The following is a 118,665-nucleotide window of genomic DNA, read 5'->3' as shown; positions in this document are numbered from 1 at the left end:
AAGGGTCATGAATTATTTTGTCTTCCATTCTATACTGTAGAAGCACTGAGTCTTCTGACTAATAATGAATGAATAGGTGGAGAGAAACGTCCCATGTTTATTGTGTTTCTAGAGCCGTCATTATGCCACGTAACATTTGATTCAGGTCTATGGTACTTAATTATAACATATAAAGAAAAATACAGAATGCAGATTATGTTGTAATTCATAAAACAATTATAAATAATTGTGTTGGAAACTTGGAAATGAGCTGCAGCTCTCCGAAGTATTAACCCTATATGATCAATCACAAACATTCTACGGTTGTGATTGGATAATGCTTGCAACAAAATGGTTACAATTGTAACCATTGGGACACTCAAACCATTGTATGCACTCTAATGCAAATGATAGCTGTATGGTCCATTTCGCAAAAATGCATTTGCCCCTTTTCCTGGCTAAATGCCCTGCTGGAGATGCATTCAGTCGAATGCATCTCACTGCATGTGATCTACTCGCCTCGAGTCGGCTTCAGTGCTGGCTATGGTGGATGATGCGTGCAAGAGTCTGTCACTGCCACTGATTGACCACTTCAAGCAGCCAATTAGAAACAAGAAATGTTGGATCACGGAGCCAGAAGGCTATTTTGCGGCATGGGTGCGAATTATGTGTCAAGTTAATGCTTTACTTAGAAGTACTATATACCTTCTCCCATAGTAGGGGTGTCAGGGTATATTAGACTGTCGCTTTAAGAAAACCATTATCTGACAGGCGATAAGTAATATTATGAATTAAGTCACCGGTATTCAGGCAGGAATTTCAGCTGTGATACATCATTGAGAAAAGCACCAGCTGGGATCCTCTGATATCATTGTAACAAAGTACACTGTTATAAAAAGAATACACTGTAATATTACTGTGGTATAATTGTGGCAATTGGAGTATAGAGCTATGTATAAAATATTCCAAATACCTTGTTACCAGCAGTAGCGTTCTCAGGAGCTCAATGATTCTTGAGAGCTATTATTCGGCTTCGGCACTCCCCCCGTGTGCATGTGCTGAAAGCTCTCCCATTGATTTCAGCGGGAGCATTTTCCTGCCACTGATTGACTGTTTCAATCAGCCAATTAGTGGCACAAAATAACAGGAGGCATTCTGCTCCCTAGTGGAGCTGCACATTGACCCCAAGGTAAATACTTCATTGCATGTATTTAATATGCATTCTTTAAACCTGAATGTAAGTAAAGTACACTTATATCCATTCTTTTTTTTTCAGGTGGCTGCCTTGCATGTTTCTTTTAAATGCTAGTTTGGTCCCCACAGACCTGCACGTTAATACGAGGAAAATAGTTCCTCCATTTAAAACCAAATATCTCCCAAACCCTTACTCTGCCAGGCAGCCAAAACACAAGCTATAGGTAGTGTTAATACATTTAATTCATCTAAAAGTTGTGAGGACTAGGGGTTAAAATGGAAGTTGTTAGAAATTCCATAATACATTATATAAATCATAGCATGGGAACTATTATTAGTTTTCATTTTGGGGAAAAAAATTTAACTATCTCCTGATGGTTTTATTTTTATCTCTTTTCACTATTACCATGTGGTGTGTTTGCTGAATGACTATAGTTCTTACGCTAGCCTAAGGGCTTGTACCTCTTTATCTGCCTTTTAGATGTTTACCTTTCTCTGGGCCTGCCGCCCTGAACAGCTGAGAACTTGGTGGAGTCATGCTTTAATTTTAGAATCTTTACAATGCAGTGCTTGGGCGCTCATGTCCTTTAACCCATTGTCTTTGTGTGTGTGGTTATTTTCTGTAGGTAAAAACCCACTATGCTATTTTCATGTACGGAGTTCAAAATAACCATTTGCCAGTGGTTCAGTGAGCAGGGTTTGCCTTTGTCACGGAGCTGGCTAGTCCGACCGACTACCTCCGCTGTCTTGTGCTCCCTTAGCCTGGGACACCACGCTTTCCCCGGTTCCCCAGTCACTAGCCGAGACTCAGTGTAGGGTAAAACCAAACGAAGACTGATTTATTTTGGACACACAGAGCTGGATATATCCAGCAAAACACACATTTACATAAAACAAGATATTGGGACACAAACCGGCCCCTTAATCTGCCTCCCAGAGACAATAGGGGGGAGACTGATTTATACAACATTAAACTGAAAGAATGGTGGTCACTCCCTGGTGGCAGATCCTGGCTGTCTGCCGGAGATAATCCCCTCAGCCAGTGATGAGATGATACTGCAGGAGGAGGCTGGCAGTTAGGCCTCTCCAGTGGTCCCAGTGATGGAGGCTTCCGTCACAGCCTTCTCCTCCAGCTTTGGTGAAAACATTTCTTCCAATTATCAATCACCCACCTTTCACTCTAATGCAACTTTTGGGCTACCCATTAACAATTAATGAATGTTGCACCAGCCTGCATTGATGTGATTTATTTTTTTTTGTAGTCATTCAGTAGGCTCTCCAGAAATCCTGCAAAATATCCCTTAATATAGTGAAAGGTCTGTGTAGACTTAGAAGGGTGTTGCTACAGGTTTTTGAAATGTTGTATTTTCTGCTGGAGTTCTAGTTCTCTTCTCTTGCTATTCCAGTCTTCATTATGTCTTCATTTATACCCTTCAACATGTCTTAATTCGCTGCCCCATCTAATTACACGCTACTTCATTGGGATGATTGTCTTATTTAGAAATTACCAGGAACAAGAAAACCTCTAGCTCTCTATGAGGATGGAGCAAGTAGAAGTACCTAAAACTATTTATTTCACATAATTTTTGTGACGCGAACTGCCTGGAATGTTCGCAAAAAGGACATCCATTTGTTTTCTGAACAAATACATACATATTAAATTCTTGCTCTGATCCAACCTCAGAACTGCAAGAATGCAAATGGACTGCACGCCCACCAGGCCTCAAGAATTGACCACTTCACTTTTTTTTCCCCATGATCTTTCCTTTACTAACCACAATGTTTCTCAAGTCTCACTTTAGATTGTAGAAGCATTATGAACCTAATGACATAGGAATGAAAAGAGTTCCATTGACTATGTACACAGTGTCCGTAATCTGGACACAAAATGTTCCTTTAGTATTCCAGTTACAGATCATCAGACAAAAATATAGTGTCTCATCTCCAGTGTTATTAAAAATGATGTAAACAAATTGTCTATGTTCTCTTTTTTTTGTGCATAGTACCGTATTTGCTCGATTATAAGACGAGGTTTTTTTCAGAGCAAATGCTCTGAAAAATACCCCTCGTCTTCTAATCGGGGTCGTCTTCTAATCAGACCTCAAATAGAGGTCTGATTAGGAGACTAAGATCCAGATCCCCCGCACCGCTGCAGGGGACCTGGATCCTCCTGTCTCACCCGACTCCCCCCCCCCCCCCCCATCATACACACACTTACCGGTGCTTCCTGCTGTGTTGCCGGGGCAGCGGGTTGACGTCTACGCGATCCGCGTAGACAACGTCCGCTGCAGCCGGAAGGAGGTGTGGCTAGCAGCGGGGGTTGTCTGCGTCCGTCGCATAGACCTTCCCCGACTGTCAGAGATCAGAGTTCCCCGCACCGGTGCGGGGAACTCTGATCTCTGACAGCCGGGGAAAGTATACGCGACGGACGCATACAAACCCCCGCTGCTAGCCACACCTCCTTCTGGCTGCAGCAGAAGGCGACGTCAACCCGCTGCCCCGGCTGGAAGCACCGGTAAGAGATGGGGGAGAGCGGGGGAAGGGGGGGGAGAGAGTGTGTGTGTGTGTGTGTGTGTGTGTGTGTTAGTTAGTTAAATGGGGGTATAGGGTGTGTGTGTGTGTTAAATGGGGGCATAGGGCATTTCTGGAGTGGCGTTAAGGGGGCATTTAATAGAGCACTCTGCCTCCTGAAATGCCTTATACCTCCCTATATGCCACTCTGCCCCATAATATGCATTTTAACCCCCTAAATGCCAGAATGGGATATAGGGGTATAAGGCATTTCTGGACGCAGAGTGGCACATAGGGGGTCAAAAGGCATACCATGGGGCACAGTGGCATATAGAGGGTTAAAAGGCATATCATGGGCCACAGTGCCATATTGGTGTGGCAAGCCTGGGGGCAGATGTGCGTAACTGGGGGACAGGTTGGAAAATACAAGAAATAAAAACAAAAAAAATCTTTTTCTCAATCATAGCTTTTATTAAAAAAAATAGTTTACATGAATTAACATTTACTGGTAAAACTTTTTTCCTTTGGGGTCGTCTTATATTCAGGCTTTTCCTTTGTTTCCTAAGTTAATATTCAGATTTTGGGGGGTCGTCTTATAATCAGGGTCGTCTTATAATCGAGCAAATACGGTAATATCGCAATTTAGGTAGAAAAAAGACACAAGTCCAACAGGTTTAACCTTGCTCTTGAGCCAGAAGAAGACAAAAACCCCCAACCCCAATTGTGGCTCAAAAGGGGGAATAATTCCTTGACTTCTCACTGGATCAACAAGCTCTTGCTACTCCTGTCTTTACTCTTCTTTGCTAAAATATTATCCAGCCCATTGTTAAAGGCATCAAACATAATGCTACATATGTGGGTAAGTGAATCCTATATCTTTATTGTTCTTTAAAATAATAAATGAAAATTATTTTCCTCTAGTCCTAAATGGATGACCTCTTGTACTTTTTAATAAAATTGTTAGAGCGGCTGGTATTATCTCTGTAAGTACGAGGGAGCAGGTGCCCAGGGCCTCGTGACTGGTTTATGGCTTAACATTTTTTTTGCTTTAAAGTGTGGTAGATAATTGGAATAGCCCCTAGTAATAGTGGCAGAGGCTAATACAGTGAGGGGAATTAACCATGCATAAAGCTATCCTGAATCAAAGACTAGACCAAGGCTTGATTAAGATTTGAGTCTTGTATCAGGAGAATGGGCAGACAAGATGGGCCTGATGGTTCTTATCTGCCATCAAGTTCTGTGGTTCCTTGTGAGTTAAAAGGGTTAGGTTAAGGGTAGAGAGATAAGGCGTGTCTTTAATTCAAGCTTGTGTCATGGAAGAGATAGCAAGCCAAGTTGAATTTCCTCCCTACATGCCAACCTAAAAGCTTCCAGTGATTGGTTAATTCCTGGTTTTGTTTTTTGTCACAACTTTTTCAGGGATTGTCGAGAATTGGGGCAGGTAGAGTGTGGGACTTGGTGCAGGTTACTAATTAACAATAAAATATTTGTCTCTTTTAAGGGGGGGCATGTATGGCTCTTGGTCTATTGGGTCTTTGTTGTAGTGGATGGAGGATGCTTTTTAAAAAAAATCGTTTTGCCGGTGATCTCGCAATTGGTAAAATGGTTAATTTGTAGGCTAGTTACAAGTTTTGATTGTTTATATATAAACAAGCAATCTACTTGATATAACCACTCTAAACATTAAGCATTCAGTGGGGTCTTTTATGTCTGGTTTCATGCTATTGTAACCTCTTATTTGGAAGGTTAGGCCATAGAAAATGAAAATATCTTCTTAATCAGTTGTGTTTTATGTGATTAAAACTTCAGGGAAAATAATAAATTGGTAAATCGGATGAGGTGTATTATTTTAACATTATTTTTTATTAATTTCTTTATTCATTAACTTGAACTGTGACATACTGATTTTTATTTTTTTATTTTTTTTGTGGGTTTAGCCCATTGTTACCGGCTATTTAGTTTGCGTAGTTTCATTTACATGTTCCTCATTGGCAAGCCAGTGTTGTGTCATAAATTCAAAAATGATCACCACACCAGACATGAGAACTTGTTATATTTCTTTCCAAGGACACAAATCTGATTCTGTGATTAACCTTACTTTCGAGAGTGCATTCTTGCAGAACGTTTTTCTCATGCTGGTTGAGAGATTTTTATTTTGAGAGATGTGTCATGTCAAGGATCTCAAAACATGAGACATGCTGGTTATGGCTAGAAATTGAATTAAATAAAAACAAAAAACTAAAACAAAACAAACAAAAAATCTGTTTTTTTCTCTCTAGATTTATCCCAAAATTGCATTCTTTGTGGTTCTGTCTGATTGCTAAAATGTGTGTGTGTGTGTGTATATATAATATATATATATATATATATATATATATATATACACCCTGCAAGTAATGCAAAATGTGTTTTTTGTTTATATTATGATGTGATAAGCATTTTATCTGTGAGATTCTTTCTTTACCCATTATCATTTTTCTCGTGAACAATGCTGATTCAGGATGCTTCTTGCAAGCTTCCTTCTTTTGGTTTCCTGAAGTTCCCTTGGTAATCATCTGACACTGGGTCATTCCCAGAAGCAGACAACAATCACACTTAATTATTATTCATCAGCTATATATTTTTTCTTTAGAGGAAACATGAACATATTATTGTGTGATTAAAAAAATGCATATTTAGTTCATAGTGTGTTCCTGTTTTGTGGACTTCTATTGTTAGTTATTGACATTGTCCCTTTTTTTTCTAGGGTACATTTTTGTCACATATGCAGCAGAAATCTAGTATTTACTACACCCATCACAAGAATATATAGGTGAAAAATCCATTCTGTTTTGGTCCCTGTTGGTCTTGTTGCCCTGAGGAAAAAAAAAACAAAACAACCCAATAAAACTGAATAACAAAACCAAACCAATTTAAGAATTTTTAATATATCCAGTAAACGCGTTTCTGTAATTTCTCTCCCAAACCCAAACCCTAGTATCCTAAAGTCTCACTGTGTGTGTATGTATAATATATATATACATAATCTCTTCAACATCACTTGACTTTTTTGATCTTTTGTTCTTTAAAAGCTTTTCTGTACAGTGTGTCAGGATAAAGATCTATGGATAAATCGGTCTGATCTGTAAATAACTTGAGATTCAGCTGCAGCGTGCATGATGTGAGGACACTCTACCAGGACTTTGCAGTGTTTCTATACAATTTAAGTAGCTGGCAGGAGAAGAAGTATTACAAACATTTAAATTAGATCCATGTCCACATAAAGCCTATTTCCCTGTCTGTAATATGGTGTCTCCTGACCTCCCCGAACACTTAGCATTCAGCCTCATAGAACATGCGTTGGCAGTGTTTTCTTTTTCCACATTTGATGTATTTATTTACCATGTTACCAAAGAAAAATAATATAATTTTATAGAATGCCGTTATTTGTTCTGGACTAGTACAAATGACTGATTGTATTAAGGACAACATTTTATCTTTACTGCACAGTTGCTAGTGCCATCTGTATCCAGCCATCTTCCATTTTATCTCTGGCGTCAGTGCTGCGTAGCGCAGTAGTCTATGTGCTTGGCTGGTTGCCCCTCTCAGCTTGGTACACAAGAACATCCTTAGATAACGCTCCGCTGCAGGAAATGCCATGCTGGACTGTTAGATAACAAACAATGGACCTTTTTATAGTGATGCGCCTTGGCTTTATGTGTCCTAGGTTCAGTGAGGTAAGCTGTGTCAGGACAGGTATACATACATCTTGAAAGGTAAGCACGTTTCATCTCGTCAATATCAGATATGTAGATTATTTGCATTTATGTAGTTGAAATTGTATATGGGACAATGTAAAGCATATAATCCAGGAAGCTGCTACTGTACTTCTAGCTGGTATGTAAAGTATCAGGCATAAGTAGGAATCAAAAAGCAACGTACCCCTGCGTCATCTGCACGTCCCCGCCAAGAATTTATAAGGCACGTTGGGAATTTTCAATATTCTGGATTCTAAGCAGGATTGTTTTGGGACATGTCCTTATTGACGTGTATTTGCTTGGAAAAATATTGTGTGTTAACATTTTTACATGAAAGTTACTAATAGGATTAATGTTCCTGAATATACCCTGCGTTGTTTTTGTTCTAGACTAGAATAGGGAGGTTACAACTGGATCCATGAGATCTAGAGCTACTTACTAACAGATGTCTACTGGTGGAAGAGCATTATTTCAAAAAATATAATTAGACGAGAAATACTCTGCAGGACACCACAGGGCTCAAAGCCGAGAGCCTGTTTAAATTCCCAGCAATGATGCCTGCTGGATTATTAAGCAGAATTTGTTGTTGAGTTACCGTTGTGAACGGTTTTGGATAATCAAATCTCCAGAAGATTATATAGATTTTCTACAGAAAGTTCAGAGTAAAGAGTAAAGCTACTGAAATGGTGAATGCTTTACATGCAGAGGAAAAAAAATGTATAGCTTGGACAAGAGCAGAAAGAGACGCATAACATCAAGGGCTAAAAAAAAATGACAAAATGCTTAAATCAATGGGAAACATTAAGGGATTTAATTGACTACCAATGGGAGGTATATTTTTAATGAGGAGAAACAGTAATTAGATTAAGAGGTAATAGTCTAAAACTAGATGGTGGGAGGGTTAGGTGTAATGTCTTCCAGCAAAAGCTTTGAGGATAAAACGGTGAGGGAATGTAAACGCGCAGGCAGGTGGCTATCCTGAATCTAAGACGAGACCAAGGACCAAAACCAAAAAAAGAGCAGACTAGACCAAAGAATGGTTCTTATCCAACATCAAGTTCTACATTTCTGTGTTAAATTCTGATTTTACTTTGGTAAGCAGGACAGATTTTTCATAACTTGCCCCTGCCATGACTGCTCCTTTAACTAGGCAGGATCATTGTTTGGGGCTTTATCCTTCCGATTACCTAAGGTAATAGTTGTCATCTAAGCAACTATATTGCCCATCAGCTCAATTCAGTTTTTGGTTTTACCACTTATAATGTTTAAGCAGAAGTGAACAAAACATGGACAAAAAAGGAGACAATTAGACAACTGTCAGTTTATCGATCTTCCCTTGGCCTCTGTCCAGTTTGATTTTTACAAGAACAGTTTCTTCTGTTTTAAAGCATGGATTTTGTTCTAGTGATAAAAGTAAAGATGGTATCATGCTAGCTCTTTGAATAGATTTGTTTTATATTATAAAAGCTTCTAATGTTCTTTATCTTAGTTGATCTCCGAAAGGCATCTCTATTAAAACAGTATTTGAACACTTACAGTTCAACACATGATTGAGATCTGTAGAAAATATGATATCGTGCCTTAAAAGAATTGCTAGACATTGTAATTTGTTGTAAAGCAACATACAGTTAAACCCCTCTCACAGCACAAGAACGTTCAGAATTCCGATCAAGAAATTCAGGATCTTTTAAAATTATCCAAAGAATAGCCTTTTATAACCGACAGTGGACAGTGCTTGAAGCTACATTTTAAATTAAATGATTGTATTTAAAGGCTAGATAATATTAGATTAGATAATAAGACTTGTTAATGGCCACCTAATCAACTTATCACCTGATAAGGCCTGTTTGGCACTGAAGCTCTGCAAAATGTCACTAATTATAGATTAACATAGAGCTATGATAATCCATCTAGAGGTCTGGAAACAAGTCACAGAGACTAGAGGCATTAAAAACAACGTATTAAATGCTTAAGTCAATGGGAGACTGACAGGAAATCTCTCTGTAGGTGGGATCTATGGTCAGTCAAGTTGGCAAATATTTACAATATGGGTAGTGTTTATCCCCTTAACGACAGTCCGTACATGTATGGGCTTGGAGTGCAACGGTGATTTCGCCGCTATCGGTGGCTTGGCAGCATCCACGGAAGCATCACAAGTTAGGCCGACCGTGGATCCGGGGAGGAAAGCCCTCCCCGCAAGAAAAATGGCCGCCACGGCTTAGGAAGCGATCGGAATCCACTCTGTACCATTCTGTGTTGGTCTAAATGTTATAATCCCCATGGCGCCTGTCAGTGTTTCTTAATAAACGGGATGCACTGGGTATATTTAAAAAAAAAAAAAAAAAATCAAAGCATGAAATCATGCAATTTGACCGCTTCTGGCACGCTCACAAATGAAACATACACTTTTTCATGCTCTGTTTACCTCCCTTTCCGTTTCTAGACATACAAGTACATTTTGATTTATTAGATTTGAGAGGTAAGAACGGCAAGGTGTAGGGACAACCAGAGCACATTTTAAAATTTTGTACACTTTTCTAATTGCTAGACATATCCGTTATTTTTATTTATTTATTTTTTTTAAACATATTTTTTTATTTTGCCATGATTGTAATCTAAATTGAGCTTTTGTCTTATAGCTGAGGCATGAAGTTTGGTAACGGTAGAATATTTTTCTAATAATAACTGCTTTTTTTGCAAAGTCCATCATGTTTGGAGATGCTGGTATCCCTCCTTGTGCAAATAACACTGCAGTTTACATTGTCAAATGCCCATACATAACCCAGTAGTGCTGTGTAACACATTAAAGCAAAGGCAACCCTAGATTATCTATAAGAGTTATAATATCTTCGATATAACATTAATATATAATTACATAATATTTGAGTTCATAATTGCAACTTTCATGTACTGTAGCTTATATTTATAGATATATTTTCCGTAGATGATATCGTGGGTTATGGATAAAAGGCTCAAAGTGTAAAAAGTTGGTGTTTATCACCATAGCAACCAAGATTGACCAGTTTGTTTGGTTGTTATGGTGATAAGATTTTTTTTTCATTTTTATCAAATCGGGACTAGATTTCTCTTTTATACGTAATCCCTGTTGTTTTAGAGCCAAAAAGTTGAATTGATGAGTAGGGGTCGATTGAGACTGGATTGATCTGGTTTACTAGAAGAATACATTTTAGCATCTCAAGGCAACCAGAATTGCCAAGTCACCAGAGAAAGTTCTAAATAATAGTCATAGAATGGTGAACTGATAAATATACAATAAATTATGGAGGGTAACGCCGAATACACAAAATACACCAGACAGATGGTGTAACCTCTAAACTAAAGCAAAATCCCATTGAGACTAAATGTGTTTAATAAATATATTAGAGCTACTCAATGGTGTGATATTAACCTTAGTAAGAAGAGATCTAGATGTATTGCCTAAAAAAATCCCAGAAAAAAAAAATACTACTAAGTGTTCTCTGGCTAAGAACTCCCTCTCAGCTTGTGATGTATCTGAACCATATATGTAACAATGTTTTTTACTGTGGTTCTCTATTTTAGGTAGTGCCTCTAGATCCCTCCTTATTCAAGTTTCAATATATTGTACACATTTAGTCCTTATTCAATTTTAGGTTTTCTCTGTGTTTTGTTACTTTCATAACAGTATTTTATTTATTTGCATCATCTGTATCGCAATAGAACGTACCTGAGAGTAGGGAGAAACTAGTAGGAAGACATTGCAGGGAACGACCACTATTCAACACTTGAAGTTGGGGTGCTGGTAGAGGTATTAACATCAGCCTCTGTAAATGAAGGCAGGGTAGGGAACTAAGACTCACCAGATCAGAATAGGCTAACACAGACTGGGAGAAGTATAGGAACTGCTTGGAGGATGCTTTATATATAGCATAATATTTTGTAGGCAGGCTGAAGGTAGCTGGAGAATGGTAGAAGACTAGATGAAGTCTCAGCTAAACAGGCCAAGGGTTAGCAACAGGTAGGCAAAGTAGTACCAGTCAAACTGACATTTAGACAAAGCGGAAGGGTCATGAGGTAAAGAGCTCTAGATTTCAAGTGACACCAAAAGTTAGAACCAGATTATCAGCAGGAAACAGGTCAAACTAGGAAACAGACCCTTGGACTGTTTGGTTCAAGTGCATACATAAACAAGCCCTAGGAGCAGGTTTCAGAGGTTTAAATGACAAGGCAATTTTAAAAAATGTTTTCCATGTATGTGTAATTTAATAATTCAATACAAGCAATACAGCTAGACCAGTAACCAAAAGGTATATTAGCCAGACTTCTAATCTTGTAGACTGGAGGTCTAAATTAATTATTCCCAAATACCAGAATAGTTGTCTGTATCTAATACAAAAAAACCCACAATATGAAGATACTCTAATCCAAATATTATAAAACAAGGTTTCATTTGCTACTCGGTGTACAAAGTGGACACCTAAGGAACCAGAGAACTTCAGGTACTACACAATTAGCTACCTACAGGAGATCTGTCATAGTTTAAATATGTAAACCTGTTCCCCATACCTCCACAAGCCCAACTGCTAGACAGAAAGGCCTTCCTGTGTACTGTAGTAAGCTCTGTGTTAGCCATTTGAATGTGGTCTCTGGATTTCTAGCAGCTTGACACATCTACAGTATACAGTATAAAAATAACTTGCCATACAGCTCAGACTCCACTGTTTCAAAGTTACAGCGATACAAGGACTGAGGCGTCGTTCTCCTGCTTCTGTTGCTAGACGTTGGGGAAATAGGTGGAGCCACTAGGCTAAATATCTGAATTTTGTAAAGTTCACCCCCCCCATGGTTTAGTTTATGTGTACGTATACCTATTCATATTTGTATATACATTAAAATGAATTAAATATGTGAAAAAAAATGATTATGCACTAATTAAATCTGTATAAAATGACCTTGTTTCTTTCCTCTGAATGTTTAACTAGATAAAAACTGAAACATTTAAGATCAATAAACATTAAAATCAGTGTCAGTTTCTGTGTCACATGATAAACGTTCGTAGGAAAAATTATACATAACATAAAACTAATTTCACCATTCCTTATATTCTGGAATATGTGATATTGATGGCTTTTATTTATTTCACAGTGACCTCTTCAAAAGAAGTACTGACAAGCTCGTTGTCAAATTATGAAGCTGCAATATTGGCTTGGATAAGAGTGTGTTTGCTCTAGTCATATTATTTAAGGTTAGTATATGTTAAGATTGGTTCTTTTCTGTCATGTTCTCTTTAAAATCTTCTGTTTTAAATGCTTGTAAAGACATTAAAATTATTTGCTAGTGGAGGTTTTCTTGGGGAAAAAAATCTAAAAAAAATAATAAATTATTTTATTTATTCATCCCTAGATTTTAGATATCCAAAGAACAATAATACTTAATACCTATCATTAAAAGTATTGATTTAGTACAAATACGGTAAATCAAACTTTGAAAGAAAGATCTGAATGAATGTATTACATCACAGTAGATAATGCTAGAAAAAAAAAAAAAAAGGCATGTATGTTATTTTAGTTGTAGATTTTAATCTGTGTTTATATCGCACCGAGATGCTCTCGACTAAAGCTATAGCATTGCATGCACCCATAATATACTTTGTACCTTCCAGTTCAGGGAACAAGAACAGGAAAAATAGAAATGGGCATGACCGGTATAACCGATGGCTAAAAAAAAAATTACCATCAGAACTACAGTTAAGACATGACTGTGTTTCAGTTTGTCTTTGCTTTGAATAATGTTTCAACAATAATACAATAAAGTTGAAGGGACAGGGGGGGTGTAGTTTGAATGGGCAGAGGGGAGGGGTAGTTTGAAGGGGCAGAGAGGGCGGGTAGTTTGAAGGGGCAGAGAGGGGGGGTAGTGAGGGGGGGCGCCAGAGGAGTAGTCCGCACAGGGCGCCACAACGCCTAAGGCCGGCTCTGCATGTATGTGTGTATATATAATTTGATCTGATCTGCATCTAAGTATAGACAAACACAAACTTGTGCATTCACAGTGCTGGTGGAAAATGAATCCTTGTATTTAATAATTGGCCAAGCCTACTTTGACAGCAATGACCTCAAACAAATGCTTTGGTAGCTGCAGATCAGACCTGCACGACATTCAGAAGGAATTTCATGCCATTCTTCCTTACAGAACAGCCATATTCTTAGAATGTCTGATGTGAACGGCTCTCTTGGTCATCTCACAGCATCTCTAACGGATTAAGATCTGGGCTTTGACGGGGGCATTTTCAGCCAGATTTTCTTTTAAACCATTCTGTAGTAGATTTACTTTGCTTAGAATCATTGCTTTGCTGCATCACCCAACTTCTACTGAGCTTCAGCTGGCGGACCTAAAGTGGGGGTGAGGGGGTGTTCCACTCAGGGGGGTGCCTGGTGGCGGGCCCGCAGCTTACTGCTGTGGTGCCCGTGCACTATATATACTCTTCCCGCGCAGGGAGAGCAGGAACCTGCATAGACGTCTGTATGAAAGGCCCCCGGACCAAGGAAATCCGCAAGGAAGGTGCAGGAGAGTGAATACGTGAGTGGGTGAATGAATGTAAGTGGGTGAAAGAACTAATTAAGTTAGTAGTGAGTTAGTGTTTGGGGGCAGAGGTGGCACAGGCAGGCTGATTTGGGGGCACAGGTGGCACAGGCAGACTGTTTCAGGGGAAGAGGTGGCACAGGCTGTTTTAGGGGCAGAGGCATACCACGTCAATGTCTGGCTTAGTGAATAATAGGGGTTATGCTGCAGTACCGTCAAAGTCTGGGTCAGTGTATAGTAGTGGAATTATGCTGTACCATATCTGTACAGTAAATGTTATTTATTTTAACTTTATGAGTTAATAATTTATTTTGCCAGATGTCTATTTTTTTCCAGTTGACATACAGATAAACATTTGTGAAATAAATATTCTGGCCAACGCATCGCACAGACGTTCACCGGCTGCCAGAGAGGAGGATACTGCGCTGCAGGGAATCCTTCTCTGTTACAGCCGGTGAACGTCTGTTCGATGCGCGTAGACAACCTCCGCTGCCGGCACTTCCGTCGGGGCTTCTATGGTGGAGCACCGGGAGGTTATGTCATGCCAGTGCTCCGTTATAGAAGCCCCCGGTGGAAGTGCCGGCAGCGGAGGTTGTCTACGCGCATCGTGCAGATGTCCACTGGCTGCCAGAGAGGAGGATCCAGGTACCCTGCAGCGCTGCGGGGTATCTAGATCCTAGCCCTGCTAATCCTAACCCTGCTAAATGGGGGGGGGGGACCCCCGCCCGGCGCACAGAACTGCATGCGTTGGGCCATATGAATTGCGCATCCCTGCGCTAAACCCCGTTAGTAGGCCGAACCCCCACTTTAAAGACTAGATATTTGGCCCAATACGGTATATAATATATAGTTTTTGTGTAAACTGCTATATATGCGTATGTTGATCCTTTTAAATGAACTGTCCTAAAAATTGTTTGGTCATTCTCTACAAGATTCCCACTATGCATGGGAGGCCACTGATCTCCATGATGGAGATGCTTGGGTACTTCCAGCTTTTATATTCAAAGCTAATATGAATCCTATATCACAATAATGTAGAACTGAAGGGCCATCTCCAAGTACTGCTCACAGTAATAAAAACATACTAAAAACAGACACTATACAAAGTTTCGCTGTCATTTTTGGCATTTAGACTAGATGGATCTTCTGCTTTTATGACATCTCTACTCAACATATGCAAACTAGTTATGCTCCAAGGTAGACGTGGCGATGTTACAGAACCGTGTGCGTATATGTCCCATATTCACGCTGTAACTTTTGAAAGCAATTGTTGCTAGTATGGTCATCATAACCAATTATGAAATTTTTATATTGATTTAAACAAAGCAATACATTTTATTAACTGATTGACTGCCACAAAAGAAAATACTAATTTAGATGGCTAAATTACTACATAATGTAGACAATCTGTAGATTGTACTCTCAGTCGATCAAGGCATAAATCCCTTTGCACATTGTCTAGTTGTGTGTGGCTTTTTTTTTTTTTTTTTTAATATGTTAACATTAACTATAATATCATCCATTTCACTATTTCACTTCACTTATTCAACCACTACCATGAAGTATTGTATAATTTTTTATATGTAATATCTGAAGCCTGGCTTCTGATACAGCGTTTGGTCCCTGCGTGATTACCAGTGTATTTGAAGTATGAGTCTTCTCTAGTGGTTTACAGAAGGGAGCTGCTTGAGTAACCATGCCAACTGCTATGAACTATGCTGCGTGCATGTATATTTAGAGCTGAAAGAAAAAACATTGCTCTGTCGCTCTAGCTTGGAGCTGTCTGGGCGTGTTTCTGACATTTATTTTGTTATTGATTATTAATGTATATAAAACCCTTTCAAAACACACTCTCCACTTTGTTTAACCGATTATATACCTTTCTCCCTCTCCTTTTATTTCTTTCTCGCGCTACGCATGGCTTCAGTGTTGAGCACATATTCTGGCGCTCAACATCAATCGTTGCTACGCATTGCGAGAAAGCACTGAAACAGAGCTCTGTATGAACAAACCTTACTCTCCTTTCATTTTGGGCCAGTGAGAGGGAGATACTAAGACTGGCGGTGAATGAAGACCTGAATACTTTTTTATCAGTACCTGAATACCGGTTTATAAGCCATCAATCAGATGGTACTTGCTTTTTTTCTTGTGGCGCAGAAAGTCAACCGTGATAAGTCCTCCAAACAACCAAGAGCATAGTGATTTGATTTCCATTTTTTTCCAAATGTTATCAGTTATTAAGACTAGGTATTGTTCCATTTAGAATTACCGCAGCTCTTAATGGACAAGGTCTGCCATTTCAGCAGGCAAGAAGATTGTGTACACTGCATATAAATGGTAATTGTAATTGGCATGTCTGATGGGATGGCTTGGTAATCACATTAATGTTGTATGAAGTTTCTCTCTTGCAGCCAAATGCATAATGTGATTTAAGTGTGGAATTTAAAATTTGATTCACATCCACTTGAAGGGGGAAATTCAGGGCATAGTGTCACATTAATGGTGCTGATCCACTTATCTAAATATAACTGTTCATAAAGAGGTCTATTGAGGCCCCTGTTTGTGTGTGCATGGAAATTACTGGAAACTACTTCCTCTAAAACAAAGGTTGCCCTCTTTGGCCGCCTCCTGTTACACTGATTTCTGAACGTAAACATGTCATCATGCTTGTGACGCATGTAGTATTGGAAACCTTAGCTATAGCGAGAGATATGGCTATGTTTCATGGGAGCAGATGGTTTGAAACTCAGGCCTACTTTGTCTGGCATGCAAAATGCCAATGTTAAATGGATCTTGCATGGTTTAGAGTAAATTTAACTTTTTCTAAGGCCTTATTTTGCCATAGATGTTATCTGGAGAACTGACCAGACCCACCATATAATCAGTGGAACATGAAGAAGAGCATCATCAAAGGATGCCCGATATTCTGTCCTGGCTGCCATAAAATCTTATAGAGGATCAGGCCATTTGGTCGCACATGGGACACAGCTCCTAACATCTTCACAAATCTGAAATAGGGTTAAGTTTCTATAGTAGAATCATAACATGAAGATGTTCTGTGTGCTGACAGCGTGACCTCCAGAATGATAGGAAACAGGACGGGAAGGGGTTAAACAGGGCCTGAGAAATAACAACGGGTCATCTAGCTATCAGGCAGATAGGACTGTTTGGTACCTGTATGTTTGTAGTAACATGGGAGACGTGATCACCCCAGAGTTAACATGCAAGGTACTATAACAACAAAATATTGCATTTCAAAATATAAGGCAGAAGCAATAATTATTTTTGTATGAAAGCATTGTGAATATTCTTGCTCAGATTAAAGGGAGTTCAAGGTTGTTACTGAAGCCTCCTTAGGTCTTTTTAAAACCTTAGATAGAACTTGGGGTTAAGGTGTAGTTGTTCTGGGCCCTGCAGGGAAAGCGGTGAATACGCCTGCAGCCTGGTTTTTACATTAACCCTTTCACACCAACATCTCATTAAGAGGTTGAGTGGTTCCTCCTGTAATGGGGCTTCAGTGACAAAGTCCCAAGATAATTGATGTCAGGAGGATTCAGAAGCATAAGAACCGATTCTCTTGATAATTTACACTTAACAAAAGTGACAACTCTGCCCTACACATCTATCCACCCATAAAAGCCTTGTTAAAATAAACAAAGAACTGATATGGGATGGTGGATAGCCATTTTATGTTGAATCAAAAGGGCACATGCTTGCATTTTGCCTCCAGCTGCCATATATTGTATGCAAACTGAAATGTTTCGATTGAATTAGTCACTTATACATTTTTTTAATTAGCCAAATCTAGGGTCCTCCTTTCTGTTCAATAACTGGATATGTCTTTTGCTTGCTACCCTTGGAAATAAATAGGAGAGTATGGCTCCCTTGAACTCCTAGTAACCTCAAAAGGTGAAGAGGTAAAATCACGATGGTGTGCAGAAGGTCTGTTTTAACATAGCACAAATATGGGAACGAAAGCCTTTTTAACACGGTTGTCCCCCTCAATGAGTTACGTCTTGTCACTGGAACTTATACAACCCAAAAGAAAACTGACTGCTGTGAACTCACTAGGTTTAAGCCCTGAAAGCTTGCAGCAGGCAAATAAATGATCTAAATATAACATTGAAGCTATAAAAATTTAGACAGTAACAATTCCAAACATGTTTGAATCTATCCTGATTAAAATGGTAGGATAACATGTAGATGTACCACACGTTCCTAGTATCCTCACGTGCACTTTTGTGGACAATGACATAAGTGCACCTTAGGATACTAGGAGTGCTTGGTACCTTCTTTTTCTTCAGCTAATCTTGGGCAGAATTTGTGCTTTGGCATTTAATTATTTAAAAAATATATACTGCAATGAACCAAATGCCCAAACAAAGTGTTTGAATAATAATAATAAAGAAAAACATTCAGACAGTATGGGGGTTATGCATAAGCATGTTGCAGAATCACAATAGGGGCAATACCTAAAACCGTTCCTATAAGATAATAGTCTCTAAAGATAACTAAAAGCCTTTATGTTTATACATAATATGCTTTACACCTCTTTTTTTGGCGCACATGTCTTAAACAATTAAAATCACTCGCAATGTGGTGTATAATCTGTCATTTGTAGATTACTGTCACTTCACTACTTTTGCGAATGTTTAGCCGCCTTTTTCCTTACTGATCACCACACATGGACATATGAGTTGACCCTGAAACGTTTCAAATATTCACCATGTAAAAAAGTCTGTAGGAAAGATTACATTGAAGGGACTCCAAATAGTGTTTATGATATGTGATATTCTGAATGAAGTCATCAATATTCAAGCAGGGGTCCAGCTGTGATGTAGTAGTGAACTACAGTGACTGTCTACTTTCTACTCTAGTGAACAGGGCTTCACTAGAGTAGAATGTGAAGGACTTGGCTAAATATGAATGTGAAGGTTGGGCTAAATAAACTGAGACTCGGGCAAACCTTTCTAGGGTTGCTGAGGTTTTTTAAACATATGATTACCCATGTAATGAAGTATGTTTGATACAGATTTCTTCCATATTTAACACTGAAGGCCAAAAGGCATATACAATAAAAAAAAAAAAGTTTAGTGGATAGGACATGAACAAAAGCTGGTAGGATAATTTGAGTAGGAGAAGCCTTACTTTCAAGTGTCCCTGTTTAGAAGAGCGTTCCCACATTGGGCCCTCAAATCTCTCTGCATGACTGTCCTCCCCTAATGTCCCTCTTTTGTAGAAGCTCAAAATGTTTGCTGGATATAGCTACAGCCACAGACAGTGGTCGGAAAGGTGTCCGTCACAAGGAATTCCACTGTCCGCCACTCGGACCACCGGGAAACTTTAGACTGCCATGTTGCAGAGACCTGCTCTCTCTCTTCACTTTGTGCCGGAAAAGTGATTTTAATTTCTGGCACACAGGGAGAGAGCTAGTCGACAGTTAGGCTGCAGCAGTGAGTACCGATCGTGGTTCTTTCTGGGGACCGGGTGAGGTTAGTTAAAAGATATTGTAAATTTTGAATTAAAACTTAACTCTTTTCTAAGAGTGTTCTGAATTCTGTAGGTAGAACCAGGGCCGGCGCCACCTATAGGCGCCCGCAAAATGCTTAGCTTTACAATATGTTCATTACTATTTTGGTTTTCGGCCGTTTGAAAGGGAATAGAGTGATTCTATTATAATCACATGATTAATTAATAAATTTTAACCAAGGGAAACTATGAAGGATTGTTTTAAATGGGGAAAAAACAATTATGATCCAGTTTGTTTTGGAAATGTCCGCCATGAAACATGTTTGTACCTTTGCCTGGCCATAGTAGCCACAATAGTGTGCATAAAAATAGCAGATAATTGCTTTTATAAATTTACACTATATAAATAAGATATCAGCGGGGCTGCCCACTTACGTCTGCAGGACCAGTAGCCGGAGCCAGAGAGTTCCCAGGTATGGTTCTTGGTCTTGTCTTAGATTAAGGATGGATTTAGGCTAGGTTTCCACTTGGGTTTTTTTTTTGCTAAAAACGCCAATAGCGCCACCTGGCGTTTTTTTAGTGAAAAAACGCTGCAGCCAGATGTTAGCTGTTCTTCAATAGGAAATCGCAGAATGCCATATCCACTTGGCGTTTTTCTGTTTGGCGTTTTTTCAGTCCTCTGGCGTTTTTCTGCTTTTTTGGGCTCTGTGACAGTTTTTCAAAATCGCAGCATGTTGACACTCTGGCGTTTTTTGCAAGGAAATCTTGGCGTTTTTCTCCAATAGAAGTCTATGGGAGAGAAAAAACGCCATGAAAAAGCCATGTGGGTTTATTGCCTTGGCGTTTTTTATGGCGTTTTTTCCACAGTTACAATGCAGAGGATGGACCCAGTATCTGTGTGTCCTACGAGAAATAGGCTGGAAACAAACAGTTTCACACAAAACAAAGTTCATATTGAATTCTACACCATTTGGAACAAACATGCCATTACAAACAAACATACGCGACGCATCAACTGGATCCTGCGTGCCAAAAGCAACAGCAAACAATTTGCACCATCATTTGGGGCCAATCTTCCTAGAGGAGCAGACATTCGGAATAAAGCATGCCTTACAAACCACAGAAAAGTGACAAAAGGGTCCGCCGGGGCGTTTAAGTAGAACTATACCAAGTAAATGACATCAGGGGGCAGATACTTGCCATTTATCCTAATCCCTTTTTTAGCTGGGTGAAACTTCTAACTTGCAAAGGCTGGAAAAACTGCCTAAGGTCAAAAAAAGCAATTTCCACAGAAAGGCTAAAACGCCATAAAAAACTCCAGAAAAAAACGCCAAAATGCAGTGGCAGTTTTCTTGGCGTTTTTCATCAGGACAAAAAACGCAGGACAAAAACCCAAGTGGAAACCTAGCCTTATGCCTATACCATGCTCTGCTCTGTCTTGGGGAGAAAACAAGGTTAAGCACTGTATGAGGAAGATTGGTCCCTGTGCAATAACATGAGCTGATTTTATTATTACCAACATCATGCTCATAACACAAGGTTATTTTGAAAGCGGCTTTAAATGCGTTATTGTACTGTAACTGCCCATACACAATGTACCACAAGCACTGTCAATGTGACAAAGTGCTAATATAACCAAAGCATTTGAAATGCTTAATCTGAACCTGCCATCTGCACTACTTTTGAAACATTCAATTCATTTATCTAAATTATTACTTCTGTTTTGAAAACATAAAGACTGTACAGCTTGTGGACAGGACTGTCTTCACCCCATGCACATATTTGTCACTGTCCATCTAAGTGTATGAACTGTTGGCTCTGCAAACCATTCTTTCCAACATTGTTGCCTGGTGCCCATTTATCATGGCACTTTAGACCATCTACAATACACCATGGATCCCCCAAGTCATGTCTGCAATTATAAAGTCTGTTTTAGCACAACCAGCAAGGTTGCCTTGTTTAAAAATGTGTGCCTTACTTGCAATTCCACAAATGTCCAGTAGGTTATCTGGAGTAACTAGGACTCTAGAGGACATTTGCATGTTGGCTGGTTTCTTTCTGTGATCCTTTTAAGGTTTTTCAATGTAGTCACTTGGGTTCCATGAGGTTGAGTTGTGGTTAACATGTCTGGTTTTGAAACGTTTCTTACGTTACAGCATTTTTTCATACCTGCCTAAAACTTTTGCTGTATATAGTAATGTCAGGGAGTTAAAACCCACAACTCTCCTGCAAACTCTGTCAACTGCCCCTTTGTTAAGGTGCCAAAGCATTGTCTAATTAGCACTTCATGTTATTTCTGCACACTCTTTCTCACATTACACCAGATTTTTAAAGTCAAATTGAGTTTGATTGGCTGCTCATAAAACCAGTGGTGGCAATAGGAAATAGTGATGTGTTAAGGTAATTAGTCTAAGAGACCAGATGGCTGCTTTCCATGTATCAAATATAGTGCAGCCCTGTAATGTACATCACTCTTAAGTGGAGTTTCTTATCCCATGTTTTTAAGAATCTTAGAAATGATGCGCTGAAAACAGATTCCACAATATTGGCAACATCTCTGATATCCTGTCCTTACGTCTGTAAATGGAGACAATTATTTTAAATAGTGCCTTGTCTGCAAAAGTCACTGCAAACACTAGGATTGTTCCTCTTTTATCTTACAGAGCATTTCCTGCTATTTTTGGCAAATGCTATGTTTCATTTTTGCTCCTTTCCCCACTATTCTAAAAAGTGAGGTTAATGTGGATATTCATTTTGATCTGAGACATTCATGTGAACCTTTTTAAATTATATGAGCTTGATAAATCTTTGAAAATATTAAACCTTTATACATCCTACCAAAGATATACCCAACAATGACTCATGGAGCCACTGGGGGCTGATATCTGCCTTTAGCGGATTAGTTATACGGTCGCAGTGGAAAAAAATGTGGAATCTCCAATGTAAGATAAAAAAAACTTTATCGAATAAATATATTTTTTTATTTATTTTACTTGTATACACTATGATATAGTTATGTCCACCAGACATTACAAGCTCTAAAAAAAAAAAAAAAAAAAAAAAAAAAAGAGTAAAAACAGAGGATGAACTAAGGATTTCAATGCAAAAGAGGGTGACTTGGGTGGTATGCAGTATAAATGCAAAATAGTGGAAGCAGTAAGTATATTCTAGCAATAGAAGCATAGTTAGACCTGTTTTAGATGGCACTGTCCCATTAGCAGATGTGCTGGTAGCTGCCCGGTTTTGTCGTGGTATTGGTAGGTACAGTGGAGCTGCAGGTCCTGTTTAGTTGGCAGATGAGCACTTGCAAAACTGGCGCACGTGAAAATCTATTCATCCTAAAAAATCTAATAGTGGATTAAAAAAAGATGACCACGTTCATGAATTTTACATCTGTTAACATTATTTAAGTAGACATATTTTGCTAGTGTTTCTTAGGTTAACATTTAAATATAGCAGATTTACTTTTTTTTGTGTGAACTTCTACTTTAGTTTTTCAAACCTTTAACGTAAAATACAATTTGTATTAATAACAAAGACCAAAGTTAACATCTACTGGAAATTGTATCCCACTTGTTTGTCTTGACATATCACAAATGTTTTAATAGCTGCCATGCAGTTGCACATCCGCATAGTGCTAGGGAAAGGGTGACATGATCCTATACGACCCATTCAAATGTTCGGAGCACAAACCGCTGACCCGAGCATTTATTTCCATCAACTTGCTGTTAGATGTAATAAGGATGAGGCATGTAATGGGTTGCAGAACATCTGCTTAATGTGTCTGTGCAGAGGTATTCATAGTCGACCTTTGGCTCACCTTTGGTGCTTGGTTGTAGATCCCATAATGCTCCTCCGGAATTTCGTACATATGTTTGTGTGTTGTTACCTTAGGGGCATTTGAATGTTTGGTTACCATATCACTATGTCAGGTGTTTCTGTAAGCAATTAAAACATGCTATGACCCAAGTTCTACTTAAGCAATCATGCCTGGGTCCACAACCAAAATTGTACGTTGCAGGAATCCATTCAAATCTTTGTTCGTCCCCATGATGCCTCTTTTTATGTGTAGATGCTTTGTATAAGGAGCCATCTGGTCACTCTATGAAAAGGAGCTTAATAAAATCCGTTTTTATGGTTAATTTAAATACATAGGGCAAATTACCAATCTCCGGCAGAAATGTGCATTAATGAGTGGTGTCCTACTGGATTTATTTGTTATGGATGGCTGTTTTTATAATATGTAATCAAGCTTGAAATGTGTCCTGTCTTCTTGTGTTTAAAACGGTCTTTTATCATTAGCACAGCATAGTAAATTAAAATGTGTTTTGCACTGATACTACAGTCCTTGAGAACACAGTCCATCCTTGGTGCAAGCTGTGTCCTGAAACTGTAATGAGTGTTGGGGCGGTTGATAAAGTTTTATGTAAATAAGGATTACTTTTCTTTGAATAAGTTCTTTAAACATACTTAGTAACCAAGCACTCCACTAGAAAACAAGAGAAGCACATTTGCATGCTGATTCCGAGAAGGGTTTTTTGTTAACTGAAAAAAGTTCCCAATTATAAAAAGTATTTTTGTTATAATATGCAGTATATGCATATTGCACAGACCACATACATGAAATAACATTAGAAATAATAACGCAAACAATATTGACAACAACAAAATTCTACTGCCCTAACTGGTCGATATGCAAGGTTCATGTGGCTAAATACAAGGGATTTTAATGAAGGGAACTAAAGGGAAGAGAAATGGTTAAAAATGCACTGTTTCTGAGCTTGTGGTATGTGTAATCCTGGAGGCACCACTAAAAGGTTCAGGGATATTTCAAAACCATTATTCAATAGATAACAAATGTTATTAGGGGTGGTAAGAAAAAAAAAAAAAAAAGGTGGAGCTTGGTCATAGATGGACATTTGGTTTTAAAGTAGTTGTGTGTCAGTGTTCTATAGTCCTAAACTCCCAAAAGGTACAACCATGTGCCTATGAACAGTCGAAAACCTGTTTACACATTAAATCATGTCGATAAATTAAATTCTTCTTAATGCACTCTCAATCACATAACTAACAAATTGGTCACATCTTTAACTACAGCTCGTAAAAAGTGTCCTGCTTTCACCATTTGAGATATTGGAGGAGTGCCCGGGGCCAGGAGTCCATGGTTGGTCTTAGAGATATCGTTCAGGGTATCTTTTGATTTCTAACTTCCCGTGATGGATGGAAACCAGTGAGTTGTCATATTGGCTTCCCAAAGAACTAAATGAAAATATATTTTCTATATAACAGGCAAAAGATTTAAAATGTGTTTAGGTTCTTCAGCTCATATCAACAAAATTGACCATGATGAGCACAATATTTAAACAGCTGGCTTAGATCATAAAGTCATATGAATCAACTGTATTCAATGCATTCAGTAAACATATCCTTGTATGCAATTTGAAGACCATACTTTTCTCTTCCTCTTCTCTTTGCAACACAGGAAAGAAATCTCGTTAAGCATTAGTTTGGCTAATACTCTGTAAATTGATTAAGACTGTTTTAATTCCAATCCCTAGTGTGAATGTCTTGTAATAGGTGGATTAACATGGAAATCCTTATTCAGCCATTATTACAATACTTTTAAACTGAAGCATAAAATATTTTTAAAAACATTATTTTTGTCAAAACATCAAGGATATGCAACTTGTACCTCTGTAATGCATCCAGAACCCCTTATTTTTCTATTTTTATATATCCGATTTTAAAAAGGAGTGAGGCAGCCATTTTATGTCACGTGGTTTGAGAACATCTTGCGAAATATCCCTGTTTTGAGACTCCCATAACGTATGCCCCAGCAACCCCTTTAAAAGAGGTGACCATCCAATTGGTTTCTTGCGCATATTAATTAGAAATCCAATTTTAGTCAATGGAAGTAGCAGCAGCCAATCACACACAATGCTACAGTATCTGAACACTGATGTTTTGGTAGTGTGCTTGTGATTGGCTACCGTTTGCAGGACTAATGAGCATATTGCAGGACAGAAATGATAGGGAAGTCTAATTGTTGAACTCCAATAACTAGAAAGCACTCAAGCATGCATTAAAATTGAGGATTATTCTAGTTTAGTGACCGAATAATCGGAATTTTGTTAGACAGAAGGGGAATATTTTGCATATATTTCTCTACTGAAGACCGCCTCCTGATTCTATTGATATTGTAACCGAACGCAGGAAAAATAAAGAATAAACTTTCCAGACCCAAAGCATCATAATAAGAATTATGCCGGAATAAAAGAGAAAACCATAACAGTATCTGATAATGGAATAATATCATACCAATATGTATAAAAATATATAACTATAGTAATGTGGGGTAGCAATAAGATAAGTATATATAAGATAATATAACCACAACATAACTAAATCAACTCAAATTATTGAGGAAAAAGCAATGGAGAATATGAAAAACTGGGGTAGGGTCACAGGATGGGTGGGAAAAATATTTGCCTCTGCCTTTAATAAAATTCAGATTTTTCAGTCATTAAGATAAAATAATCCTCAATTTTCTAGCGTGACAGGAGGCTCATATTTTGCATTTTTAATGCTGAGCGAAAAAAAGAATCTGTCGCATTATCTACTAGGTGACAATAAAAACGTTGAAAGGACCAATCTGCTGCACGCAAGATGTCTTGCGAGGAGCTGCCCACATGGGAGTATGCAGCGCCCCTAACCGAACGAGCCCCAAAACATATAAAAATAAATAGGGAACACAAAGGGTGCATGTAGAGAAAATTAGGGACAATAAAGGCCTACAAAACGCCCACAGAGAAACTACTAATCAAATGTTGACTGACCTGCATGAGGAGCAGCAAAGGAAGAGGAGGCGGCCTTACAGAATTGGAGTTAGATAAACTGATCAACCAATCAGAAACAGCACATATATTTTTTTTCTCCTTTGTTGCTATGGTTCAGTAAAGAAAAAAATGCAAAATATTTGCTTCCTGTAATTCTATTAAAATTTTGGGGACTAGACTGTTCTTTTAAATTTATTCGCTGCGCTTCCCCATGGCTGACCCTGTGCAATGCATTGATTGGTAATTTAGATGAAAGTCTGTGACAATATGCAGAGTCTAGGGAGATGTCCCTTACCTAATGAAACCTTGGGACAGATAGTAGTCTTCTATGGTATCACATTTGTTAGTCTCTACTTCTACCAGTTTCTTTCTTTAAAAACGCATGGGAAGGGTGAGAAGATATTGTGCCGTTTACTAGTTCAATGTAAACTTCCAGATTAGTTTAACCTTTTACCCTCCTCCAGTGTTTCTTTAATAATTTCTGTGGACTCTCTGTCCTGATTGTTAGAATGACCTCATTTGGGCTGCCCAAATACCACTTCTCCTAACTCATGTCCTGTAACGGAAACATTACCAGAACTGGCCCAGGATCCCTTGGATAACAGCAAGGAATCGGAATGTCAACATTTTTTTTCTTTACTCCTGTTTTCTAAACGTCCTGTTTTTTTCTTTTCTTTTTTTTAAAGAGAAAAACCTCCTTAACCTACCTGCTGCTGATCACTTCATGTTAAGCACCTTTTCCCTTTTGTTCACTGCAGAGCTGGTCTCCCAACAGTATAAACGCCAGGTTTATACATATTCCACTGTTCCATCCTCATTGATTTTTTATTTTTGTAACGATATTTATATTGTATAAAATGTTTTTGATAAAAATATGTGAATTTTCACTGTACAGACAGACTTTCCCAATAGCAGTTGGTAAGGGTGCAGTCTTGTCTTATGAGACCAATAATGGTTACCTCTCAATATTTTCCTGGTAGGCTTCCAACATGTCCCGAGCCAAACATTCTTGGTAATCAATGCAACTGCCACCCCAGCCAGGAACATATCAAATTGCTGACACAGATAGCACCCACAGAAGCCTCAATGACTTGCAGAGATTTCTGTAGCTCTTTACACAGGAAGTAACAGGAGGCAGCTGTTAATAACCACACAACATGAGAATATAACATTTCATCCTACGAGCAGAATTCCAGAATGCAATAGTCACATGATTGCCGTAAATCATTTCATACTGTACCTAAGCTAGATTTTGTGTGAAGTTAGCATAGTTCAGAATGCATCTTTTATTACGTTTTTGGTAATCAAAGAGAGAGAGGGTTTTTTTTTTTATTGAGATTTTTTTTAACCATGTTACATTTACAGAAGAGTTACAAATAGCAGTGTACTCAAACATGCTGCATACTGCTAAGTCAAGTAACTATGCGTTCTTGGGCACTATGTAGATAGCTTGGCCAGTACGACTGTGTGCCACCTTAAGGTACCCAATCATCTTAACTAATTATGGGGGGGGTCTGATTGAAGGAGTAGGTAGCCATAGCCCTAGCTTTACAAATATTGGCCTTCTGCTCCCTTCCCATAAACCAGCCTACCTGATTCGGAGCTCTAACACCTTCTAAACTTGATTTTATTTGTAGAACAGCTTTTGTTACTGTTAGTTCTAGAGCTAGATTTTTGCTGAATTTGGGAGGTAGATCATAGCCCCAAAACCAGTGTTTCTTAATTATTTTTCAAGACCAGAAGTTATCCAGGTTCTATAGCTGTTATGAGTCTTGGATATTGATCACAATTAAAGTTGCTTATTAATCCAAGGACAAGGAACCAATGTAAGCACTGGCACTCATGAAACATACAATGTTCACTATGTAGGTCTTAATTCATTCTTTGAAGGCTTCAGGCAACACAAGCCTTTATGGATTAAAAGTACATTCTTAGAAACCAGAAAACTGATTGGCTGATTACATGCTAATTAGGAAGCCCTTAAAACATTAGAGTAGAGTTTTGCTCAAATCACACAAAAGGTCACATCCCCAAAACAGGACATAATGGCCATTCTATTTGGTTGCCAGGGATCTGCTTAACACAGAACGTGCAGAAATTCTTCCACTTAAAGCTATTTAACAGGGTTGCATTCTCTTCCCCCGTTTGCCATCTTCATGAGCCGAGGCCGTCACTAAAACTCTGAATAATGAAACATGTTCTATTTTTAGGTGTTTTGTCAAATGTCTGAGCGTTTCCAGTTCCAGATCTCTATTGGGAAAACCATGAGATAGAGCCGTGATAACCAGATTAACTAAGCAGCATTGTGCTGTAAGGTAGCTGCTGGCATTAGTTAATGGGATTTTATAAATTTGAGTACTGCAGGATTTCTTACAGGAGATAAGCCAAGGCTAAAATTGTTCAGGTGATTGAGAAAAACAGAATAGAAGATTTGAGACTTGATTGTACATAAGGTTGACTTGAATATATGTTCACACATATGACAAAAAAGGGGCTTTCAATATTGCAGATTATTTCATAGCAAAACTTGGTATGTAATTTTTAATTTTTGTTAATATTGCAGTAAAATGCTGTGGACAGGATTTTTTAATTGTTCCACAAAAATACTTTTGAGTATTGATTTTACATTTTACTTTTGTGACGTGCTGTTTTTAAGAAACGGAAACAAATTAATTAACTTTACTCCTGGAGTAAAGCAGAGCAATTAGCAAAGACTATAATCTGATTAAGTGTAATTATACTAGACCTTATTAAAATAGCAGTCTTTCTTAGAACAAAAGCATTGCATTGAAGCTTTCCTACACTACATGAAACTAAAAATATCGTACAGACCATTTGCTGACGCCTACGCCTTGTCTTCGCAAATGTGATGTTAAGCATTTTAATTAATTATCCACCATTATTCGTTTATCTCTCCAAATGACTATAATTTAACGTCTATATGTTCATGCCATTGTGTCTTCTTTTACTTACAAGTCTTTGCGGTTACCACTGTTGTCTGAAATGGGCATTATTTGATCAATGTGATATGACGGTTCTTGGACCCCGGCTTAAGCTGGCACCCCAGACTGTTACTGCCCCTCTAAGATCCTGCTTATCCACTGCTCTAATTTGAGAATTATATTGATATACAGAAGAGTATTTAGATCATTTATTCTTAGTCTAGTACCTTTCAGTGCTTAAGCACCCCCTTTTCATGAAACTGCTTTTTGATGTTCTAGAATACATGTCTTAAAGTGTATCACTTCTAGAAACCTTGTTGCTAGATCTGCTGATAGTTTCATACATGGTTATGTGCACCAGAAATGTCCTTGGGTTTTGTATGCAGTTGGGATACAGTACATAGGTTTTATCTCTCATGGGCTTGTCCTATTCAGCTTCTGTTTGGCATGCCTACTGTCCAGTCCTTTTTTCTTAATATTGCTCTATACCGTGCTGCTTGATTGCTCTTTCTCTGGAAACCAAAAGTGCCTCTGTCTCGGTTCATTCCGCCATCAAGCAGTAAATCACTTTCATATTTCTCCTGCTCACCTTCACAGTCTGGCAAACAACTCGGTTTTGCATTTCAACCTTGATCATTGCTCGTGGTAATTCTATATTCTTCATATTCCCAATGTCTCGTTTGTGAGCATTTTTTCCTATCTGTTTTTTGTAACCTACCTGTATTTATAGATATCAAAACCCGAAATTTCCATGCCTTTATTTATACCGTTTGACACTTGTTACATTTTATATAGTAGCTTTTACATGTATGTTAATCATTTTGGAGTGTTTTTGTAAATGGACATCCTCTGGTTTTCTTGCAGTTACAAGTAGGGTAAATCCGGGTCACCTTCTCTTTAATATCTTTATACCAGTGTATTAAAGGAAAAATTACCTATATATATGGAGATCATACAGTTGAAAAATCTGATCAATATAGTAATTGCAGAATGATTTGGGGCACTTGGTAGAAATATGGCAGATGAGCTTTAGCTCTGATAAATGTAAATAAATGCACTTGGGGAAACTAAAGCATTGAGCGCTTTGTACAAAGTAAATGGGTTTGGAGGATAGTCTCTGCCAAAGGAAGATTTGGGGATACTGGTAGACTCATTATTGGAATGGAAAAGTGTACAAAAAGAGCTACTTAATTATAATCACCCATACGTTGCTACTAACAAATAACATGCATTCTATACTTTCTGCAAAAAAAATACTTTAGTTCCTAAAATTCTGACTGCCTTTTTGTAAAGGGTACTTTGCATTCTCTAAGAAGGCTTTATTGCTTTAATCTATATCAACATAAATTGGGATGGCTTGAAAAGGTTGAACTTTCCTTTTCCCTTTTTTCTTCCTCATTATGAACAAGGCTGGGGAAACCCCAGAAGCCATCGAATGGCAGTTCTAGTGAATGCCACTCCATACAAACTTTATTCTGAATAAATCTGCCCCGGTTGGATATATAGTGTCGAAGCAGCCATTCTAAAAAAAAATTAATACAAAATTGAGGTTATGAATTTACCTTATGAATTTACCTGTATAATTGTTTGTCAAAATGATATTGGTTCTAGAATCAATTGGATTCATATATCCATTAATGAACTAGAACAGAAGCAGATGCAGCCTTTCCAAGTGCAGACTAAACTGCTTTCATTTTTTGAGGTTTATTAGATGTGACAGCATCGTTTTCTTTCTTTGGCTTTACTGAGGGGCACACAGCATGGTGTGATATTACCGTATTAACTTCTAATTCATACTTTAGCTTTATGCAGATAACTTCTTCATAGTCCACATAAACAACAAGTAATCAGTACTTTTTGTTCCTTGTGATGCTAAAAGGTGAATCTTTCTAAAATAGCTGTCCGGGTGAAATAAATTCGAAATACGAACCTTCATTGAAGATTCAAATGAAGTTTTAATAACGAAGATATAACTCGAAACGGTTCCGCATGTACTGCTTTTATGATGAATTTTATATGGCTAATCTCATTGCCATAAAATAAGCAGTTTCGGGTTCAATAAACAAACTTTACCGTTTAAAGGTGTTTACATATGGAAGTGTACATTTAGTTTGCCCTGGACACAATAAAATAGTTAATGAGGGCATATATTAAGGTAGGGTAGAACTGGGTAATGTTAAAACCGAAACGATGATTTTATTTTTATTTGTTATCAACTAATTAAAAGCTTAAATGTATTGTGTAGATTTCAGTAAAATTATTTTGGCAGCTTTATGCACACATTTTATATGTGTTTATCTATAGTATTATGTTAATATAATATATATATATATATATATATATATATATATATATATATATATAATGGACATTGTTGTTGCTACTCTTTACAGGGCTGTTCAGCTGTTGTACTCAAAAATACATACTTGATTTAATTTACATTTTTTGATTTCCATTTTTGCTTCTGTGTATGAAGACATCTCTCTTCGCCTGTTTCATCACTTAGAAAATGACTTGTACAAAAGGTCATGATGCATGCTATGGCTAGAGAATGTGTTGAGAGTAGGGGGAGAAATAAAATAAAGCAATCTTAATAAAGGCTAGAACAAAAGAAACGCGGAGTTAAATATTTTAATCGCAGTAGTGAATGTTGGATTTTTTTATTTTTTTTTTGCAGTGGCCTGGTTGTCTTTTAGGATACCGTCACCATGAATATGGTGAAGAGGATCATGGGCCGGCCACGGCAAGAGGAGTGCAGCCCGCAGGATAACGCTCTGGGCCTGATGCATCTCCGGCGACTATTCACGGAGCTCTGTCACCCGGCCCGACACATGACACAGAAGGAACAGGAAGAGAAGCTTTATATGATGCTGCCAGTCTTCAACCGGGTATGTGAACAGTAGCTCAATTTAATGTCCCGTAGAGCTCCATCTGGACCGTAATATTGTATCTTTATTCTTCTGGAAAGAGGTGCAAATGAAAAAGAAAATCAACCTTGTGTATTTTAACCTTTTGAGAACCATTTCTAATTATAGGACAAAAATACACGCGATAAAAAAATAAATAAAAAAAAATTACTTTGTCTAAATTCATATAAGTAAAAAAAAAAGTAGTCCTGTTGTTGAGTGTTAAGAAATGAGAAGGGACTGTGTGTTTATTCAGTCCTACGTCTAATGGGACAAGTTCTTAACATCACACTTGCAAACAGATACAGAGGAAAAGAGTTTTAGTAATATATTTCGGCTAAAGTAAACAGGCCGTCAGACAAATATTAAACATTTTGTTTACAGTATAGTGTTTGCTGACAATAGGGTGTGCTTTCACATTTAAATATTTGGACATATAATTTTATATATATATTGCGTGTGCCATAAAGCTTTTCTTTGTAGCATACAGCATTGAATGCTTCGGTATTCAGTAACTTAGCATCACCTTGCTCTGGTATTCTTGCGTAAATTAAAATTCTGCAGGGATGAGAATAGCAAATGCCAGAACATTGAGATCACTTTTTTTTCAAGAATAGACCCTTCAATTAAACATTTACAATTCATTTTGTGTGCCACCAATACAACAGACAAATCTACCCTCCTTAAGACTATGTTTTAAAGGAAAATTGAAAACTCGGTAGCTAGGAAAGGTAACCAGGCAAGTAATATATAATCTGGTTACTACAGGCGATACTTCATTACCGGTATTTGTATGCTACGGGCAGTTCTGTATATAGAGTTTACAGAAAGGATGAGCTCTTCCACACACGTTATTATGCACTTTATTTTCTGTGAAAATACCCATATTATTGACACCTAAACCTGGTGAGCTTTTATTAAATATATCTTGGTATAACTGTATCTCTGCAGTTTCCAAACAGACCGCTTTATGTATTACAAGAAGGACTGATGCATTGCTAATTGAATGATTCATAATTCATTGTTAATGTGTGTAGTTAAATTGGTGAGATTTCTTGAGAATTCATACAGTTGAAGCTCTCTAGAGTAAGGTTGGTGAGATGAAAGGGTCAACTCATTGGTGGATGTTCGTATTCAAGGGTCATATTTATCAGAGTCAGTGGAACAGCATTTAAAAAGAAACTGCTGGACCTTTTTAAAACACAAGAAAAAGAATGAGAAGTCTATCCTTGGTCATTCTGTTCCTGGAATTTTGCACGAAACGCCTTTTCTCCCTAAAAGTAAAGATGATAAAAATAACAAAAATCACATTTTTTTCCAGCTTCAGACACCATAAAATGTACCTTTTTAGTAGTCTGTGTCACTGTATAAATGCTAACCTGCCAACGTATTTTGAGTGCCACCTTTAATTGCTAAATCGGTAATGAAATGTCCAAAATAACGATACATATATATACCAAACCCAGAGTCTATCCTGAGACACAGCATTGGTAAATATCTTTTTTTTCAAATTTCATTCAAATGTCCCAAGAATTCACTAAGAAAAATCTGGTCAACTTCTTATATGGTCTGTATATTAATGCTGACTTCAAGAGGATTAGTCATGGTCCATAAGTGGTCTTTGTGTAGACCATCAGAGCAGCCATCTTTTCCTTCTTGTTTTTAAGATCTATATAACTATTACCACACCTAAACATATTGCTTCTTTTTTATTGGTTGTAGTTAGTTAGTGGCTTAAAGTAAACATTGATGGGATCTTAAGCGATTTTAATGTCATGATTAGAGACTGTAATGGAAAATGAATAGCTAAATACTGCCAAATAAAGGAAATAAAAATGTCTTCACTTTTTGTAATCTACCACTGAATTAAATATGAAATCAGATACATATATGAGGTTTGACACATTTAAATGTGTTTATTGAGGTATTGTTTGTTTAAATTGATTTAAGGAAGATGCCGAAAATGAGGTTCACAGCCTGTATGCTCAATTTGCAGTCAAGCTCATTCGGACAATGTCATAAATTTCATTTGTATGATATGAAAAATGGTATCAGTTAAGAAGTGATCTGGACTGTGGTATGTCAACTGTTGTACTCTTTTAAATGCACGTGAACAAATAAAGAGAATTTAAAAAGTATCTATTAGATACATAGAACATTGAGGGGGATTTTTGGGGGGTGAATATGCAAGTGTTTCCTCATGCTGTTTCGATGGATTTTCTCTGCATTTCATTTTTTGTCCTTTTCTCTGATCCCTTTGGAACTTGAATCTTTGCTTGTTGAATCTATTGGTAGGGATTCTACATTACAGTATGTCTTATTGTCCCCAGGTATTTGGAAGTGCACCTCCTAGTACAATGACAGAAAAGTTCTCAGACCTACTGCAGTTTACAACACAAGTTTCTCGATTGATGGTGACTGAGATTCGCAGGAGAGCATCCAATAAATCTACAGGTATGGAACTGTAATGCAGGTCATTTAAACCATTTAAAGAAAGGTGTAATCCACCTAGTAAACCAATTTGCTGCTCTGGGGAGAGGTTAAGGTTTTACCATTATACAACCCCCCCACCCAACTGACAATTGTAATGAAATCGGGACGTAAGCTCCTTTGAAAATTATACCTGTGGAAATTGAGACTCTAGCAGTAACCTTTAGTCTCAAGGGCAATTTCCCAGAGGTCACTAGTGTATCATGGACAATAGAATGTACAGAGATTTTTTTTTAATAATAATTCATAATATCGTTTGGATCATTTATTTAAAATATTTGTGTCACCTAAATGGTTTAGTTAGTAGCAGGATTGCAAGGTCAGTACAAACATACTTATGCCTTAAATTTTTGGCAAGAACTTGGTAACCTTGGAGTGCTAACCCTTAATGATTGAGTGGGAGCCCATCTACCACAGCCTTGGTGCACTTCATGGATATCTGCTGGATGGGGCTCAGGAACTTGATGTTCACTAATTTTAAATGAAATCCAAAACTGTTTTTTTTTCTTTCCTCAAGTTGTTCTGTTAAGGATTAATGTGGCTTGTCTTATTTTCTCCAGATAAATACGAACTAAAATTTTATGTGACCAGCTTGGTGTTACCTCTCATTGTCTAAGACATAGGCAAAGGCAGTAGCATACCTAAGGGGGCGTGGGGGGTTTGCCATCTGCCTTGGGTACCACTCATCAGGGGGGTGCCACCAGGCCAGCATCCTGGTGGCACCCTTCCAGAAATGGACTAAAATGTCTACCGCTAGAATAGCAGGCTCGGTTGGGGAGATCAAGGATCTCCTTCTAAATGACTTAAAATCAGTCAAATGAGCAGTAGGTCTGTTAATACAGACCTCTGATCCTGCTCTCTTGTGATGGACAACAGCAACTGATGCTGTGAATGAGGATTTGATGTCATATCCCAGCGCAAAACACTGCCTCCCACGCCCACCGCACTAGAAGGAGACAAAATAAGAAGAGTCTAGTGGAAGAACAAAGAAGAGGAAGAGGAAAAAGCAGCTGCAACAGGAAACAGGGAAAGTGACAGAGGAAAGGTAGGGAAACATTTAGCGAGAGGGAGAGCATTAGTAAGCGTGTGAGAGATGGACGTTATGCTGTACCATTGTCAGTGTCTTATTCAGTTTATAGTGGTGGGTGTTATGCTATATCACCATGTAGTGATAGGAGTTATGCTCTGAAGTAGATTATAACTCCCATCACTATATGCTAAGCCAAAATAAACAAGCAGAGGCTCAGCACTCAAATGGTAAGGTGAGTTTATTTTACGCAGCCTGTGTGAAATAAACTCACCTTACCATTTGAGTGCTGAGCCTCTGCTTCTTTTTTTTGGATTTTTTGAAGGGCTTGGTGGTACCCTGGCTCGTGCTGAGTGCTGTATTCCAACCTTTTTTTCTGTATATGCTAAGCCAGACATTACATTATATAAATGTATATAGTGCCAGCAGATTCTGTAGCGCTGTTACAATCAGCTAGTAAAATTAAAAATCACATAGCAAACCGACACAAAAGGAGAAGAGGGTCCTGCTCGTTCAAGCTAACAATCTAGTTGATGATGGTACAGCATAACTCCTACCACTTTATACTAAGCCTATCACTTCAGGCTCAGTGTATAGTGCCAGGTGTTCTGCTGTAGCACCGTCAACGTCTGGCTGAGTGTATAGTGACATGAGTTATGCTGTAGCACCACCAATGTCTGGCTCAGTATATAATGATAGCAGTTCTGGTGTACCACTGTCAATCTCTGCCTCAGTGTATAGTAATAGGAGTTATGCAGTACTATATCTGTACAGTAAGTGTTATTTATTTAAGCTTATTTAATTTAATTTTTAAGTTAATTTATTTTTTCATATTTCTAGTTTTTTCCACTTGGCATACAGTTTACAGATTTGTGCAATATATATTCTTGCTAACGTCAGTTTTCTTGTGGGTGTCTTTTCATTTTAAAGTGGAGGTGGGGGGTGCCAAATACAGGATCCGCCCTAGGTGCCAAAAACTCTTTATGTCCGTGGGCAAAGGACACCAGAGACCAAACCTTGTTGAAGTCAGTAAGGAGACAACTTTGAATGTTCATAAGTTTGCACGGTAAATAGTGTTCACTGACAAAATAAGGTTAAATTCTCTGAAATTTTAACGAATAAAGATATAACTTTTTTTTTGTGTATTTTCTATTTGCAATACTGAGGTACAAATATTAGACTCTCAAAGTACAAATTGGGGTTGGGACTGCTTTCAATAGAGCAAAATTTTCCTTCAATACACCTAAAATCCAGTGGGGGAAAATTGCCAGTGAAGCAGTACTGGAATAAATAAAAACATTCAGCATGCATCCAAGCATTAAAATTTGCCTTGTTCAGAAGAAAGGAACATAATAAAATAGATATTTATTATACGATTAAGGCTCTTTTATTAGATTAGTGAAAAAAACATGCAAGGAAGGGGTTAAGCCACGCTATGAGGTGCCCAGATCCCTTTCAGCTAAGTAGGCATATGCCCACAGGTTCAAGGTAGAGTTACCATACGTAACATGAACACAAAACAATTGTGTAAACAATGCTCAAATACACGTATGCCTCCCAGCCTGAAGATATAGCTTCCTTTTGTACAGAAAGGCTGCTTTCGTTATTTTCTGTGTTCATTGTAAGACGTTGGCAGAATACCCACAATGCCTCATTGTTACCTCACCATCCCCCTCACTCACTCAAAAGAAGGTTTGCCTATGTCGAAGACTTAATAAATAATAAAAACTATCTGGAAACATAAGTAAAGAAACGTTTGTTCATTTAAGATCTCCTTCCACTGTTTCAATTTTAGGGCTAATTGTGATCAACTCTTTAACGTCGGAGTGTTGGGAGTATATTGTTTGTTGATGGGTAGATGAAGGTATCTTAGTAAGATGCTATTAATGTTAGCAGTTTTTTTCCTTGGTCAATGTTCTCGTAAGGAAATAATTTTATATGCGTACGAAAGTGATGTATAAGAAGCAGTATGTACTGTAACTGGTATTAAATACTTGAAATCATTACGAGTAAAATTATTTCTGTTAGTAAAACCTGACAACAGTAGGGTTTACTGTTGCAAGTTTTACTCATTTAAAACTGTATTACTAATAGAAAGTTTGTGGTACTTAACCATTCTTGAAGTATTGTCTGGAATAATTGTGTGCTATAACAGTCAAAATACATTTTTCAGAAGATGTGAAATAAACTCATCTTACCATTTGAGTGCTGAGCCTCTGCTTCTTTTTTTTGGATTTTTTGAAGGGCTTGGTGGTACCCTGGCTCGTGCTGAGTGCTGTATTCCAAACTTTTTTCTGTATATGCCAAGCCAGACATTACATTATATAAATGTATATAGTGCCAGCAGATTCTGTAGCGCTGTTACAATCAGCTAGTAAAATTAAAAATCACATAGCAAAAGGAGAAGAGGGTCCTGCTCGTTCAAGCTAACAATCTAGTTGATGATGGTACAGCATAACTCCTACCACTTTATACTAAGCCTATCACTTCAGGCTCAGTGTATAGTGCCAGGTGTTCTGCTGTAGCACCGTCAACATCTGGCTGAGTGTATAGTGACATGAGTTATGCTGTAGCACCACCAATGTCTGGCTCAGTATATAATGATAGCAGTTCTGGTGTACCACTGTCAATCTCTGCCTCAGTGTATAGTAATAGGAGTTATGCTGTACTATATCTGTACAGTAAGTGTTATTTATTTAAGCTTATTTAATTTAATTTTTAAGTTAATTTATTTTTTCATATTTCTAGTTTTTTCCACTTGGCATACAGTTTACAGATTTGTGCAATATATATTCTTGCTAACGTCAATTTTCTTGTGGGTGTCTTTTCATTTTAAAGTGGAGGTGGGGGGTGCCAAATACAGGATCCGCCCTAGGTGCCAAATACAAAATATAATATTTTTTATATTTGTGCTGGAATGGTTGTTTTTGTATGTTAAGTCATGGTCTTTTTTTTACCATCAGGACAATTTTTATAATTCCCTGCAAGGCATCTCTAAAGCACCCATTTGTTTTCAAGTAGTGCAACAGTTTTAGGCAAGTGTAAAAAAAAATGCTATAAAGTAAGAATGCTTTAAGAAAAAAAAAGACATGTTAATAGTTTATTTTCATCATTTAGTGAGTGAAGAAAAATCTAAATTAAATTAATATTTGGTGTGACTACTCTTTGTAAGCATCAATTCTTCTAGGTACACTTGCACAGAGTCAGATTTTGTAGGCATATAGTTAGGTGCATGATTAAACAATTATACCAGTATACACAAGGTACTGAATCATCAAAGTCTCTTCCATGCAGACAAGGTTTTCCAGGTGTTCTATTCAAGCTCTTTTGAAGAAGCACAAAGGAACGGCAATCCGTCAATTGACGCAATGGACGCCCAAGGATCAGATGAAAAACACATAATTCTTATTTCCCTTAGCGATGCTGGACGTCTTCCGATTGCAATCAGACCAGCATTGGCCGAAAACAGTGGGACCCTAGTACACTCATCTATTATCTGGAGAAGTCTGGTCAGAAGTGGTCCTCATTGAAGACTAGCAGCGAAAAAGCCATACATAACATAAGGCAGTTTGTTGGAGAGCGGTACAAGAAACAGTGTTTGCAGGCAACAGTGAAACATGGTGGAGGTTTCTTCCAAGTTTGGGGCTGCATTTCTGTAAATGGTGTTAGGGATTTGGTCAGAGTTAATGGTCTCCTCAATCATGCAATACCATCAGGGATCTGCTTGGCCCAAAATGTATTATACAGCATGACTACAAGCCCAAACACACAGCCAAAGTCATTAAGAACTATCTTCAGCGATAAGAAGAGTCCTGGAAGTGATGGTATGGCCCCCACAGAGCTCTGATCTGAACAGCACCAAGTTTGGGATTACATGGAGAGAGAAACAACTGAGACTGCCTGAATCCACAGAACTTTTAGTTCTCCAAGATGTTTGGGGCAACCTACATACAGAGCTCATTAAAACCAAATTAAAGTTCATGTACACCTACCAAGATTCAAATTACATAGTTCTTTAAACTCATAGGGTTAAACTAATAACTACTAAGACACCACCAAGACAGAAACAAATGTATTCAGATACCATACTTGCCATGATTTCGATACCTTCAATTAAGTATTGATATACAGTAACTTTTTTTCAATGTAACAATTTTGTCTTTAAGTATCTGCCTTTTTGTCACATAATAATTAAGCTTCCTGTCAATGAGGCATATTTTGGCATGATTAAACAATAGTTCTAGGTAGGATTTGGGAATCAGATGGTACTAGGGATGATATTTGTAATGTTATATTTTGTAATAAAAGTGCCTTAACTTAAAGAAAATGCTGATGTAGTTGTTTTGTGTGGAAATGGCTAAAATAAGTTATTCTATAAGCCAATGCTTGCACTACTTGTCTTCAGAAGCTGCTGACTCAGCTTTTTAATCAATGTTTTAAGACAGGATGAAGAAATGTTCTCGAATGATCAAATATTCCGAAATAAGTTAGTTTGGTAATACATTAAACAAACAGTGAGAGTCAAAGAAAAAAAATCATTTTTGGAACCAGTCAAATGTTGTTGTTTTTAACATCATCCACCTCCATCGCGCTGTAATGTACAAATATAACTGTGACCTGACTATGTGTAGAAGTTTGGATTTGTAAAAGAATTTGAAAGCTTCTTCCTTTTCTATTCTGGGTTACATAAGTACAATTGATTCTATAGATGTGTCACTTTATAAAGGTTGTACGTAATGCTAGTATCAACGTTCTATACAATTCACCATGGGATTGAAGACAGTTATAGCACTTTTTATAACATGTTTCTTTTATTAAATCAAATAGTCTATGTGCTGTTTGCCTGTTCCAAAACATCAAATTATGTTTTATTTTATCTATTCCATCTCTCTCAGAGGCAGCTAGCCGGGCCATTGTCCAGTTTTTGGAGATTAATCAGAGTGAAGAGACGAGCAGGGGCTGGATGCTTCTCACGGTCATTAACCTGCTGGCATCTTCTGGGCAGGTCTGTTTTCATTCTATACATGTTTCGTTTAGTGAATGATTAACTTTGTGTTCTGGGCTAATTATCTACTCTCTCCTAAACCCTTCTAATGATTATTAATATAAGATTGTGCATTTGCATACTAGAATATTCAGCAGTGTCAGGGCTTCTTGGTCCTCTGCTTTGAACAAAGTTTGCCTCATCATCTCATCTAGGTTTCCATCTGTATTATCTTTAAAATCAGACTGAGCATTTTGTGGCGACGAAAACAACTTAAGGCAGTAACATAAATATTACTAATAAAGCAGTGTTTGGCTTCTGAATTAATTAAGGCCAATGATGGCAATCCTGGGGTTCTTGATTAGCTTCAGAATGTCCTAATCTCTAACCCTTTAGTGGTTCATTACGAGTCATGGGAGCTGAAATAACAGTACATGAAGCATGAAGCTTTTGATTTTGAAGCTCTCTTAATTCTTTCAAAAGTGCTTGACTTGAAAGTCAGAAGGGCACATCTTGTAAAAATATTCAAGGTTCCCCTGCCACAAACCTGGGGGAAAGACCGGCCCTCCGATGTGCCATTATGCAATGGGCTGGTATATAGGTGAAGACCTCTGATCTCCTCAGCTGGCCCTTTTTGCCCTGTGAGCAAGCATGGCTTCCACTGGTGCTCCACATTGAGGACATCTGGCCTATGGCAGCACCCAAGGTCAAATATATATAAAGCCGAAGAATTCAATACATATGTGTATCACATCATTATACCATCTGAAAGCTTTGCAGTAGTTTATCTCCTATTGCAGTAGGGGTAATTCTGTCATCAACATTCTTTAATCTCAATTTTAATATTTTTTTCAAATAAACATTCACCTGTCCTGCTTTTTATTCTCAGTATTTTATTCATTAAAATGCAATTGTTTTCATATAGAGTTCTATTATATTTTTCTCATCAGAAAACAGTGGACTGCATGACAACGATGTCTGTGCCTTCCACGCTCATTAAATGCCTGTACCTGTTTTTTGACCTGCCACACGTGCCTGAGGTTCCCGGTGGAGCAGAGAACGAGCTGCCTCTGACAGAACGCAGAACCTTGCTTCAGAAAGTCTTTGTACAGGTAATATACAATCAAAATAATTATACCGTTTTCTTCTGCTTGTTTGGTCCTTTCCCGATCAATTCTGCATGTGTGCTACTTAGATGTCACAACAGCAAAAACAACATAGCATACCATGCCTTTTATGTTATTTCTGGTAATAATACAAAGTGTAACTTTATAAAATCTAACGTTATTTTTAATCCCTGGACCCTTTTTAGAAATTAATAAACTAATAGTTACATTTGGATTTTTATGGTACGTTTTTATACTGTAAACACTATTATCTGTCCAGAAACGTGTTCCAACCTAGGTGCTTATGGTATTGAGTGGTTCTAACCTTGAGGCTTTAGTTGTTCTTTCCTGTGAAGGTTAAATGGTAAAAAGTGCGACATGGTTTTGTTAATCATTGTACCAAGCAACGCTTTTAATGATTTCTGTTGCTGCATCTTGATAAATGTATATTTTTGAGTCACAATCAATATAGATAGTAATTAATTAGAATTTCAGTCTTGCTTTCATCCATTTCTTATTTAGATTTTTTTCTTTGTTTTTTGTCTTGTTGTCAGTGATATTTGTACATCCTGGCTACCGCAGCTTTCTTGAAATCTACTTTCCATACAGTAGTGCCCTTGGCACCCTCCTCATCTAGGTCATCTAATGGCTTTTTTCTTCTCCCTTAAACATCTTGGTTTTAGCTGCTGTATCTGTAGTCTAATCACTGTGTAGGCTTTCAGCTTAAGTTTTATCTCTTGTAAACACTCGGTACAAATGTTTCCCTTTGCTTTCTTTTTTGTAGCTTTCTGATAGTAATCTCTACCCGTCAGCTTTTCATTTATACTGTCTGTTTTCACGTTGACTTCCAGGCATATTAATAACGAGAAGCCAGACAAGGCAACGGTCTTGTGTGTGATGCACGTTTCCTTATCCCCAAACAATATGTATGTCTTTTGTGTGTGTGTGTGTATATATATAATGTATATGTGTGTGTATATATATATATATATATGTGTATATATATATTTGCAAATCAAGTATTCTTCTCCAGAAAATATACACAGCCTTGGAGATGTACAATTTGTTCTTAAACCAAATATTAGCCAAAACCCAACACTGTGTACATACTTTTTTTTTTAATTTTTTTTTTTTATTCCCATGGTGAATTTCTTGCAAAGTAGTACTAACCTATCTCTTTCGGCTAAATGCCATTAAAGTGATCTTAGATGCATTTTACTTTGAGAAATAGTACCAGGAATACTAAGTTGACAGTTGGATTGCATCACACATTCTAACTGCATCTGCATCAGAAATCATTATATATATATATATACTGCTTATCTTTGCAATAGTTATTTCCATCTGGCGTCAGCTACTATCGATCTGTTTAATATCCCCACTGCAATTTCTTAATAGAATATTTGATAAGCCATCTGCTTCAGTGATTGTTCCCAGTACAAATGAGAAATTCTAGTCTTAGTCTTCATCATTACATTCTGTGACAGTGATTTTTCTAATCTACAACCAGCATGTATTAACAAGTAGAATTCCAACTCCGTTTTAGAGACGACCCCCATACTCAAATCTATTATTATCAATTATAGAAATTCTTGTCTTCCTGTTATCTTATATTAAAGTTAAAAATTATGACACATTGAGCTCTTAACTGGTCGTTTCAGAAAAATACAGGTTTTGTTTAAAATGTATGAATGATATGCATTGTTAAAGGTGCTGTTCCAGCTACCTTGAACTTAACGCATTTATAACTGCGTACATCATTAGAAACACCATCTGAAGTACTTTTGGAAGGAGTTCTTTATTATGTAAAATACTTTCAGAATTTAGCAGGGAACACTTAATTGTCATGTATCATAAAAGCAGGCTTTGATAGGTTGTTGCCATAGAACCCGAAAAAATGTTTAGTAAACGTTTGTGTTTGTACGTATTTTTCTTTCCTTCAGGGGAAAGAATAAATTGACAAGTCTTCTTTGGCGGTATATTTATTTGCTTAACCCACTAGAAGTGGACGTGTTGCCCAAGTCAAGCAGCACCTGTCACTTCTAGGGAAAGGTGTTTTATGACAGTATGTATTAATACAAATGATCCCATGGAGACAAGCTGTAGAAATGACTAGTCAGGCAATGAATGTGCCCTACCATAATTTGTTTACATTGTAACCTATTGATGAAGGCTCACATCTTCACAACGTCGCATGGGCTGCAGTGACACTGTTACAGTCCTCTAGGGAATAAGGTGTATGCGGTCCAAATGTACACCCATTACCAATTGTTGATTATGCGACATGCTCTCAGGAAAGCCTACAGAATGCACAGCTGAGAAAGTTAGCTTAGGAGACCCTTAGACAGGTCTGTAGAGATCAGTATAAGGCCAAATTGTAGCTCCCTAGTCATTTTTCGCTACAAAGTCCTTTGATTCTCTGGCAGTTAAAAGCTTTCCAAGGATCATGGGAACTGTGTATCAGTATCAAATAACAGCTGGCTATCATCCTCTTGGGTACCACTGGCCTTGATCAATCTTGTTATGTGTCAGGGGTTATCTGGAATTGCAGGATGCGCTTACCTTGGATATTTTTTTCCATGAGGCCTGGAGGTCTGAAATCCTAATTACTTAAGGTATAAAGAATTTTCTTGTATAACTATGCAAATCGATTTGTTCACATTGCAGATTCTAGTGAAATTGTGCAACTACGTTTCTCCAGCAGAGGAGCTGGCTCAAAAAGATGACCTTCAGCTCCTATTCAGTGCAATAACATCCTGGTGTCCACCTTACAACCTTCCCTGGAGGAAAAGTGCAGGTGAAGTTTTAATGACCATATCTCGACATGGTCTTAGCCTGAACGTGGTGAAATATATACATGGTGAGTATTGGCATTATTAGCACTTAATGGTAGTGATACCAAAAACATGTTTTGTTTCATATTTTGGAGGTCATTGATTGGATCATTTTATCATGACAAAGCTTGAGCAATTGATGGGGCAAATGTCTTATTACCAAATAATCTAATGATATTCTCTGCAGATTATCATGTAATATAGGTTATGAAAAGCAAGGGCCATTGTGCCTCTCTTCCCGCTTTCAACATAAAGCCAAATTAGAATGACATTTTAACTTCTAACCACGATTTAGCCACCTTCACTGAATCTTTCATATTGCCAAGTTGAATAAATGAATCATTATTCAAATAAAATAACAATGTTTTGCCCAGTGCCTTAGGCCATATTACAATTGAGTATATTACTTATGTTATATGACTCTTTTAATTGGGATGTTTGTTTCCTAAAACACACTTTTTGAATATCCACTTAGAAAAAGAATGTTTGGCTACATGTGTACAGAACATGCAGCAATCCAACGACTTGTCCCCACTGGAAATTGTGGAGATGTTTGCTGGCCTCTCCTGTTTTCTCAAGGACTCCAGTGATGTCTCACAAACACTGCTGGACGATTTCAGGACATGTCAAGGATATGTATTCCTCTCTGATCTTTTACTGAGGTAAAAAGATAAAAATATTTGTGGGATGTGCACCTCAAGCGTTTATTAGAAAGTTGGCCAATGTGACGTTGGAGCAAGTAGTGGGAACATTTGAGAAATATGGGAATGGTGGGATTCTTTTGGACTTTGCTAAGGTCAGTAAAAAATGCATTGATAGCCACCCCAGTTTACACAACTTGGAAGACTAGAATGCCAGGAATGGTCTAACAAGTTTCAGGCCCACTGTGCCTCACATTCAGAATTCTGCCCTAGGAAGGTAAAACAAAGTATGTTTCAAATCAAAAACTGGGCCTTGTGCCTTGCACTTTGAGTCATAGTGTGACCTCATTTTTATTTCTAAAGACAAAAACAATCTATTTTGCGTGACTTTCCTCTTTCTTCTTTTTCATGATCATATACTCTATCAGCATATACATAATCTCATAATATTTTCTGCTTCAATATTCAGATTGTTTATAAACCAAAGCATGTAGGGGGTTATGTATGAAAATCACGTCTGGTAGATCTTAAAAAGTGGTCTTTTCACCATAGCAATTTTTGAAAATGCAGAAACCTAGAATTTCAACGTTTAACCAGGCTTGTTCATTTTATTGCCAAAGTGTATATTTTATTTTGCTGTGGGCACCATATGTCTGTTCCTTGTTTTGTAGTAATATCGTGGTCTATTTTTAGGTGCCGTTAAAAGGAAAAAGCAACATTCTCTTTAAATTTCTGCCTTGTCTTTCGTGTAGGCTAGAACAAGCAAAAGAGAATGAATCCAAAGATGCACTGAAGGACTTGGTTAACCTAATTACTTCTTTAACAACATATGGTGTCAATGAACTGAAACCAGCTGGTTTAACAACGGGGGCACCTTTTCTGTTGCCAGGCTTCTCAGTCCCGCAGCCTACCGGAAAAGGTAAGTAGCTCCTGAGTGTAACATTTCCATTCTAATTTATCCCATGCAGTGCGCAAGCATTTAGACGATATAAGAGAGCTCGGTAGTTGCTATCTTAACGTTTCTGTTTTTCTTTTCTTTTTTTTTTTTGTTTTTCTTTTTGTTTCAACTTGCATTCCTTGGAAAAGGAACCAAATTACAGATATTCCAGTAAATCTTATCCATGTGAGGTGGCATTAAATTGGGTACTTTACATGCAAGCAGCTTTTGGGCAAATGTTCTATTTTACTAGGATTTTGGTTGCTGCACATTTAGTAATTGATGAAGGGCTAGATCTAGCTTTCTCCTGCAAAAAAAATCACAGAGCTGACCCTTGATAATGTATACTTTGAGTTGTAATTTCTCTAATTTAACCATGGTTTATACAAGACCAGCCCAAATCATCTTGCTGCTGTTGCTCACTGGCATTAGCCCTTCATAATGTATAATCTAGGGGAAGTTGTTGTCTGAATTGTGAGATTTTATTGGCGGGGAATCCATTAATTTGTTTTGGTTAATTTCAGGCCTGAGTATGAGGAACATCCAAGCCTTCTCTGTACTTCAAAACTCATTCCTAAAAGCAAAGACCAGCTACCTTGCCCAGATCATACTTGATGCCATTACAAATATTTACATGTCGGACAATGCAAACTACTTTATACTGGAGTCGCAGCATACACTGTCTCAGTTTGCCGAGAAAATTACCAAGCTTCCGGATGTGCAAGTGAAATATTTTGAGATGCTGGAGTTTGTCGTCTTCAGCTTGAACTACATCCCATGCAAGGAGCTGATCAGCGTCAGTATCCTCTTAAAGTCCAACGCTTCCTTTGCTTGCAGCATCATAGCCACCAAAACTCTACTAAAGTTTATACGTCACCATCACATATTTAAAGATGTCTTTAAAGAGGTTGGACTTCTAGAAGTGATGGTTAACCTTTTGCACAAGTATGCTGCTGTACTAAAAGACCCCGCACAAGCCTACATCGAACAAGGTGGGAATGTCCCTCTCTTTCCCTATTGCTTAATTTGCGTGTAAATCTACTACCAATACTAGTTGGTGGGTTTTGTCCTAAGTGGAGCTACAGAATGGGACATTTATGTTTTAGGCGGTTTTGAGTGAAAATGGAACTTGTTCAGAGGGGACACCCAATTGCTATTACCTGAGTAAAAGTAGAGTGCTCATGACAGGCTTATATGTACATGTTTGTAGCATGTGGAGCTGATCCGAGACACGTGGGGAAAGCAACTAATTTAAATGTTTGCAGGAATGATGAGACCCAAATCAGCCTACCAATCATGACATTTTTCCATAGAAATCTTTTTTTTTTTTTTTTTTCTTTTCTTCTTCTTCTTTTTATAAGCCATGTTGGGCCCAGGTAACACACTTAATCATATTGAATACATTGTTGAAACAATAAAGGGGGATTTTGGTAAAGGTTGTGTACTGTTTCCCAAACAAACTGTAATCTTGGAAGAACTGTTTAATCTATACAGTGTAGTGAATTTACATGGATGTTGTCGAGATTTAAGCTTGACCCACACAAAAGTTTTGTCGGTTCTAGGTTTCTGAGTGTATACACATGCGTGCTAAAACATATCTGAACAAAGTTTGTGCTCTCTGTCTACAGGATGCACAACTGTAATGCAGTCCACAGAGGACCAAAGGCAGCTTGCTCTTGTGGTTATGGAGACATTAACAGTTCTTCTTCAAGGATCAAATACAAATGCAGGTATTCACATTATCCAGGTTACTCTTGCATCCACTGGCTTAGTAAATATTCAGTTGCATCTGCAAGCATTTCGTTCTTTTGCCATAAAGACACTTCCCGTCCGTAGATTTATATCGTAGAACTTTTTATTGTAAATGTAATTTGTACTACCCCACTTTTGGGGGCAGTGAGGCTCTTGGACAGGTTATGGAGCTCACATGATGTTTTACTGCACAAACCTCAATCACAGCTCTCCCGTTGCTGCCATTTGACCTGTTAAGATAAATCAATTCATGTCTCAGTGTTCGACTTCAGTATGTCAAGAGGTAACTGCAAAAAAAAAGGTTGGTTGTCCTGCCTGTCCTCTAACCGCAAAGGTGTCCACCTTCAGACCCGTGCCCTTTGTGACACTTGTACTCTTGTGTCCTATTTAAACATGGTCTTCTCTGACATTATGAGCTAGCATCTCTAGATTCCTGCTGACTGATTTGCTGTTACGGCGCTCACACCAGATTAACTGAGAATACTCAAACATTGCTCGCACTGCCGGAAACAACATTAAAAGTAAAAAGGTTCCCGGAGGGTCTATGCAGACTCTCGTGAGACCTCTGATGAGAGGTGCAGCAGTACAGATCAAATTGAAAAGGGTGAGAAATACAATTTCCCCCTCTTCACAAATATTTATCTAAAAAAAAAAAAATAGTAAAACAATTTTTTTACAATTGGAGACGTAAATTAGCTATTTACCATACAGTAAAAATGTGACGCCTAACTTTTATTAACAGTAATGTTAAAATAAAAGAGGAATACTGTGATATAAGTGTTTTAAAGTGATTACAACACTTGTGAAATTAACTTAAAGAGTTGATTAAATAAACTTTGTTCAGAGACACATCAGTTAGTTGAAAATCTGACTTAATGTTGTAGCGGGAGGAAGATGAATAAAATACTATTGTAAATAATAACCAACCTCTATACAACAAAGCTTGACTACATGAATTTTATATTCAGTGGCATGTAGCATGCCTTTAAATATCTAAACAACCGTCCTCCAAGTGAACGGAGTTTAAGGCAGGAGCAGAATATTGTTTGGCCACCTTCGGTAGATATATATAAATTGGTACTGCTCTTTAATGAGGGATAATCAGGAAATCTAATATAAAGCAGAATAGTCTTGTAGATTGACTCACAGCTACTAACAATTATTCAATGTACTAATGCAGGGGTCGGCAATCCGCGAATCTCCTGATGCTGTGGACTACATCTCCCATAATGCTCTTACAGTCATAATGCTGGCAAAGCATCAAGGGAAGATTGCCTACCATGATTGTATAACATGGTTGTAGTATTTAATTAATTTGTGTCAGCAGACTGCACGCAACGTAACAACTGTTGCAATCGGTTAATATAAAGCAGAATCGCTTTGTGGGCTAGCTCATTGCTAGCTCATTGCTCATTCCTTCAGTGCACTTATATATATATATATATATATATATATATATATATATATATATATATTACCATATAAAATATAATTCATACTTCAATTTTTAACAGCGCACTTGCACACCGTGTAACAAAATGTTGTCCAGATCGCTTATTAAGGAAGTTACTCGGTGACGATCCCATTCATATACAATGCTTACATGCCTGGTCAATATATATGCATTCTTCCCACTAGAAATATACATTAAAAACAACCCCTTTCTTGCCTCCAATTCAAAATTAAGTAAACAATAATGTAGTTTATAAGGGAGTATCTTCTTTTTTTATAAAATTAAAAAACCATGTGTGTGGGATATTATTCTACTCGGGGAATGATGCGGAACATAAATCCTGTTCTAATTGTTGGCTGTTTTATTGGACATTCATACTAAACGAAAGAAGTGGTCCTTGAAAAAAAACCAATACATCATTTGTGTGGTTTCACTAAATATGGAAAAGAGGAATCCTGGTTGAACAGAGATGTGGTGAAAATGTTTTGGCCATTTAGTGGGAGTAAAACACCTGGCTGCTAAGGGATGAAGAAAAGTTTATTGCTATGATGATAAAACTACTTTCCAAACTTTTGCCCCAGAGTAGCAATTCATTTCTAAATGACCTTTTTTTCCCTACAACTGAATGCATGTAATGTGAAAATAATAATGTTATGAACCACCATCGGCCTTATTGGACCACGTATATTTTCTGAGCCGCTTTGTAACTTGGATTACAGTTTTTCCGCCATTGAAACTGAACCCCAACACATTTAGTTCTGTTGATATTTAAAATAATTTTTGATCCCAGTACAACTTTGTGTCAAATGATCCAGTCAATGTTCACCCCCGCCCCCCCCCCCCCCATTTTCTTCTAGGTGTGTTTAGGGAGTTTGGAGGTGCCAGATGTGTGCACAACATCGTCAAGTACCCTCAGTGTCGAGAACATGCGCTTATGGTAATACAACAGTTAATGTTGTCACAGAGTGGCGATGACGACATGGGGACCCTTTTAGGGTTGATGCACTCTGCACCCCCTACAGAGCTACAACTCAAAACAGATATTCTACGGGTGAGTTATAATATTTTTCTTTTGGCCATTGAGCAGATGGCTTTACCTCTACTTTGCCTAGTGGGTTGAAATTACATATGCATTTGCTTCAAGACGGCATGCGTTCATCCTGGTTTTATATTTATTATATTATAATCCTTTTTTTCCCAACAAGCAATGGAGGCTTAAGGCTGTGGATTTGCAGCTTTTGGTTTGAAAGCTTAAGCTGCCTGATACATTTTAATCACTATGACTGGGAATCACCAGTTACATAATTTGTTGATTTTCTGTTCATTTGTATAGGCTTAGAATTTGCTTGAACGCTAGGAGAGAGTTTTATGTTACGTGTAAAATGTCCCCAATAAAATAACTGTTGATGTAATATTTTTAGTATTATCATTTCCACTAGAACAGGGTTCACTGACCAAAGCTGGCTGAGAATCATGGGATTAGCATTTCATCAGCATCTGAAGTCTATCTTCTGACCACCACCCATGTAGAGTGTAACCTGATCTGTATGTCCAACCGTATATCGTCATATCGATGTTTATATGATCTCTCTGGCTATATGAATACATCAACCAAGATAGTGATTAGTTTTTGTTATCAATATTTCTAGGCCCTTCTTGTAGTTCTAAGGGAAAGCCATCGGACCAGGACAGTTTTCCGAAAAGTTGGAGGGTTTGTGTATGTAACATCTCTGCTGGTTGCTATGGAGAAGTCTCTTAGTTGTCCACCAAGGAATGGTTGGGAGAAAGTCAACCAAAATCAAGTGTTTGAGCTTCTCCACACGGTTTTCTGTACACTCACCGCTGCCATGCGCTACGAGCCTGCAAACTCTCACTTCTTCAAAACAGAGATCCAATATGAAAAGTTGTCAGATGCCATCCGGCTACTTGGCTGCTTTTCTGATTCAAGGAAAATCAAACCGTCAAATGTCTTGCCTTCCAACAACCAACCATTTCAGAGACTCCTAGAAGAGGACCTTGTTCAGTTGGACTCTGTGTGCCCGGTGCTAAGGCACTGCTGCAAACTCTTTGTTTATCTCTATAAAGTAGCCACGGACTCCTTTGACAGGTAAGTTATTTTTTTAGATTTATTGCTAATAAAAAGATCTGAAAAAGCTAACAGCCAAACTTGGTTTTTTGTTTTGTTTTTATTTGCATAATAAATAATAATCATTTGCATTCTCTTATAATGTTATGAATTAGGTCATTTTTATAAGATGATGGCTGTGTTTTCCTTTTGCTATACAGGATGCTTGACATCAGTAAAAGTTTTATTTAGGCATATCCTGGACGTAATGTATGAAAACTGTGTTAGGACTGTTAAGATTGTATATGGAAAAATATAAAAACGTTATGTAAGGGTTTAATCAATGCATTTTTATACCATATAGAAATGTAAGTGCTGCGTAAATTGTTGGTGCTGCATAAGTAAAATAATAATAATAATAATATGTACTGATTAAATCAGTCTTCTTTTAGGATCCTTGGTAAGATGAATGATGATTGACTTTAATTATATTTTCCTGTCATCCAGTGGCAGTACAAGTGGGTAGTAATCTTACTCGGGACAAGTAGAACCTAAAAGTGAATAAACAGTTAAAATATCCGAAGCCCCTCCTCCTTACCCATAAAAACCGGCACCTCTCCAAAGATGGCAGTTTTTTTCTTGTCCCTTTCAGGGACGGACGGTAGAATCTTCAGTTCCGGACGGACTTGCTGGTGAGGCGCACGGGTTGCTGCCTGGGGGTTCCTCTTCCTCCGATTGCTCCCCGGGTGGTGAGCAGAGAGAGGCTTTTCCTTCCGTAGCGGTTCGCGTTACGGAAGATGACTGTTATGCATCCTTTTGTATTTGTGATGCGGGAGCATGCGCATTACGGTGGAACGCACGCCCGGGTGTCGTTGCGTTCCACTGAAGATCCGATCGCGCTACTGAGCATGCGCGAATCGGATCTTCCGGAGGGCGGCATTTTTGAATGCTATAAAAGGCGCTTTTTCCTGTCTGACTGCAGGAGCATTGCCAGTACAGGATTACCGTGTCACCAGCCCCCCCACACGGTTCAGAGGAGTTTAGGGTAAGATTTTATTTATCTTGGCTCTATAATTTCTCTGCCCTCATATATAAAAAAAAAAAAAAGATTTTTTTTTTTTTAACCTCTGTTTTCTTTTATCAGATGTCTAGTCCGGTTCCTATAGAAATTCCGGAGAAAGATAAAAGGCCACCGGCTCCCAGAAAAGCTACTTCTAAATCCAAGCATGTGGCTTGTTCAGAGTGTGCTACTCCTCTCCCGGATGGTTGTCGTAAGAAAATGTGTAATTCATGCTCGGCGGAACAACTTGCTACTGAAAAGCAAAAAGATTTGCATTCCTTCCTGGGTTGGTTCCAGGAGAATTTGGCCCAGACCTTTGAAGCTTTTCAACTTTCTGCTGCTCATTCCCAGGAGAAAAGGAAGGAAAGTTCGCATAAACGCAAGAGGTCCAGATCATCATCTAGATCAGACCTTTCCTCCGGTGAAATCTCTCACTCATCTCTTTCTACTTCAAGTAATAGTTCAGAAGATGAGGTTTTTTTCCCTCCTCAGGAGCTTCGTAAGCTTTTTAAGGAGGTTTCGCGTCTGTTACTAGAGGAGGATTCAGAGAAGGTTAAAGGTTTTCCGGTTCTTCCGAAATTAACAGAACTTATGGAAAGAGAATGGAAGCACCCAGGTAAAAGAGCCTTTATTTCAAAACAGTTCAGACAACTGTTTAAACTTCAAGGGGAAGACACATGGGATGATCCCCCTAAAGTGGACTTCCAAATTGCACAACTTTCCAAAAAGACGACCATTCCAATTGGAGGGGTGTCAGGTCTTAAAGACCCCATGGATAGAAGGGCAGAAACTTCGTGCAGGCGCATATTTCAGGCTGCAGGTTCGCAGTGTAAGGCAACGGTGGCCAGCGCAGCGGTGGCTAGAGCCCAGAATATTTGGATTCACGCCTTGGGAGAATGTCTCTCCGATGACTCAGATTCTGAGATTTCCAGACTCCTTAACAGGTTAAAGCTCTCCAATAGTTTTTTGTTGGATTCATCTCATGAATCTCTTAAATTATCGGCCAGAACTATGGGATTGTCCTCAGTGGCACGAAGAGCCCTGTGGTTACGATCCTGGACAGCGGATTCGGCATCCAAGGCCTCTTTATGTGATTTACCTTTTGAGAGGAAAAAGCTGTTTGGAGCTCCGCTAGAAGACCTGATCAGACAGATGTCGGATACCAAACGAGCTCTCCCTCAAGATAGAAGGAACAAGTGGAATCGTAAATACCCTTATCGGAATGCCAGACCTTTCCAGTCTTCCCGCTCTCAGAATTTTCGTCGTCCCTACGGAGATAGGAAATTCCAAGAACGTCCTGGTAAGCAAGAAAAGAGGAAGTTCTGACAAAGTAGGAGGAAGATTGCTATGGTTCAGAGACGCCTGGGAGCAGACCACTCAAAATATTTGGATTCGGAAGATCATTGTGGAGGGATACAAAATCAAGTTTTTTCGACCTCCTTTGAGCCGCTTTCTCATCTCCTCATATCCTGCGGAAAGCAAAAATGTAGCCCTGTTTTCAGCATGCCTCACGCTGCTACAGAAAGGAGTCATAGAGAAGGCCCCAGTTCGTCACAGATTCCAGGGTGTCTACTCTCGTCTCTTTCTGGTTCCAAAGCCGGACGGTTCATTCCGTCCGGTTTTGGATCTAAAGAGGGTCAACAGTTGTGTACGCTATCAACATTTCCGTATGGAGAACCTCCAATCTGTCACTCATATTCTGCAAAGAGGAGATTTTATGGTTACACTGGATTTAAAAGACGCCTATCTTCATGTGCCTATGGCCGACGCGTCCAGAAAGTTCCTCAGGTTCTCGGTTCGAGTAAACAAGAGAATTTATCACTTTCAATTCACAGCCCTCCCATTCGGTCTTTTGTCGGCTCCAAGAGTTTTTACCAAGATCCTGTGCCCATTGACGGCAAGCCTAAGACTCCGGGGTGTCGCTATCATACCATACTTGGACGACTGGCTCATCAAGGCCAACTCTACAAAAAAACTTCTGGCAGACTTGGACACCACGGTTCATTTTCTAGAACAACATGGCTGGATCATCAACAAGGAGAAATCCAATCTCCTTCCCTCCACCAGGATCCAGTTCCTGGGGTTGATGGTGGACTCAGTTTCCCAGTGCATCTTCCTCCCGCAATCAAAGATCAGGAAGATAAGACAGGAAATTTCCTTTCTTCAAAGGAATCCTACCTGCTCTGTCAGAAGGGCTATGAGTGTCCTGGGTGTTCTTACAGCGTCCATCCCTGCGGTCCATTGGGCAAAGTCTCAGCTGCGTCCCTTACAGTGGCAGATCCTTTCCAAATGGTCAAGAAGGGAAGAAGACTTAGACGCAATCTTCACAATATCACGCCAAGTCCTATCTCAGCTGAACTGGTGGAAGAAATCAACCCATCTTTCCGGGGGTCTCTCGTTCCAACCCCGACATTGGATAACTCTAACCACGGATGCCTCCAGAATCGGCTGGGGGGCGCATTTAGGTTGCCTCTTCAGGCAGGGAATTTGGTCTCCGGAAGATTCTCATCAGTCTTCAAATTACAGGGAATTAAAGGCAGTCCTTCTGGCCCTCATGGCTTTCAGGCCCCATGTAGAGGGTCGTTTTGTAAGAATCCAGTCGGACAACGCTACGACAGTGGCTTACATAAACAAGCAAGGAGGGACGCGAACACGAAAGCTTCAGATTCTGTGCTCTGTTTTAATGAAGTGGTCCCAACAACATCTGCAGGACATCTCGGCAACCCACATCAGAGGCTGCTACAATCTTATTGCGGACGACCTCAGCCGAGCAAAGTGGTCTCAGGCGGAGTGGTCCCTGACCGCGCAGACCTTCTCCATCTTGGTGGCAAGATTCGGCCTCCCGGAGATAGACTTGATGGCTACCAGAAAAAACAGGAAAGTGCCGGTTTTTGCGTCCCTCAACAGGCTGGATTCTCCTCAGGTTCTGGACGGCCTTTCAATTCAATGGAATTTCCGTTTGGCCTACATATTTCCTCCGGTAGCCTTGATCCCGAGAATTCTCCAAAAGATTTGCTCAGACAGGGCCAGGGTCTTGGCCATCATACCTTACTGGCCAAGTCGAAGTTGGTTTGCCCTTCTCAGACAACTTACCTTGGCATCCTGGGAACTTCCGACGTCAGAGCCTTTGTTGGACAACAGGGAGCTTCGTCCAGACCTCCTTCGGATGTTTCGGTTGACGGCCTGGCTTTTGCAAGGATGATTCTGCGGAACCAAGGTGTTGACGGTGACCTTTCTGATCTTCTGTTGAATTCTGTGAGACGCTCTACGTCCAGGATATATTTTCGTATTTGGAAAAAATTTCTTCTGTGGTGCTCTGCTCGAGGTTTGACTGTCTTCCCTCAGAATATCAGCTCTATTCTGCAGTTCTTGCAAGATGGTTTGGATTCAGGTCTCAGTGTTTCTACCTTAAAGGGTCAGGTCTCGGCACTTAATCATTTTTTTCTTTCAGACTTGGCCTCTCACCTTCTAGTAAGACGTTTCTTTAAAGCCGCGACCATTCGGCGTCCCCCGTCAAGGTCTCCTTTTCCTACCTGGGACCTTACTCTCGTCCTGCAGGCTCTTTGTTCGGCTCCTTTCGAACCATTGGAGGAAGTTTCATTGAAGATCCTTTCCCTCAAGACGATTTTTTTGGTGGCGATTACTTCAGCCAAGAGAGTGGGGGAACTTCAAGCCCTCTCGTCTTCGGCGGATTTCACTGTTTTCCATCAGGACAAGGTCGTGTTGCATTTGAAACCCTCGTTTCTTCCAAAGGTCATCTCCAGGGCGAGTATCAATCAACCATTGGTTCTTCCCTCGTTTTTTCCGTCTCCTTCCTCCCCGGAAGAATGTAAATGGCACTCCTTGGATGTTAAAAGGGCTTTGGACATATATCTCAAGCGTACTTCATCCTTCTGCACCAGCGACCACCTTTTTGTCAATTTTTTTGGTCATTCTGCTGGTAAGGCGGCTTCAAAGGCTACCATTTCTCGATGGCTTGTTGACACCATTCGTATGGCCTACCAGGCCAAGGGCGAGTTGCTTCAATGTCCCGTTAGGGCTCACTCCACTAGAGCCATGTCTGTTTCTTGGGCTGAAAAGGCTTCGGCTTCTCCTGAAGAGATCTGCAAGGCGGCTTCCTGGTCCTCGTTCAATACGTTTATACAACATTACCGGCTAGACGTCTTTTCCTCCTCTGCGGCGGATTTCGGGCGCAAGGTGCTTCGAGCTGTTGTCTCCTAGGCATTTCCCCCCCCCCTTCTCCGGGATCTTGTTACATCCCACTTGCATTTTTTACTTACCGTAAATTCCTTTTTCCTTAGTCCAGTGGCAGTACAGATTTCCCTCCCTTCGTTGAGAATAAACTTTACTTTGCATCCATTTCTGTGTGTCTTGTTACGAACTGCCATCTTTGGAGAGGTGCCGGTTTTTATGGGTAAGGAGGAGGGGCTTCGGATATTTTAACTGTTTATTCACTTTTAGGTTCTACCTGTCCCGAGTAAGATTACTACCCACTTGTACTGCCACTGGACTAAGGAAAAAGGAATTTACGGTAAGTAAAAAATTTCCGTTTTTTAGGGTCCTGAGTACTCCATTTCATTCATTCTTTGTTCATTCCATGCAGTTTTATTAAATTCCTTAGCTTTATGGGGTATTTCATTGGGTTCCATGTGTTAAACCTCTATACATAACATATAGCCCAAAACGATGTATTTTTTTCTATGGGGGCTTTTTTAAGTGTGTGATAATAAACAGGAAAGTTCCTTGCACAGCACACTCGGTAATCTGATTCATGTTGGTACAATGGTACAATGGTACAATGTATTCTCCCTATTCCGCACAACCCGCTCCTAGCAGCAAATGTGATGAAAATTGCCTTATATCCAGACATAAAATGAAATTGTCAGTTTTGAATTTTGGCAAGTCTCTTAGATTCATCGTCATTCATATTTTTACCACCTTCGGAATTACGGACACTAATAATATTTGACTAGTAGAAGTCTGAGCGTTGCTTTGGAAATTAAATTTGCCTGTCCAAAGCCCTGGGTTTTTCTGTTTTATCATCTTAGAAGGTGTCATTGTAAACAAGAATAAACTACACAATAAAACAGTACAAGTATAATAGAATGTCTTTTGCAAGGAACTTGTTTCATTTCCGTGCTGCTTCCAAGTTCTAGAATGAGCAACGAAAACACAAAGCAAGTTTAGAGGATTGCAGCTATTGCTTGCCAGTATTACTCAGCGAAGTGTCCTGTTGCCACCACCAAACCAACCTGAGCAGTGGCCGATTAGTGCTCCATGTTAGAACATTGCTAGGCTGATTAGACATAATGCCTTGCAGGCATTCCATAACCCATTGTCTTCATACCATTTGCTAACTTCCTTTAGTTATCCTTCACGCTCTGCAAAAAAATATAGGATGGAGGTGTCTTCAATGAAAACCTAATTCTCCATTAATTCAGTATTCTTCAACAAGTCCAGGAGACCCTGGTTTCACCGCTCATGCCATGTGTTAGTCTGTTTAGGGGATTGGAGACTGCAGATCAGTAGCCTATGGTTGTTGAAAGTACAACTGCATGTTCTCTACTCTAATGGCCTATAAACTGCAACTATATCTTTCCATGGCTGGGTTGTTCATAATATGTCCGTTCCGTTGCGATCCAGGGCTAGACAAATGTAGGCAAGAACTTTAATATTCAGAAAAGTTTTTTTTTGTCTGGGGGATATGGCACATGCAAATTAATTTGTTTTCCACCTTTAGCAGTACAGCGGCTCTTTATTATTTACTATAATGCTTTTGTGACAAATTGGTCAACATGCTCTTTTAGTTTTTTTGCAATATAACCATGTATTTGTTTGGTGGGTGTAACAAATCATTTTTTTTTCTGTTAAAATATTCATCAAGCTGAGTTACAATATCTAAATTGAAGAAAAAACTCATAGATAGCAGTACTTGCTGTACTAAATCTTGAAGGATGATCAAGTTAGACACCTTTACCGCCTAGAGACGGATGAGAAAAGCAATTGGGCTGGCACTAATTCATAATAACCTTGGAAGTTGATCTATATTTGTTCACCTCTTCTCCTACTTCACGTGTCTGTGTGGATAAAGCCTTGCAATTAAATTACCACGTGTCTGCTTTCGTTCTTCCTTTTCTCATTTGTGGAACTTTTGTGCATACTTTTCTACCGACGCTCAATGTTAATATTTTTACTTGTTCTGTCATGTAATTTCTTGTAAGACTAACGCACGCTTTTAGCTTCTCCTTGTCTTTCTAACCTTTTCTGTCCTCCTCGTGTTTTTGTCTGCAGTCGTGCAGAACAGATTCCTCCTTGCTTGACAAATGAGAATTCTCTCCCTTCACCCTGGGGCACTCCAGCTCTGTCCAGGAAAAGGTACTGATCTATCTCACACACGTCTTTCACCACTTGGTAGGATTTTAAGGATTTGGAGGGCGTGTATTGTGACAAGTGTGTGATATTTGAACACCACTCTTTGGGGCCTGTTGGAATCAGGAACATTGACTTTCCCCCTAGAACAGTTCCTTCCTTCTATGTTCCATGTTCTGTTCTTTGTCGGTATTTCCTTTATGTTAAAACCCCAAGTCGATTGATAACAAAATGCTAATATTAACTAAATAATGTATAGGAGGAGCACAATCAGGAGCTAGTAATGTTATCTTATTTGGGTAGGTACTAAAGGTCAAGCCTTATTGATATCCCTTGTACCATAAGAAGCAGAACATACCACCGTCAAAGCACAACAAGATCTTTTTAGTTGCCTGGAGACTACCATAAAAGCTATTTTTCAGCTACCATAGAGGTGGTTAGTATTTTTTAGGTAGTGAGTGCTTTCTGAACTTGAAGAGCTTACAATCTGCTTGTTGGGGCAGCTTTGCTGCTTGAGGCCAAGCTAGGCAGACGACAGGTAGGTATTTAGCTGTTGAAGAACTACAACTTACATTATGGTCAGTGTTACACAGACATACTACTTTCTATTCTAGAACTTTGGAAGTTGTATCCCCACTGCATTTCATTATTCACCCCAATTTTATAAATAAATAAATAAATATATATATTTATATATATTATGTAATAAATCTTCTGCTGTATAGAGATAAAGCTTCCGTGATTTTTTTCTTTGTTATATTGCTTTGTTAAATGATTGTACTCATTGCACAGATGCATAGGTTGTTCTGAATAATACAGCAGATTATGAGTTGATTAAATATTTAAAGGGTTATATTTTTAGACAAGACCTTATTTTCCCTGGCAGAGCAGTCTACCAAACACCAAGGCTATGTATTAATAATGAAACAAAGAGTACTCTCTTCAGCATGCTAATGTCATCTGGAAATATCCTCCAGTAATAACATCTAATTGTTACCGTTATGAATTAGTCTATCATTTCTGAAAATAATGGGTATATATCTTAATGCCAACGCATTCGTATTTTTTTATGTTGCAATATTTACCATGTTTACCATGCATTCCACTTTGTTATTTAAAAAATTGAATAGAAAAAACAGAGGCACTGCTCAGTGACATGTTTATATGAATTACCTAAAAAATTAGATACCCATCATAGAAAAATATTACTTTGCCAAATCCTGCTTTTTACAGTTTAGTACAATAAATAAACCTATGTAGTTGTGTTTACATACAATGAAAACCCTACGTTATGTGTACACCATGGGAGCAGTCATCTTTACTACCTGTCTCTGCCTGTGGTTAACTTTCAAGCAGCCTTTGTGGATTAGGAGAACAGAGCTAATTTCAGGACTTGTCTTGTACAGCGGGCAATTACTTTCAAGGGTTCCATTACTTTCAAGAGTTCCATGTTGACCTTATTTGCATGCGCCTACCCAGAATCCCTTGTGGTTGTGGCAGCACCATGAGATTTCTCAGGTGAAAAACAAGCTTTCTGGCTTGTCTGGCGTCTGTAGATGACATACCCCTTAAGTGGAAGGGTTTCCATCACCTTTACCCACCATAACTTTTGTTATTGGAATTTCAGGACTGAAAATGGATTAGGTAATACTGACTTTGCCACTATCAGCTGCGAATCTCTGCTTCCATGAAGTGAACATTTAAACTAAATATTTCTAATTCTATTTATTGACAAACTAAAAGCACAAACTGTAGGTTTTTCTAGAAAGTGAATTTTGTTTTGCTAAAAGCTGTGAACACAACTAGCTAAGTACCAGTGATGGAGTCGTCACTCTTGTCCTAACCCCACCTTTCCAAATGCTATCTGTACCAGTCGATCAAATGGAAGGAATACATTAAAAAACAGGAGAAATAACTTGGGAGTTTAACAATGGGTATGAATAACCATGCAAATGCTGAAAACTGAAAGTTATGACGGCTGTTCCCATGATATGCATTTAAGAGGGACTGTCTGTTGTTTATTTCAATATGTATACAGCTTGACAATTACATGTACTGAACCATAATGTAAGTGACAAATGAGTTGTAACACTATACAGGGTCTAGCATTCATATAGACATTTATTTTATACAGAGCATACCTAATCAGTATTCCAACTCTTCTTCTGTTCTTCTTTTTCAGAGGCTTTTGTTATTCCTTCCAATATTTTTGCATATGCGATTTTAATTAGATCTCAGCTGAATTTCCTCAGCTTTTAATTATATATATTTTTTATTTATTGGTCGTCCTTTTGTTCTTTACCATTTTCCTTTTTTCTCATGATTTTGTTTTGACATGAGACCCGTGAAATAGTGTCCTTATGTCAGATTTCCATGTAGCCATTGTTTTGTGCTTGTGAACTCGTAAGACACATCCACAAGACCGGAGACAAGCCCAAGGAAACGGAATCTATACACATTTAATGGTGGCCATATAATCTAGAGACAGCATATATGATCGAGAAAGTTTAATCTGTTAGATTTGTACACAAACAAATGTGGAGCACTATGATAAGGCATCATATCTTGGTGCTTTGCAGCATAAGGTGGGATCTCCCAGGGCATGCTGCCTGGAGCTTCCTGAGGGTTGGCGCTCTCTGGTCATGCAGGTGGGTCTAGTCCTTTGCTGGACAGGCATAGCTGTGCATAGGGGCAGGGTTAGTCCCAAACACTTTAAGGAGGGAAAGTAGATGTGGCTAAATGCCGCTCACCTCCATGGAGCAAGAGGGAAGTGATTGGGAGAACCTGGGAAAACAACACATTACCCAGAGCATCCATGTCAAACCCAGAGCATTCCCAGGTATTGGATGGGGTACTGCCCTGGGTCTGGGTCTTTACATTGAAGGTCATGGTAGATAAACAAATATTGATGTTATATAAAGTATATGAAAAATCCAACAATCTTTAAGACATTATATGCCTAAAATCACTTTATACAGACCCTACGTTTGTGGCGGCTCCCAAAAATGAAGATAAATGATACTTCTGTGATAGCTATACCATAGGTACATGACCACTTTAATAATTTAGATACCATTAACCATTTTACAAGAACCATCAATCTGAGAAATGTAGTCTGATAATGCACACACAGTGAGGCCAAGAGCAATATTTCATCTGTTCTCTTGAATCTTGTGGTTAGGAATATAGATGTTCTGTCAGACTCAAGCACAGCTGAACATATAAAATACATTTATAATACTTTTTTTTCAACTACATACTGTCAGTAGAATTTATGGTCGACAATTATGTTGAAAACTGTTATTTTCTTTTTCATTTCACTGTTACATTTTAGAAGGATGGTAATGCCCATTTTAAGTGGTTTAAGGCAGAAAACTGTGAAACCCCAGCCAAAAAGGTCAATGAAACACTAAACATAGTTAACTTTGAAAGAGAAAAAAAGATAACATGATGGTACTTTTGATAAACATACTTTATCACCTAAAAAAAATTTCCAACAAAACATAATTTGCTCTAATATGTATTTGGGGGAAATTGGACAGATCTGGCATTTTACTTTCAACTTGACCTTTTTATTTAAAGAAATAACATGTTTTATCATTTTAAGTAGTCTGTGATCAAACATGTTTGGGCTAAAAACTGACATGGTAGTATTTAATATATGAAACCACAATTTAAAAATTATGATTATTTAACCCCTTAAGGATGCTCGGTCCCTAAACTCATTAAAAACAATGCATTTTGAGCCCGTACATGTACGGGCTTTGTCATTAAGGGGATAATGTGTTTAAAGATGTAGTAATAGACTGTACCATGTGAATTAATTTTATAAATACAAATATCTCACAAATATTTTTTTCAATTAATGTTTTTACCAGCTTGGGGAAGCAAGCTCTTTCTTTTAAATCCCCCCCCCCATAAGATACAGTAGATGAACGTATTGTACCTTCCATTTAATATTGATATAGGGAATAATCAACAAACACAAGTTGCTTTATAAAAAGAACACTCCAGCCTTCGTATGCACTTTAATTCATATGATTGGTGCGTGGCCCCTTTAAATGGCCCTTTCCTTCTCCTTGAAAATCCATTGAAGGATTCAGCAGAATCTTCCTTCATGCATTTAGGACTACCTCTACCCTTCAGCTTTTAGGCTTGCAGGAGCTCCACACATCTCCTGCTTCCCAATGTGCGGCTGCAGTATACTCGCCACCAGCCAGCTCCAGTGCCTTTTCCCTATAGATTTAACAAATGCATATCAAAGTAGAATAATAATTCTTCTTCCTTGATGGACCTGGATGGGACACTAGACACTAGAAGGAGACTTCTTGAAAAGCAGCAGAGCCAGGACAGAAGATGATTATAGGATAGATGTGTTTCCAGTGAGCTGCTACCAGTGTTTGCCAACAAGAACATTTTCTGCCCCCTTACATTCCTTAAGACAAATGAGAAGGTTAGATTTTTTAATGGACTGTATTTATTGACTCTCTACTATTTTATGATATAATGTAGAAATCGTGTGTGTTCCTTCAATACACGATTCACACCACATTACAATATGTCTGTTGCATATCCGTAGGATTATTGTTGAATGAAACATTTTATGAAGCTCAAAACCACTGAGCCTTCCTTACTGCTGGTGACTGTGTTTTTCTCCATTCCCTCTGAGACATACTGCGCAGTTCAGCACAATGTAGTCTAAAAATAAAAGTCGACTTTAATTCGAGCTGTTAAATTATGAAGAAACATGCATTAATAGTAAAGCACAATATTGCCTATTGACATATAACTGCTTGCTGAGTGGGAGTAATTATGGAATATAACAATGTTTTGTATAGAAACATTAAAATTTCTGTGCACAGTCAGTACATAATATTGGCTGTTGTTTTCTTTCTTTTCCTTACAGACATGTCTACCATGCAGTGTCCTCCTTGTCCATAAACCCTATTAAAAATATCACTGACTTGAAAGTCCAAGTGGGAACCTCCACTATGTCAAGTTCAGATGCAGTCATCATACATCCCGGTGCCATGCTTTCTATGCTAGACCTCCTGGCATCGGTCGATTCAGATGCCCAACCAGAAGTACGTATGGTAAAAGATTTCTCTGGCTTTCATTTTATTTTTTCTATAAAATACGGTCGTTTTCATGCAGTTACTTTCAGTAGTCATACCTTTTATAATAGCTCAGATCTTACATCGCGTACAGTTGAAGTGGAGAGCATAGCAAGTCATCTAAATTAAGCTGACAGCCGAGTTGGTCAGTTGAATGGAAAAAATGCTCCAACTAAAAAACTGGCTTGAATTGCCCTAATGAGGCGAGCTGACCCAAATTCTGTATAAATGGCTGCTGTAGAGTTTATTGGGACAACTGTTGAGTACAACTCAATATAACTTGACTTTCAATAAATATGCAAGTTGCTGTTCTAGTTTCCTTTGCCTAATGGTTACGGCTATAACTCAACTAACACCAGACCTGTCAAAGATATGCAACAGGCCATGCACAAAATATGACGGTTCTCAAGTAACCAAAATTCTACTTCTTTGTTTTAAATTAATTATAATTTTGTATTCAGCACTGTCATAACTGCCAACATCTTTAACTATTCTCCTATAGTTTTTGATTGTATAAAATGCGCAGCCACATTTTTATGCGCGTGGATGGCTTTTTCCTGGAGTTTGTCGTTTTGTCTCTTCAGCATGCCTTGGACCTTGAGCTGGCGGTAGCCAACATCTTGCAGTCATTGGTACACACAGAAAGAAACCAGCAGGTGATGTGTGAAGCGGGGCTGCATGCTCGTCTGCTGCACCGTTGCAGCGCCGCTCTGGCAGATGAAGACCACTCATTGCACCCTCCACTTCAGCGGATGTTTGAGAGGCTGGCATCTCAGGCACTGGAGCCCATGGTACTGAGGTGTGTAATATGAGATGCTCCTAAGGTCCCCCCGGACCACCGTGCCTGTGGAGGGAATACACATGTGCTAAATATTCCGCAGAAAAAAAGTTATACAGCAAAATGTTCCAAAATACCAAAAAAAAATAAATATTTGAACAATGTGTAAAATGTAATTTTTCAGCTTACTCTATTATATCTGAACACAGAGTAAACACATACAAATATTCACAACAACTTCCGAGAGTCAATATATCAGAGAGTAATGGCAAAGATTACAGATTTCTGACTCGTGTTTTATCCTGATTCGTATGCTTCATATGCTTGGCAGAATATATTGATCTTTTCCCAATGATAACGAATAAGTGCATCCTACCTACTTGTGTAAGTTTTATGATTTTGTAACTAAGTGCAACATTATAAATATTATTCTACTGAATGTCTGATCCCTTAACAGAAATAATTCTTTACTTGTCATGTGACACAAAAGCCACCACTGATAGGCTGTTGCCATAGAACAGGAGAAAATTAATTTAAAAAGGGAAGAATTTGCTTAACATACAAGAGGGTGCAATTTGTCTAAAGGAAAGCACCTATCTGTATATACATGCCTGCTTATACTTTTAATAATTTGTCTCTTTAGAGAATTCCTCCGTCTTGGCAACCCTTTGAACTGTGCAGCGTGGGACAAGCGATTATTAAAGCAGTACAGAGTACACAAGCCCAGCTCCTTGAGTTATGAGCCTGAAATGAGAAGTAAGCTTTCCGTATTAAAATGTCTATTACACCTATCATTTGTGGCAGTTTTTAAGTTGTTGTTTTTTTTTTAACTTTTGTTGGCTGTTCTGCTGAGAAAATGATGTATCTTTGAATATAGTTTTCATTGACCTCCCCATTCCTGATTTGCGAAAATTTAGAGGGACCCCACAGCTATCATATACATTAAATACTGGGTTTTTTTTGCTAAATCTGCAAAAATCTGCAATTCTGTCAGGTCAGCCAGTTTGTTTGAAGTTATTTTCCAGTTCAGACTCTGAGACGTTAAAAATGCAATCTGTTCACCACTTTTTTTTTTTTTTTTTTTTGCCATTTTCCACTCTTCCTACGCAGACAAACCCACATTTATTCTGTACACAGTGTTGACATATTTGTAGCGTCAGTGACACAGGAATTATCCTGACATTTTTCATTCTGAGATGGTCGTGTGTCAGATGGCAGTGATGCTGTTGCTCCGGAGGGGGGGGGAATAAAGTGATTTTTATTTTTAACTTTTTAGCAATATTTTCTCTTACATATTTCATTGTGGCTCATGTAAACACTGTATTTTATTATAGAATTATTTATGAAGGTCATTGTGTTACTTTATATGTAAATTCAATACCAATGCAGAAGTACATTACATTTATACAGTGATGTTTTTTGGATGGGGCCACCAGTATTGTGGAATGCCATCCCACCCGTACCTGGCCTAGTTTGCCTAGACCGTTATGCCGCTATTTACATATTATAGATGTGAGGGCATCATTGTAGAGATCTCTTTGCAGAATTTCTTCTCACTACACTAGATGTTTTGTTTATAGTGTATATTGCTGTTTAGTCATCCGTTCTCTGGATGTGACTAAGGCAGGGCACCCAAACCCTTTCAAAATTGTCCTTATAGACTTAGGACGCAATATATGTGGCCTAGTGGTCTCTATAGTAGGCTCACCTCCCAGGTAGCTTTATTAGCATTATGATTAACTGTGGTGAACCAATTTTTAAGTTTGTAAGTTTTCAAACAATTTTTTTTTGTTTGAAAACTGATCTATTTTGCTGGCTATCCCACAGGTAGCATGATCTTGTCAACGGAGGGTCTTGGCTCTGACAGTGTGTTTTGTGTTGGCGAGGATCAACACTACAGGATAAATCGGAGCTTGGTCAAGTCAGCAGAAGGATGTACTGTGCCCCTGACCCGGGTGAAGTGCCTGGTCTCCATGACAACGCCACATGACATCCGGCTTCATGGATCATCCGTCACTCCTGCTTTTGTTGAGTTTGACACATCTTTGGAAGGCTTTGGGTAACTTGTTTTTTTTCAGTTTTTCACAAAAAAATCGACTCTGATACTTTAAAAGCACTAGGATGAGATGTCACAAAGAAGGGTCATAGTTAACTGGTACCGATACCGATGTCCCTTAAACAACTTTTTCAGTAATTTGCTCAATTGTGATGAATGACTTGTTTTCTAACATTTTTTTTGGTGATTGTGCAGGTCTTTATTCTTGCCAAGCCTGGCTCCCCATAATGCACCAACTAGTAATGCAGTCACCACAGGCCTCATGGATGGAGCTGTGGTTAGTGGCATGGGAACAGGTAAGAAATAGACAAACTCTTATTCTATAGTGATGTTTTCTGCCCAAAAAAAGGAAACACAGAGCACAATGAAGCTATTCAGCATGTTGAAGCTTAGCAGTTGCCTTGGGATCTATTATTCCATATGTTTTGCTGACAATTCTAATTCAGATTTTACGCAAAATGACATTATGGCAATTCTGTGTTGACTTTTTTTTTCTTTTCTTCCTGCAGGAGAACGCCTGTTTCCACCACCTTCTGGTTTAACATATTCCACCTGGTTCTGCATTGAGCATTTCAGTTCGCCTCCAAATAATCACCCTGTCAGACTTCTAACTATAGTCCGAAGAGCCACCTCTTCAGAGCAACATTATGTATGCCTGGCTGTTGTCCTCTCTGCTAAAGACAAGTCTCTAATAGTGTCCACCAAGGAAGAGCTGCTTCATAGTTACGGTAAATGCTACATTACCCTGTTGTATGATAATTTGAACCTGTCGCTCATACACGAAGAGGAAGTCAGGTGAGTGTTGGGAAGAACAATCTTACTAGAAGAGGCAGACATATTTGACCTGTATTAGAAATATCTTGGAAAAACTGCTGGATAGATTTAAAAAATATTATTATTGTGGTATATAAACAATTTTTTATATTTTGCTCATCCGCGAAATGATTTTGGGATTTGTAGATCCATTTTAATTTTAATAAACTTATATCATTGTGTTAAGTGCGCAAATTGTGTATTCGAAACCCAACTTAGGTGTACCAACAACATTTCATTTTTTTTGAGTTTCATTTCTGGGTTCTGGAAATATTTATTGTATTTTCCTATTAGGTAATCCTTGTAAAGCTGGATTTTTGTCTCACACTTATTACTATCGTTGCTGTATTCTGAGTACCTTCACATTTTACTGCTATCAGTTGCGGCTGTGGCTTTTTACTTTAAGTGATTTTACTAGATGCTGTGAACAAGCGGCTGGGAGATTCCACTGGCCTCCTACAGCTGCTCTTTCCTAGTGACCCATGAAGACTGGAGTTTTGATTTTATTATATTTAACAGCACATTAACTTGGAAATGTCTGGGGAACCAGGTGTTTCCCAAATCTCATTACTATAGGTGGACGCTGAGCCACAATGTAATTCTAGAAGGATTTGGCTATTTTATTCCACATCATTCTTTTTTTTGTGTTCTATTCCCATATGAAATTTGGGGTTGTGAACACCTATTATTAGGCTTAGTTTTATAGGAGTAATAACTAGATGTTTAGGTCATTTTTTGTATTTTTAGATGGTAAATGTTTGGTTTTGATCCACTGAGTTTTTACATGTAATTGCATCACACAACAGTTATTATAATTCCCCGTAACATTCTTTATGCTATCATTTGTCATTGTATGACAATTTCCTTCCGTGTAATGGAAGTGACAAATTACTGTGGATTAGATTTGTTTTGGAGATTTCATACACGTAGCCTTCAGCTTTCAGATGTCAGAAATAATGATAATTTAATCTGTGATAGAGACTGTTTGGTAGAACAGTGTTGGTCTTCTGATTTTATCTGACTTGCTATATGGGAGGTGTTCTATGAACTTTATAAAACTGCTTTATTTACTACGCAACTAGTATCTGTGATTAACACATAAAAAAGTACGTTTCCTCTAACCATGTGAAAATCATATTTTTTTTATCATTAACATTCACTGAACATTGTGCTGTGGTTTAATGAAAAAAATATCTTGCCACATTATCAATGTCCCCTGTGGTGACTTTCTGCAGCAAGAAGGACAATATTAACCCTGCCATTAAGTATATACCGTATTGGCCCGATTATAAGCCGCATCCTATTATAGGCTGCGCGCTTACAGTTTAGTGCTATTTTAAAGAAAAAAATATTTTTAAATACACATTAGTGGAATGGTAAAACAGTAATTTATCTAATGATCAGGAATACATGTATATTAACATTTTTGGTATCTATTATGCAGTTAGACCTGCTTTTGACAGGCTATGTTATATACAAACAGAGATTTGGAAAACCAATAGCCATTATTTAATTAATAATGCACCTTACTTATAGACATGCCACTCTGCTCCCCAGATATGCCACTCTGCTCCCCAGACTTGCCCCCAGACTCCCTGGAGTCTAGTGGAGGCAGCCGGTGGATGTCTGCGCAATGCGGTCACGCAACCTCCTATGCTGCTGGCCGGCATTTCCACTGGGGCTTCTATGGTGGAGCACCGGAAGGTCATGTCATGCCGGTGCTCCATTATAGAAGCCCCGGCGGAAGTGCCAGCAGCAGCTGGGGTTGTCTGCATTGCGCAGACGTCCACTGGCTGCTAGAGAGGATTCAGGTCCCCTGCAGACTGCCTGCAGCAGGGCTTAATGAAAAATAAAAAAACAAAACACCTGCCTGGTGTCGGGACATTATATTACAATAAAAATATTGCTTCTGGAGATGAGATTGGCTGGTGAAGTGTATGTTATATGTGGCTTTTATTACCATGTTACTGAAACTTGGCCTCCTTCTGTGTTTGCTCGGCAGTTGATGACTTCAGCGAGGAGTCATCTTTCTACGAGATCCTGCCGTGCTGTGCCCGCTTCCGCTGCAGTGATCTTATAATGGAAGGGCAGTGGCACCATCTGGTTCTGGTCATGAGTAAAGGCATGTTGAAGAACAGTACAGCAGCACTATACCTGGATGGCCAGCTCATCAATACAGTAAAGGTAAGAGCATTATTTCTGACCAATTACCAGCACCCATAGTTTATGTAACTATAGCGTTAACATAAAGGTGTAACAATGTCTTTTTGAGGCCGTTTATTATTTTTATCTTTTTTGTGATTGTTTCCACGCAGCTTCATTATGTGCACAGTAGCCCCGGAGGATCTGGATCTACTAATCCACCAGTGGTTAGCACGGTCTATGCTTATGTTGGCACTCCGCCAGCTCAACGGCAGCTATCCTCCCTGGTGTGGCGTCTGGGACCAACTCATTTTCTGGAGGACGTTTTACCTGCTGCTAGTGTTGCTATCATATATGAACTGGGACCAAATTATGTGGGAAGCTTCCAAGCAGTTTCTTCACCGTGTAAGTCTGGGTGTTAGTTTAGATTTATGTTCCTGTTTCACTGCTGCATGTAAAATGCGCCTCTTCCGTTTCTACAGGTAAAAAGTAGAAAACAACATTTAAATAGTATTCACAGGAAATTGTACCCATTAACACACTCTGTTTTCCCACAGGTAAAGATTCCAAGTCTGAATCAGGTAGTCCATCTCTGGTGTCGCTCGTTCCTGAGGAGAAAGTTTCCTTCGGCCTGTACGCGCTTTCAGTATCTTCGCTTACGGTAGCTAAAATACGGAAGGTTTACAACAAGCTGGACAGCAAAGCCATAGCAAAGCAGGTAGAGTGCTTTACAGGAATTTGCTTAGAATATTGTCACATCCAAAGGCATCAGATGTTTGACCTATACACACCCTTAAGAACCTATAGTTACAAACACGGTAATCTTCTGTGCTTATATACAGCTGGGTCACAGCCTCTCTTTTTGCTTACCTAGTTTCATAGTTTACTAACTTATTCGTACAGGAGCAACAATTTTGACAAAACCTTCAAGGAGAGATCTGCCATAATGATTCTGAAATACTGGTAGCCCATGGTGGGATTGATAAAATAAAGGCTTTTTCACAGCCCTCACCCCAACACCGACCGCTGCCATCTTTATACTTTGTCTACCACGTGCATGCGTGATATCTTCATATCTTTTAAAGCTCTGAACTCACGATGACATCACCACAGCTTTTGGTGCCAAATTAGAAAGTTAATTACCCTAATCAGCCCCTCAGCAGGATTGAGTCTAGTTACTGTTTGGTAGCTGCATCTGTGAGTAGGCTGACGAGGTGTTATTTTAGTTCTATTTCTTCTGAAATGTCTACTTCTGACAATGATCCTGATAAGGTGGCAAAGGGGATAATCCTAAAAGGCCTTAGCCAAAACCTAGCACCTTGTGTGCTTGGGAAGTGAAAGGTACCTTATGGATCCTAGGAAAAAGCTGTGCCCTACCTGCTTCAACTCTATGGCTTACTTTCTTTCAGTAGAAAGAGTAGCTTACCTTTGGACTATGGATGTGAAAGCTGAGGAAGCAACAAAAATAACTTTAAAGCCTCCACCTCATAGCTTCACTAGCCAGATAGTCTAGCTTACCCAGGCTGAAAAAGATCTGGCAACCAAGGCACCAAGAAACAAGATTTTATAAACATTACTCCTACCAGTGGATTACTTATGTGATGCTTTGGTTCTCTGCTTTTAGTAGCAATAATGATGGCCTTATGGCTGAAGGCATGGGCAGCTGATAACCCTTCTTAGGAAGATTGCTTAGCATGCCCTTTTAAGGTGGCAATCTTTTTAGTCCTGAAGTAGATCCCCTGCTTGAATACATTACAGGAGACTTTGGTTGCCCATGAGGAAACAACCACCATGGTTGACATCAAAGGTAAAGATTCTAAAATTGTTCCTTTCATAGCAAGCCCGCCAGGGGTCATAGAAAAGTCTAAATCTTCTTCCTCTTGAAGCCAGACCCATCAAGCTGGAGGGCTGTCCGAAGCTTTTTCTTCTTGCATGTCTGAGAATGACTCAAAACCCATGGGTTCTCAAATTGCTTCAGCAGGGATTAAGATGGAATAAATCCGACTCTACCCACCTTCGATCTGAAGGACACTTCATGTGCCCATCCTTTTGGCACATCAAAAGTTTGTTCTGTTTGGCCCTTGTGTCGATCAGTTTCTGACTGTCTCTACCCTATGGCCTAGCCTCTGGCACTAGAATTTTCGCCTAGATTATTGCAGCCTCTCTCATTAGGAAATGATCTGCCTTATTCCCTGTTTGGATGACTGGCTCTTGAAAGCAAAATCACAAAGAATTCTTCTACATCTGAATTTCATTCTCTCTCTCTACCCTGCAAGATCTAAGATGGATTCTCAACTGGACGAAGTCCCATCTCGTAACGTGGATTTGCTTTCTAGGGCTTATCTTGGATTCATATCTTGCCAAGGTCTTCTTCTCGGAGGGCAGAGTGGAGAAGTTAATCTTTCCGTTAATTTTCTTTACGAATAGCCATGTCACTAATTGGGCTTCTGAGTTCTACACAATACACGGTTAAGTGTGCAATATGTCATGTTTTATGAAGATGGGACAAGAAGCGCTCCTAGAAGAGAGTATTTAAATTCTCTATGAACCCAACTATCCCTGAATTATTTATAGGTTATATCAAGGCTTACAAGAGGAAGAAGGTTGCTGGTACCTTTCTGGTGACTTATCACCACAGACACCAGTGCCCGTGGTTGGGAGGCCCATTTAAATGGCTCCATCATCCTGAAAACATGGTGTCCTTTGATAGTTTCCCTTTCATCTTTCCTCCAATTGGAGAGAATTCTTGGTGGTTTAAAAGGCTTTAAAGCATTGGAGCCACTTGATTTACCATCTGCCAATCAGGATTCAATCAGACTATGGAGCCGTAGTAGCCTGTTTGAATCATCAAGGAGGCGTAAGCAACCATTCTCTTCTTTAGGTTGTTTCTGGCTTGGACAGAATTCAGACTCCTGGACAACTCAGCCACTCATATTCCAGTAAGATTGGAAGAAGGGAGCCAACTTCCTCTGCAGATAAAGACTGCTCCTAAGAGTATGGCCCTGGTTTTTTTTTTTCTCATCACAGAGTCTTGTTGAATTCCATCCATAGACCTCATAGCTTCAGTGTGAAACTCATTGTCTTCCTGGTTCTTTTCCCTATCAGCCACACTGGAGATCAATCTCTCGAGGTGGCTGCTTCGTGATCCTTTACATACCTTTTCCAGACAATGCAACTAACTATCCAAGGAAAGGTGCCCTAATTTGCCCAACAGCCAATCCAGTCCTGCTTGTACCCTCTAGTGGTATAAGTTTCCCCAAAGCAAACAACATATGGTATATGCTCTGGAGAAGCCCCCCTCATAGTGACATTCAAGTCCTAGGTCTAAATATGCCATTAGACTTGTTATCTAGTTGTTGAATGCAAATGTTTCCATTCTATATTTCCCTCAATTAACAAACCATTTCATATAAGCTACCTTACTTTATCTTTACACTAGATTAGGGCTGCAACAAACGATTATTTTCATAATCGATTAGTTGGCCGATTATTTTTTCGATTAATCGGATAAAAAAAATGAATGTAAATTTTTCATTTATTTAAAATAATTTAATAAACAAATTGTTAAATACAAACAGCAGAATAAAAAAAAAACTTTGATAAAATACATTTCTTGTCTTTATTTCCCAACCAGCCCCCCCCCAATTTATGCACATGTGAGCCCAGGCTTGCCACGCTGCCTCCCACACATACCACTCCACGCTGCCCCCACATATGCCACTCCACGCTGCCTCCCACATATTCCACTCCACGCTGCCCCCCACATATGCCACTCCACGCTGCCTCCCACATATGCCACTCCACGCTGCTTCCCACATATGCTATTCCACGCTGCCTCCCACATATGCCATTCCACGCTGCCTCCCACATATGCCACTCCACGCTGCCTCCCACATATGCCACTCCACGCTGCTTCCCACATATACCATTCCACGCTGCCTCCCACATATGCCATTCCACGCTGCCTCCCACATATGCCATTCCACGCTGCCTCCCACATATGCCATTCCACGCTGCCTCCCACATATGTCATTCCATGCTGCCTCCCACATATGCCACTCCACGCTGCCTCCCGCATATGCCACTCCACGCTGCCTCCCACATATGCCACGCTGCCTCCCACATATGCCACTCCACGCTGCTTCCCACATATACCATTCCACGCTGCCTCCCACATATGCCATTCCACGCTGCCTCCCACATATGCCATTCCACGCTGCCTCCCACATATGCCATTCCACGCTGCCTCCCACATATTCCACTCCACGCTGCCCCCCACATATGCCACTCCACGCTGCCCCCCACATATGCCACTCCACGCTGCCTCCCACATATACCACTCCACGCTGCCTCCCACATATGCCACTCCCGCTGCCTCCCACATATGCCACTCCACGCTGCCTCCCACATATGCCACTCCACGCTGCCTCCTACATATGCCACTCCACCCCCACATATGCCACTGTGCCTGATACGCCTTATACCCCCTGATACACCACTCCATCCTCCCCAGACATGCCACACTGCCCTCCCCACATATGCCTTATATAATGTATATGCCTTATACCCCCAGATATGTCACTCCGTCCTCCCCTGATATCTCATAGTCCCCTCATAGAGTCACAGACCCGTTCACAGCACACTGACACCATACTTTTATAAATCAGTACTGGGTTAATCTTCACTGCCCCCAGGATTTAGATTCCCCTTAGTTTGCCCCCCTTTATCTCTAACTGCACCTTAAGTTAACTTTATTAAATTAATCAAATTAACCCTCAGTCATAACTACCCCTAAATTAACTCTAAATACCCCATCAATACAACTACCCTAAATTAACCCTAAACACCCTATTAACCATAACTGCCCCTAAATTAACCCTAAACACCCCATTAACCACAGCATCCCCTAAATTAACCCTAAAGACCCTGTCAACCACAACAGCCCCTAAATTAACCCTAAACATACCATTAACCACAGCTGCCTCAAATTAACCCCAAACACCCCATTAACCACAGCTGCTCCTAAATTAACCCTAAACACCCCATTAACCATAGCTGCCCCTAAACACCCCATTAACCATAACTGCCCCTAAATTAACCCTAAACACCCCATTAACCATAACTGCCCCTAAATTAACTCCCACCTCCCCTAACTTTCAGCAGCCCAAATATTAATTTTATACTCACAGTTAGATGAGTGTCACAGCCATGTGGTTCTGGCCTTCTGGGAGAAGGAAGGGGCGGGGCCAGTTGTCACAGTGATTACAGGGAGGGGCTGGTAAGTAGGAGCTGCTGCTGTGAGTCACTGAAACGGTTTATATAATGAGGGGTATTTTTCAGAGCGTTTGCTCTGAAAAAACCCTCATTTAATAATCGATAAAAATCGATTCAACTAATCGATAATGAAATTCGTTGGCAACGAATTTCATTATCGATTATTATCGATTTTATCGATTAGTTGTTGCAGCCCTACACTAGATCATAAAGCCTGGGAGCCCACTACTGAGCTCCTAGTGCTTGAAAACAATGCGATGACTGCGTTACTCACTTAGTTACCCAAATCATTCTTATTATGGAGATATGTTTTTCGAAGCTTTATTTGTCACTTTATTCTTGTTTGCAACAGTTGTCTATATCTTCCCATGAGAGCGCCACTCCCGTGAAACTGTTGCATAACTCAGCCGGACATTTGAATGGACCTGCTCGGACGATAGGAGCAGCGCTGATCGGGTATTTAGGTGAGATTGTTGTCCAAATTAGTAAGGGAAATAGCTGCCCTTCAACTGCATTAGTTATGCACCAGTGTGCAAAGCTGTCAATAAACCTTTGTATGTAGCTCTTTGTTATATTATAAAAAGCAGGCAACTTTTCTGGTGTACTGAAGACATGAACTATTATATATATATCAGCTATGCAATAATATATTTATACAATGTAACTACTTCTTAAAATCATTTGAGTATATTTACAATCTAAGAGAAGAAATTGTGACATTGTTATTTATAAGCTTCCTTTTTTCATTGTTTGTTTTTTTTTACATTTTCTTTTCAGGTGTAAGGACGTTTGTCCCAAAGCCTGTGGCTACCACCTTGCAATACATTGGTGGTGCTGCTGCCATCTTGGGTTTAGTGGCTATGGCATCAGATGTGGAAGGGCTTTATGCAGCAGTAAAGGCGCTTGTTTGTGTGGTGAAGAGTAACCCATTGGCCAGCAAAGAGATGGAACGAATTAAAGGCTACCAGGTACCAAGACAGTACAGTTTTATAGCTACTCCTTGTAGTTTACTTCAATTATCTACTTGAGGTTATATTGGGTGGAACATTTAATCTCGAATGTCAGATTGGGATCAAAATATTACTCAGGATAAATCAGCATTGCTGTATTGTTACAGGTGTTGTATTTAGGCCAGGCATGTGTATGAGACATGTGGCACCTAATACCATATTTTGTACCAGAAGTAGATGCCCTACAACTTCATGTGACACAAGATAACGTTAAAAACATTTGTTTACCCGGCTACCTCCCAGTGACTGGTCCTGTGTGTTGGTAACATGGCAAGTGTTGGCCATTCATGTGACTGAGATTAATCACTTCAGCAGAATCCTATAACTTCCATGGTCATCTTGCATTTGTTTAGGGTTCAGCGCATTCAGAGAAGTGCTCTGCTTTTCCCTGCTACTATATTGATCGCCAAGTGCTATTCCTTTCTTAAGACCTTTTCAGTTGCACATCAGCAGCTTTTGTGAAATAGACTTCTAGGTTCTTAGAATAGGTTGCTAGAATATATTTTATGGTTTCTTACCAGTAGCAAAAAGCACAATGGCTACAAGCATTGAAACTAAATCATTTTCCAAGAAAAATTAAATTGTCCCTGATTGTAGAGGACACCAACTAGAAACTGAAACGTGATTGTTGTCCGATGTCAGGTTAATGAAGTTGGTCTTGCATGGAACCTTATTTTTCTGTCTGGCTTCTCTAAGCATAATTACAAAACTGTGTGTTTAAAAAAATCTGATTTGTGAAGCTTTAACTACAAACAAAAACACTTCAACTTGTAGCGGTTCGGCCTGATTGAGATTGCAACCCCAAACTCGAACTACTGTTGGAGAGGGGTTCTCATTACAGAGATGTGCTTACTATGTACTGATTATCAGAATCCTTAACCCCAATTACGCCACAATCACTGAAGCAATAATAATCACTGCCTAATGTAGTTCTCAAAGTTTCCCTCACTACTTATTGGTCAGGATGTCTATACCAGAAGTTTAGAGGAAAACAGTTCTTTTCCCTGACTTCAAAATGCACTATATGTGGCAAAATGTCCTGTGAGGTCATCTCGCTGATTTAATGCAGACATTATGCAGGTCAGCTTCCCCCCTTCTTGCAGGAAGGAAGCTCCTTGTGGTTTACCCTCATAAAGCATATTGAAATTCATGTGTTGAAACGGTTATTGTCCTTTAACGCAACCGGAAACTGAATAACCTCAGTGATTTCATAGGATAACGTCTGCCAAGGGTTGTCAAATGTTCTGCAACATGAAGACAAGGAGTAGAAATGAAAGGGAAAAAACTCTACTGCAAAACGGCAGAAACATAGTAAGCTTACACCTCTGGGTTAAGACTTTTAGTGGCAAATAAATAAAGGATAATAATAAAATAATGCATGGCAGTCCTCGCAGCGCCCTCATCTTGTCGGAGGGGCTGAAGAAGTTCCAAAAATGAAATTCCAAATCATTTTAATCTGACCTTGCGCGCAAAAAGCTAAAGACTGTTGGGGAACATTTTTTGTTGTTGTCCTTCAGTGCACCTCATCTGAGATGACATAAGGCATGCTATGTTCTTGTAACGTCTATGAAAGGACTTGCTTTGGAATGTGCTGTGATACATTGTGGTACCTGTCAATTAAAACTGGTGGTGTATTGTGTTTTTGTTAGCTGCTGGCAATGCTACTAAAGAAGAAACGAGGTCTCCTGAACAGCCACATTCTGCATCTGACTTTTTCTTTGGTGGGAACGGTTGACAGCGGACATGAAACCTCTATTATCCCCAACTCCACTGCTTTCCAGGATCTGCTGTGTGACTTTGAGGTATGTTACTTACCTTCTTATTAGAAGCTTCTTATTAAAACTAATAGAACGTTCGAACAGGTCATTCGCACATGAAGTAGGAGCACAATGATGTCAGTCACTTCTTAAATTTGCAAATATACTATTTTGAAGGCACTTTAGATTAAAAATTAAGAAAAAAAAACAAATTGTGGTAGCCAATAAAACTTTTATTTGCGTTTTATATGTATATATCATTTTTATATTGTCATTGCTCTGACTATATGACGGTATATATTTTATGCGTGGCTGATAATGATTTTGCTTTAGGTCTGGCTGCATGCTCCATATGAGCTCCATTTATCGCTGTTTGAACACTTCATTGAACTGCTGACAGAATCAAGGTACGGGACCAAGTTTTATTTTATTATTTACTAAGAAAAAAATATTTTACATATATCTTTAAAGTGATCTCTGCTTATCATCATTTATATGTAGGCCAGCACTCCACTTTGTGCACCATTGGGGGGTAGTAACTAACCCTTTAAGCATGTTGGAAGTCTCTACTTATTGAAAAGGGTGAGATGGCAGCAACATATTGCCACAGATGACGTAGCAATCAATTTATTTTGTACTGCATTCATTGGATAAAACAAAAGTGGTCCTGTTTGGGTTTCTTTTTCGCTGAACTAAGGCTGTATCTACATTTTATTGCAGTGAGGCAGCAAAGAATGCTAAACTGATGAGAGAGTTCCAGCTAATTCCCAAGCTCCTGATGACCTTACGAGACACGTCTCTGTCTCAGCCAACCATCGCTGCCATTAGTAATGTGCTTAGCTTCCTACTGCAGGGATTTCCCAACCCCAATGACCTGCTCAGGTACGCATTGCACTCTGGTTCATTTGTCTGCATCTCTAAATTTCATGTATAGCCTGTGTGTGTTTTTGTATGTAATATACGCCAATCTGGTAAATTGTGGGTTTTTAGTTTAGTTGTTTGTTTTTTTTTTTGTTTTGTTTTTTTTCTGGGCTTATCTGTTTCATTTTATAGAATATATAGTTTGCCCAGTTGATTTTTTTTCTTTTTCTTTTAACGTTTTAAGGTTTGGTCAGTTCATCTCGTCAACACTGCCAACATTCGCTGTGTGCGAGAAATTTGTAATTATGGAAGTTAACAACGAAGAGAAACATGAGCCAGGTAAGTAAGCTAATTGCTATCCTGACCAACCTGCAAAACCAACCAATACTACACGACGTGAAATAAAAAAAAATGGTAATTAACTGATCATAAACGTTGCCAAAGAACCTGAATCTGTGGATCAATAAACACAAGCGTTATGATCCATGGAATCCTAAAATAGTAAATCCAATCATGCAAGACAAAACACGGGTATCCAGATATTGATGTTTCCATGCCATAAAGCTCAGTTGAGCAGGTTTGTCTAATTTGTTGGATGTGGAGGTCAGGTGTTAGGTATGTTAGTTTTCACTTAAGAAAGCATTTCCATTACCTGCTAAATAATAGCATCGGCCTTTGACATGCAAGGGCTTTTGTGTTAATTTTGAAAATTATTCAATCGCTGGATACCTTCGTAACCCGATATACCAATTCCTATTTACTTTAGATCCGTGGCCTTTCAAAGTCAGTTGTCTGTGTATCAGCATGGACTGTGTTACCTTGGGGCAGATAGAAAAGATCAAAGAAAAGAAGGGAGAGTGGGATCCTTTACATGTGACAGTCTATCAATGCATTTCTATGGCAGACATGTATTTAGTTGTCACCGTGACGTTTCATTGTGTTTCTCTGAATTTCCTTTCCACAAGGAATTGAGGATGATTTTGGAGGACTGGTTTCTGCTAACCTTATACTTCTAAGAAACAGGCTATTGGACATGCTGCTTAAACTACTGTATACTAACAAGGAAAAGACCACAGTAAACCTACAGTAAGTATATTTTCAAATGCCAATAATGGTAAATAGTAAGGCTATTTGTTCACATATTTTTGAGTATTTAGTTAATGTATTAATTAGCGGATCTGAATGTTACACGGTAGCTCCGATATGCTGTCTGAGCTTTGTATAAATATAGGGGGGAATAATGCTGCTCCTAACGTCAACCTTTCCTTTATTTTTCTGAAGAGCCTGTGAAGAGCTGGTAAAGACCCTCGGCTTTGATTGGGTGATAATGTTCATGGAGGAACACTTGCATTCGACAACCGTCACAGCTTCTATGAGGATTCTTGTGGTGCTGCTCAGCAACCTGCCTATACTCATGAAGTTCAAGGAAGGAGTGAGCGGTGGGGGCTGGCTTGACCAAACCGATTCTGTCCTGACCAATAAGATTGGAACAGTGCTAGGTAAACATATTGCACACATCAAGCAACCAACATACATTTTAAGAAAATATTGAAAAAAGCCCTTTTTTTGCATGTTATACATTATTGTCTTATTGTCTAGTTTATTATTTCATTACTTTTTTGCCTATATATTTAAGAGTGATATTATTGATGTATTTACCGGTACTTCACTTCAAGTAGTCTGAAAACTGACATATTACATGTAATATATAAAAATCCCACAAATTCTATATTTGTTTTAAACATTGGGTTTATATGGCACCTCTCAAAAGTCAATCATTATTTGTGCATGTGGGGTGTGCCATGTCTTCAGAAGGCAAAAAATGCATGTTATAGGGCAATAAGTATATAAAAACATTAACAGTTAGTCCAACACAACTCCTATCATTAACTTGCCAAATATAGCGGTGGTCACTTTAAACGTATCTCTTTGCCATTTATTTTCATGGAATTTTTAGTTGCAGCAGATAAACAAAACATTTGGCCCATCTAGTCTGCTCGTTTTTCTCGATCTAAAGCCGCAAACCTTAATCAGTTCTTGGTCTCGTCTTCAATTCAGGATAGCTTTATACATGTGTAAACTCCCTCACTGTATTAGATTCAACCACTTCTGCAGCTAGGCTGTTCCATTTATCTACCACCCTGTCAGTAACTTTAAAAAAGCAGATAAATCATCGTATTGGTGTTTTTTTGTATCGTCTAAAGTAGATACAAAAACAGATGCATAAGGTGTGTTCCTGCTATTGTATTGCATGCTGGGGTTTTATATATGCGTGATTGATCACCTACTCAGTTTGTAGTTGAAATTATGGCTTATTCTTAATTTGTCCTCAAATGCCCTTGTTTTGTTTTTTTTTGTGTTTTTTATTTTTATTCTTCTCTCTATAGGATTTAATGTAGGAAGGAGTGCCGGTGGCAGGTCAACACTCAGGGAGATTAACCGTGATGCCTGTCACTTCCCTGGCTTCTCTGTTCTCCAGTCTCTTCTCCCCAAGCACACCAACGTCCCTGCGCTTTACTTTCTGCTTATGGCGCTTTTCCTGCAACAGCCCGTTACCGAGCTGCCTGAGAACTTGCAGGTCAGTGCACCTGTCACCAGCCACCGAAGTAACCGGGCTTGCCAGGTAGGAATTAGCCAGTATGGCATGTTCGTGTGGTTTTTTTTTTCTCTCTCTCTCCCTATTTTCATCCTTTCTTGTTTTCTTTTGTGTTTGTTTTTCTTTTTTTTTCTCTTTTCTCTCCAATGGCTGCTATCATATTCTGTGCATTTTTTTGGAATAGCAGCCTGGTTTGCATAGCTACTGCAAAACACCTTTATCTGTGTAGCTCTTGAGTATGAGAGACGGAGCACGGTTTTAAACCAATAAACTGGATTATAATGGCACCTGTATGAGTTCATAGGACTACGGGGTTTGTATATAAAGAACTACTGTGGAGTAAAGGATAAGGGTAATGTTAAGGGTAGTTGGAAGAGTATCTGGCATTGTATACAAATCATTTCCACCTGACCAACAAGCATAGCATGCCCACTTCCTCGGCAAAGCGCCACATGTGTCTTTTGTGTATCCTTTTGAGTGTCAACATTGCATTAGCTGCCTGATTTGCCAAGTAGACACAAGAGGACAGCCATGTATCCTATATGTGGTAATGTACAGGCCCCACTTCTGTTATATATGACTCTTTATATGCGTACATGGAACCAGCAGCTTATTGAAGGAAAGGATCTATGCATGCTTGTAGATGATCTATTGATATACCAGTTACACTTAATGATTGCACTTTAATTAAGCATGGGTATTTAAAAAAAAAAAATCCAATAGTTCTAACCAACTGCAAACATAAGAATGCACTATTTATAAGCAAAGTGTAAAATCAGTTAAGTTTTATATGGAGGTTAGAACAGGTATTCCTTATCAATAATTTGTTCTCGTTAACAATATACCATTTTTCTACTATTTTTGGTTGAACAGAGGAGTCCAGCTTTTTGACTCCACTCCACCGTCTCCCTCATCTACATAGCTAGGCTTTGCCTCAATAGCTCTGGGACCAAATGGCTGGTTTGCTCAAATAATTACTTCGCTAGGGCTTTCAGATCTCAAGATTTTTTTTTCTTAGTTTTTTCCCCACTGTAGTTGGAGGTGTCACAAATATAAGATGATTTTTTTTGCCTCTATAGTTTGATTTGGACTCCATCTGGACCTTTATCTTTGGAGTTCCTGCATCCAGTGGAAATGTGTTCTCCTCCATACACAATGTTTGCACAGAAGCTGCCTTCCTTCTCCTGGGAATGTTGAGGACCATGCTTAATTCTGTAAGTATGGTGCGTTATAATTAGTGCCTGTGCATTTGTAGTCGGCAAATCACGCGTGAAAAACCATAAATTGCACCATATGTACAAGGAGACCTTCTGTTTTCTAAATGTCACCAATGACTCATTTTGCCCCAACATACACTGCACAGAATATGTTGATAAATTATATATGCAAGACTCAGGCATATAGTGCAGTAATGTACAATTGGAGGTTTACTGTGTGTACGTAACATAGGTGGCAAAACCTGAGGCATATCTCTGAAGGTACAGAATATATACCAAACCAATACTCCGTCTTCCATCACAGCTCTTGCAATAACCAAACTCGTGCTTTTAATATAGGCTAAATCGTACAGTGAATTGTAAACAAGGACATACAGGTCAGCAGAAATAGACAAAAACATAATAATATACAGAAACAGGGGAGGACATTACTTAAAAGCATAAACATTTAGGTTGCGCGCTCCCCTATTTTTGTATTTTTTTGGTGCTCTATCTGTTTGCAGTTTCTGAACAAACGTTAGGTTTGAGAAGCCCCTCGTTTTGTTCAGAGACGGCTTTAAATTGCTAAAGAGTCTCTTGGGTTAAAAGGCAAAGCGGTCCCAGTGATTCAGCTCCTTGGTCAGGAATATTGCATTGAATAATTAGATTGGACTCGCCACACCTGGGGTACTTTGACATAGCGGCAAGCTAAGCAATATATGGCCATATAGTGTGTCGGAATCTCCAATGTTTACGCCTCAGGTGTTTTTTGAATGATATTTGCTGGGTATGCTCTGAATTCTTGCTTTGTTTTATAGACAGGAAATGAGTTTAGTGAAAGAATGACAGATGGGGACAATAATAAATGAAGGGTAGCAGCATATTTTCTTTATATCACTAGGAAACCTTGTGTGCCAACTAAAATCTTAAAAAACATGAGGTTTTTTTTTTTGAAGTTTTTTTGCATAAATTAAACAAATCTGCCAACATCTAAAGCTAGGCTGAGTTCTAAAACTTCAGAATTGGTAATATTTATATCCAAGCTACTGTTTTCTAGGCTTCATGAAACCTAGGTGTAACTCTCTCCTTATGCAAGGTTAAGATTCTAGACATATAAATTAAATAAATACATGTGTGTGTGTGTTTGGATCTAAAGACTATTTATAATAGTTAATGATATGGCTCAAAATGTGAAGATATATTCTTACTTTTCTACAAAATCTGGTAAATCTGCTATAGTGTGTGCATACGTGTGAGCTTTCAGATTAGAAACTCTTGTTTAGCCCATCATTCATCCATCACAAAGATTAATTACATAGTCGTAAGTAAGTAACTAATGGTGGCAGCCGAATGGTTCTAATAACAGAAAACCTTTACTTGTCAAGAGGTAAATATAAGTCTGAATCAATGTATTCAAGCAGTGATAAGGGCAACTATTGGGACTCTCAGGTGTCAATGTACATTATATACATACATACAATAACTTTGTCTTTTCATCAGTGCTGTAGTTTCTATTATTAATAATAATAAATTCTTTATATAGCAATTACACAGCAATTCTTACAAGACATATATTCGAGGGTATGACAAAACTAGTCTTGATAGACTAGGGCAAACGTATACATTAGATAAAGAGGGCCCTGCTCCCAAGCTTACAATCTATCAACATAGGTATAGTTATAATACAAAAGAAAGACTGGCTTTGAATCTATAAATGCAATAAAACCAGTAATTTATTAGAATACTTCTGTGACGTGTTTTTGTAATAACACATGAGACATATTATTCACAATAACTGGCTCGTGGGCTTGTTGGAATTTTTATACTGTATGTTAGCAGTTGCTTGTGTTTTTTAATCTAGCAGTTGGTGTCAGTGACATGGTGGTGGATATTCACGTTGAATTCTTTTATTTGAACACAGCCTTGGCAATCCGAGGAAGAGGGTTCCTGGCTCCGGGAGTACCCAGTCACCTTGATGCAGTTCTTTCGGTACCTGTACCATAATGTACCAGATCTTGCGCCTATGTGGATCAGCCCAGAGTTCCTTTGTGCGCTGGCAGCCACAGTGTTCCCTTTCAACATCCGACCATACTCTGAAATGGTAAGGGTCAAGTCTCTGTTTTGAAACTAATTCAATATGTTTTTTTTTTTTATTTCAAATTAAAAAAGCGAAAGCAAAAGTATACGTGATGAGATGCTCTACAGCAACCTATAAATTGTTTTTATTATTCTTAATGACTATTCATACTTGGCTGTGTCCTCTTATTATTAAATGAAACTATTACATACTAATGACGCATACAAATCCTGATCAATGCAAAGTGTTTGTTCTTCCAAGTAATGGAACATTCATAGTTATGAATAGGCAGACACATTGTATTTAATGTAGTTTGTCAGCACGGACCATGCTGACCTCTTCTGAAAATGTTCTTTATAACTAGATAGATCTCATGTATGCGAATAAGTTCTTTGGGTGATAGCTGGTGGATCTGGACTCAAGGCAGGCACCTACCATACCACTGCATAAAGTACTGTATTATTTTTGAAGATGCTGTTAGGGACAATAAACTGCCCCTTTAATGCAGTCAGATAAAATATTTCACATCAAATCCAAATGACTTTTTTCCATAAAGTGGATCTAGGTGCCATGCATGGTACAACGGAGCTTGGTGTTTGACTCAGCCCTGCCAATTTTACACACTAAACCCATTTCATGCATAACCCTTATATGCTGCCTACAAAGCCTGCTAAGTGCTTCAAGGTCCTGCTGTTGATTTACATACAGAAATGAAATCAATAAAGAAACTTTAAGATTACTGAACCAGTGACTTTTGGTGGCCTCCTTCATCCTGGCTCAGTAAAATACCTATATGTCAACAGCAGATTTCACAGAAAAATCGCAAACAACTGTTATGTTGTAGTCAAGAACAAATGCTAAATATTTCTGTGACATATATGCCCAGAAACGTTGTCTTCTAGTACTGCCGTTGTATTCTGTATGGTAGCCTTTGTGTTTCTAGTATTTGTTTGCTTTTTTTTTAGTGATTAAGCTCTATTTTGTAGGTCACAGACCTTGATGATGAAGTTGGATCCCCAGCTGAAGAATTTAAGGCTTTCACTTCAGACTCGGGCATGAACAGAAGCCAATCGGAATATTGCAATGTGGGCTTCAAAACCTACCTAACTAACCACCCTGCAAAGAAATTTGTGTTTGACTTCATGCGTGTCCTTGTGATCGAAAATCTATGCATGACTCCCGCCAGCAAGCAAACGCCATTGATAGACTTGCTGCTAGAGGTATGTGTTTAATGTGGAAGGCATTTTATTGTACAAGGGAAAGATCTCTGGCTTGTCTTTGTGTAGGATGGTTCTGTAGACAATATGGCCCAGGTAAGCTTGAGCACAGGCAGAATTCTTGGCTGCTTGTAGCCCTCAAGGCCTGGAATTACACCAATGATCTAGGCAATTCAGACTCTGTGATTCAAATATTCTTTTGTATAACACAGGACAGTTAAGATAAGTACTCTGTGTGTCTGTGTGTTATCGCAGCCCAGCATACTGGACAAACACCAAAGCCTCTAATTAAGAGATACTGATCTCCTGTATTTAGCAATGACATTGTAAGCCAAATCTAATTCTGTATCCAGACATGTTTCCCTCATATTGGTGTATTCCGTAATTGAAACCCACTTAGTGTTAACACTGGTCAAAATAACAAATATCTGTTAGACTGGCAAATTTATAATAATCTTTCTAATTCCATACATTGAACAATACACTGTAAATTGTACAATACATCTAATACATTTTGTATAAGCCCTATAGTGGGATTAATCATATCTCCTTGCTTCTATAATTCAGACAGGAAAAGACGCTGTTATAGTCCTATTCCTCCCATAGTCAGAACCCAAAATTTTACAGTGAGGGTCCTCTACCAGTTGGAACCCCAGATATTAGTAATATCCCAACACCATTGCTGAATAGAGTTCCATTAGCTGTGTGACTGATGTGTTAATATAACAAATACTACAGTGAATTTAAAATTCCTTTTGATTCTAATTTTTTTTCTTTGAGTACATGGAAATTCTGCAGAGAGTACCATATTTTTGTATACAGAAAGCTAATCTTTAAGATACATGTCTAAACATGTGATTTAAATGTGTTTGTAGCTTCCAGGCAAAGTCTCCAGAAGATCTTAGAATACTGAAAATGTTTTCCCCATAACCTAGTGCAGTATTATCATGTTCCTTTACAACCCTGTTCATGTCATTAAAGAGCCACTTTACTTAGTGACACTTGCCTTCCAAGAGCTACTTGTCTTTTATTAATTCCTTATACAGTGAAGGAAAAAATTTTGATCCCCTGCCGATTTTGTACGTTTGCCCACTGACAAAGACATGATCAGTCTATAATTTTAATGGTAGGTTTATTTGAACAGAATAACAACAAAAAAATCCTGAATAACGCATTTCAAATAAGTTATAAATTGATTTGCATTTTACTCGGTGAAATAAGTATTTGATCCCCTATCAATCGGCAAGATGTCTGACTCCCAGGTGTGTTTAATACAGGTAACAAGCTGAGATTTGGAGCTCTCTCTTAAAGGGAGTGCTCCTAACCTCAGTTGGTTACCGGTATAAAAGACACTGTCCGCAGAAGCAATCAATCAGATTCCAAACTCTCCGCCGTGGCCAAGATTAAAGAGATGTCCAAGGATGTCAGGGACAAGATTGTAGACCTACACAAGGCTGGAATGGGATACAAGACCATCGCCAAGCAGCTTGGTGAGAAGGTAACAACAGTTGGTGCGATTATTCGCAAATGGAAGAAACACAAAATAACTGTCTGGGGCTTTGATGCAAGATCTCACCTCAGGAGGATCTTGTCAATGATCTCAAGGCAGCTGGGACCATAGTCACCAAGAAAACAATTGATAAAACACTACGCCATGAAGGTCTGAAATCCTGAAGCTCCCGCAAGGTCCCCCTGCTCAAGAAAGCACATGTACAGCCAGTCTGAAGTTTGCCAATAACATCTGAATGATTCAGAGGAGAACAGGATGAAAGTGTTGTGGTCAGATGAGACCAAAATGGAGCTCTTTGGCATCAACTCAACTCGCCGTGTTTGGAGGAGCAAGAATGCTGCCTATGACCCGAAGAACACCATCCCCACCGTCAAATATGGAGGTGAAAACATTGTTTTTTGGGGGTGTTTTTCTGTTAAGAGGACAGGACAACTTCACCACATCAAAGGGACGATGGATGGGGCCATGTACCATCGAATTTTGGGTGAGAACCTATTCCCCCGGCCAGGGAATTGCAAATGGATTGTGGATGGGTATTCCAGCATGACAATGACCCAAAACACACGCCCAAGGCAACAAAGAAGTGGCTCAAGAAGAAGCAAATGAAGGTCCTGGAGTGGCCTAGCCAGTCTCCAGACCTTAATCCCATAGAAAATCTGTGGAGGGAGCTAAAGGTTCGAGTTGCCAAACGTCAGGCTGCAAACTTTAATGACTTGGACAGGATCTGCAAAGAGGAGTGGGACAAAATCCCTCCTGAGATGTGTGCACATCTGGTGGCCAACTACAAGAAACATCTGACCTCTGTGTGATTGCCAACAAGGGTTTTGCCACCAAGTACTAAGTCATGTTTTGCAAAGCGGTCAAATACTTATTTCACTGAGTAAAATGCAAATCAATGTATAATTTCTTTGAAATAGGTTATTCTGGATTTTTTTGTCTCTCACTGTTCAAATAAACCTACCATTAAAATTCTAGACTGATCATGTCTTTGTCAGTGGGCAAACATAAAAAATCAGCAGGGGATCAAATAACTTTGTATGTATTTCATTAGGATTGTTTTTCTAACAGCAATGATGTGTCTAATGCTATTGTAGATGCATTGCCCAGAGTTCTAGTGCCACTCCGTGACATCTCATGACCCAGTAATAGGTTGGAAACCCTAGTTTGAAGAACCCTGTTCTAGAGTACTTAATAGGATTAAGTTAGCTTTGTTAGAAAAGCAAAGTTATCCTGTCCTTCATCCATTCATCTCTTCCTGCATATCTTGAACACCCCAGTTTTCTATGTTAAAAGGAAAATGATTCTAGAGTCCGCCTACCAGAAACTAGTGTGTTTCTGCTTTTCACAAGATTTTTAATTTTGACTTTAGCCCTTTTGTTGCTAGATAAATGGTAACTCTAAGATGACAGTGTCCTTTAGAAAATGGTAATGCCTCAGTCCTTTCTTCAGATTTAAGTCTTATGTCTTTAAAGAACAAATTGTACCATATGCTTCAAATATGTGGACCCTTACAATTCATCACAAGCTATTAAGGATATGATGCGTCCAGACAGGCTTAAAGGGTCAAATGAGCTGTACTCAGGTCAGGAAGCTTGAATTCGGTGATGTTATGGTCCCTAACTTCTATACAGAATGTTCTTAGGATAATAACAGTTCTAAAATGTTGCTAATATTAAATATAGGTACATCTAATATTGCTAAAAGCATATATGATAGGTTGACTTTAACTGTATGGTTTAACCACTATAAACCTGCTTAAAAGTAGGGATTCCAGAAACTAATTCAGGCACATATTCCTGTGACAAGTTGTATAGAACTAACCATCTGTTTTTTCTGTCTTTTCGATGATTGATGGGCATCCCTTACTACAAAATAAACCAGGAGATCAACATTAAGATTAAACTAGGTTGCTTTGCTCAGATGAGACCCTCCATTTTTTAGTCTTATCATTTTAAAAGTACTATCTGTTTGTTTTTGTAGGCTTCTCCTGAAAGATCCACAAGGACCCAACAAAAGGAGTTCCAGACTTGCATATTAGATAGCGTGATGGACCATCTGCTGGCCACCGATGTTCTGCTAGGTATTTTTTATTAGCTTTATGTTTTGTTGTCCTTTCTCTCACTATGAATATAATTATGATTCAATTGAAAGATTTGTAGTGCTAACACAGCTGTTACATTACATTTATTTATATAGTTGTGTTAGCTATAGTTTATATTAGCTTTCCTGGCTTTTGTGTGACTCTAGTGCCCATGACCTCCAGCCAATATGCAATAGTTAAAGTTCACTTTTAATCTGAAAATCAATATTATCTGAAGAATTAAAAATTGCATACTCTGTTCTAGAGCAGTGTTTCTCAAAGGGATTTTTCTGTGACAAACAATGTAGCCACAACCTTGTTTTTGTGGCCGCCATTGCACCCATAGCTCTGTTCTGGAGGATGCACGTACATGCATCTATGTCTGTAACAAGACTCACATTTCATTCCTGTACTTTTAAGTCTTGTAATGAGACGGCATTCATGCAGGGATCGTGCAGACTCAAGGTGATGGAGTCATAAGTAGCTGATAGAGGGAGTAATGTTTGTGTATGTACAAATAAAAATTGATACAACCATGGTTCAGTTGCTTTTTGGTAAATGTACCAATTTAACGTTAAATTAAAACTTTTAGACTATTATGTGCTTGATATAGTTCTACAATGTATGAACCTCTTTCAAATTGTTAAATAAGATTAAAAAAGAGAGGGAATTTAAATATGCAGTATTATATTTTTTTTCTTTCCTGCATGGATCTTTAACCTTATTGGGCACTATAGTGTGTGTTCAAGCACAGATCCAAAAAAATGTGGTATTACACACACACCTCTGGACTATATTGTCCTGATTTTCCTACTGAAAGGCAGCCTAGACAACACAAGCTCATTTTTTTGTGAAGATTTCATGAGTGTGGACTACCTGCTAACTTTTATTAACCTTCTATCTGTAATTAAAAGCACTATTTAGGCACAAAACCTAATTATAGGCAATAACTGTACACAGAGCCGGCCCAAAGCAAAATGCCGCCTGGGGCAAATTTTAAAATGCCGCCCCCTCCCCCTATCTACCCTTCCTCTCCCTCCGTCCCTGCCGCCCCCCCATTATCTACCCTTCCTCCCCCTCCGTCCCTGTAGCCCCCCCCCCCCCTTATACTTACCTTTCAGCAGTCCTGCGGCGAGTCTCCCTGTTCGGTCTCGGTGGCGGCTTGTAATGCTGAGCGCCGGAAATCTTCTGGCACTCAGCATTACAAGCCGGCACCGAGACCGAACAGGAAGACTCGCCGCAGAGAAGAGAGAGAGAGAGAGGGGCGCCGAGCGGGTACTGACAGCTTGGTAAGCGAAAACCCCTTTCTCTCTCTTTCGCTTTTAAAAAAGAAAAAAAAAAATAATAAAAAAAAAGGGTTTGGGGCGGCAAAGTGCCTCTTCAAAAGTGCCGCCTGGAGCAGTTGCCCCACTCGGCTCCATTGTCGGGCCGGCCCTGACTGTACATTAACATGCTAAACCTTTTTTTTCTTTTTAGGTGAAGATGCCTCTTTACCAATCACTACAGGTGGAAATTACCAGGTGTTGGTGAACAACGTGTTTTATTTCACCCAAAGGCTGGTGGATAAGCTTTGGCAAGGGATGTTCAACAAGGACTCCAAGCTTGTGGTAGAGTGCATCATCCAGTTACTATCGCAGGTACGAAAAGCTGTAACCTTCACCATCCATCCTCCGTTACTGGTTATTACCATGTCAGCAAGCAGAAACAGTTCACTAAAATAGATGAACCAGTGTAATGATGTTTGCAGAATAAAAGCTGTATGTATTCAAAACCTACCCTGTATTGGAAACCTGTGCCACGGGATCAGCCATCTCTGGATCTGCACAAATATTCCTCTATTATTAGGTTATTTGCTCAATTTGGTTGAAGATGGAAACCATGCATCACGTCACGTTTATAAAGACAGTGCAGAGGTCTGTTTCCAATCTGCATTGATGAGCCATTGAACAAGGCATGGAGACTACATTGTGCTGCTGTTACAATGGAGCCAGACAGAATCCAGTTTTCTTTTTTTAACAGTATTTTGATTTCATTTAAATTACTCTAGTATTTTAAAGTTGTCTTTAAAGTGTCTCCGTCACTGCATTGGTTCCTGGGGCAGCACAGGATACATGGATTGTGCTATGTAAGCAATATTAAAATAGTCAACTATACTGCTTTAAGTACATTTTGTGGGATTGTCAATGCTCCCTAAAAAAAAATAAAAAAATATATGGCTTATGCTTACTGATTTGTCTATGCATGCAAAAGCGTGTATCGTTACAACTGTCCCTTGCCAATATTTATAAAAAATATAAATGTATGTGTTATTAGTACATTGAGATCCCCTGCCTCTAAGCAGTAAGAGATACATTAACTGTTTAGCAGTGGACACATATAGATTCCTTGAGTCATGCTGGTTGGTATCTGCTGTACCAACACAGTTCTGTCTTTTGCTCCATTGCTCACTCGTATCTTCCTTCCCTTAAAGCTATCAGGAGACGAGAGTTCATAATGTTTTTTCTTTTTTGTTTCCTTCTAGTCAAAACGGCGCTCTCAAGGCTTGTCTCTCGAAGTGATTTATAATTGTTTGAATCGCACCATACTGTACCAGCTCTCCAGAGCCCACAAAACAGTCCCTCAACAAGTGGCTCTTCTTGATTCTCTGAGAGTCCTCACTGTGAATAGGAACCTGATTCTTGGACCTGGGAACCATGACCAGGATTTTATTGCCTGCTTAGCTCACTGCTTGATTAACCTCCACATGGGAAGGTAAGAACCACAATATAAACAGACCATGGATGTATACATAAATGCCACCTAGAATTTGACCAATAGCCTATTTCTAACTGGTCATTGAATGGAAAGCGTATAAAAGCACGTAAGCTGAAATTATTAGTTCCTTTATATAGGGAAAAATGAACCCCATGCTGTAGAATGACCCATCCTTCCACTTGTGTCTATCTGCAATTTCTGAGAGAATGTGTTGAAAACCAGGTATGTCAGCATATGCTCACTTTGATTGGTATAGAGCAGTGGTTTCATGGTTTGCTGTGAAGAATCAAGTCACCCTGAGACCCACACGCTCCTGGTGATAACAATAAAATGTGCTAGTCTCCGCCACCTAGAGGGACAGCTATGTGTCTCCATGAAAACAAGCAGTACTGTGATGGGTGAACATTACTTCAGATGGTTTTGGACTACAAGACTAATGTGCCTCGGACGGAGAGGCCGACAAGGGAACACTACCACAAAGTGTTCTAACTGAAACATCTGTAACCTGTTACTGTGGATCTCCGGCTATGAGTGCTTAGACACATGGACATGACATTGGCTAGCGAATCATGTGAAAATGTATATATCTTGTTTCAGTAACCCTGATGGCTTTGGACTGGAAGCAGAAGCCAGGATGACCACTTGGCATATTATGATGCCGTCTGATATTGAGCCAGCGGGCATCTATCAGGATGTCAGTGAAGGTACGCTGCATTTTCTGCTGCCACCTTGTATCCCGCAGAGAATCCCATATTATTCCTTTACAGTCAGGTGCTGCCATGAGTTAGGCTGACTCAGACTTTCTCCCTACACACGAGAGCTTGATAGTTGTGCATGGTTGATTCTCCCTCCCCTTTATTCTGTGTTGTGGATCGCTGTGCAATTTCAGACATATATGCAACTAAACTGGAAGACCAACTCAGAAGCAGAGTGGACTTAACTAAGGACACAAATGTGTTTTTTCTAGGTCGCCAGCTCTTGTTGAAAGCTGTCAGTCGAGTGTGGATAGAGCTGATTCACAGTAAGAAGCAAGTTTTGGAGGATTTATTTAAAGTGACTTTTCCGGTGAATGACAGAGGCCATGTGGATATCACCGTTGTACGCCCCTTGATTGAGGAAGCAACACTACGGTGTTGGCAGAATCATCTCGGTAAGAGTTTTCACGTGCCTTTTTGTGCTGGTAACATTATGTATTGTGCTACAGTTGGGTCCGTTAACACCAGAAACGTAAGATTCTACAGCATGATTTTTTTTCTTTTCAATAATATATTTAAAAATAATGATATCCGTACAAAATAAATTCTAAGATCATGTTTGAAGCGCTAGGATGATGGAACAGGCTTGAACAACAGAGCAACATTTTGGATGTTAGTATGTGCTGTAGCTAGTTGTATTTTTTTTTTTGTTGCAGAATGCAAGTATATTTCGTAAGGCTACCACAATGAGAGAGAATATAAAATTAATATTATTTTATAACACTTACGGCAAAATACCAATGCCGAAGAAGTCTGCTCTTACAGATTTACAATCTATTCTTCATCATTATCTGTTTCACAGCTTACGAGAAGAAGTGCATCAGTAAAGGAGAAGCCTTGGTCCCAACCTCCCAGTCCAAGCTGTCTCGTGTTAGCAGTGGCTTTGGTCTTTCTAAGTTAACGGGTGCGCGAAGAAACCGGAAGGAGAGCGGACTTAACAAACACAACCTCTCTACACAGGTGTGTGCAGTAATCCCACTGTCTGCATGTCAAGGGACATAGCTGATGTAGCCAACAGAAAAATAAATGAATTTCTTAGGCAAGGAAGAATCTTTTCTGTACCACAGGAGCAGCAGAGATGCACTTCAGGAGCACTTAAAATATTTAGCAAATTCACACGTTTTCTACCTCTAACACAGGCACACAAATGTGATACTTGAGTCTTATGGTAGCTGTAGTTCAGCGTGTAGCCCAATGCTACCATGACGCATTTTGGTGTTAGAATAAAATATCAGTACAAACTTGGATGCAGTCAAAACCTATAGAATGATAGGTTTCCTTTTTTTAATTGTTATATCCTGCTAAAAGACAACATTGTCGTAAACTGTAGAATATATAAATTCTTAATTTCAAACTTGAATGGCCTTTAATAATAAACTGTTTCTGTTTCTTGTATCCTATACTACACAACCCATACAAATACATTTTCTCAAGGTTTTCAATTGTAAATGACTAATCTTTGCATTTCATAATGGGGGAAAAAAAAGGTAAACGCAGTATGTTTGTTTGTGAACTCTCTAACAGAGAAAAGATTGTTTACAGAAAATGGCTAATTAGTAGGCTTTATGAGAATGATCAAAGTAAAAATCTAGTTTGGGAAAAAAAAAATCTAATTGCCCTCCCAGGGACTTGGATTCTCTGGAAAATTGGAGGTGTTCTGACGGTGTAAATGCTCAAAGTACAAAGAACTCCCTTAGCCTGCTAACAATCCAATCCAGTCCAACCCAACTGCAAATTAGAATGTTAAGTGCAAGTCTGATGGTTTAAGTAACCTACAGAAAATTCTGGAATAGAATTTCAATTTATTTTACATTCCCCCCCCCCAGGAAATCTCCCAGTGGATCTTTACACACATAGCTGTTGTGCGGGACCTGGTAGATATGCAGTATAAAGAATACCAAGAGGTAAGAGATCATCGTTTTATATCTACTACAGAAGACATGAATTAAGATAGATTGATCTGATTTGCAAAGCATGAGTTCTTAATTACAGCGGATTACATCTGATTCTCTGGCACTCTTAAGAGAAGTGGAAAATTAACTATAATGTTAAAAGTGACCATGTGTTATTTGACAGCAAGCTGACACAGGTTAAGGCGTAATAGTACAGAAGGAAAAGAGCACCTGCCCTTGTGAGTTTACCATCTATTAGAAGGTTTAGGAACAATGAGATTTAACAATGAATCAAGTGTAGAACAAAGCCTAAACTAAAAAAAAAAATATATATATTTTTTTTGACTTTGCCATCAACAGATCTATTTAAACAGAGTTGTTTGACTGAAAGGGCTGTAGGCTTAGATTTCCTGTTTGCTCACTGATTTCCCATGTGGTCTGATACATAAGGAACACATCGTGTTTCTGAAAACAGCACCAATGTCCTTCATCTGCACCTCTTCTCAGGTGGCCCCTACAAGGAACAAACAAAATAAGAACAAAACAAAATCATAATTCTGAACTTGTATTCCAAGGATTCCTTATCACTGTGGTGTCTGTGGCACACTCTTAATGGCACACTCTTCATTCATTTATTAAATGCAATTGTAACATGTTGTTATATAGATTCAAAACGTTCATATATTATAAACAGGTAAATGCTTTTAGGGATAAGAAGAGGAACTTGTGCTGGGAATAACTCTGAGATGATGATCCTAGAAGGTCATGGTCCATGAACATTCTCTAAACCCTTTGCAGAACCAACTAAGCATTTTTGGTTAGGAAACAGTCCTACATGATTGTACAATTCTTCATGGGATGCTTAGCTATAGAGGCAATCTTGTTTGTGCCTGCAACTTTTCCTGAGCAGAACCGAGTCCAGGAAATGTGAGATTCTGAATTATGGTTAGTGAATTGGCTACAGATTAATGTACATCTTAAAATAATTTGTAGGAAAGGAGGGCTGATGTGAATGGAGTAGGAATGATGGGTTTCGTGATTAATAGCCAATAATCTCTGGAGGCTACACTTGATTGATAAAGTGTTCCCTTGGTGGTAAGTCATAGAAAGAATACACCCTGGCAACCTATATGCACTTGAGGCATTTTACTCATTTTGATGTTTTTTTCTTCAAGAATTCTAGAAGATCAGATGGTCAGCAAGAAGGAAGGGTTAATAAGCTGTTGTGTTCGAACTAAGTGTTATTGCTATGTATTGTGTTAACAGAGACAGCAGAATGCTCTAAAGTATGTGACAGAGGAATGGAACCAGATCGAATATGAGCTGCTCCGGGAGAGGGGGCTTTGGGGTCCTCCCATTGGCTCCCACTTGGATAAGTGGATGCTGGAAATGACTGAAGGGCCGTGTAGAATGAGAAAGAAGGTTGTGAGAAACGACATGTTTTACATCCACTATCCTTACATCCCCGAAGCAGAGCACGACACAAACACAATGGTAGGTTGGATGAGGATTTCGTCTGTATTTTCCCAGACTCTTGATCGTGAGGTATCAGCTGCAGTGTTTTGACATACCGTATTGGCTCGAATATAGACCGCACTTTTTCCCCCCCACTTTAAGTCTTTAAAGTGGGGGTGCGGCCTATATTCGGGGTCTAGCGCCCGACGCCCACGACATGCAGTCCCGGGCGCCGGGCAGGCAGCGGGGTTAGGATACAGATCCCCCGCAGCGGTGCAGGGGACCTGCATCCTACTCTCTGATACGCTCAGACAGCCTCCCCTGCCAGCACTTCCCACGTGGGGGGGTGCCGGCACGGGAGGTTGTCTAAGCGCATCGTGCGGACGGTCACCGGCTGCGGCGATGCGGGTAAACAGCCTCCGCTGCCGGCACGTCTGCACGATGTGCTTTAACAATCTTAATGTGTTAAAGCACATCGTGCAGATGTCCCGGCAGCGGAGGCTGTTTACCCGCATCGCCGCAGCCGGTGACCGTCCGCACGATGCGTTTTACCTCTGCCCCCAAGACTTACCAGAGCAGACTCCCGGGTGTCTTGCGGAGCCGGCGGGGGACATCTACGCAATACGCATATACAACTTCCGGTGCCGGCACATCCGCTGAGTGCCGGCACTGGAAGTTGTATACGCGTATTGCGTAGATCCATAGACAGACGGATACCTCCGCTGTTTTTAATGCTTGATAATACGGTTTGCCATAGACATATGAGGCAAATCTCAGTTTCTTAGCTTTGAGGTTTGGCCCCATCCCCTGTTATAACAATATATTGTACCATACGTTCATTTTTAGGTAATTGTAGAAAGTGTTCCTCCTCTGCATGGCCTATCTGCTACCCTTAACCGTCCACTTGGAGCCTTCTCATTGTTTTCCAGTATTCTGTAATGAAGCTGTGGTAACGATGCACATTAATGGAGCTGTCACGGGCCGCGTTCTCGCAGCTACGACTCTTTGCCAGGTCACATGACCCTTCAGCTCTTGCGGAAATACGTAGACGCTGAAATAATATTTATCTTATATATAGTTTCAAAGCAACGTTTAACCGATTGTGCCTGGATCATTTAGCCCAGAAACCCAGTGTTTTAGTTTTAAAAACGTAGATATTAAACTGTAGGCCCAGGTATGTAATTGCCTTGTGCCCAATGGAAAATAATTGTGCTGCTGTAGGCCTTTTAATTTGTTTTTATTATCGTATATTTAGAGAGAGCCAACAAGCTTTGCATAACTGGGTACTGAAAAGATAAAGGGGTTGCTGCGACTGGACATCTTGTCACCTTAATGTCATAATGCAATGTTTCATGATTATTGATGTCATAGTTTAAAATCTGTGATTTGGGTTTTATATCTCTGTAAACCACAAAATTATTTACGAAAGGGGATTTGAGAGGCCTCAAATGTTTCTTTATGGTCACAACTAAAGGAATAAAATTTGTTAGGACACATACACATTGACCTGCACTGACCACAATGCATATACCGATCTCCCCATTCTCTGTAAATTTAGCAGACATGATCTAAAGATATTTGGTCTGCCCATTGCTTACAATTTATCTAGAGCAATGCACTATTATGAATTAATAGCATTAATTATAAAGTGATCTAAATAGAGCCTTCATATTCCATAAAGCTTTACACTGGATTAATGGGCTATAACAAGTAGTGCAGCAACAATTTGGAAACAAAAGTTGAGGAGGGCCTGGTTAGACGAGCAGAGAATAAGAAGATGGACAATATAATCCCATGATAATTTATAACACTCACACAGAAACATAGGAGAGCATTCTGTCACAATTGTCTCTTTAATGGTCTTCTGCTTCTATTCGGCTCTGCACTAAAGAACCGTATTGTCTTCTTCACACCCTTCAAAGACATGTTGATGTCCGATGTTACTTGGACCTATATGACTGCATGTAAACTCTGCATAGTAGTATCATTAAGCCTGTTTTGTTTTAGATAAAGCTTTACAACCTTGCAAGAGCCTTTGCTGGAGAATCTGCCACCTGTTGCAAGTTTTGAAACGTACGGAAACAGATATACCGTACTGGCTCGGATATAGGCCGCCCCCGTATATAGGCCGCACCCTAAAAGTTTGGTGCTTTTTTAAAGAAAAAGTTTTTTTCTTTAAAAAAGCACCAAAAAAACATGCTGCCACTCTGTCTCCCCCCCCCCCGAGATATGCTGCCACTGTCCTCCCCCCCCGAGATATGCTGACACTGTCCTCCCCCCCAGATATGCTGCCACTGTCCTCCCCCCCGAGATATGCTGCCACTGTCCTCCCCCCCCGAGATATGCTGCCACTGTCCCCATCCCCCCCGAGATATGCTGCCACTGTCCTCCCCCCCCAGATATGCTGCCACTGTCCCCCCCCCCGAGATATGCTGCCACTCTGCCCCCCCGACTTACCAGAGCAGACTCCCGGGTGTCTTGCGGGGCTGGCGGGGGACATCTACGCAATACGCGTATAAAACTTCCGGTGCCGGCACTCAGCAGATGTGCCGGCAACGGAAGTTGTATACGCGTATTGCGTAGATGTCCCCCGCCGGCCCTGCAAGACACCCGGGAGTCTGCTCTGGTAAGTCTTGGGGGCAGAGGTAAAACGCATCGTGCGGACGGTCACCGGCTGCGGCGATGCGGGTAAACCGCCCCCCGTGGGAAGTGCTGGCAGGGGAGGCTGTCTGAGCGTATCAGAGAGTAGGATACGGGTCCCCTGCACCACTGCGGGGGATCTGTATCCTAACCCCGCTGCCTGCCCGGCGCCCGGGACTGCATGTCCCGGGTGTCGGGCGCTAGACCCCGAATATAGGCCGCACCCCCACTTTAAAGACTTAAAGTGGGGGGAAAAAGTGCGGCCTATATTCGAGCCAATACGGGTAATTGTAGAAATTTTTTTTATTAGTTGTGTATTATGAATGACATTTTATCGTAGAAACCAGCTCGTTACCGTCGTGCAGTCAGCTATGATAGTAAGGACTACTACATGCGCCTGATGCCAGGGAACCCAGCAGTGTTTCAGGATACGGTAGAAGAAAACTCTGAGGGTGAAGCAGCTCAGCATGAACTAGAGCATGGCGAAGACACCATCGCTAGAGTCAAAGGTGAGATAAACGGGGGGAAATCCAGTCACGTACATTGCATACTTTGATTTGAAATATCACAATGTAGGTTTGTTACTCCACTGAATTGGCACTGTATTGGCATTGGCCACTTTGTCCTGTGTTTATTTTTATGAGCTGTTAAACTTACCATAAAACATAGCGAAATATAGTAAAATGATCTATGGTAGGATATTACACTTGCTGTACTTTGTGGAGCCATTTGTGGCAATTTCATGCCTGCAGGGACCTTATAGTTCACTCCTTTAAAAAGGCCATCTTGTATCTGACGCACATTTTCTTCTTTTAGAACTGTATCACATCATCACATTGGTACATAAGTACAAATTTTGTTATTGCGGTAAAGAGAAAAATATTTTTTTCCTCAGCCATGATACAATAGATTACTAATTTCTTTACATTTGTTATTTGGATGAGAGGTCATTTGGGTGCTGTAAAGTTGGACAATCTTCCCCATGAGAAGAGGATTAGTAATGATGAATTGTTCAGCGTAGCATTGCCATACAAAAACTAAAGGTCAAATTAGTCTGTTTATTATAACCGTATTAATTTCTATGCGGTTTTATCCATTTACTACCACTGATTCATTTTCTGTATCGTGCAGGTCTGGTAAAAGCACCTCTAAAGCGATCACGATCAGCTCCTGATGGAGGGGAAGATGAAAGCCAAGAGCTTCTACAGGATCAGCTGTCCGAAGGTTCTTCCATGGATGAAGAAGAGAAAATGGACAGCACAACCCTGCTGAGGCTGCTTGAAGAGGGAGAAAAGGTACTTAACCTTACCTGTAAAGAAATGCACACTTGAATTATCACTAGGAATCCAGATTTTTTTATTTCTTAGTTGCTATTTGTATTTGTCCATAATATGGTCTAATCAAAACTAATATTTAAGTTCACCAACATGGTTTATGGTGGACTCGAAGAAGATGATTTTCTGAAAGCCAGTTATTTCTTTCAGCTTGTTCTCTTATTTCGAAAAGTGAAATTTACATCCCCTAAAATCTTGAATTTACTATCCGGAATGTACTTTATAATTATTGCCTGAGTTTACTAAATGTATTTGTTTGAGGGCTTACGGACTATAGTCACTTTAATATCATAAATCTGGGTTTATAGTAAATGAAGTATTGCCACCTCTAGGGCGGTAAGGGGAATTGCACTTCTGCATTTTATGTCTCAGAATGGATGGTCAAATTTTAATTACAGCTTTTATCACCTGGAAAATGTACACATTTTTTTTTCTAAACCAAAAGCTAAAATATAACATTGAATTTGCATTCTTTTTAAACCCAGTAAAAAATAGGAAATATTTTAAACATGTTCATGTTTTTGTTTAAGTGGACATAGGGTAACACAAGACTTGCAGGACAATGACCCTTTAAGCCATGTACTGTCTCCTTATTTTTTTTATTAATAGAGACAGGAAGTCTATAAAGTCTATAAATGTGCTTGCATTTTTTTTTTTTTTTACTTTTATAGATTCAACACATGTATCGCTGTGCCAGAGTTCAGGGTTTGGACACTGGTGAAGGCCTTCTCCTCTTTGGAAAAGAACATTTTTACGTGGTGGATGGATTTACAATGACAGCCAACAGAGAGATCCGGGACATTGAAACATTGCCAGTAAAGTAAGGACATAGCTTGTTAAAGTCAATTCTCTGGACATATTTGTCCAACTCAGAAAAAGAATCAAGATACCAGCTGGTAACGTCAAAATGGAATAATACAGCTTCAAAGCTTGCTATTTTTCTCTTTTGATGCTTTGTGTATGCTTTTTGTGTCTCACAAATAACTATATAACTTTTCTTGCCCCAGCTTTATTTAGTGCGGTCAGAGTCGTGCTTAATAATGAATCACTAGAAGTTAAATAAGTCTCGGCAAAGCCTGACGTAAAGGCAGCGTGAAGCTTGTTGAGGTTAAACGTGTCATATGAACAAAACGTAATCTTCATGTTTAGTATGTTTAGTATTAGATGTACATGTATCTATTAACGGACACCCTGTCTTGCATTATCAGTATGCATGAACCAATCATTCCAAGAGGAGCCAGACAGGGTCCCAGTCAGCTAAAGAGGACTTGCAGCATTTTTGCCTATGAAGATATCAAAGAAGTCCATAAACGACGATATTTGTTACAGGTCAGTCATGGAAAATGCTGCAATCTGCGTCCATCCCACGAGGGTTCTCTGTTGGAACTGATACGCTCTCAGCATTGTGATTAATGTAAAATGTAATGTATTAATGTCTTGCAGCCAATTGCTGTAGAAGTATTTTCCGCGGATGGACGGAATTATTTATTGGCTTTTCAAAAAGGAGTCAGAAACAAGGTCTACCAAAGGTAGGGTACGCTTGAAGTACTGGAAAAACAGTCATTACAGAGGCATGTAAAGTTGAATCTTAAAAAACCAAACAAGCCAACCAAAAAAATGTCAGAAAATCTAATTTGGCATCCAGGAGCTAGATATGGATAGTAGATGATGGCCCAGAGAAGTAGAAGGATACCTTCTTGTATCCTACACCTAGAATCCCTTAATTAATATGATGTTATGATAAGACTCTAAGATAACATTTGAATTTTTTTTATACAATACACAGGTTTTTGGCTGTTGTTCCATCTTTAACAGATAGCTCAGAATCAGTTTCTGGACAGCGTCCAAATACCAGTGTTGAGCAAGGGTAAGTACTTTTATGCTCCTATGTAGGTAAGGCTTGTTTTTTCATATATTTTATTTCATTTTATAGGCCAGTTCTGTGCCAGATTCTGTAAATTACCTATGCTCAGGATGGAGCAGTGCTATGGATGAATTCATATAAAAAAAAATCTTGGATTTATATTCAGTAATTAGTGTATGCATGTGATATTTCTCTGAAGGGTTTTTCTGATTGTACTCGGTTATCTTTTAAGGGGTTAGTTGATATTCGAGGTTGGAAATAATTTGATTATATTCTTTTTTTAGTTCTGGATTGCTTAGCACACTGGTTGGAGAAAGGTCTGTGACGCAGAGATGGGAGGTATGACAATAGTTGTGTGTTATTGAAAAAATCAGCATTTTTGTATATAATTGTTTTCAAAAATCTAATTAAACAGAAACTGTTCAAAGACATTAAAAAGGTTTCTTTGTTTACATAGTCAGCTGTAATTTTTGCTGATCCAAAAATGACACATAAAAATTTAATTTTTATTATGTGTGGCCTCACCAATTAAAAAAATGTTAACACCATCTAAAATTTAACATTTTATAGGAGCATTTTTCTTATTGTATTGTTAGAATTGTTGAGCACCCCAATTACTGCATACAGTCAGTCATACACAGTGACACTACTGAATCTGTCCTGGGCTTGTGAAATTGTGCCCATTTTTGTTTGCTCTGTCGCTAATCCTACACTTCTGTCTCTGCGCAGAGGGGAGAAATCAGCAATTTCCAGTATTTGATGCACTTAAACACTCTGGCAGGCAGATCGTACAATGATCTCATGCAGTACCCCGTCTTCCCATGGATCCTGGCAGATTACGACTCTGAGGTAATTGCTGCTTCTCAACCCGATAACACAATTGCCTTTTTTGGACTGTTTTGGACGCTATGGTTTTTTTTAGCCTTTGTTTTCAATTGAGAATAAATAATGTTAATATGGGGATATGGGGTTTTCTGTGTCCCTGAAGCCTTTGGGCTTTTTCCTAACGATCTTTTGAAGTAAAACGTTTAATGAAAACATTAGGATGCAAATGTATTCCGGATACATTTTACATCTTTTTTTTAATGTGATTTATAAATGAATTAATGGTTTAAATGTTTCAGGAGTTACCAGTTAGTTTTGTTTTCTTGCATTATCTTCATTAATGTCTGGATCTATATTGTGATTCATGTTTAGGAGGCCTTTGTAAGAGGCATCCTCACTAAAGTTCACCAGACATTTTACCTTTAGTGAATAGACCCCCTCCCCCAGTTTGCAAGTTGGCATGTTGCAAAGTTACAAAAATGAATATGAATACAAAGAATTAGCAGACTAAATGGGCTGAATGGTTCTTGTCTGACTTGCTTCTATGTTATAAATGGATGTGGAAAAAAAACGTTTTTTGTTGTCTGTCCACTTTACGTAAAGGAACTGGATCTGACCAGTCCCAAAACATTTAGAAACTTGGCCAAACCCATGGGAGCACAAACAGATGACAGACTTGGCCAATACAAGAAGCGTTACAAAGACTGGGAAGATCCCAATGGTAAGTATCTTTATGAAGGTATTAGCATTAATTCATTATTACTAGCAGAATACCACGGTGACTTTATAGTTCCACAGCACAATCTCCACATACATAGGAAACACAATGGAAAAAACCAATATGTCCAACCTCACCCCCCTACCCACTTCCCTCCCAGTCCCAACCCATTAAAGCATGTGTGGGCCTAGCCCGGACCCTACGCGCGCCTAGCACTACCCTTTCACAAAGCCACCTCCCTAGAAGAGGGGAGACTCTGGGCAGTTCCCCGATATGCAGATCATGCTGTGTGTTCCTCTGGTCTTAGTTGAATGCATTTATATAATGTACATGTGTGTCTGTTTCATTATCTGTATTTACTGAGACAATAGATATTTTTTTTTCATTTTTTTTTACTAAAAGGTGAAACACCTGCCTATCATTATGGAACCCATTATTCCTCTGCAATGATTGTTGCCTCCTACTTAGTCCGAATGGAACCATTCACACAGATTTTTCTGCGGCTTCAGGTAATTTACATTTATTTAAAACATATGATTACATATACTACATTTTATATTTTTGATTCAGTACACCCGTATACACCCACCAAAAGATTGGATGGTATTTACATGTTAAAGGATGTGGTATATTGTCTTGTGTTTAACTGTAGGGCGGCCATTTTGACCTTGCTGACAGAATGTTTCACAGTGTGCGTGAGGCATGGTACTCGGCATCGAAACACAACATGGCTGATGTGAAGGAACTGATCCCGGAGTTCTTTTATCTCCCTGAATTCTTGCTAAACTCCAACAATTTTGATCTTGGTAAGAAAATGTACACGATTTGCCTAAAATCATATGACTTCCAAAATTCTGTGTCATATACAGTGCACACATCCTCCATGTGTAATATATTAGGTTGCCTTTAGATAAAGTTTTTAAAGAAATAGAGCACACCAAGGATCTATCTCATTATAGCACAAATGTTATGTAATATAACAAAGACTCGACTTCTCAGTCCTGGACGGAGACTTTTATCAAGAGACAAATCCTCTGTGTACCCTCTTCAAACTTCAAACTCATATGTCATTGTTGTACAATGTATTCTATAGTACATTGAATATAAGAAATAAAATACAAATAGCAACTATTTTTACTTGTAGGTTCTAAGCAAAACGGAACTAAGCTGGGTGAAGTCATTCTTCCTCCCTGGGCTAAAGGAGACCCACGAGAGTTTATCCGTGTACACAGAGAGGTAAGGAAAACAGAATGACTGATTTGAATTCACTGATTAATATTTCATTCTCCTCAGGGTAGTCTAATTTGCAATCTGCAGGCCAGAGTGTTGCATCCCTTTAATTTAATTTTCCTTTGCAGAATTGCAAAGCACGTTCACATTTCAAAGTTTAATAACAATGGTATATAAATAAAGTTAATTATCCCCATTTAGGTAATGTAGCGTATTTTTTCTCTTGTACTGGGTAAGAAGTGGCATACCATTATCGTACCTGATCAAAACTCGTCACGTTTCGCTCTAAAACTAAAATACCAGTCTGAAGCACACCAAGCATGACGTAAAATATAGTGTTTTATATTACATTAGGACACCCCATAAAACAAAGAATACAAAGCACTGTATAGTCATACAAATATTTTACACAGATAAAAGGCAAAAGTGTGCAGGACACCCATATGTGTTATTACCGGTAACAATCCTTTTTACAATCGATATCTGGAACATTTAGGTATCTCCTGGGTGTTGTCAGATATTTTATGATAGAAAACATGTATTCCATATATTCTGTACTTTACATGAACACAAAATGGAGTCAGAGCCATTTTATTTTACTTAATCATGTAGTGATGATTTTTTTTTTTGTCCTTGTTCTTTCTATAATTGAGAACAAAGAAGTATTCATGTATAGAGATGTTTCAGTATGTATGATACAATTAATGTTATCTTCCATGAGAAAGTTAAGGAGTAGACGCTGCATATCTTTAGAAATGTAACTTGGAATGGGGGATACATGGTAAGACTACCAAGGCCTGAGTTACTATCTAGGAGGTAACACCTGGCGATTAGGGTAACCAAGGATAAATTCCAAACACATATTTAATGGTTTTAAGTTAATTCTTAGACCAGAGCGTCTCTCACAGGTAAATTAAGAAATTACAACGGTGTAAATATGAGTAGAAATCCTAATTTTAATGGGTAAAACCCACCGTTATGATTGGAGAATTCCAATCAAGAGGTGGAGGCTATGATAATAAGCTCTGTTTTTAAGCTTATGTCTTGGATAATTAAAAAAAACGGACCTTAAAAAAAAATCGGACCCTGAAACAGACAGACCCGGACGGACTTATTCACCAAATTTACCCCAGAGAATTGGAATCTTAAGATTCTGGCACCATATTTCACTCTTGGAGTTACTTTGAGTTCTAACCTATATAACTGGTAGAAAGTTATATTCTTTTCCACTTAATTTCTTGCCAATGAACCTGGATTAATTTCTACAAGTACCAGTTGGACAACAGCAACAAGTGGTGGTAATTATAATTGTTTTATTATTCTGAATAGAGATGAATTTTGTCTTCTTCGTATAGAATTCCCTGTTTCTGGGAAGTACTATATTGCATTATTGTATATGGCGGCTTGTGAGACTGCAGCTTATAACCCGTGATAATAACAATAATGAAAAGGTATTTTTACCTATAGATGAAGTTTGACATTATTTGCATCTATTAGGAATTTCACTAATACTCTTAGACACAATTAAATTATTTTTAATTTGTTATATTAGTTGAACTAATATTAGAGAGATAGTGATATTTTTATTACTGCCCTGATTATTCTAAATTTTTGGTTGCTGAGTGGACTGGAAATTAATTGTGTGTTAGACTCATATAGTACTAATTCATATTGATAACTATCGATAATATATTGTATTTGAATTGATTCAATTTTGACATGTTTTAAGAACTTTGTGTTTTATATTATGCACTGTGTGACCCATATATAGATTTTATAAATTGTATTCACAATAAATAAATATTTTTGATTGACTATCGTGGCGATATCTATCTAATTTGAATTATAATTTTCGGTGATCTGAAAGAATTTAGGATCGGAGATAAAATATAGGGTATCTCCTTAAATTCATATTGTGGATGTGGTACTACAATATTTGATAGCGTCGTTATTTTGCGTATGTGATAAAATATTGGTTTTGCCTATTTTGTCTCATTAATATCCCTAACAGTGTCCTCAATGTTTTTGCCCTTTATCTGCTTCATATACTCTGATATGAAAGGGATATTGCCTAGATGTGGGCTTTTACATTACCAGAGGAAAAAAAGATCATTAATTGTTTTGGAAGTTGTGTTTGAGAGAATTGGATATCAAACTGTCTTTTATTGATTTAGGCTCTTGAATGCGACTATGTCAGCGCTCATCTGCACGAGTGGATTGATCTCATTTTTGGATACAAGCAACAGGGTCCAGCTGCAGTAGAAGCGGTCAATGTCTTCCATCATCTCTTCTACGAAGGTCAAGTGGACATCTACAATATAAATGACCCGTTAAAAGAGACTGCTACCATAGGCTTCATAAACAACTTTGGGCAAATACCCAAGCAGGTAAAACACAATGGTAGTATCAAGAACAAAATAAGAAATGAATATACGCATGCTTTTAATCAAAAATGTTTTGTAGTAAACCTATACAGGACCATTTTTTGTAAATTATCAAATAAACAGTATATTGGTCTGTATATAGAGGTCTTTTTTTCGCAGGATTTATGGTTATACGGCCCATAATCAAAACCCTATGTAGTTGCCTGGGTTGGTTTAAACCATGGTTTAGCAAAAGATTGAGAACGGTATTGGTGATAATATCAGTGTGTATTATCCAGTGTTTTTTATTCCCTTGTACGTTTTCAAAAATGTAGTTATTTAAGAAACCCCACCCCCCAAAACGTGTCAGAAGTCGGAACAACGGAGAGATGGCATCAGTTTCTATGGCAGTGGCGTCTGCATCTGACAAGATATTTTTCCATCATTTGGACAATCTAAGGCCTTCCCTGACTCCTGTAAAAGGTAACAGACAGACAAATAACATTTTAGCTTGTGGTGTTTTCAGATGGGACTGGGGCATCCCCACTGATAGCATGGATGTTTTCCAAAACAGCTTCTATACTCCAATATGCTCCAGTAAAGTTTTGTGTAAACTATATAGACTTTCAGGCATGAAAAAGACCCCCCTGGTGCCAAAAGGTACAAATGTTGCCACTAGTCCTGACATTTAACATCTACTTTTGAAAAATTAGCCATGTAGTGATGGCTGTTTTCTTTGACCGCGAAGGTTTTATTGGTTTGAAAGTTACAGCACCGGCTGCCATCTGTAAATCTACATAGAGAATCAATTTTTAATGTACAAAAGCGTATTTAAATAACATTTCAATTGCCAATTTACAATGTATGGCCATAATTATTTTTTAATTTTACTAAATTTAACACAGATTTTACTTGACAGTACCCTAGAATTTGTGAATGGTACAAGAAAAGAGTATATTGCAGGTCCTATGTAAAGTATATGTCTTCAAAAGCATTTTTTTTTTTTTATTGTTTTCATTCTAAGAATTGAAAGAACAAGTGGGTCAAATCGTTTGCACAGATAAAGGCATTCTGGCTGTAGAACACAACAAGGTTCTTATCCCCCCAGCCTGGAACAAAACATTTGCCTGGGGATATGCAGATCTCAGCTGTAGACTCGGAACCTATGAATCCGACAAGGTTTGCAACTATGTTTTTTACTCTTTTTGAAGTACTGAACGAACTTGGCTGGATTCCCCATTTTCTGGTGTTTCTTATTTTTTTAGGGGCACAGTGGTATATATGGTGTGTGTGTGTGTGTATATATATATATATATATATATATATATATATATATATATATATATATATATATATATATATATACATACATTTATGCCTCACTTCATTGACTATGTAGAAGTCTAACATAATGAACTGAATTCTCGTTAATAATAACCATTATTTGTTTGGGTCTGCTAATTAAATGTCTTTGTTTGGCAGGCTGTTGTCGTTTATGAGTGCTTGTCTGAATGGGGACAAATTATGTGTGCCATTTGCCCAAATCCTAAACTGGTTATCACAGGAGGCACTAGTACAGTGGTCTGTGTGTGGGAAATAGGAATGTCAAAGGAGAGGGCGAAATCGCTCACACTGAAACAGGTAAGCACACTGTCGTCATCCTAGCCAATGTTTTTAGTGCCTTTTTTTAGTGCCACCCTCGTGGAACCATAAGAATTAATATTTGTTCTGTGTTTTGCTTAACAAGCAAAAATCTAATTAAATACTATAAAATTATATAAAAAATGCAATTAGAAACTTGCACTACTCAAGTTGGATGCATCAACTCAATCATTAAGGCTATTCGTAACCTGCAACAGTTCTTTGTGGCCCCTATAGCTTAGATGATACATTTTATTTCATTTTGAAGATGAAAGTGTGGTATAAGTTATAAAGGAAAGTGTTAGAGCACATGAGTGGATACAGAACATCATTGTATTTCATCCAGCTGCATACAAACTCAATGGGAGATGTCAATCTAAATTTCTGGTATGTAGACAGCAGCTAAGCTGTCCGTGTGTAATTTATCTCCAACGTTCTGCTTAACTTATTGGTCACAGGCCTTAATTGGACATACGGATACGGTGACCTGTTTGACTGCATCGCTAGCCTATCACATTGTGGTGAGTGGATCTCGTGATCGCACCTGCATCATCTGGGATCTGAACAAGCTCTCGTTTGTGACACAGTTACGTGGACATAGAGCTCCGGTGTCTGCTCTCAGCATCAATGAGCTAACGGTAAGAATCTGATGTTATTGCACTTTTCTTTAAATTGGAGTGTGTTCCCAGCACCCAAGAGAATCTCTGCCAAGTATTGAAAAGATGCTGTCTAGATCACAATAACATGCTGGCGACTCTTTGCAACTAAAGTCATTCCCAACTAGCCATATACATTGGAGTTTGTCACTTGTGATGAACAATATTGATTTTCTCATGTATGTTGTAGTGCTGGCTTCTATTTAGACTTATCTTGTCTCATATTCATTTACTACTAACATTTCCACATGTTTCCCCTCAACTTTCTTTCACCTCCATCTTTTCTTTCACCTCCAATGTTATTTTACTGTATGGTTTATGATCTATGCTATTGATACTATAATGTGTAAAGTACAAAAACATTAATTGTTATTCTATTGACAAGTTCCCGAAACTATAGTGTACAAAACATGTCGTAAAGCAATAAGAGCACTTTACATTTTCCCTTCTAAGTGACAAAATAAATCAAACACTATCTAAAAGAGTGTTCTTGAAACTCACAGGGTGATATAGTGTCCTGTGCTGGCACATATATCCACGTCTGGAGCATCAATGGCAACCCCATTGTGAGCGTGAACACATTTACAGGGAGAAGTCAACAGATCCTGTGCTGCTGCTTGTCGGAAATGAACGAGTGGGACACCCAGAACGTCTTTGTCACGGGACACTCAGATGGAGTTGTCCGCGTAAGTGAATCATTTTGTTTAGAAGCTGGATAAATATTCCACTCCTCAACAATGTAACCCCCTCCATCGGTTTAAAAAAGCACGAACTCTAGAATGATCTAGAATATGCAGACATGAGCTGGCTTTGTTGAATGTTATCGGGGTATTGGTTTATTATTTTGGCACCATCTTGTGTTATGTTGTGTTTCTGTCCTTAGGATTTTGTCAAAACACCAAAAAAGTACTGGGGGGTAGTTAACATTCTAGGTTTGTGGATGCTAATGCACATATATATAATGGCACGTGCATCATGATCATTGTCCACAGAGTCCCTAATGTACAGAAATGGCATACGAACTGATTAATGCTGTATATGGAAAGCATTAATGATGGTTTTACCTCCTTCCTTTATCTCCCAAAGTTCTGGAGAATGGAGTTTTTACAAGTGCCAGAAACACCTGCTCCAGCTCCATCAGATACTCTGGAGATCACAGATGACTGTGCAGAAGCACATTTAGGTATTGTCTATATGAAATTACTCTAATGTAAATTGTTACTATGTATATTGTGTTCAGTGCCTGTGGATTTGATTGTCTTTGTGAGCCTGCAGTACCACTAACTGGTCAGATTTTAATGTTGACTTACATATGTCAGGAATGATTGCTTAGATAGTTTAGGCATCTGGGATCTGTTATTCCCGTGCCCCTTACACACCTCGGTGATGGTGATGGCTTAGAGCTGTAAACCAAACTACTGAAGATCCACATATATTTTGGCCCATTTATTGGCTAGCACAAGTCTAAATTCCTGCTCTGAAATGCCTACCCTGTCATTTTTAACCCCTTAAGGACAATGGGCGGTCCCTAAACCCATTGAAAACAATGCATTTTGAGCCCGTACATGTACGGGCTTTGTCATTAAGGGGTTAATGATAGTGCTGTTTGAGTAGATGTGTGACCTATTATAGATATTAGTGGAGAGGTTTATGAAAGCATGTTTCCAACACAACAGATGAACTTCAGAAGTCAGCTGATGCCCTCTGTGTACAATCTGTCCCAATAACCTACTACCTATGTTTCTATTCTAATTGTAATCAAACACAGGGCACGAAGCCCAGGATGATGACAGCAGTGACTCTGACGTGGAAGATCAAAGTGCCATACAGGACACTAGGACAAAGGACAACCAACAGCAACCCAGCAGTGTTGGCCACAGGGCAAGAGCATCTTCTGCCAGGGCTGGCCTGTCAGCCTGGTCAGGAGACAGTGGCTCCGATGAGTCCAGGCGCTGGTCAGATCAGCTGAGTCTGGATGAAAAAGATGGCTTCATCTTTGTAAACTATTCAGAGGGTCAGTGTAAGATGCAGTTCCCGCACATCCAGAGTGCTATGCAAGCCAACCAGTCCGAGTCAAAGCACTACAACAAACTCAAGTCAGGTAAGGAGCATCAACTTCAATTACAGTTTGGAAGAACAATGAAAATGGTACAACCAGTTTTATCTTTAAAAAAAATGATTACCCCCCCAGAAAAGGCACCAGATGGCTGCATCAAAACTCAATACAATGTTATCAGTCAGTTTGTCATGTTTGACGGTATACTGGGTTACCCATCTGTGGAGTCTTCTTGTGGCTATTATTACATTTAAGTGCAAACATGATGTGTGATATTGCAGTACCAAAGCAAAACAAAGCAAGAATTCAGCGCATACCCAGAGGCATAAATATTGTGGATTCCATCACACTATATGGCCATATATTGCTTAGGCCACCACCATAAGCACCCCAAGTTTGCTGAGTTTATTTTTCATAGCTATATTGATTACCATTGCGCTTGAATCACTGGGACTGCTTTGCAATTTTAACCCAAAAGAGACTCTCAAGCGGATTTAAGCATTCTCTGGACACCATTAATGAGGAACCTGTGTGGCAGTAGGGACTGCTCAAACCTATGGTTTGGTCAGAACCTGCAAATATGCACAGCAAAAAATGTAATTGTATATTAAATTGCATAATTAATTATAATAAGTTGAGCAATGCGACAGAAGGTGAAAGTCGCTTATTACAGATTTTTTTCTTTCTTCAAGAAATGCTATTTGTGTTCTGTAAACATACCCCCCCCCAGTGATTATTTAAAAGAACCAATAAAGTCCTGCTGGTTAAGAAGGCCATGCTATGGTTATTTGGCTTACAGCAGTTTGGGAGAACATTTCAACTTATTTATTTTGGATAAAAGTTTTCGTTTATTTTATTGACTAAATAAAACATGCAGATTGAATCATATTTGTTCTCCTTCATTTGCAATTCCACAGAGCCCATAACAAACCCAATATCTCTTATCTTTCAGGCTACAGATGGGAAAGGCAGTTGGTATTCAGAAGCAAGCTTACTATGCACACAGCATTTGATCGGAAGGATAATGCCCACCCCGCTGAAATCACTGCTCTAGGCATTTCCAAGTGAGTTTCTAAGACAAATTATTGTATATTAAGTAATGAGCCTTTTCAGATATATTTTCCATATATATCTAAGGCTTAATGGTGAACTGTCGCCTTTGAGAATTCTGCATTAATCATTATAGCATAAAAACTGTATGTCGGTTTTAGATTTTAGAGCTGTTTAGTGGCCTTTATAAGTACTTTTAAGTTAAGAATTGCATTTATGTGGGCCCCATTAGGGTATCGAAAAGACACCTCAATAATCTAGATATAAACTACAATGTGAAAAATGAAATGGACCAGTTAGGTAGTAGACATTGAGGAAATATTATGCTGGCAGGGCAAATATGTTATTAAAAGTGTGTGTGTGTGTGTGTGTGTGTGTGGAAATGGCTCGCTTCTGGAAATCTTAACAAGGTATTCACTGTTTTTTTTGTGTTCTGTTGATTAATGTAATAGGTCTTGTGGACAGTTCAAGTCTAACCAATTACTGGCTTATGGGTTTACAAACAAACTCAGAGAGCAGGTGGCAAAATAAGTAGATTTCCTCTGGGTCTTTTGGGACATGAGTGTAACTGGGGTACTGTCCATGGCCTGACTCAGGGAAGCACCCCCAACCACCTCTCAACTAACACTGCCCATACTGTTGAGCGTGGAGATATTACATGCAATGCGGAGTACAGAGTGCTATGGCAGCTATGGCTGTCTGCCCTCTGTTTTGTGGCAGAGGCCTAGACCTGCCTTCTTAAGTCTAGTTGATCTAGGCCATAGTACTAAAGTACCAGCTGCAGGAATGTTTAGGAATGTCTCTTATTTTTCATACTCATCCTAGTAGAGTGGTCTGTAGCGGGTGACCTTTGTGTCCTAGCAGGATTACAGCTGGTTTACAGGAAGGTTTTTGCTTATAATTTTTGTTATCCCTTTCTACAGAGATCACAGCAGGATATTGGTAGGAGACAGCAGAGGTAGAGTGTTTAGCTGGTCTGTAAGTGACCAACCTGGGCGATCAGCTGCTGACCACTGGGTGAAAGATGAAGGGATGGACAGCTGTTCAGGATGTGCCGTGCGGTTTTCCCTGACCGAGAGACGCCATCATTGCCGAAATTGTGGGCAACTTTTTTGCCAAAAGTAAGTACCCCTCCGCTCAAATGTACTGGTCGTATCAAACTTTGCATCATAATCGATATTATTGACAACCCTTTTCACCTTTCTTTTTAAACTCTTTGTCAAATGAAGGAAAGTTAGACAAATATACTGGCCTCCAAAAAAAAAAAAGCATTTTATGAATTAAAAAAAAAAATGTTTTCTTCTCAAAACACCAGGTGCAGTCGATTCCAGTCGGAAATTAAGCGGCTGAAAATATCTTCTCCAGTGCGAGTGTGCCAGAACTGTTATTACAATTTACAGCATGAGCGTGGCTCTGAGGACACATCAAGGAATTAAGATTTTCTAAGATTTAGAACTTCCAAAAAAATCCTTCCTTGGTGTTGTAATAGAATCGATATTCCCAGGATGACAGGAGACTTGTGTGGCTTTCATGGGGAATTAAAACAGAACACAAAACCAAGAAAACAAATCCAGTTTACATGCATCTTTGGACTGTGTTCTAAACACTCCAAGATAAAAAGGGATCATGACTTAGCTTACTAATCACTATGGTTTTAAAGGAAAGAAAGACCCCGGTGGGCTTTCATGTGTGTGTGTGTGTGTATATATATATATATATATATATATATATATATATATATATATATAGTTCTGCTCCTATATTTGCTGGCTGAGAATAGAACCCCTGAGAAAAGAACAGTTTCCTTTGATAGCCTCCCTTTGTTTTTACAGATCTGCTCATCTTTGCATTATACGAATAAAATAGCTTTTCAAACAAATAGCCGCTTTACGAAGAAAATAGCGAATTGCAGCTGTGTACAGTTTCCTGTAAATAATATATTGGCTCTTTGCATAAAAAAATACAAATGAAATTTAGTTTGCCAGTACTCTTATTTTGTTCAACAACCTCATCTGTAATGTATATGTTTCAAAGCATCTCCTCTCAATGCACTGTGAGGCTCTTTTTCACCATTCCTTAAATTTGCCGCGAAGATGCTATAAACCAGCCTCGTTGCCCATACGAAAGAATGCAATGCTGAAGAAGTTTTAATGAGCTTTTTGAATCAATATTTATGCTTTTATGCAAAAGATCAGCATATCTTATTTGTATTTTTGGAAGGACGTTGTAACTGGTAGACATAAAGCATAACTAGGAGTGAAGGTGATAGTGTAATGCATGTATACCATCAAAAAGCAGATTCCACTGTTTCGGTGGCCTCGGTGAGACACGTAGTCCTAGTAAGACAATGTTGAAGGTAGTCACCGGATGATACCACCAGAGAGCATTCCTTTCCGGTATTATACAGGATTCTACAGTTTGCCATATTAAGTAGACACGATGGGGCCTACTTCACAAATCTCCACATATTTTAATTTAATGTTTTGAAGAAATTTCACTGATTTAACTATGTTATACGATCGAAGCCGAGCTCTTTCTGCCCCAGAAGCTCACTGGGGTTGGACGTCTATAACGTACAGAGGGCACTGAAACCACAACTTATCGGCAAACACCATCTAAGCTTTTGGTTATGCTGAACCAGCTCTGCCCTATTTGCAAGGACATTTACCAGGGTTGGCTCTTTACAATGAATGAATATAATGAATAAATCCTTTTAAGTCAACCATGGGGTGCATTCACAAACGTGGGGGTTGGCAGGAGTGATGTGGTTTCCATTCACTAACATTGTTGTACATTATGATGGCCCAACCCCGGTGAGCTTCCGCTGCAAGAAAATCTGTATAATACAAAGTAAAATAGGAGAGATTTCTGGAAAGTCACCTCGCTGATTGAACAATGCATTGTGCAGGACCAGACCAGCCATTTTAGCAGAGAAATTTGACAGGCATGGCTTTTCACAATGCGTAATAAATTCAGTAACTTCTGCCTTAGGGTGCAAATCCTCATATTAAATGTATGTTACCATCTCTTGAAATTCCTGCACACAATAATGGTATGAGTCTATTTTCCATGGAATCTTTTAAACAATGTAATCAACAGCTGTTCTTCATGGCTTCGCATGACTAGTAGGCGAGTGGGAAACAATCATTCCAGAAAATAAGAGCATGCCAGTGGAAACACCATGGTCAGGTTATCTGAAAAGTCAAATATATGAACTTTTTAGGTTCATGTGTAATGAAACTGACCGTACAGAGTTCATCGCAAAATGAATGCCAGGAACGTATGAAGTATATGTATATATATATATATATATATATAATTTGTTTTTTGTTTTGTTTTTTACATTTTAGCATGACAATAATGCTCATAAAACAAAAAATGCTTCACAAAATGATCACACTTTGTGGACTTTTATTTTTTTAATGCTATGTTACTGTACAGCTAAATACAGAAGATAGGAGCTTGGCTAAAATTTCACAAATTATAGAACAAAAAAAACCAAGGTGCTTTCATTATCAAATGAATACAATTTGATACCAAATTTGTTAAAGTATATAGGCTAATTAAGATGTTCTATGGATTTTGAACTAAGAATTCTGTTATTACATCTAGATTCTTTTCCCCACAGATTTCACCGGGTTATAGAGTATTGACAAAGATGTCTAATGCCAAAGTGTAGACTAGTAGCCAAACCAAATGTGAAATTATTAAAGCTCATTGAGCTCTTACTGCAGGCCTACAGAAAGGGTGCCCCCTATCTGTGCAGTAACATCAATTATTTTTTATCATTAATAGTGAATTGTGGGAGGCTATTCCATGTATCTACCACCTCCTTAGTAAAGTAATACTTCCTTAGATTACATCTACTCCTCTGACCCTCTATCTTTACACTTTTCAACCTGCTTCTGGAGATGGGGTCTCCAAAACTGTGCACAATAGTCTAGGCGAGGTCTGACCAGGGATCTGTAAAGTGGCAGAACTACCTTCCTCATCCTGCTATTAATGCCTCTCACTAGACAACCCAGCACCCTGATTGTTTATGGCAACGCTTTATTGCATTGCCTGCTTACTTGTATGTCCTCAAAAATGCTTCCCAAGTCCCTCTATTCTGCTGTCACTGAGAGAACAGTGCCCCCAATGCTATATTGTGCCTTGGGATTTTTACATCCCAAGTTCATTATTTTACATTTTTCACAACCATTCTAATTTACTTAAAGCACTTGCCATTTGGCTTGTTCCACCGGGAATGTCTACACTGTTGCAACAAGACATGCTTTACCATTAATAAAATATTAAGAAGTATGGGTCCCAATGCAGATCCTTGAGGTTACCCCACTAGTAACACATCCTTCCTCTGAATATACACCATTAACTACAACCTTCTGTCTGTTGCCACTCAACCATTGCCTTATCTGTTCAACTATTTTAACAACCAAACCCAAACATGTCAATTTATTTATGAGTCTCCTAAAATAAATTATTTTGACAAGATCTCCCTCCAGTGGACCCATGCTGTTTCAGATCTTGCAACCCATTTACATACAGGTATTTAACAATCCTATTCTTTAGCATGGTTTTCCATTAATTTCCTAACTGCTGGCATAAGACTTACTGGTCTGTAATTGGCTTCCCTGCTACCTATTTTTGTGAAGTGGTGCTACAATTGCCAACTTCCTTGTCTCATTGTTTATCACATATTTGATATGTATACAATGGAAATCTTAAATACCTGTACTCGATCACTGTGATTATTCCTGCTCATTAACTCTTCACTGTCCTATGGTTAAGTTGTTGATCCTTGTTGACAGCCTTTGTAAAACAAACAACAAATCAAAACAAACTGATGAACAAAAAGTATACAGTAGGTAGTGTTAAGTAACAAATTTCGTTATGCTATATTGTTTTAAATTAGAAGCCATTTAACGGATATAAATACCTAATACTTCTCCTGACCATGACCGTGCCCATTAACTAATGTCTCATAACTTATTAGCGGAGACAAAGTACATTTATAATACATGTTCTACCAGATTTTTAAAAAAACTCAGTTCAACTAAGATACCTATAATTTTTAAATATTTTTCAATGCCCAAAAATACAAATAATTTAATCTTCTATCCCAGCAAAAAAAAAAAAAAAAAAAGTTCTTGAACACCTGCCTTGATATAGGAAGACATTTTTCCTTTATGACCACTACAATAAAATATCTTTGTAAGTCAATACATATAAATACATTTATCTAAAGAACCCTTGGCTAGCTTATCTCCTATTGTAAATTCTGTAGGTCCTGCATCTCACCCTATATATTCATGTATTCATCAATATATACTAGTTAGACCCCAAAGCTTTGAGCAAACCACTTTAAATAAATTATTTTGCACCTTCTCATTTAAAATATACGTAGCAGCCAAATTTATTTTTATTCCTGTATTATTTCAAGGCTCATTTGATTTAATTATAAAATATATATATAGAAGAATTGAAAAACAAAATGTATAAAAATATTTATGCAGTCGGAAGAAGCAAAAAAAAAAAAAAATTTTAGGAGGTATTTTTAATTTCAGCAAGTTTTGTTACTTGTTGCATGACTATTAACACAGCTGACTTTTTGTGTCAGTGCAATGTATATTTTTTGTGTCCTGTTATTAACTTGTACACCCTTATACACACAGCCTTTTATTTGTACAGCAGCAGAAATTGTTTGAGAATAATGGTTTAGCTTGGAGCGTGGACTTTTGTACTGTATTGCAGAATCATGTATCTGTTTTTTTGGTGGTTAAATGTACAAGGTCTGAGAGAATTACTATCTAGCGTGCAATCTGTAATATCTGAATGTTCATTGTATATCTGTTTCAAATGCAAAAATAGTAGAGTAACACAATTTAAAATACATTACTAAAATGCAATAGGTCAGGTACTTAAGTTATTTTTTTTCCATTACAAATAAATACCTGCTATTTACCACCAAAACAATTTGTCATGTCTTTTTTTGGTGTAAAATTGTTGCCTTTTTGTAACATATATGGTGTATCTGTATTTTTTATTTCTAGGTATAATTTTTTTTATTTGGAATTAGTAAATTACACAAATGACCAGTACTC

General features: G+C 38.7%; 1 protein-coding gene across 1 annotated transcript; it reads left to right on the top strand.

Annotated features, from left to right (window-relative positions):
- The first annotated feature begins 31,934 nt into the window (after nt 1–31,934).
- On the top strand, nt 31,935–114,000 carry LOC149284339 (WD repeat and FYVE domain-containing protein 3-like). The gene is made up of 64 exons (XM_089496853.1): nt 31,935–32,114; nt 34,463–34,586; nt 40,545–40,654; nt 41,584–41,745; nt 44,407–44,599; nt 45,049–45,235; nt 45,967–46,133; nt 46,676–47,143; nt 47,780–47,881; nt 50,214–50,407; nt 51,006–51,463; nt 58,773–58,856; nt 63,757–63,934; nt 64,549–64,763; nt 65,386–65,498; nt 66,570–66,801; nt 66,994–67,094; nt 67,308–67,526; nt 69,614–69,795; nt 69,927–70,158; nt 70,311–70,471; nt 75,380–75,491; nt 75,805–75,995; nt 77,687–77,839; nt 78,128–78,201; nt 78,515–78,676; nt 78,900–78,994; nt 79,621–79,741; nt 79,937–80,154; nt 81,043–81,278; nt 82,331–82,465; nt 84,369–84,548; nt 85,511–85,744; nt 89,232–89,331; nt 90,808–90,968; nt 91,853–92,082; nt 92,683–92,789; nt 93,053–93,235; nt 93,643–93,800; nt 94,667–94,744; nt 95,999–96,289; nt 99,168–99,336; nt 99,959–100,122; nt 100,833–100,981; nt 101,370–101,490; nt 101,605–101,690; nt 101,948–102,028; nt 102,310–102,364; nt 102,755–102,874; nt 103,454–103,571; nt 103,971–104,077; nt 104,221–104,374; nt 104,713–104,804; nt 106,973–107,185; nt 107,497–107,644; nt 108,186–108,340; nt 108,644–108,802; nt 109,261–109,440; nt 109,962–110,144; nt 110,545–110,641; nt 111,227–111,559; nt 112,467–112,578; nt 113,488–113,685; nt 113,880–114,000. The coding sequence occupies exons 1-64, from the start codon at nt 31,935–31,937 to the stop codon at nt 113,998–114,000; spliced, it is 10,596 nt and encodes a 3,531-aa protein (XP_089352979.1).
- Nucleotides 114,001–118,665: the final 4,665 nt, after the last annotated feature.

Source organism: Sceloporus occidentalis, unplaced genomic scaffold (assembly GCF_023333645.1).
Source record: "Sceloporus occidentalis isolate IW3139 unplaced genomic scaffold, rSceOcc1.0.p SCAF_95, whole genome shotgun sequence".
NCBI classification, from domain to species: Eukaryota; Metazoa; Chordata; class Lepidosauria; order Squamata; family Phrynosomatidae; genus Sceloporus; species Sceloporus occidentalis.
Note: the sequence above shows the minus strand (reverse complement) of the source record. Positions and strands in the feature narration are given on the sequence as shown.

What these genes read in the sequence shown, in the direction of transcription:
- LOC149284339 (XM_089496853.1), top strand. Translation starts at nt 31,935, where the DNA reads ATGAATATGGTGAAGAGGATCATGGGCCGGCCACGGCAAGAGGAGTGC. An exon ending in ATTCAGATGCCCAACCAGAA is followed by an intron (nt 63,935 to 64,548) that starts GTACGTATGGTA and finishes TTGTCTCTTCAG; the next exon opens with CATGCCTTGGACCTTGAGCT. An exon ending in ATCGTGAGGTATCAGCTGCA is followed by an intron (nt 96,290 to 99,167) that starts GTGTTTTGACAT and finishes ATTTTATCGTAG; the next exon opens with AAACCAGCTCGTTACCGTCG.